This window comes from Rhipicephalus microplus, chromosome 9 (assembly GCF_043290135.1).
Source record: "Rhipicephalus microplus isolate Deutch F79 chromosome 9, USDA_Rmic, whole genome shotgun sequence".
In the NCBI taxonomy this organism is placed as follows: Eukaryota; Metazoa; Arthropoda; class Arachnida; order Ixodida; family Ixodidae; genus Rhipicephalus; species Rhipicephalus microplus.
This window is the reverse complement of record NC_134708.1, coordinates 43,787,524-43,901,333: the sequence shown is the minus strand read 5'-3', so window position 1 is coordinate 43,901,333 and position 113,810 is coordinate 43,787,524. Positions and strand designations below refer to the sequence as shown.

The window sequence follows — 113,810 nt, the reverse complement described above, 5'->3', positions numbered from 1 at the left end:
CCCTGGTTCAATAAATCACTATAGCGACTCAAAAATAAGACAAAAAAGATGCTGTCGAGCTGCTAAACAGAGAAACAACTTGTTGTGGTGGGCTAGGTACTACCCAGCTGAAACCGAGTACTTTGCGGCATTACAGTGCTGAGTACAAGTTTTTTCACGATGACCTTCCCTGTATGCTAACGCAAAATCCAAAATAATTTTGGCATGTGAATAACCCTGAACACAAACGTACGATAACCCTTTCCAATGACAACAATGATGTTGTAAGTAATGAGGAATGTGTAGACGTATTTAACACTGCCGGTGCAAGAGTGTTTACTAATGATCATGCCATGCCTCCAATCGTACTAAGATCAAAGTGCATTACCAGTGATCTGTCAATGCTCGAGATTGTTTTTTCCGTTGATGACATAATATCTCGCATAAATAATCTAAAACTGATATCATCAGATGGTTACGATGAAATTATTTTAAGTTTTTACTCAATACGAAGAACATCTCGGCTGCTTTCTTGCGTCTTCGGTTTTCCCAGTCCCTGTCAACACGACACTTACTTGATGACTGGAAAGGGGAAAGGTCATTTCCATTCGTAAGTCTGGCAGTAAGCAGCAACCATTAAATTATCGTCCAATAGCATTAACAAGTATACCATGTAAAATTATCGAACACGTCATTTATTCACAAATTATGACCTTCCTAGACGTAAATCATTGTTTTATTCCTTCAAAGCATGGTTTTCGCAAAGGTCTATCCTGTGAAATTTAGCGAGCTAACTTCCTTCATGATCTATACTTGAACTGTAACTAACAAACTGATGGCTTCTTTTTAGATTTCGTGAAAGCATGTGATGAAATGTCTCATACGCTTCTTTTTAAACTTTCAAGCTTAAACATTAACCCTTGTGTTCTTAATTGAATTGCGGCTTTTTTGAGGAAGCGGTCACAGTCAGTTCTTTTTAATGAGTGTTTTTCTCTTCCATAACTTCTGTTATTCCCGAGGGTTCGGTTTTACGCCCTATATTGTACCAAATACACATTAACAACTTACCTTTACACGTTTCATGTCACAGCCATTTGTTTGCTGATGACTGAACCATTTATCATACTATCACTAATCCATCTGAACAGCAAGCAGTTTAACATAATCAGTGGCTCATTACACTTGACCCCACTAAATGCAAATTATTATCTTTCTAACCTAAACATGTCACTAGTATTATAGCAAAAGCTAAAAAATCACTCGAATTTCTAAAACGTCACTTGCATCATGCTCTCAAGCATCTAAAACATATAGCCTACAAATCCATAACCAGACCAAAGCTTGAGTATGCTGCTGCCATTTAGAGCCTATCTCAGGCTTATCTAACAAATTCGTTTGAGGCACCGCAGAACCACGCTGTACAATTTATTCATTCATCCTACTCATACCATATCAGTGTGTCATCGTTAAGGGAAAAATCATCTATATCAACTCTTGCACTTTGTGGTTCCATTGCCAACAAAGCTCTGTTCCACAAGTTATAATTCAGCCCACGTGACTGCCCGGACATCACCCCGTCAACCAGCATATCTCATCGCACCGGTCATGCCCTGCAAGTCACCAGTCCATGCAGCCGCACCACGAAATTTTCTGCCTCATTGTTTCAACACTCATCATCTAAATGGAACGACCCTTTTCACAGCATTGCCACCATTACCTGCCCGACCTTATTCTTGCATTACCTGTCTAGCAAATAACCTATATATGTGGTTACCATTTTGTATGTTTTCTCTACATCCACCCCTTATGTAACACTCCCTAGAGAAGTCATTAGGGTAATTAAATGAAATTAAATACTCCTAATTCCCATGGTCACTCAGCAATCAGAGTGCCAGAGTCCCCTTTAATTAATTTTAGGAAACACTATGCCTGTGTGGGTGCGCATGTGGTTAACCAGAAACCCCTTCTGTCCAAATGATGCACTGCATTGGTCACACGAAAAGGGACGCTCTCCTGTGTGGGTGTGCATGTGATTCACGAAGTCCGTTTTCAGTGAAAAAGATGCACTGCAGTGGTCACAGCAAAAGGGACGTTGTCCTGCGTGCTTCTGCATGTGGTCCATGAGATGCCCTTTCCGTGAATAAGATGCATTGCAGAAGTCACATGAGAAAGGACGCTCCCCTGTGTGGGTGATCATATGGGCCTTGAGGAATGTTCTCTGAGAAAACGATGCACTGCATTTGTCACAGGAAAAGGGACGGTCTCCTGTGTGGGTACGCATGTGGCTCACAAGGGAAGCTCTCATTGCAAACGATGCATTGCATTGGTCACAGGAAAAAGGACGCTCTCCTGTGTGCGTACGAATGTGGTCTTTAAGAGTCCTCTTTTCAGTGAACGCTGCTGGGCACAAGAGGCATTGAAAAGGCCGCTCGCCTGTATGTATGCGAAGGTGTCTTTTCATGTTTCCCTTGCTCTTGGTCACATATGTGCACTGTCGGCAGGAGTACAGTCCACCTCCTACGGACACGAGTGAATGGTCCTGCTCATGGGATGCTGCACAAGAGAACATGCAAAGAGAACAAAAATGCAATGAAAATTGCGTGACACACAATTACTACAACTGGACTACAGCATCAGATAATGAAGAAATGTTGCACCCTTTTTAAATGAAGTACATCATTATCTTTGCCTACACAAACCATATGTTAGTGCAGTAGTAACCGTGCAATGACACCATACATTTCGCAACAGTTCCCATTATTCTGCAAGCAAACGTACCACTTAATGTTTATTATTTTTTATTTACGTATTTGTTTGACAATACATGATTGGCGTGGTGCAGCAGAAGAAAGGCAACATTATGAGTCGCCTGACTGATGCTCTAGAACCACATCGTACAGTCTTCAGACAGAGCGACTACGTTGGCAAAAAAAAAAAAGGAAAAAAGAAACATAAGAACACAATTACACTGCGAAGAACTAGGAGATACGTGCTGAAACCTGCAAATGCAGAGTGGCCTGATTTAGTTGCAATTCCCATACTATGCCTAAGCAGACAAAAGTCCTCTGCATATGCCAAAACATTTAGCAGCAATACGTTGAAGTATTTATTGCACTTATTTTTGCATATTCTTGAACAGCAACAAAATCGGTTCATATTTCAACACATGAAGCATGACAAGCACAATATGAGTGAAAGAGGTCAATATAAAACAAACTGTAAAATTTCGAAAAAAAAAAAACAAATGAATTTCTAAGGAACTGGATGGCATCACAGTTTTCGGTGTTCAACATATGGCACATTTATGTACACAGCACAGAAAATTGCTTCTCTATGTGTACTATCTCTGTTTATACCTTTCCCATTAATCTCTCCATGCTGCTTCAATGAAAGCATAATTTAGCACAGAATACAAAGCGAGCTATTCACCAAGTACACTTACATTACCATATACATTTGTCACATGATATCCCACTTTATACACATGTATAGAAAATCAAACTCAATGTAGATAGTCTCTAGGCATTGATCCATTCTTAGAAAGCCACCTGCCAACAAGGCAAAACTAGAATGAATATATGATGAAACAATGTACTGAACTTGACCCACTAAATGTGCTTTAAACATATATTGAGACAAATGGTAATGAGAAAAATGAATGATCAAAGCCAAGACTTTACTCTTTTCAAGAAACCCCTAATGGCCCTTTTGAGAGGGTATTACGGCTGTGGGAAAAAGATATATATACAGTGCAAGAGATACACACCAAGCATAAAAATCTGCAAAGAAGAAAACAGTTGTTTAAGCATAATGAACATTGGCACACACTATCACATGTCGAAAATATTGAACAAAATATTTGAAAATGCAATACAATAAAACAACATAACATGATAATAGAGTACAAAATATAAACAAAATGAGTTATTGGGAAGAAAACAGAACATCAAACTTGGTTATCATTTAAACATCACTAAATTTCGAAATGTTGCTTTCTGTTGCAATACTTCAAAGTGGCCAGTTTCATTCAACGATGGTTTTTGAAATGATCGAATCAGTGAAATATGAGGTACAGCATGTGATGCGTTTCATCATGACATAGAAACATGGCTAGGGGTTACTAGAAGAAATCATTACGATGTTATGGATAATGATAGTATGTATGCAAAAGAAATAAACGAGTGAGCTTACGATAACGGAATAGGTTATCAACACTTGCAACAGTTTGTAGGGCAGTGACGCAGTGAAACAGGAATAGTCAGAGAAAACGAAGTTAGCAGCAGGCTTCCTTAGAGATTCTATGTTATCAATAATATACGCTGGTTACGGGTTCCATATAACTCAAGCCTTACCAATTTTAGGGCACGTTCAACTAACATATGAAAGTTTTTGCATATGTGCAGGAGCATCGTGCAGATTACGTTTGAACACCCCAGGAGAGCGTATAGTAGCTGCAAAAATGTGATCGACGTGACAGTTCCAGGAAAGGTTGGTTTGTAGATGTAGTCCTAGATATTTGTACGATGTGGCTGACTTTTTTTGTGCGAATTAATGTATATGTGATTGGGAGGTGGCTAGAATTTCGAGTGAAAGAGACGAGTTTAATAATGCAATGAATTAGCCTCATAGGCCATGATGAACATCATGAATTGATTGATTCGAGGTCAGATTATACGTACTGCTGGTCATCCTCATCCCTTGTGATAGAACAATACACAACGATGTCATCAGTGAACACTCTAATAAATATGGTAAGACATTTGATGGTGGAAGAGAATGTAGAAACATTTTAGCAAACATAAGTGGTTATTATTACTCAGCACGTGGAACTGTGAAAAAGATGAATCAAGTTTTTCAATATTACTTCAATACTTTGTTAAGACGTATACGGAGACATACACAAAGGTGTTAGAGAGAAAAGGTATAATGGAGCAACACCAAACTGCTACTATATTACTATTATTTACATATTCCAGTGCAATATCAAGGTGCCAACAGGAAGCATTAAGCATTGCAGTAACTTATTCACAAAGCTGTTACTCATAGCACATATATTTGAGTAAAGATGTGCGTTAATGAACGCCTGAACCTGTGCTTAGTAAGGCAGGCATAATTTCAACACACACATCACAATGAAATTACTAGTCTTCTCATTAAAAATTGAATAACAGCGTGAAAACTGAATTGCCAATTTCACTCGTTTAAACGCAACAGGTCCTTTGTAACAGCCCACAGACATGATGATTGCCGTCGCATTCTCATGTTCATAACGCATGAAGCTCCAACTAGAGTGTAAAATGGTCAATAATTTCTAAGAAGCAGCAGTTGCAATGCCTTGCTGTCAAACCTATGTATGAGACTTCTTTTCTCTTCTACAGAAGGGATGAACACATCTGCAACGGCACACAGAACACTGTTAAATCAAACAACACAGCACACTCAAACATACTTTCATTATTGGCATCAACTATGCTTGATTGTTAGAAATATTTTAATTACTGTTATGGCCAAACCTGAACGACGACTCTTTCAGTAATTCGTCAGGTGAAACGATGCATGGTTTTGAAAAAAGAAAAGTTCTACACATGCGATAATTAAACTTTGAGCAGTTGTAGTTGAAAAGAAATAGTTAATTTAAACATTTGTAGCAGTGCAACACAACGGCATAAAGAATATGAATGCCCAGAGAATCAAACTAATGTGCCAAGTATTCATTTCCCCGTTTTAGCACACCATATATGAATAGACTGTGATAAAAGAAATTGAAGTGACCCAATAAAAAAAAAACTGGGCGCATGACCCATAAATGCCATGAAGTTGAATGGGTACACCGGTTATACGATTTGCGAGACATTTCATAGGCGTCTCTTTTTTTTATTGACAGAAATAATAAAGTGCTGCATTATGAAGATAAGACACCTGCGATACTTCAAGCAGCGTGTAGATATAATTCTATGCACGACATTTTCTTACATTGCTGTTTCACATCTATTGTACTAACGAACGGCCGGAGAAGTGAACGGTTACCCTGTATGGTGGGCTGGTGTGTCGACAGCCAGCAATCAAAATTTTTTTAAGTAGTTTTACATAAAGGATAGTTCAATCTAACATATTTGGATGTAATGGAGTAAGGCTGTACTACCAAAATACAACCTAGTTGGAGCTTCAATTAGAAGCTCTTTTGTGCAAAGAAATAACGAGGGAAGGGTTCAAGGGTAGCGCACCCTTTGAACTATTCCCTCGTTGTTTCTTTATGCGAAATAGCCTCAAATGTGCCTTCCAACTGAACATGAACCGACTAGCCCAGCAATGTGCACTTCTTAGTAGGAGCTTGTTGTCGATTTCAATATCCCGCATTTGCGCTTACCTCTGATGCAGAATGTAGCAGAGCGCTTTCAGACCTTGGTATAACAAACTAATCTCGTCAGGATTGCTTCTTCATCTGGCTACAGCTTGTTTATTTTGGTTAATACAAACGCGACCACAAACCCTGCAAAGTATAATATTTGAAATGCTTCAACACACTGCAATTTCGTGCATTACAAGGTCATTAAGGGCCGTCTCTTTATGTGGTTTGTCAGTGTACAATTTACGCACAACCTTTAATGAATCTGTAAATACAACAGATTTTTTAATATTTAACTTGACAATATATTTTATGGGACATGAAATTGCTCTTGCCTCTGCATTAAATATACTAGCATGCATGTAGAGTTTTTGCTAAGACGTAATATTGGGCCCAAAGGCCACTGCAGCTACCCCAAGCACAGTACAATGGCATAAAAAGGGTAGCGGTTAAGATATCCATAGCTTGGAGCTCATCTACTGGTAACCTGAAGCCCCTAAGTTCACTAGGATTGATTAAAAGACAATACATTCAGTGTATGTTGAAAAGCGAAAACTAGATAAGCCCATTTTAAGTACAACTTAAATGTAACACACACTGAAATGAAGTCTGCTTTCTGCTTAGACGGATGGCATAAAAACAAACATTTGTGGCATTTTTCTAAAATATTTGTGCTTAAATTGTGCTTCCTAAAATAAATATTGGCTTTTGAGGATTAAAAAAAGTTTTTTAAAGCCATTCTACAAAAAACTACGGTATTTACGACAAACCAATGCTAGAAATGTACAATATGTAAAAGGTGCAGTACAAGAAATCAACTTGACAAGTATGAAGTAGGTATTATAAATTACAAAGAGACAGTACATTTCAACTAAGGTTAAAAATGTCTGTCTTTTAATGCAAAAAAAATCTAAACCTAGGGGAAATAATTCATGGTTGTATCTTGACTGCACAGTGTAATATATTAAAAACGCAACTGCATGCTTAGCTTACAAGCCCCAGTATCGATAAGTATAGACGCTATCTTTACTGGCACTGAGAAGCAGCTGAGGACTTAATCACATGTGACATAATAAAGCACCCCAAGTTTTCCTACAGTAATAGCAACCTTAAGTATCTGACATTCTAAGCAACTCAAGACATGCCAAAAAACAAAGATGCTCCAGCACTACGGATTGCTTACTGTAAGCAATGATGAAAGTGCCCCAAAGGGTACTGGTAACCTGTTCAAAAAGCTATTTTTTGCTCCAGGTAACAATTACTGTAGTTACAACAACATTGCTTGAAAATTACAAAAGAAGTCGGAACTTTGCTATTTATTATGTATGTGAACTTGCAGCCTTTGTGCTCATATACTCATGCCACACGGTCTCAAGTGGAGATAAACAAGAGATCAGACAAATAAAAGCACACTTTTTTCTTAACAGATTACATGATGATATGCTACTCGTGTTATAGTGGGTGAGATTTTGTAACGCAGAAATGTGGGCAGCTTTGAGCCTTATTTTGATAGAAATATGGCTCATATAAGGCTTATATTTCGATTTGTTGTGGCTGTACTAGTTTCAAACAGATATGGTATGATACCTGAAGGGTTTGTGTGAAAAATGACATGCCTTGGGACAAGAAAGTGTCCACATCAGCAAAATTTTCAGCATAAACTGAGCGTTCACATCGGCCGAACTTTCCTACGATAGTCACAACCTTCCTTTCCGTTGCTGTGAAACTGTCACACTGAAGCAGCAAATAAACGTGTTTCTTTATACTGAAGCTCATTTTTTGAACTACTAAGACAAATGCATTTCATTCATAAATTTCCAGGAATTAAAAAATTTGGCACATACTAGAGAGGCCCGAGCTCAACTGAACATTTGTTTCTATCTTGTTATTCACATATTCAATGCAAAGCAACAAGAAGGTTCAAGTCATCAATTCACTGTTACAAAATCTGTAAATGAAATGAAACGGAATGAAAAAACTTGATTTATCTCTTATACTTTTATTCACAATGATTGAATTTTTCATAAGCATTATAGCATAACAAACTTAATTCATGAAGCATAATGACCGATTCCTCCATAAGCAATACAACATAGTAAATTGACACTTATTTTATGAGGCACTTAAAAAGTGTTTCATATATTTTACACGTCGCGTTATATAATAAATATTTGACTAATATTTAGGCCTGAGCAGCAATGAATGCCCTGACCTGAAGGGTTTCTCCTTGGAATAACAACGCGACATATGCACTTTGAGGCTGTCTTGCCTGGAAAAGAATAAATTGCAGTCAGCACAAGGTAAAGATTGCTCTCCTGTGTCCATGTGCATGTAGTCTTTGCCGTGTGCAAGATGCTGAGCAGCGGGCGCACGGAAATAGGCGCTCTCCTGTGGGGGCTAATGGGCATTGGAACATTTGTGTACAGCAAATGGAACTGGACATAGGTGGCACAGGAAGGGGTGCTCCCCATGTGTTTTAGAAAATGTGTGCTAATTTTTTACTTGTATTTGCGCATATAGCTTCACTATCAGCTCAAGTGAAGTCGTCTTTGTAGAGACACGAGTGAACCGTACTCCTCCAGAAAGGTAACAGACGAGTAACCTGAAAAGTCACAAAAAGACAGCAATTCTAACCCTGTGAGTATATGCGAAATCAAATCAAACCAATAGGTGAAAAAAAAGACAGCTGCTTCACTTTTATGCGGAACACATTACAGTAATATCTAGTTAATTTGACCCCCAATAATTCAGAATTTCGGTCAATTCAGCCACGGCATCTAGTTCTATAACTGAAAACCCTCATTAATTTGGACAAATTTGGCCGCGCTCCGGTTAACTTGAACTTTCAACCGCAGTCGGATGGGGAAGCCGCAGCGGATTCAGCCTGCCAAATAGATGGTGCACCTAAACAACTTCGTAGTAGGAATGTCACCTTTGGAATTTTAAACTTTCTTCATAAGTAGGAATTAAAGTTGCATCTCGGAGGCACACAAAAAAAAAAAATCTACATGGCCCTGGTTTACAACCAAAATAAAAGGCAGTGCATTGCTACTGTCATCAGCAACAGGGCAACAGGCAACTAGCGAAATAGGTGGATAGCAAAATCGTGGCTCTCGCAAAGGATTGTGGGCTACAGCACCCGTTTGCATAGACTTCCGGCTCAAGATGCCGTGCCGCCATACGGGCAGCGCCGTTGCTTTCTGCGTGTTCCAACTAGCACGAGCGGTGCCTCTTTCTCGCAAATTTTCTGCATACGAGTTTGGAGAGCTATGCAGTTTAGTTGAATAACAAATGCAGTAACTACAAGAATGTTATAATGGTGCGAGCGGTCATTCCTTTATTCAAGCTGCATGCACCTCCCGACACATGCATATTATTTTGCAGCAAAGGTGTAATTGTTTGCCTTACAAAAACATTTTATGCACATCATAGCCTGAATAAATATTCATCTAATTGTTTTCATGTTGCTCCCCTGTAAAATTTATCTATTTTTATATTGCAAAGATATATCATCTGGTGTTCAATACTGAATGACCATGATAAACTGTTTCTTGCTCTAAAAATAAAATGCACTCCTAGTTTTCTCGCCTTTTTTACACCTCTCAATCTCCTTTTACGTGAGATGTCGTACCCTCACACACTCGAACATGGTGTTTCAATGCATGCAAAATTTTCCACACTCAACAAACACTTGTGCAACAGAGCCTTTAAGGCTATGAGTTGAAGTAGAACACAGCTTATCCGCACTTCACACTTGCAGGTCTGATATAATAAAGACAAGATACCATGAACCTTCCTGCTTCAAAAGTGAATCGTTTTACGTCCTACGATGACATTAATTGGGCACCTGTTTCTACCCGTGTGTTTTTTACACACTCAGCTGTTTCCATAAATTTGATATACGATAGGCGATGCCAAATATTCAAGGCAAATATGCTGTATCGGTGTACTTAAGTGGGCAGAGTACGCATACTTACCTTGTCAACGTACGTATATTGAAATTTCGCAGCGTATGTGCTCATATGTGTGAGTGATTGGAAGTGGGCATCGTTTGGGTGCGAAAATACAAAACTGAGGTGATTCTGCAAAAGATTGTTTCAAAATATAACCGCATGTTGCGCTCGACACCTGTCTCTCACCAATCCTTACGTTCCCATTTCTAAGCCTTTCTACGTTCTCAGAAATGCGCGAAATATTCGTCTATTCATTTGCAAAACAAAACTTCAAGAACAAAATTCCTAGACAACCAGCAAGAAGCGCATCGCAGTATGGCACCTATTTCTTCTCTGATTACACTGCTTAGAAGGCACTGCATAGCAGCGAAGAGATAGGCCTCGAACTGGAAGTACTGTAGAAGACGATGTGTCCTTTAGCTATCTACCTATTGCCTTTTCTTTTTTCTTCTGTGTCCAACATGTGTGTGTGGCTATCAAGTCACATTGTTCACCTGTACTGTGCCCTTGCTTTTAAATTATTTTTTTGTGCGTTATCAGTACCTGCTGCAGCCTTATTGCTTGCTTGTTTTCAAAAGCTTGCATTTTTTTTGTTTTTGTCCCAATGCTTTCACCATTTTTCATCACCAAGCTCGTTGTCTACTTGGTGTGTGCACGCACGTCACCACCGCACAAGCGAAACTGGGATGGCTTCCTCTGCGCCTCCTGCCGCCCCAGTCACCCCAACCCCCGCAGCGAAGAGGGCAAAGTACAAAGCTAAGGAAGGCGTTGCAAGAGGGAGCATCTCGAAAAGAAGTGATAGAAAAGTTTAATGTGAACAAAAGCATGCTGAGCAGTACTGTGAAGAACGAAGACCAGATTATGCAAGCGTATAATGGCGACATTTGGAGATAAGAGGAAGAGGCTTCATACGGCAGCGCACCCCAAGCTAGAAGCGCTGTTGCACTGGATTGCCATTTCGGGCAGTGCGCGTCTGCCTTTGAGTGGCCTCTTTATCTGCCCACAAGCAGAGAAGTTCCCGCTGACTATAAAAATCGACTTTTTCAATGCGCTGGAAGGGAGGTTCGACCACTTCAAGAAACGACATGGTATGGTGTTACGTAACATGTGTAGTGAAAGAGGTGCCATTGACGAAAGTGTTGTGCAAGACTGGCAGACTGGACTATCCGTGCGCCTTTCTATGTACGAGCCGTGCAACATTTTTAACGTTGATGAGAAAGCACTGTTTTTTAAGGCTTTGCCTGACAAGACAATTGCGTTTAAGGGGGATGCGTGAGTCGGTGGAAAACTGAGTATAGAGCGCGTGAGGAATCTTCTGGCTGCTAACACGACTGGCACAGAGCGGCTGCCGCTGCTGGTGATAGGAAAGGCTGTGAATCCAAGATGTTCCAAGAATATTAAGCGACTGCCCGCCGACAACGGATTTTATGGATGACTGCCTTGACAACACCTTCCAAAGCTTGGAAGGCGTTGTTAGTGCTGGACAACTGTAGTGCGCACACGAGGCTGTCCGGTCTCAAGAACTTTGAACTGCTATTCCTGCCTCTGAACACAACGGCTTCTCTGCAGCCGATGGACCAAGGAATCTCATACAGTTTGTGAAAAGCCGCTATCGACGACAGGTACTCCAACGGATGTTGCTCTGCTTGGAGACAGGCAAGCAGTACAAAGTAAGCCTGCTAAGTGCAATCGACATGCTCACATATGTGTGGAACAACACACCGCCTAAAGTAGTTGCCAACTTCAGCGGGTCAGCGGCTTTGAGCACGACGCTGCTGACACTGGTGTAATGGCTGATGAGGAAAGCGGCAAAGAGCAAGACGGCCACTATGTAAGCATCATGCCAGCTTATGCGTCCTTCGGCGATTACCTCGCAACTGACAGCGATGTTCCCGTGGCCAACACAGTCACCGAAAGCGATATCGTCGCGAAGTGTTAGATGGTGAAGGGAAATCGGCTGACGAAGACCCAAGTGATGCAGACGAGCATACATGCCACACAATAACGGAGGCTGCACATGCGTTGGCCATTTTAGAGGACATACGCAGGACTTCCTCGGACAGTGTGCGTGGACTAAGCCACCTGCAGGAACTTTGCAAGATTGCGACTTCTTCGCACTTTGCATTCGTTAAACAAACCGAACTTACAGACTTCTTCAGGAAATAAAAGTTTGATGGTGTAGGAGACATTTTTCCAAATCTTTGTTCGTGCTCGCGATAATTCGCATCCTCAGTTAATTCGGACATTCTCTCCGGTCCCGTGATGTCCGAATTAACGGGGTTTTACTGTATAATGTTTGCCAACCCAAACTGCAGGATACTAAAATGGTTTATCCAAGGTCTACGGGCAGCGCCGGTATACGGGCAGCGCCGTTGCTTTCTGCGTGTTCCAACTAGCACGAGCGGTGCCTCTTTCTCGCAAATTTTCTGCATACGAGTTTGGAGAGCTATGCAGTTTAGTTGAATAACAAATGCAGTAACTACAAGAATGTTATAATGGTGCGAGCGGTCATTCCTTTATTCAAGCTGCATGCACCTCCCGACACATGCATATTATTTTGCAGCAAAGGTGTAATTGTTTGCCTTACAAAAACATTTTATGCACATCATAGCCTGAATAAATATTCATCTAATTGTTTTCATGTTGCTCCCCTGTAAAATTTATCTATTTTTATATTGCAAAGATATATCATCTGGTGTTCAATACTGAATGACCATGATAAACTGTTTCTTGCTCTAAATATAAAATGCACTCCTAGTTTTCTCGCCTTTTTTACACCTCTCAATCTCCTTTTACGTGAGATGTCGTACCCTCACACACTCGAACATGGTGTTTCAATGCATGCAAAATTTTCCACACTCAACAAACACTTGTGCAACAGAGCCTTTAAGGCTATGAGTTGAAGTAGAACACAGCTTATCCGCACTTCACACTTGCAGGTCTGATATAATAAAGACAAGATACCATGAACCTTCCTGCTTCAAAAGTGAATCGTTTTACGTCCTACGATGACATTAATTGGGCACCTGTTTCTCCCCGTGTGCTTTTTACACACTCAGCTGTTTCCATAAATTTGATATACGATAGGCGATGCCAAATATTCAAGGCAAATATGCTGTATCGGTGTACTTAAGTGGGCAGAGTACGCATACTTACCTTGTCAACGTACGTATATTGAAATTTCGCAGCGTATGTGCTCATATGTGTGAGTGATTGGAAGTGGGCATCGTTTGGGTGCGAAAATACAAAACTGAGGTGATTCTGCAAAAGATTGTTTCAAAATATAACCGCATGTTGCGCTCGACACCTGTCTCTCACCAATCCTTACGTTCCCATTTCTAAGCCTTTCTACGTTCTCAGAAATGCGCGAAATATTCGTCTATTCATTTGCAAAACAAAACTTCAAGAACAAAATTCCTAGACAACCAGCAAGAAGCGCATCGCAGTATGGCACCTATTTCTTCTCTGATTACACTGCTTAGAAGGCACTGCATAGCAGCGAAGAGATAGGCCTCGAACTGGAAGTACTGTAGAAGACGATGTGTCCTTTAGCTATCTACCTATTGCCTTTTCTTTTTTCTTCTGTGTCCAACATGTGTGTGTGGCTATCAAGTCACATTGTTCACCTGTACTGTGCCCTTGCTTTTAAATTATTTTTTTGTGCGTTATCAGTACCTGCTGCAGCCTTATTGCTTGCTTGTTTTCAAAAGCTTGCATTTTTTTTGTTTTTGTCCCAATGCTTTCACCATTTTTCATCACCAAGCTCGTTGTCTACTTGGTGTGTGCACGCACGTCACCACCGCACAAGCGAAACTGGGATGGCTTCCTCTGCGCCTCCTGCCGCCCCAGTCACCCCAACCCCCGCAGCGAAGAGGGCAAAGTACAAAGCTAAGGAAGGCGTTGCAAGAGGGAGCATCTCGAAAAGAAGTGATAGAAAAGTTTAATGTGAACAAAAGCATGCTGAGCAGTACTGTGAAGAACGAAGACCAGATTATGCAAGCGTATAATGGCGACATTTGGAGATAAGAGGAAGAGGCTTCATACGGCAGCGCACCCCAAGCTAGAAGCGCTGTTGCACTGGATTGCCATTTCGGGCAGTGCGCGTCTGCCTTTGAGCGGCCTCTTTATCTGCCCACAAGCAGAGAAGTTCCCGCTGACTATAAAAATCGACTTTTTCAATGCGCTGGAAGGGAGGTTCGACCACTTCAAGAAACGACATGGTATGGTGTTACGTAACATGTGTAGTGAAAGAGGTGCCATTGACGAAAGTGTTGTGCAAGACTGGCAGACTGGACTATCCGTGCGCCTTTCTATGTACGAGCCGTGCAACATTTTTAACGTTGATGAGAAAGCACTGTTTTTTAAGGCTTTGCCTGACAAGACAATTGCGTTTAAGGGGGATGCGTGAGTCGGTGGAAAACTGAGTATAGAGCGCGTGAGGAATCTTCTGGCTGCTAACACGACTGGCACAGAGCGGCTGCCGCTGCTGGTGATAGGAAAGGCTGTGAATCCAAGATGTTCTAAGAATATTAAGCGACTGCCCGCCGACAACGGATTTTATGGATGACTGCCTTGACAACACCTTCCAAAGCTTGGAAGGCGTTGTTAGTGCTGGACAACTGTAGTGCGCACACGAGGCTGTCCGGTCTCAAGAACTTTGAACTGCTATTCCTGCCTCTGAACACAACGGCTTCTCTGCAGCCGATGGACCAAGGAATCTCATACAGTTTGTGAAAAGCCGCTATCGACGACAGGTACTCCAACGGATGTTGCTCTGCTTGGAGACAGGCAAGCAGTACAAAGTAAGTCTGCTAAGTGCAATCGACATGCTCACATATGTGTGGAACAACACACCGCCTAAAGTAGTTGCCAACTTCAGCGGGTCAGCGGCTTTGAGCACGACGCTGCTGACACTGGTGTAATGGCTGATGAGGAAAGCGGCAAAGAGCAAGACGGCCACTATGTAAGCATCATGCCAGCTTATGCGTCCTTCGGCGATTACCTCGCAACTGACAGCGATGTTCCCGTGGCCAACACAGTCACCGAAAGCGATATCGTCGCGAAGTGTTAGATGGTGAAGGGAAATCGGCTGACGAAGACCCAAGTGATGCAGACGAGCATACATGCCACACAATAACGGAGGCTGCACATGCGTTGGCCATTTTAGAGGACATACGCAGGACTTCCTCGGACAGTGTGCGTGGACTAAGCCACCTGCAGGAACTTTGCAAGATTGCGACTTCTTCGCACTTTGCATTCGTTAAACAAACCGAACTTACAGACTTCTTCAGGAAATAAAAGTTTGATGGTGTAGGAGACATTTTTCCAAATCTTTGTTCGTGCTCGCGATAATTCGCATCCTCAGTTAATTCGGACATTCTCTCCGGTCCCGTGATGTCCGAATTAACGGGGTTTTACTGTATAACGTTTGCCAACCCAAACTGCAGGATACTAAAATGGTTTATCCAAGGTTTAGAAGTTTTATCCACCCACTGTATGACGTGCACGCTAAAAACAGATAGGACAGCACTGACAACCAGACAATTAGTTACATCCCTTCTCATTCAGACGAGAGGTTAGACCTAAGTTGGTAACCGGACAAGCCCTGGCCCATGTGCTGCTTTACTACGCAGTGCCACAACAGAAGAGACACAGAGGACTATTATTAAGTTAATGTGCACTGTTCCAAAAATTCCAGAAACCTTTTTGCTTAAGAAATATAACTGTATTTCGTTGTTTTGCTGACTTCCAATTTTTTAAACTATTGTATCATGTTAATAGTGCTTGGATGCCCTGTTGTTTCTAATTGAATGTCCACTTTTTTTTATTCCTATCATCTCTGTTTTACTATAAATTTACAACCATGTAATGCATTCGGTTTCTTTTGTCGTCTGCCAGGCTCTGCCACACAAGTCACCAAATGGCTTTGGCAGGCCTAGCCACATGTACTACTTTAGAAAATAAAGGCATTATTACTATTATTTACTTTTGTTGTACGAAGGAGTTACAACCATAGATGTGCTGTTGTTTATCAGTTCTTCACTACCTTGTAATAAACATCAAGTGACAAACCGTAATGAACTTAGTCCCCTCCTCCTTGGTGCTTGTGAACTGAAGCTGTTGCAGCCGTCCAGCTACTCCAAAGAGAGAGCTCAGGCAGGCTTGCATTGCAAATTTAATTCAGCACAAAAGCCGGGAGACCAGCACAAGAATGACGACGACAGTGCAGTAAACAGTGTTCCTCCCACTCATCTCCTATCCTTAGAAGTGTTTAAATGGTCAAGCATACATAGGCTTTTCTGATTTTTAAACCTTTAAATCTACTTATCTATATACTGTTTCACATTCGATATGCAAGATGTGAAACTGCAATGCATATTTGAAAATTATATACTATATTTTTTCAGAGTTCAGCTTGGGAATTCATTTGACATCTGTCATTATAGGTACCCTGCAATACTTTGCGAACATGATGAGAGAACACTATTAATCTGTAGTCGGAGCTTATGTGAACATGTAATCCAATTGTTACAGCAATGCACATGGCAAAGAATTTTCAGTTATATTTCAGACACCTTAGCTGCAGATCACACACTCGACTCTAGGTAAATTCCATGATACATTGGCCGGACCTTGTTATGAATGAAGAGGCACTGCCATTGGCAGACTTGAGCATTAGTGTGGTGCACAATTACATACTCACGCCACGCTCTATGGTTTTAGAATTACACTAGAATTCAGCCTGTGACCACGCTGAAAGTAAGCTAACACACTCAAAGAGAAAAAGAAAGGAGAGTGCTCAGAGTGACGATGCATGCTGATAAAGCTTCTCACCCATTTGTTGTCATTACCTGTGTAGCCTTTAGGGTGCTTTAAGTATGAAAGGAGAGAGAAAGCAGTAAATGAATGCAAGAAATCGCTGTAAAACTCACTTTTTACATGTTCGAAACATTTCCGGCAATCAATTTGAAGCAATAAATCATGTTTACTTGTGAAGCAGCACAGGTAGACAAGGCACAAAAGGAACGAATAAGACACCTTTCGTGCCTTGTCTACAAGTGCTGCTTCACATGTAATCAAGAACTATCACCAACTCGACCAACTTTCAACGTTACTAAAGCGATAAACTTTGGTGGCAAAGTAGTTGGCAAGCTATTGCAGGGTCTCCTTAAGTTAGATAAATGCTCGTCAATCATGTCAAGTGAAAAGAGTTGGTAACGATCACTTGAATTGTGTTGTAATACCATGTTCGGGCCCAGGACCACTGGCCAAGAAACTCAATCGAACCTTAGTGCACACACACATACGTACACACACAAATATATTTACAGGCAAAAGTTTAAATGTTAATAAACTGTTAATAAATTAGTCTGTCACGTGCAGTGCTATGCTAAATCCACGCATAAATTGAAAGTATCTTGTCGTGTTTAGTTTGTGGCTTGTTCGACGCCGACCACTTAAAACGGCGTGCCTCTGACTTGCTGATGTCCTCAGCGTTGGCCTACACCATGACACGGCTGTCTTACATACCTACAGCAGTATGGTAGTGGTAACTCAGCAACCACCATGTTAATCCCAACAGCACACCAGAGTAGAGTCAGCCGCCTGAAATTGCAGCAAATAGCCCACAACAAACTGGGATTCACAGCCACTCTGGAAGGCGGCGAGAACCGTGGCATCTAGCCTGATACCTGGGCCAGTCACCCAGACGGACCGCAGGCCTCATCCTTCGGTTGCCAAGCCGTCAGGAACGGCAGCTGGAAAAACTTCGCACCATCTGGTCCCTGGGCCAGACACCTAGCTGGATTGCAGGAACAGAACAGCTCCCCGAGGACATCAACGAGATCTGCGGACCAGACGTCCAGTAGTGATGGAAGTTACTTTTTACTTTTTGGAGCACACTTTGGAGCAGCCATAAGAGTTTTTGGAGCATGAAAAATGCTAGTTTAGAGCAGCTACTAGTGTTTTAGGAGCAGATATTAAATTCGCCATGCATTAACTAGAGTTCAAAGCATTGTTGAAGCATCTCGTAAGTATTTTTTATAATAAAATGTATTTACCAGACAACAATCAAAGCAAATTTCATGAAGCAAACAATGGCAGGTTGTCGTAAATGTGCTGTGAAATAAGCTACAATTTGAAATACTAATACTTGGGGCAGAAATCAAATTAAACTGGAAAAGCTAAGTGCCACAGTTTGAAAGTAACCACAGTCCATTATAAGTGTTGCCAAATGAGCAGAAGATAACAGGTATGAGATAAAAGCAATCAGGTTCATTTTCACAGTTCACTACACTAGCCTGCATGTCCAGCCGAGGAAAAAAAAATGGCCATATGGCCTATATGGTCAACATGACAGTTCTGTTGCACAAATGGGATCAGAGCCGACAACTCTGCACACTAATAGCACAGTGGGATGAAAGTACACCGATTCTTTCATGTTTTTAAGGACTTCTGAGTTGATGAAAGAGTAAACGTTTGTCACTCTCATTTTCTCAGTGTAACTTCAGAGCAGCTTTGGAGCAATAACTACCAAAAACTACTGTGTGGAGCAGCATAAAGCAACATTTCTCTTTTTGGAGCAGTTTGAAGCAATTGGAGCAGCACTTCCATCACTGGTCCAGCCGAGAGCTCTCTCGAATTCAGTCTTGCCTCGAACGTCGGCACGCACTTTTTTGCAGTCAGTGCATGCACTCTTCTTTTTTTGTCATCACCATTCATCGAGCAGTTTCGGTTCCATTCTTTGTCTTGATATCACAGCATGAAAGGCAGATGGACAGGGCACATTTCCCTTTTTTTATGTAAGGAAACATGAGAGCGCATGCGTGCCCCTCTGCTGCAGCTGCCTACAGCACCACAAACCCACAGCGAGAGAAAACGCAAACGCTTTTGGCGACACCACTCATTGCGAGACCAAAGAGCAACCATAATCTGCCAGCGGCTGTCCAAGAACCATTATTTTGTTTTCCAGTAGATGAAACGAAAATCAGATGCGATTTCTTCGGCTGTCGGTTTATGGTGCTATACACAGCTGCCACAAAGCGCAGGGGCGCACGCTCGGTTGTTCCCTTTAATGAACATGGAGAGTGCACATCCTGAGAAAAATCGCTTTTCCCAGGGTGGCAAAGACAAATGTGGTCCCCCATTTTCTTGATGTTCAGTGCATTATACACAAAAGGGTGTCAACAGCTGAAATGCTAACCCGCTATCTAGCAATATACGAGTTTTTATCAAGCTTTAAGAAAAATTGAGGGATGACGTACGCATGCACGGCAACTGACTTTCATATGCAAAGCATTTCGTAGCGAACTTCGATGACTTTGAGCGTATCTATTTATTTATCTATCTATCCATCTAGCCACTTACATTTGGGGGCTCTCGTGGTCACCCTCTTAACTTGGCGTGAACCAAAATTAGCATGGGAGGGTAAGATGGTTTGACGAATATGACGCGCTGGTCAAGACATGAATAATGTCAAAATCCTGTTGCGTACATCGTCGAACACTTCCCTCCAGACAGTGGCACATACCCATGGTTGGGTGCATGCCACTGGTACATGCAACAAGTGATTAGCGAGTTTTAGTACTGCGTACGCTGCGTACGTGGCGGCGTTGCGTACGTAAGGACGCCACGTTCTGCGTAGTGCGCATGCGCAGACCGCAACGCACACGTATCGCGTTACGTACGCAGCCAGCTACGTACGCACGCATGAGATGCGTGCGTTCGTACGTATGAGCTGATCGCGCCGCTCTCGAACAAGTTCGTGACAGCGCGAGACTTCGTTTTGCAAAATGGCGGCATCGAAGGCAAGCACCGACCGGCTCTGTGGCTTAAAATATGGCCATAATCTGGCTATAACACTTGGATTGGCTCACATTGGCTGTCAACAACAGGTGCTTCTATTTTGATCTACCAGATGACGCAACACGCTTCACGCTCGTTACGTACGCGGGTACTACGGCATACTAAAAGCCGATTAGTGGCAAACGACGCCACGTAACGCAAGGCGCTTGCGTGATGCGTACGTAGCACCATTCCGCAGTACTAAAACTCTCTATTGACACTTAACATCTACCCAGGAACCATGAGAACACACATGGGCAATTTTACGTGTGAGCATTAAGAGATACCCGCCATCGGTAGCGTCAACCCGACGAATGCGAAGAATAAATGCCAGGTTCCAGGCTAGAATCAAACCCAAGCATTCTGCGTGACAATGAAGCATTTTACCACAAAGCTACGCCAGGTCTCGGAACAACTTTTCAAGTAGGCCCTACTCTTCATGAAGTTTCAATAGTGGTTGCAGTGCTGTCTACTCCAATTTTATAAACATTACACAAGTACTCCTTTGATACAGCCGTCACTTCGGGTTAACATCAATTGTGGTTAGTTGCCATGCGTTGAAGTTGATTTATGTAGCAGTGTCCAGGGCCGGCATCTTCGCGTGCATCAGCACTTCCCATCAGCTTATGGTGTTGCTAATACGCATGTTTCAGTTGGCATTGTTGTGCAAGTCCAAACAACTGGTTATATAAACATCTGCAATATTCAACATATGTCTGTGTGTGCAACATTTGTACATATATTTAGCGTAATTTCATGACGTGCCACTTAATAAAAAAATTGCAACGCGGTCACCTTCCCTCGGCATGCTTCGCATAACGCCGATTCCCAGGTACGTTGGATCTGCCAAATATTTTTTTTGAAGGCATTAAAGACCTCACAATCAATTTTATTTCTTTGTTTAAATATAGTAAAGGGAGAAAGGCACCTGGGGAGCCTAGCATCATTGAAAGGCTGCAGTATTGAACCGAAACGAAATTGAAAAATTTTTTTTTTTAATGGCCCCGTATCTGCATTTAATCTGCAAATGTCGTCGAAAGACAATAGTCTTGTGTGTGGGGAGAGTGAATAAAAAAGATTTATTTGATGTTCTGCTCAAGAAAATCGGTGAATGGTATTCTGGAGGCGCTGCGTTAGAGTGCCTCGAGCGTGCAGCGGAGGCGAACGAGCGCATCAAGTCACGTCACACGTGAGACATGACCGCCATCTGGCAGTTTTTTTCAAAGCGCGTGGCTCTGAGACGGGTATGCGCGCCCACCTCAGAGGTGATAAGGTGTAGAATGCAAGGCGACGGGTAGGTGCCACCATTGTCTCGTTTTAGCAAAGTGTTGGAAACACTCACCTTTCTGTACAAGCGTTAGATGTTCAGCGCAGCGTGATAAGTGCTACGGTCCTTAAAATTACTTATGTATTACTTTTCTAGTAAAAGGCTTTCATTCAGAATATATACGTGTTGTTATGGTGCCCCAAACATGTGCAATAATTGCTTTTTAATTGACAATTGCACAAGTACGAATGCTGAATCTTGAGCAACAAAAGTGGGCGCTGCAGATGGGGTCGGCCGTTTCAAATACCCGATGCTGTTACAAGTGGACAAACAGACAAACATACAGACAGACGGGCAGACAGACAGACAGACAGACCAAAATTTTTGCTTCGAAGTTCCCCAAGAAAGACTATCGTCTTTAAAAACCATATGGTATGTCAGGAGTTCACAAAAGTGAGGGCAGTAGGAGAGTGGAAATACACGATTTCTCTAAGTGTGAAAAATGTTGCCACATTCTCAGCGCCAAGCAAGCCGTCTCGATTTCGCCCAAGCATTAAAATACAGAACTTCAAGAAGCGTTTGTACTACTCGACACGCCGCAACAGATACACCGAATTAATCACCAACGTCATGTATCGCGCATTGCTTTCTTTTGGTAGAGTGTGCACAGGACAAAAGGGGCGCACTGGAAGTACATGAAATGTCTGTCAAATCAGGGGGAGGAGACTTGCCAGCTCATTGTAGAGTCTCCGGTTGCTTACGTGCACGCCTGCTTTTAACCCAGCCACGAGATGCGAGGGTGGACTAAGTGGTATATTTCGAAAATGTAATTAAAAGTACAAGGTGCATGGGTGATTTGGTGGTTATTATTGGATTTTCCCATGCGTACTGCTTTCATCTGTACTGCATCATGCATGGGGAATGAGTGTCTTGGTTTCCCATTCGAGACATGTTGCATCGTTTATGTCGTCGAGAACTAAACAACCCGTCTGTGGCCCCACACAGATCCCCTCATGACATGGATGCCATACTTACTTTGGAATGAAAGAAAAAAAATGAAAGAAATGGGAAAAAAAAGGATAACATTTTTCCACAAAATAAACAATATCTATACTTTAGCAATGACTGTCTGTAACTATCCGAGCCTCATAATAAAACAGTATTCATTTCAGCAAGGCATCACGACAAAATTGAGTTACCTTAATTACTATTTTTCGACACAGTAGCAGGCATGAGCTTGGCTCTGTAACTTCCACAGTACTGCCGAGAAAAGTTGTCGCTTGGTGTAAAGGTTAAAATGCTCAACTCCATACCTACGAGTTGCGAAATTGAACCTCAGCCGCGGGCCACATTTCAATGCAGGTGACATGCTAGAGGACCAGGTATTTGGAATCAGGTGCACATTAAAGAAATTCGGGTGGTCAAAATCCTCCACTATGATGCCTCTTCTAATCCTATTATTGTTTTGGGTTGTTTTACAACCCAAAACAATAATAGATTTTTTTCTGGGTGAAGGGGCCAGTCAAGCTGTGAAATGCAGCTTTTTTCCCTTCACACCAAACCACATATGCAGTGTATTTTCATGTACTTTGTCATGTGGTTAAATAAACTCAAACTCAAAACCGCAATTACTAAAATTACTGGGTTAAAATAACCTGCATCGATGGCAATGGCCTGGCAGGTATGAAACAACACATCTGTGGAGGTGAAAGGATGTTTTCATAGAAATATGATTATTTACCCTCAATCAGCAGAGGGGGCACATCCAAACTGCAGTCATTCTTGGTAGTAACGATATTATATGAGAAATCAAAGAGCTGGTGCACAGAGGGCCTTGCTAAATGTCTATCGTTCATGAAAAATCCTTTCTCATGAGAGCTGTTGTAAGGGTGACACATAAAATGCTAATGCCAGTGCTTTGAAAGCCATCACGTTTTTAACACGCATATAGCTTTGGCACACTGCCAAATTATGCTTCAATCTTCAACAAGGCCGCAAAAGAGGCTTACTACCATTTCATGGCTTGGATATTGGTAAAAACACTAGGATAAGACGGAGGTCAAAAGAAGAGTTCGGGATCACAAACGCACAGAAACGTAGTCTTTACTCCAGAAATCAATCAAACGTGAGAAGCAATGTGAATGCAAGACGAGGAGCACAACACGTCAGGGACTTGAGAAGAGACGGACAACAAAGGCGCACACTAACAACTGGAAGTTTATCGAAGAGGCAACACATATATAGCTTACCAAAATTTTCACATGGTACAACTTCTCTCACCTAAAAGAACAGAAAAACTGTCACCGTTCCACACAAACATCATCAACATGCGCCTAAACAAAAATATCTTGGACATAGAAAGATGAAAATCGCGGGGGCGGAAGGGAGCGCCCAGATGAAGAGAACCAAAAGATTAGTATAAGTGCTTCTCTGACATGACAATAGACGTGTGACTGACACATATTTCTCCTCATCTCTTGATGTGGAAAGCTTCGATTTTTATCTCCATACCTATAAAAGGACAGTCGCGACAACAACAACAAAAAAAGGGGGGGGGGGGGGGTGAGCAGCCGCACATGGTGCAATGCTGGGCCGAGTGGGCACCTTCCCATGAGGCCACCGCTCCGTTATGCACTTGTAAACAAATATTTCAACAATTGCCGGTCTGGCCTGCGAATACACGGCCGCATGACAGTGGTTTCAGATACACGACGCCTGTTACGCAGTGGACGAAAGTTAAGCTGTGTATGACCTGACACCTGTTAGTTTCTAGAAACTTCGCTTTGGCTTCTAATTTTCCACGTGTATTATTCAAGTCCCTATTCCCACTTCTTGCATTCACAATGAACCGCTGTAAACTAGCCCAAATGGCTGTTTTGCAACGTGAGAAGCAATGCAGGTTGTAACGCTGAGGGTACGGTCACGAGTGTTGTGCGGGTGCCTCCCCGACTATGATGACCGAGCGCATTCTTAGCGCTGTGGCCAGCATCAAAATAATATTTCACTATTTTCAACTGAGCTTCATACGCCAGTCTTACAAGAATGCATTCACTACATACTGCCCTGCATATCAGTGACATACCGCCCTTTCAAGATTGTTTGTCCTTGTGAAATATCGGCGCTCGCAATAGGAAATTATCGAGCACCGGAATCTAGCGCTGCGCACACCCTTTCTGCCAACAATAAATAAGTAGAATGCATCAGTTTGTGCTGAATCGTGAACAAGAAAACAAGTGGCCAATATTTCACCTACGAATCTTGGTCACTTGGCGATCAATGCAGTACACAAGTCGCTCACGGGCTGTTTGGCGTTCGGTGCAGCTACTACGACAGCACTTCTCCCCGACTCCTTCAATCACACCTTCGCACATCAAAACACACTGCCACTTGAACGGCACCAAACACAATTTCTCAAACAGGTACAAAAGTGACACGTCCAGGCGCCCGCCCACCACATGGACCAAAAACACGTGACCAAAAACAACGCCTCCTCTAGAAAGATGCCTGAGGAATGGCTCGCGCTCCCAGCGGAGTTGGCCTGCCTTACGTTTTAAACAAGCTTCACGCGGTGGCGCTCGCGACCGACACCGTCTAAGGTCCCTAGATGAACCATCATCACGGCGGCGGGCGGTACCAGCTGAGCGTTTTTTTTCTGTGGCCCATAGGGGCGCGTCAGTCGAGAGTTGTTCAAGACCTGCAACTGAGCACTACTGTTTTAGAGGCTATGTAAAGTATTACAGTAGGTGTTCTGTGGTATTACGTTGTTGCACCGTGTGCCACAGGTGACGCTACCGACCGAAAACATTTTAAAGTGAAGAAGAGAAAGGGTGTAGCAGCTGTTTTTCATCTTATGCGACAGGCATCTTTTTAGAGGAGGCGGAGGCGTTGCCAAAAATAAACACCAGATGATGATGATGACCACCGCGCGCTTTCTGCGCCACATTGTAGGAGGTTTCGGTTCAGAAACAAGCAAAATTTGACACGTGCACAAATTTTTACGCATTTTTTAATCAGCAATTAGCATGCAAAACCATCTGTTTTATGGGTTTTATAGACTGAGCGACTGGCTGCACATGTTCTCATTCGCCATTATTTCTTATAAAGCTTTCAAGAATTGTTTTAGACATTTAACTTCTCTGCAGTGTTCCAGTGCCTGAACTAACCCAACAACTAAACGCGCCTTTAGTTCATAAAACTTCAGCTCGAGCTGGAATTAAGCCGGAGACTTCTGCGCACCAAGCATATCTGTCCCACGACGAAGCCACGCGCCCCGGTTCTTGTATTATTATTAGTTAATTTCTTTATTGTTTTTTTTAATTGAGCCAGCCGCGCCAGTTCGGGAGACAGAAAAAAACACACGCATGAATGGGAAAGAAGTGAAAATTTTAGGAAAGGAAAGAAAGTAACGTTGCGGCTCGTTTTTTAGGGGCGAAGCTCCTAAAGGCGTGAGTTTGTCCATTCCTTGTATGTATGTATGTATGTATGTATGTATGTATGTATGTATGTATGTATGTATGTATGTATGTATGTATGTATGTATGTATGTATGTATGTATGTTGATTGATTTGTGGGGTTTAACGTCCCAAAACCACCATATGATTATGAGAGACGCCGTAGTGGAGGACTCCGGAAATTTTGACTACCTGGGGTTCTTTAACGTGCACCCAAATCTGAGCACACGGGCCTACGACATTTCCGCCTCCATCGGAAATGCAGCCGCCACAGCCGGGATTTGAACCCGCGACCAGCGGGTCAGCAGCCGAGTACCTTAGCCACTAGACCACCGCGGCGGGGATGTATGTATGTATGTATGTATGTATGTATGTATGTATGTATGTATGTATGTATGTATGTATGTATGTATGTATGTATGTATGTATGTATGTATGTATGTATGTATGTATGTATGTATGTATGTATGTACATACGCGACTGCCTATAGTTCCACCTTTGCCAGCAGCCCACTACTTCGTCCTTGCAACATCCCACTACGCCCCATCACCGCGCCGCAGCTTCATCTGAGTGTGTGCGCCATAAAGTTTCTCAGTATGATGTGCGGATTACAGTTGTTGGACGTACTGCATTTTCAAGATTGCAATGCCAAGCGTGCTGTTGTCAACGGTGAAAGTGTTCTTGCTGCCGAGATTTGCTTGTCGCGAAGGTCAAGGTCGACGATGAAATATATGCACAGTTCACGTGTGCCTGACCGGACGCACATGCATGAAACCCCAGTGCGTCGGCGAAGTGTTCATACGGTGGATGGAAACAACTTTATTGTAATGTTCTTACGAAGCCTGTGATCTACGAAGGCCAGAGCTACTGCATTGCCGTCTGTTTTGTCAAGTGCGAACACGTACGGCCGTTCTCATCCGTTGCTACGTAAATGCTCCCGTGCTGTCATAAGCCGCGCATATTATTCAGCAAGGCAGACAAGCTGTTTTGTAGTTAGATGGGCTAACGCCGTCGGCACTTGCCCTTGGGCATTGTTTATCATGTGCTGATTGCCTAGAACATTGCGGTGAAACATCAGTATTTTTCAAGAAAGCGGCCTGCTGCTTACCTCTTCAGGTGATGGTACACTGAGCGACATAAAAAAAGTTGCGCGAGACTACATTGCAGTGCACCTTTCTGTCATCAAAACTTTGATAAACCGTGGAAATCAACATTCCTGACACCTGTGCCGAAGAAACCAATGCAGCCAGCTGCATTAAAGTTTTTTGTGTCTTTTTGCGTCTCGCCGATTAAGAGCACTAATTCGCAAAACACTTTGTCATAATAAATATAGTTAATCCTGCAAGAGTCATCGAAGATCCAATATTAAGGGGCCTGTGGACGGGACCACCACCGGCAGCAAGTCGGGCTGATGAGGAGGTGCAAATGTTAAAACAATACATGCGTGAACAAAAAAAAAAAGAGAAAGTACCGATAACTGCAATGGGACTTGAACCACTGATCTCACCAGTTGATGTGTTGCTTTAACCAACTACGCCACAGCTAACTTTTTTTTTTTGCTTTGTTGCCTGTTTACAGGCGCATACATCAAACCACAAGCAGAACAAAAACAAGCAGTAACAGTCCGACAGAAACTTAAAATTCCCTAAGTGATGCCAAGGGCTCCACCCTCGACAACCACTCAGGTAAAATCTCCTGAGTTTTCTGCAGTTCAACATACTTGGCCATACATTCACGGAAATACATTCGTGCAGGCCGTGCATCCTGATCGCGATAGAAACCCGCCATACGGGCCCGCCATAAACAGTGAAGTCCACATAGCATAATCAAATCAAAAGGCATTCCCTCTTCGTCCACTATTGGCAGAAATCTTATACCATATGAATTTAAAGATAATTCTTTCTGTAACGTCCTTTGAAGTACATCCCAAAAATATACTCCTTCCCAACAATGTAAGAAAACATGGTCATTATTTTCCGGTTTTTTACAGATAAGGCAATTTGTCTCCCAAGGTAAGTAAAAACCACGGTCTGCTTGAAATGTCCTGACTGATAGTGTACCTGTGTGCAGCTTGAAAAAGAAAGACTTCGCGCCAGGAGCCACTTGCATTCTCTTCACTCGTTTAAGCACATCTTTCCCTTCACCTCCAGCGTACATGGCACGGTACAGCGGTTCAGGTAAAACAACATCGCATACATCTTTGTACAACTTCTTTCGAGTCACTGAAAACAAATATTCATTGGAAAATCTAACAGATAAAAACCGTACACTTAGAATAACCTCTTTAAGGTACCCGCACACAGCACCGGTCATGTCATGCGTGCTAACCACATATCCAGGTAAAGCCCGCGTCAGTCTCATTTGGCACACTGTACGTAAGAAAGGGTCTCTTGTGTAGCGAAAAAAAAAAAGAACCTATTTACGACTTGGCGTATGAAAAGATGTGTTAAGGCGGCGGTCTCACTCCGGCGGCACGAACACATCGTTTTTGTCACTTTTCCAACTGACGTGGCGGCTGTTCTTCTGGTCTTATATAGTTGGTTTATGTGTCATTGAAAAGCTTAATTTTTGTACATTTTAAACATATCTATTAAAAATAAGTAAGCTTTTAGCATTTGGGTAGGGAGAGCCAAGAATAAGCGCTAGTTACATGGTTTGGTCTGACTGTGTGTCAGCAGTGACCATTTTCTGAAAAATCTGCTCCAGTTACAGCACTGTTCTTTGCGCAGAACATTTAAGACATATTTATCTATTTCCTCAACGTAGCAAATTATTCTAGCACTTTTACTGTATTGCTGATTAGCTTTTGAAAAGAGCCAAATTTAGTAAATGTCGATGCGGACTATCCGGCACCTATTCGCTAGAGAAAATTCATTTTCCGGGTGTATATAGAGGATGGCATTTTCCATTTGAGTGCTCAATTTTATTTATGTACGCCCGCTCGCTTTTTAATTATATTGATCTAAATTGGTCAATATTCTCATTAGATAGACCTACCATGGCCCATTTTTGCGGAGAACTACGGAAGTTCGTTAGCTAAATTTGCACGTGGATAAACTAGAACCCCTGATCTATTTCCTCAACGTAGCGTTTTTGAATAAAGCAAGCAGAAATGCGAAACAAAGCTCGCAAATTGTCTTAATTTATCGTGCCGTAAACATCAACAAAATCGTTGTTATCTTGAAATAGCGCTGAAATCTAAGCATGCATAGCCTAAAATATAACAGTTACGGTCTCCTGGTATACTTATGCACACGAATTGCACACAAGAACTGCAGGAATATTGAGAAATCTACATTATTCCTATCACTACAACGAAAATCTTTCCCTAGCGCCACCTAAACAGAAATAAGGAAAGCGCTGAATTTGAAGGTTCCCTGTCTCCCCGAATGCGGCGCGCAAAAACATTTTGCCTTAGGAGGAAACGTTTTTTCTAACTTCAAACCATGCACCGTCATATGTAAGCCTTCCTCCCCTCAGAGTCTCATAAGGCTGCGCGGTACCGCGGGAGAGCGTGAAAACAGGTGGGCAGTATCCTCCGAGAGGATGGGGTGAGCGTCTTCACGGGAAAAGAAAGGCCGAATTCTCGGAAAGTCCCTCTTTCATGTGTGCACGTCTTTGTCGCCCTCCTCACCCCCCACGGACTATAGCGAAAAGCGAGGGCTGTGCGACGACAGTCAGAAGAAAGCAGAAAAACGAACGACAAACGAGCGATACGAGCGAACTGAGCACACGTGCTTGGGTAAGGTATTTGTGAATATCTTTTTTTTTTACCGTGAAATATACGGAGCTTCAGACGTGCTGCGCTTGTTGGTATGAACCCATCACATCAAACAGCACAAACACTAAACGAGGCACACCTACAGGAATGAGATGAAGTCTGTTTTGTACTTTCTGCCTGCTTATTTCATTTATTTACTCTGGGGAAAACTATGGTGCGGCAGGAGTTGAGGACGCGTGTTCGCTTTCCGCCTTTATATACGACAAGCGCACATTTCCATAGCGCCGAAATGCGCGAACACCAATGTTCTGGAGTACCCCATGACGGCGTTCCTCATAATCACTGCAAACTTGCTCTAAGGGGACGCGGGCGCTTGCAAACTCTTCTCTCGGAGTCGCCTGTGAATATCCGTCATCGGTTTCAATAAACCACAAAATCGAGCAATATTTATTCCGTTGCTCACTGCATAAACTGGCTAAAATCATGCTACTGCCTGAAAATCTTGCAGATTTTTCAGCCAATAACAACGAAGCGAAGTGGCATGAAATTTGCTGAATGCACGGCGTGGTGTAAGAAAGTACTTCGGTGCGGGGACAGCAATGAAGCACCAGGGCTCTTTTTTTTTCTGCTTTGAAGCACCCGCGACAAGTGAGGTCCTTCAGGGAGGCAGAAAGGCGGATAACTTTTGACTATGCTCCCACTGAGCAGGTCTGGCGGGGGAGCGGCAGTGGTGAAGCCCATCTATATTTCCTATGCACTGAGGGTTTATGCCACTCAATCTAAGGATTGCAACGTCGAGTAGGGAACTTGTTGGTTTTCTTCGGTGCCAGTGTACAACACCATGCGACAAGGCACCCTGCCGACGCTTTCGCCTGAAGGAGAGAGAGAGAGAAAGGCAAAGGAAAGGCTTATATGCTACACTACACGGGGAGGGGGAAGGGGAGAAAAAGAATAGAGAAAAATGTCAAGGGCATGCGGCACCTGCTGACAATTCTTCATTGGGAAGTCTCCCGTGCGGAGAACTGTCAATGCGTCAAGATAGCAGCTCCTTGACTCGTTAGCATGAGTCATACACCTGACGAGTAGAAATAGCCGATCTTGGACTTACAGTACGTCGGGGCGTATGCGAGTCGTACTTTGACTAAGGCGGAAAGGAATTATACGGTCAACGAACTGGAATGTCTTGCAGTTGTTTTCGCCGTCCAAAAGTTCAGACCTTATTTGTACCGCCGGCAGTTCAAGATCGTCACAGATAATCATTCGCTTTGTTGGCTTGTCGGACTACGTGACCCAACTGGTCGGTTGGCTCGCTGGGCCTTACGGCTTCAAGAATATAATTATTCTGTGACCTACAAGAGCGGTCAATGTCACGCATATGCCGACTGCTTATCTCGTCTTCCATCTCCGACTATGGATGCTGATGATGATGATTTCGACAACCACCTGGCCGCAATCTCATCCAACTTCCCAAATTAGGACGTCTTCCGTCACGAGCAACAGCGTGACCCTTCGCTGAAACCAATGATTGATGTGGCTCGTAGCTCTAAACGCGCACGCCATTCGTGATTCATGACGCCCTACTATATCGCAAGAATTACTCCAGCCATGGTTCCACACTACTCCTTGTCGTGCCAGAATGCCTGCGTCTAGCGGTATTCCAAGCCACGCACGATGACATCACGTCTGGGCACCTTGGATTTGCCCGAACGCTTCACCGTATCCGACAACGTTTTTACTGACCTCGACTCTGGGAGACCACCAAGCACTACGTCGCAAGTTGTGATGTCTGCCAACGCCACAAACAACCTACCACACCATCGGCCGGCCCACTGCAGCCGGTTAAGCCACCGACATCACCATTCGAAAAAGTCGGCATAAATTTACTGGGCCCTTTCCCCAAGTCTACCACCGGCCGCCGCTGGATTATTGTGCGTAGATTACCTGACGCGGTATACTGAAATGATGGCGGTTCCTTCAGCCACATCATCTGATGTGTCATGGTTTCTTCTACACTGGATCATACTCCGTCACGGGGCCCCTCGTGGGGTAATAAGTGATCGCGGCCGACAGTTTACCGCTGACTTTGTCGAAGAGTTGATACGGCTTTGTGGGTGTCAGTATCGCCATTCCACGCCATACCACCCTCAGACCAACGGCCTCACTGAGCGCACCAATCGTACCATCATCAACATGCTTTCAATGTACGTCGCAGCGGATCACAAGAACTGGGGTGCCGTATTACCTTTTGTTACATACGCCTTTAATACCGCGAAACACGAAGTCACGGGTTATACGCCTTTCTTTCTTCTCTATGCTAGTCATCCCCAAAGTTTCCTTGACACCATACTTCCTTTTTCGACGAACGAAAACGCCAGTGTCGCGCAGACTTTGTGTCGCGCCGAAGAAGCTCGTCGACTTGCTCGGCTCCGAACTCTTTCCGCCCACGCTCGCGCGAAAGACCGTTACGACGCAAAACACCCGCCCGTGACTTTCGCTACAGGTGATTTGGTCTGGCTGTGGACGCCCGTTCGAAAGAAGGGACTTTGTCAGAAGTTTCTAAGTACTCAGGACCCTTCGTCTTTACTCAGTGCCTAAGTGACATCACTTACGCAGTTGCGAAAGTGACAGCTCAGAACCGGCGTTCGCGCAAGACGCAAATTGTGCACATTGCCCGATTGAAGCCCTACAACAACCGATCGCTTCTACTCGCTCGGCGAGCTTCGTCTGGCCCGGAGGGAAATGTAACACGGACTGAAAGAGCCAGGAAGAAGAAGAGATCGGACGCGCTCGAGCGATGGTGATTCGGCAGTGACGGTAGAGCGCTGACATTTTTCATTGTAAATAAACCCATCACATCCGTAACAATATAATGAATACGTAATATAGAAAAGTGCCTTAAATATATCCACAAAATGCTAAATTAAACATACAAACAGCAGCACTCTTGCTGTGCAAATTAGCTTACTGTAACAAAATACGTCGAGCAACTACAGATGTAAAGATGTTCCATCAATTTAGGAAATTGTGGAAATACGTATTTCCCACATGCCCTAGCCTGAAAAAAATGTTCCGTGCAACAACGTACTTCAAGCAGGTATAGCAACTGAATGTAGGTATATCAACGTATGCGTCGGGATTGTCCTTATCTAGAGGAATCGCATCAGCATAAAATTTTCGAATGAAGTAAAACATGAAAATGATATATTCTTGTTATTAGTCATCCATTTTCATAAATCCAACTATTTAATTGTTGATAGAAATGTATATTCACGAAGCCCGAAACATTGAGTATATGAAATAAATATCTAAAGTTGCACGTTAAAACTCGCAGAGTGTTACATCTTTCTAACACATGGCAAAAGCCGCATCAGTAACTAATTCCCCACATATGCTTGTTTTCTGACGTTTGCTCGTAACATGAAGAGGAGCACCGAGTTGTTGTCATTTGAGATATTTCATAATTTGTTAAAATATGATAACGCTATATACTGTAGTTTAATGTTTCTTTAAAATTTTTGTTTAGAAGTGTGTTACAGGCAACTGCTCCAAAAGACTGATTTGCTGCTCCAAAAGGTGGTTGTAGCTTCTACAGAAAAGAAGCAGGATGGTCTCGGTGAACCGCCTCATTAATATATATATATATATATATATATATATATATATATATATATATATATATATATATATATATATATATATATATATATATATATATATATATATATATATATATATATATATATATATATATATATATATATATATATATATATATATATATATATATATATATATGTATGAGATATAACAGACAGTAATGCCAAGGAATGTACAGGGGAAGTTATTAGAACCAATGGAATGTAAATAAGAAGAATAAGAAGAAGAGCATCGAACGCGTAATTCTAAGGTCGTAGGTTCGATTCCTGCTCACAGTTGGTAATTTTTTCACCCACTTTTCTTTCTTCTTTCTTCTTATTTACATTCCATTGGTTCTAATAACTTCCCCTGTACATTCCTTGGCATTACTGTCTGTTATATCTCATTAATATTGTGTTAAAACACGGAAAAACGAGCCCTTAGGTATACACTTCTTTCCCTTATATATATATATATATATATATATATATATATATATATATATATATATATATATATATATATATATATATATATATATATATATATATAAGGAAGGTACGATGAAACTTTCACGAAAGCTTCTTCAGGCTGCATTGTCCACTAGCTGAAAACCTTCAGTAAAGGCTCTCTCATAAAAGTTATAATTATACCTTCCTTGCAATTAATAAATTGGATCAAGCTTGAATGAAGTTCAACCAATCATTTACATACACATAGGGCACGTTTTTTTGTTGTTGTTGTTGTAGGCGATACATATTATTTCATAAAAATTCTCACAGTCTGGTCCCTGTCATCTTTATGGATGAACTCTACGCCGAGGCGAAAAACTTTGCCGCGCCTAAAGTTACAACGAAAAAGTTTCATACAACAAACTATATATATAAAACACTTTAATCACTTTTGATTTTGGGTAGTTATCTGTATTGAAAAGCTGTAAGGCTCCATATAGTTTGATACACACAGATTTTCAAAATCTTGGAAAACGCACCTTATTAGAGAAATTAATCACTGAAGTTAATGGTCCCAATAGAGGTGAAACCGAAGCTGTGCACATTGAGCACGCAGAAAATTTGTCATCCCTGTGGCGTCAGCTTATTTACATGAGGCCGTAATTTCATTAGATTTCTTTCGAGTTGAACAAAAAAAAAATTAAAAAAAACGGGTGACAATTAACCACAATAAGCACAAAAAATAATCAGCGGTAACTCTCGCAAGCATACAGAGCCGCGAGAGCCTTACAAAAACAAAACTGTCTGAAGCAGTATTATTATTATTATTATTTTTTTTGACATATGCCACTCATAACGCGCGTTGCACTTGTCAAACATCACGTTTAGGGAAAAATACGAGAACACTCTTCGCGGGACGTTCAGTGCTTAAAACGAAATAGAAAAAAAAAAAAAAACGTTCAAAGAAATGACAACTAATTTGTTGCACACAATATTCTGCCTCAAAACGTATGCAACCACTCGCTTGCCGTATACATGCAATCAGTAAACACCTCTCTTGATTTATGACAAGAGAAATACAAAATTGTCCATGCGTAGAATTCGAAACCGAACCTAATTTTGCTGCGAACAGCCTGCCACAAGACGGCGCCGAATGCGCGTTTTCTTTTATTACTTTTTGACCGTGACTTCATGTGGTCGTGGAGAAAAGACATGCATGTGGTGTGAACGGACCCGCCACTTTCATTTTGTTGACTCGTCTGAGAACTTTCGTGCGCCGTTATTGAAGCGCCAATGTGGCTTTGACATTGCGGAGATTCGCTGAGTTCGCTCAACCACGGCAGTAGCCGTGGCTGAAGACACTCGCGAAGGTGTGATCTGAGGCGTCAGTGACGAGAGGATTCGTGGTATCAATGGTACGCGGAACGTCAAATGCACAGAGTGGACGGCACGAAGGAATGTGTGTAATTACCGTCAAGCAGCTAACATTCGCAGGTGACGTACTGCCGTTTACTTTTTTTTTTCGTTATTCCAAACAAAGTGATGCATGTTACTTGTTCCTTTCCTCTACAAAGTCGGCGGTTCTTTGGAGTGTGGTTTAATAGTTTCTTGTTTCGAGCCCCAAGAAACGTGCGTGGGTAATTATCAAAAACGTTGGTATGTCATTGCGATTGGAAAGTATGTAATGCATTATTGCAGCACTAACTTATGACGCTCAACTTGGCCACAGCGGAAAGTGTTTTGAACACCCACTGTAGGGCCTAGAATGCACTAGGTCAAAATAATTAGCCCCGTATCTGCATGTTTCACTGCAAATGTCGCCGAAAGACGATATTGTTGCGTGTAGAAAGAGTGAACGAAACGTTTATTTGATGTTCTGCGCGAGAAAGTCGGTGGATTGTATTCTGGAAGTGCTGCGTTAGAGAGTCTCGATGCGTCCAGCGAAGGCGAACGAGCGCATCGAGGATGGATGTGTGGACGTGGCTGTACCCTTTACATCGGGCGGCGGCTAGCGCCACCTAGCCGTAATACTTAGTAAACTAATAATTATATTTCTCTTTTTTTCCTTTAAATAGTGAGGTTGAGGATTCGTACTTTGCAGTGAAGGGTTTAATTTTCACTCGTGCCTTGACTTTAGCCACCAATCAGATAACGTCCTTCTAGTTAAGTCTACCCGTTTAATGTCTATTTTTCCCTCCCTGTCCCTAAACCACAGTGCTTTGAAAAACTCTGCGCCATCATCCTGAACTATAGGGTGAAGCCCTTTACAGAACACTATCAAGTGTTCGGCAGTTTCTTCTTCCTCTCCACAAGCACTGCATACTGTGTCTACCCCTTCGTATTTGGCCCGATATGTCTTGGTTCGCAATACTCCCATCCTGACCTCAAACAGTAGAGAACTACCCCGAGCATTCTCATAGATCCTTTCCTTGGCAATTTCTTCCGTAAAAGTTCGATAGATCTCTAGTGCAGACTTCTTAATCATGCCAATTCTCCACATGTCAGTCTCCGTTTTCTTCACTTTCTTCTTAACCGATAGTTCTTTTTGGTTTGGCCACCTGTTTTCTAAGTATTTACCAGTCAATTTCCTGGTTCGCTTCCTCCATTTTGTATCGTCATTCTTCATGTACAAGTAGCTGGATACCTTCCTAGCCCAACGCTCCTCCCCGTTTCTCTCAATTGCTTCTCAAATTTTATCTTGCTGCTAGCTTCCCTGCCCTCAAATGATGTCCATCCCATATCGCCTTGCACTCCCTGATTTGGTGTATTCCCGTGAGCTCCTAAAGCAAGCCTACCTATTCCACGTTGCTTAATTTCTAATCTTGCTTGAACTTCTGATCTCATGCACAAGATCGCATTGCCGAACGTCAGCCCAGGAACCACGACCCTTTTCCATATTTCTCCCACAACATCATACCTATTGTAATTCCACAGTGCCCTCTTTTTCATCACAGCTGCATTCCTGTTACCTTTAGTCGTCACGTATATTTTGTGTTCCCTTAGGTACTCGGTCCCATTGCTTATCCATACGCCCAGATATTTGTATTTATCTGTTATCTCTAGCATCACCTCCTGTATTCTAAGCTCACTACCTTCGTTATCATTAAAAATCATGACTGTGGGCTTGGATACCTGTTTTTCCCGCTTTATAACTACCTTGTTACTTTTTAGATTTCCTTTAAAAGATTAGTGACTCCATCTTCCACACCCAGTGTGTCTAGTATTACCCACAGGTCCTCTTGAACCATGCTATCATACGCTCCCTTGATATCCAAAAATGCTAGCCACAGGGGCCCGACTTTTCTGCTATTTCGATGCACTGCGTCAGTGAGAACAGATTGTTTTCCAACCTCCTGTGTTTCCGAAACCCATTCTGCAGTTCCCCCAGCACTCCCTCATCCTCTATCCATGCCTGCGGTCTTTCCTTTATAATCTGCATCGCCAGCCTGTAGACCACTGATGTCACTGTTATAGGATGGTAGTTGTTTATGTCATCTTTGTCCCCCTTTCCTTTACAAATCATGCTTATCCTGCTAAGTTTCCATCCATCAGGGACTTCACCATCGATTATTGTTCTGCTCACTGTCTCTCTCAAAGTCTGTTTAGACTTCTGACCCAATGTCTTTATCAGCATAATTGGAATGCCATCAGGGCCTGTTGATGTACTACTTAGAGCCCTCTTCTCAGCTTTTTCCCACTCTCGTGAAATTGGAGTCATTGTGCCACTTGATCCATCCCTGTCTATTGTGGTGCATAAGGCGCTTCTTTGTTGAAATTTTTCTGTCACCCTTGTTCTTATATATTCAATAGCTTCGTACCCTTCTAGCCTAGCACCTTGAGGTGTAGTTATAAACCTCTGCTCTAGGTTTGTTTTATTTCTTATGGAGTTTAGATGGTTCCAGACTTTCGCAGCTGCCTTTCTGTCCTTTTTATGTACTTCTGCCAGTCACTGAGCACCCTTTCTTCTAATCTTTTCATTTATCAGGAGGGATGCTTCCTTTCTAGAGCTTAGATTTCCCATTTTCGTTCAATACCATCTGTCTGTTCACCCCAATGCTTAGCATGTGTTCCCTAGAGGCTTCCTGACGTTTTGCTATGGCTCTCTTGACTTTTTCATCCCACCAACTCTTGGGCTTGTGTTTTCTTTTCCGGGGTGACTTGTCACGTGCCTTAGCAAGCTCTAGCCCAAACAGTCTAATTAGATTTGTGTATGTCCACACACTTTTATTATCCTCAGTGATTACTTTGTCAATTCAATCAGTAGCAATTTCTATTTGCCTTTCTGAATGAAAATTTTCCTGTAGTTGCTCATCTTGTCTCCTTCCCACTTTCGCTGCTCTTCCAAAACTTAGCTTGATACATTTCTGATCACTACCCAGTCTTCTGGAGCCACCTTCATGTATGTGCATTCCCCTGAGCTTATCGTACATGCTATGTGACATCAGTGTGTAATCTATTGTTGACTGCAGCCTTCCGACCTCCCATGTTATTTGCCCTTCACACTTCTTGGTACTGTAGCAAATGATCAAATCATGCCTTTCACACATATCCATTATCATTTTGCCTGTTGAGTCAATATACCCATCTATATCTTCTATGTGAGCATTCATATCTCCTAGTATAATTATCTCGCACTCTCCTCCTAATTCCTCAATGTCCTTTGATATACACTCCACCGTTGCCCGGTTTTCCTCTCTGGCCTTTGCTCCTGTCCACAAGCACACTAAACCAATAAGTGTCATCTGTCCAGCTACTTTCCCTCTTAACCATAAATATTCCATGCATTTCTGCTTGACTCTTTGCCAACCCATGGTCTTATGTATAAATGCACCAATTCCACCACCCTTTTCGCTGCCTTCTGTTCTATTGCGATATTCCCATACGTAGTCCGGATTGCAGGGTGGTTGCTCCATGTTCCGAAGATGTGTCTCCACAATCAGATATACCATCAGCTCTTCCTGCCTCAACTGCTCTTCTATCTCTTCACACTTTAACCTATTCCTGCCACCCTGCATGTTAATATAGCCTACATCTGACTTAGCTCGGCCCTTGTGCTTACGTCGATTTCTTCTCCCACAGACTTCGTGTGGCTTGAATAATTGTGCCCCTTTAGGTCCGTCTTTGGCTACACTGTTGGCCTCAGGGCTCTGGGTCCCCCTAAAAAAGCTATGGCTTGGCGACCCATTCTGTTACCGACCCTCCTGTCCGTTGCACCACTGTAGTGAATGCCATCCTGTGCAAAGGGGCGAGCGCCGGGATAGTACACGTCTTGGTTAACTGCCATTGCGCTGTATCCGAGTTGCCGGCTCAAACCCTTGATCACACAATTGGCCTCCACTACCGTCCTTTCAATCCTACGAGGCTGCCCCCAGACCTCTGGGACTATTCATATGGTCACATGCACACTCCCAGAGGCTTCTCTGAGCTTACGCATCCCATCCTCTAACTTTCTCTGAAGGTTCTGGTCCTTGCCCTTCAACACATCATTGAGCCCAGCATGAATAATGACTAGATTTTTGCCCTCCATGCTGTTTTCTACAATCTCCTGAGCTTTGGCCAGTGCATCCACCATGCTCTTCCCTGACTGTGCCTCCACCCTGACTCTCCCATCTTCCTTCACTGTCTTGAAGACGCCATCCCTAACACTGGCCACGTTAGAGTCCCCCACCACTAGGATCCTTCTACGCTCCAATCGCTGGCTTCCTGTTTGTGATGGCGCCCCTGTATGCTTCACCTGTTTCTCTCTCTGCCGTCTGTCCTGTGTTTCTGCCCTGCTTGAAGACCGTTGCGCCACCGAGCTTTCTCTCTCTCTGCCGTCTGTCCTGTGTTTCTGCCCTGCTTGAAGACTGCTGCGCCACCGAGCTGTATGTTCTCGGAGCCTCCGTGCTGTGGCCAGACACTGCAGCCCCCTGACCTCCCTTCTCGCCTGTTCCTTCCCGCCTGTCGCCTTCTCCGCTACCCACGCCTTCTGTCTCACACCGCTCAGGGCCGGGGCAAAGCGCCATTAGCTCCTTTACCCGCTGCTCTAGCTCGGTCCGCCCTTCCCGTTCTTTTCGAAGTTGGCCCTTCATTTGCTCTAATAGGCTGGCGGTAGCCTCCTCCCGCTCACGCGACGCTTCGAGCTGTTTTTGGAGTTCTATCCTCTGCTCTCGTTTCGCCCTAAGCTCCCCCTGAAGCCCCTTGATGCTAGCCTCCATGCGCTGCACGGCCGTTTTCAGTGCCTCTCACAGCCTGCACAAGAAACCCGCCTTCGGCGCGTCAGCCAAACTCGTGAATGCTGTCTCATCTAAGTAGCACCAGCTCACTCTCGCTCGTGGTTTTCCTAGTCTCCTTAGCCATCGCCCGCCCGACCATCAGAGCGAGTGCCCGACAGGCCTATGTTCACCCCTAATCCCGCTATCCAGCCGCCTCTGTTGACTCTCCTACCTCAACAACTGTTTGAAGCTGCCGCCTACACCGCACGCATACGTGTTCAAGTTCGCTAGTAGCCTCTCACTAGGTCCCTTTCGTGTTCGTCTCTAGCTCTTTAACAACTAACTGAACGCCCCGACCTTCTTCAAAACAGCTGCCTAGCCTGTTCACGTGGTTAACGTCACTACAACGTTGCCCGTGTCCCACACCTACAGTACACGCAACGCTAATTATTGATTAGGAAAGAAAAAATTAATAATGGTATTCACAAACACAAGGAAATGAAGAGAAACTTCTCTCTCGTTGCACGCTGTTTCTGCACCAACTGACCTTGCACAACCTTGTACGACCTTGAATCCGCCGAACAGGCGGAGCGCGAAAACATGACCGCACAGCTCGGAAGCAGCTTGGAAACATAAATTGATATGGCTGTACCAGCGCCTCCTCTATTTTTATATGCCTGCTGCGTCGCCCACTCTCCCATTGTCCTTGCTTCGCCGCGACCGCTTCCCGGGTCCACCACAAGGCGGCGCGAGATTCTGACAATACCTGTTCAGTCAGGGTACACCTTCGTGGCAGAGTAAAAAAACGCGGAAAGCCCGTACTTGCCAGCTTTCTTTTTTAAATTGTATCTGCGAGGTCACCTGCATAACTAAAGTTCATTGTCGGCTTGAAAATGCATAAAGTGGAGGATCCGAGAATGCAACAAACAAAAACATCAGGATGTAGGCAGAAAAGAGCCAGTACGATGAATTTATTCAATTCATTTCTTTATAAATACTGGAATCTTCTACAAGATCTTGGAAGCATGGTACTATACATACATATAAGTGCATAAAACAGAAAAACAAGGGAAAACAATCAATGTGTTTGCATATGAGTTTAAAAGAACAAAACAAACAGGCAAGTGACGTTATTTTAACATGCTTCATATCAGACAGACAATGACTTAGCATCAATAAAAAAGGGATAAAATAAGAAATGCACGAAAAACATATCAGCTAGGCAAGAAAATGCTTCCTACTGAAAGACATGGTCTTGTAGGAAGACATGGTCTTGAGTGGGCACGGTGGAGGCACGAAGGACGCACATTTTTGTTCATTGTACAGACCGTGCTTGCCATCGCCTTGATCTCCTCGTCAGGCGACACGCGTGTCAACCGCACTGGGCTGGATGCGGCGGAACGTATCTTCGACTGGCACATCGATACACAGAGGGATAACGCAGCTGACCTGGACATGCGCATCTGTACTGCACCATTCGGAAGACTACTGGCGCCACTCTCGTTGACGTCATCCAGTGCATCTGGTATAAGAACAGTCGCCGTAGCTGACTGGGCCAGTGGGCACGGTGTAGGCACGATGGACGCACATTCATGAAACCCCTTTTTGTTTTTTGCACGGACCGTGCTTGCCATCGCCTTGATCCCCTCGTCAGGCGACACGCGTGTCAACCGCACTGGGCTGGATGCGGCGGAACGTATCTTCGACTGGCACATCGATACACTGAGGGATAACGCAGCTGACCTGGACATGCACATCTGTACTGCACCATTCGGAAGACTACTGGCTCCACTCTCGTCGATGTCATCGTGTGCATCTGGTATAAGAACAGTCGCCGTAGCTGACTAGGCCAGTGGGCACGGTGGAAGCACGATGGACGCACATTCATCAAACCGTTTTTTGTTCTTTGTACAGGGGAGAGACAACCGTTTAGTTTCCTGCTACAAAAGCAATAACGTGTGACTTTTGCTTCTACCGTGCCCACGGTCACTGCTTTCAAATATGCTTGCCGTATATCATTGTTTCGTTGACTTGTTGACCTGTGTTGGTGACGTAGAGGAAAACCCGGGTCCTAACACGGTAGAAATGCTCAGGTCGTTAATGAAGGATATGAAGGAAATTAAAGCGACCATCAGTACTAGTAGCCTGAAGTTGAACGAAACAACGCAAAAGCTGGCATCAATTGAAACGAAACTGGACGGCCTTTCGTCCTGTGTGTGTGATTACACATCTAGAGTTGACGACCTGCAGAAGACGGTTGATAAACTAATTTTGAAGGTAGACGATTTATAGAATAGAAGTAGAAGGAACAACCTTATTATATATGGTATTACGGAGCCTCGGGGAGAACAACTCAAGTCGTGTGAAGAAGTTACTCAAAAAATACTTCGTGATACCTTGAGTGTTCATGACGTTAAAATTGAACGTATCCACAGACTGGGGAAGCCGAATCCGAGCAAGGACCGTCCGGTAATTTTCAAGTTAGTGGACGGGAGAGACAAGCCGAGAATACTGAAAAATTGCAGGGAACTTAAAGGTACCAACTATAGTATTTCCGAGGATTTTTCTCTTCGTATTCAGGCAATCCGGAAAAAAAAAAAACTATGGGAAGTTACGAAGGAAAATAGAGAGAGAGGTAAAAAGGTTGCTCTTTTGTTTGATAAAGTAAAAATCAACGCAAAACTGTTCAGATGGGATGAAGGAAGCAACATGATGGTTCCATTACACTCGGAATGACACGATTCTTCCCTGCGTAATGATCGGGCATCTCAAAAAAACGACACAACGCCACTGCCACCATGCGCCACCCAGAATACGTTTTCCATTATGAATATTAATGCAAGAAGCATTTTATCTAAGACTGCTGATTTGGAGGGCCTTCTTCTAGCGTATAACCCAGACATCACGGTAATAACTGAGACGTGGCTTCACGATAACGTTTCTGATGAGGACATCGTGCCAAGGTCGCATAAGATTATTCGCCACGACCGGGGGGCAAGGTGCGGTAGCGCCGCAGTTGTGCTGAAAAAAAAAACATTGAGTACACAGTGATATCTCACAATACCAACGTAGAAATGTTATGGATTTATGTTCGCCTGTGCCAACACAGTGTTTCGTTGTTGCAATTTACAGACCACCGGATGCAGATCTTTCAATTCTAGAAAAACTGCATGATTTCATGTATGAGCACTGTAAAAGCAATGCTAATGTCATCTTGTGCGGTGATCTCAACCTTCCAAAAATTAACTGGGACCTACTGTGTGTTCCGTCATCATGTCAGCATTCCGAGTTGATGCTTGATATTGCTTTCTCGTTTCGTCTGAAGCAGCTTGTGGATCAGCTTACGCGTGTATCAGCTACTTCTAGCACAGTTCTTGGTCTTTTTTTTCGTTTCGGAAAATATTAGTGCTGTAGGCTATGACATGTCGTATTTGCCTGGGCTGTCCGATTGCAACATTGTCCTTTTTGCTGGTCGTATGCGAGTCTCAAGGATAAAGGGTGAAAACGTCACTAAAAAATTCCCTGATTTTAACTGTGCTCAAGATGAGTGTACTAGACCTTCTGAAAGAAGACTTTGATATTTTTCAGCATATTTATGCTACTGGAAATTCTACTGTCCAAGATTTGTGGATTCATTTCAAGGCTGTTGTTAATAAATGCATTAGCAATTATGTCCCTACGAGACAAAAAAAGCTTAGTCGGCGGAATGCCTGGGTCACTCGCGAAATATTACAGTTGAAACGCCGTGTCAAGCGATTACATCGCTCGGCTGGGAACAGAGGGGCAGTGTCCCTACAGTTACTCTAATATGAATTGCGCACAAAGATAAAGCTATCCAAGTTCCATTTCTTCAACGTCAAAGTGCATCATTTTTTGGCAAATGACCCAAGAAAGCTCTGGTTACACCTAACGAATAAGAATGAGGCTATTAGCAAAATGAAACTTGATGACACTATCACCGATGACAATAACTGTATAGCCAATACATTTAATGACTACTTTTCGTCTGTGTTTTCTCGTGCCACCGTTCAGCCCTCGTCATACCCGAAAACTAGTTATGCTATCCCAGATATAGAAATCAACGAAAGTGGCATTTTTTCGGCACTACTCGAATTAGACACTAAAAAATCTATCAGCCCGGATGGTATACCAAATATGTTCCTGCGCAGATACGCCGAATGGTGCGCGAAGTATCCGAACATAATCTTTAAAGAAAGTATACGGACAGCGGAAATACCTTTAGAATGGAAAACTGGGAAGGTGGTGCCTATATATAGGACTGGTGACAAACTTAAAGTAATCAACTACAGACCAGTTTCGCTACTGTGCACCTGTAGAAAGGTTTTGGAACATTTCATATTTAAGCATATCTGTTCTTTCTTAGAGGACAATTATTTTTTAAGTAGTCAGCATGGTTTTCGGCGCGGTTTGTCCACTACAACGCAACTTATTCACACTGTAAATGATCTAATTATAATGCTTGACAAGGGCGGACAGATTGACATGGTTTTTCTTGATTTTGAAAAAGCCTTCGACCGTGTGTCACACCGACATTTAATGTTAAAGATCCGATGCCTTTTTGACAATCCTCGGATAGTACAGTGGCTTGACTCGTATCCTACACAACGTAGGCAGTTTGTTCACATAGGCAATTCAGACTCAGGCTTCGCATCTGTTCTTTCAGGCGTTCTTCAGGGTTCGGTGCTCGGCCCGTTACTCTTTTTAATCTATATTAATGATTTACAGATTACGTCACCAGTATGTTGCCGTTTATTTGCAGACGACTGCGTTGCATACATGCACAATCAGTCAGTGAAAGATCAACAAATACTAAACAACTTCTTAGCAGCTGTTAGCAACTGGTGCTCAACATGGTAGATGCGCCTAAACGTTTCCAAGTGTGTTCAGATGAGTGTTACACGCAAGAAGGAGCCGCTGGTTTGCACCTATAGCATCAATAATGTTCCATTAGCTTCAGTAGACCAATTTAAATACTTGGGTTTGCATATCAGTTCTACGCTAAGCTGGAGTGGTCATGTGCAATTCATTGTTTCCAAGGCTTTGAGAAAACTTTACATGCTAAGAAATCGCATGATGCATTGCACTCCTAAAACTAAGCTTGTGGCCTACACGACATTAGTTAGACTGCTATTAGAATATGCAGACGTAGTTTGGGACCCGCACACCAAATGTGACATCGATTGCATTGAACGCGTTAAAAAAAAAGTGCTAAGATTCATCTTCAACTCTTACGGTAGGCACGTGTCCATTACTAACCATAGACATTTAAGCAAACTTCCAACGCTAGAGTCAAGCAGGAAACTGCATCGACTGCAAATGCTTTACAATATTCTAAACGGTAACATTAGAATGGGCTTCACTGCTTACATGCAGTATAACAGCGCAAGGCCAACAAGATGGAAGCACAGTAAGATGATTGTAAGGCCACGAGTTAAAACGAAGGTGTATCGATTTTCGTTTTTTCCTAGAACGATAGCAGAATGGAACGAGCTTCCATGTGACATAGTCGGCCTATCATCAGTTCATGCGTTCACAAATGCCGTGCAAGATTATCTGTGATGTTATGCGCAGTTCTTGTCATTCTTTCTCTTTTACAGCTTGAAGTGTATGCAGGTAACCATTTATTTCGCGGTATTCTTCTGTTGTCATAAGCTGTCCTTCGGTTCACATGCTTATTTTTTTGTTGGCCGTTTCACTCATGTTCTGAAATGTTGTAAGCGTCTTTTGGGTGTTCAATCACTCGATCCTGTACGTGTTATTGCTCCTGTGTTCTACCTCAGTGTATTATTGCAAATGCTGTTGGGCTTGTTTTTTATGTTCGCGTCTTGAGTTCACATTCGGCCGCATGTGTTGTTATCATTAGACATATGTGCATTTGTTCTGTTTTTCTTTCTTTTTTTTATTTCGGTTGTCGACTGAAAACTATGCAATGTGTAACATTGTAATGTGATGTACCCGCTCCTGCCATGGCTCCCAAAAGGCAGCCGGCAGTATCTGATAAATAAATAAAATGATAAATAAATAAAAAATTAAACTCCACTCATAAAAGCAGTTAAAAATGCAGAAGCACCACTTTCATACAATGAGCACTGAGCATAAAACAAACATATCAGCTTGTAGGAAAGGCAGTGTTGATGAAGCACATATGCACGCATAAAAAAAAGCAAAGAGAAACCAGATGCATCACTCCATACAAACGATTCAAAATTAAGCACTTGGCACAACAGTGGCTTTTTCTGATATAATGTGGCCACTGCATTTCGATCAGTGATGTCCAATGCGTAGTTAGAAAGCAATGGTTTCATAAATTTTTTGCATATCAATTCCACAAAACTTCTCCTGTGACTTTCATCACATTGATCACATCGCAACACAGGTAAATTTGTCACAATTTTGATGCTGTGCTTCATGCACTCCTCAAGAGGCTTTCGCAAAAATTTGTGGTCAGGCAGCATAATGTCTACATACCGCTTAAGAGCATGCAATACTCTGATAACCTGCTGTGTAGGATAGAACAGGCCACCTCTGTCTTGGTGTGCGATCAGCCCATCCATACCTAAGTCCCCTTTCGGCTTGGACTAGAGATATGCAACTGTCACACACAGTTTTTTCGCTCGCTACACGAGATATGTACCGTATGTACTCGCATAATGATCACACTTTTTTTTTTTTCCAAAATATTGACTCCAACTTCGGGATGCGATCCTTACGCGGGGTAAATTTTCCGTGAAAAAATATTCTAAGCACCGGAAACGCAAAAAATGTCGCTAATCAGAATTCTTACGATAGCTATCATGAACATAACCAAAAATTAAAGTAAATTAAGGCTTACCTTTGTGATAAAATGCAAGCATTACGCAGGAGCTACATGCATGGCACACTGCCATTTTATTTTTTACCTCTCTGACCCCTAACGTTCATTCAGACTCCGAAGCGTCACTGGCGTCAGTGTTGTCGCCGCACGATTCCCTGTCGGAACAGGCAGTGTCTTCACTGTCCCACAGAGGGTCATCTTTCATTCCGTCGAGTACGTTGGAAATGCCAATGACAGTCCATTCCGCCGCATGAAGCGTGTCATCCAGCCAGAACTGGCGCGGAAGTCCTTTGTGGCAATTCCCAGCCTCCGGGAAACTGTGCACGTTTGCGTCCGTATCAAGTCTACTGACCGTCCTTGCGCATGTCCTTCACATATTTGAGGACTGCCTTTTCAGTGTCAGGGAACTTGCCAGATTTGGTTCCGCGGAAAGCCGATCGCGTGCGGAAAGCCCATCGCATCTTCTATCCATGCCTGCAGTTTTTCCTTTATAATCTGCATCGCCAGCCTGTAGACCACTGATGTCACTGTTATAGGATGGTAGTTGTTTATGTTAGCTTTGTCTCCCTTTCCTTTATAGATTATGCTCATCCTGCTAAGTTTCCATCCATCGGGGACTTCACCATCGATTATTGTTTTGTTCACTGCCTCTCTCAAAGTCTGCTTAGACTTCGGACTTAATGTCTTTATCAGCGTAATTGGAATGCCATCTGGGCCTGTTGATGTACTACTAGGAACCCTCTTCTCAGCCCTTTTTGACTCTCGTTGGGAAAATAGAGCCATTGCGCCACTTGATCTATCCTTGTATTGTGGTGCATAAGGCACTTCTTTATTATTTTTCTGTCATCCTTGTTATATAAATATTCAATAGCTTCGTCCCCTTCTAGCCTAGCACCTTGAGCTGTAGTTATAAACCTCTGCTCTAGGCTTGTCTCATTTCTTAGGGAGTTTAGATGATTCAAAAATTTCGCAGCTGCCTTTCTATCCTTTAATGTACTTCTGCCAGCCACTGAGCCCCCTTTCTTCTAATCTTTTCATTGGTCAGAAGGGTTTCTTCTCTTCTACACCTTAGAAAGATGTCTCATTTTCTTTCAACATCATCTGTCGGTTCACCCCGCTGCTTAGCATGTCTGTGTTCCCTAGAGGCTTCCTGACCTTTTGGTATGGCTCTCTTAACATCCTCATCTCACCAACTCTTGGCATGTTAGACACTAGCACCATGTGGCAGTTATCTTCGAAAACGAAGAAAGGCGTGCTCCCGTGGAGAAAGATGCGCACCTGTCTCGGAGGCGATAGTTGTAGGCATAGAGTTTCTCACAAATACCTAGAGGAAAGTGTGGCCCCACCGTCTATGCGAATTTCTTAAAGGGCGATGCTGGAGCGCCGGAAATGATGGTATACGTGTCTCCGAGGCTTGTGTTGGCTGGTGTTGAGCGAGGCTTCGTCTTGGAAGCGAGTACGATTGCGTTAATAACGCTTCTCTAAAACAAAACATCTATAACTGGCTCTCATTCCCGCGTATTATATTCTAAAATAAAAGTCCACTCACTTTGACGGCACAACTGAACGGCTTAGGAAAGATACAGACAACTTAAAAGTTCCGGAAACAACGCTCGCTTTGTTGTCTGCCTGCCAAGTTTAGCGGCCGTTGGTTACTTCTTACGCTTCGTAAAATAGTACGTCGACGCAGAAGGTTCCTGTGTTAAACACAACACATTTTCGTGCAATGACAAAAATAAATAGCTTATTACGTGCTCTTTTAGTAAGAAATCAGTCATTTTAACGTGAAGCCAGACGCGTCTTTGAGCTATACAAATCCGAGTCAAGTTCGAAGCTCACATATCCTATCATTCCCTTGCATCCAGCAGCTCACCAGCGCCAGATTTCCCTCTAGGTATGATTGCGAGAAACTCTATGGCTGTAGAACGCAAAGCGACGGGCAAGTGCCACCACCGTGTCGTCTTAGCTAAAGCCCCTAGCACTTCAAAAAGTAGCGACATTATTCTCCTCCACTCTCGTTTCTCCTCGGTCTCCCCTCCTTCGCACTCTCGTTTCAAAAGTGGCGTCACCTGCATTGCTCCTGCGTAGCAGAGGCCCTTTCGCGACAAGAGCGCTTGCTCATCAGGCAGCGCACTGAGGGCCCGCGACAGCTCTGTTTAGTGCCATGCACTACGGGTACATGTGATCACGCTTTGATCGAGTCACTTGGTGTTGCCGTGACCAGATGTTAACTTTGTGCACATCACCCATTAGTATGTATGTTTTAATTGTAAAATTGTGATTGTTAGTGAGAACCATCGTTTTTCTTGGCCCATCGTTTAGGTCGTCTCCAAATAAGTTTTACACTATAAATAACATTGCTCAAACGTTCATGCGCGGCTGCTGTCACCTTTCTGTTAGCTGGTGCGATAGCACCCGATGAGACAGTGCGACTTTCTTTCCTCACTCAGTGCATGGCTGGTGCAAGCTTCGCCGTATATAGGGTACACAATATGTGTACAGAAAATTCACAGGGACTGTCATGCAGTGGAAGCAACAACTCGCATTGATGCTGTCAATGCGGGACAGCGATGTCGCCGACAGCCAATTTTAGTGTTTGGTGAGGCATCTAAGGCCTTAATAATGTGTCAGAAGGCTCACAGTTTATATAAACTCCAACAGCTGTGGTTGTTTTGTGAAGTGGAAGACGCACCATTCATATTTCATAAGTGCGCCTTGTGGACGTATCTCACATGCGAACTATATCGCTGAAAGAGTGAGCTAGCATATGAATGAACTAGCATGCCACCATACGCGATTACTGTGCGAGGGCTGCACTTGCGGATATAAACCTTCACACGAAATAGCAAATGAACTATCACGCCAAACGACACGTTTGTATGAGATTCCTAAACGATGCACCCGATGACTCGAAGGCATGCACGCTTTGCATAGCTGCATGCCCTTGCATCACAATTCTCCTAGCTGATCGGGCAACGTAAAAGAGCCTTAAAGAGCAATTGCCCCTGAAACATAAGAGTGCACAACACAATCCAATGGAGAGTACCAGTCTTAATGTGCATTGTTGCACTCCAGTTTTGTTTATTTCAAACAGCAACGCAAAATCTCTGAAGTTGTGCAACCACAATTTCGAGAGTGTTTTCGCGTACATTCAAAGCGCACAATTCAGTATCGCGAACTCAAACCAGTCGGCGTATAGCGACAAGCAGAACACGTAACCATGTATTGTTGACACACACAAAAAAAAAAAACAGCCCTCGTGAAGAAAACCTGAGTGAAAGATTGCGACGTCCTGCACAATTGACTGTGACTTGTCTACGGCATTAGAGCAGGCATTGAAGCCGGCCTTCGCTACACTGACACAACCAGTTACAACCGCTGGATACATGACAAGATATTCCACAAGACACTACACTTTATACAGAACACTGACCTAACGGCGCACATTCAACAAACATACTCGCAAATATATTATGTCCTAAAGGCAACTTTTTGTCACAATAATAAAAAAAAAAGCTGGCATGGAACCACATTCGTAAAAAGAAACGCGCAACTTACTTCGCAAAGTGGGTTTAAAAATGTCGGCTTGATTTTCTCATTTCCATTTTGTACGTAACAATGTCTTTCATTGCAGCTTGTTGCGCTTAACAAGCGGTATCATAAAAAGCTTTCGCCCATCACTAGACTCGTTCTAGTAGCAGAAGGCGCAACAACCACTCACAGCAAAGAACAGCGACGTCATTCTTGGATGAAGAGTATTTCACAGCCCAGCGGGCATGGAGGACAAGTTCGTATCCGTCAAAACAGATATGCTGCGCCCCAAGAAGTCCGCGCCTCCAGAGCAAAGATGGCAGTCGCGAGCGATTGTAAACAAACGAACACGGTGAGCGATCCCACGGGACGGCATCTGGCCAATACCGACGTGGCGCCGGCCTCGGAGAGGTCGGAGGAGGCATGTGAATAACCACGTAAGTCGCTACTTCACGAAGTTTTAAGGGCTTTAGTCTTCACAAAGCATTGAAGACACTTGCCTTTTTGAGCATCGTGTTGCACTATTAGCACGGTGTGATAAACGCTAAGGTCCTTAGAATTACTTGTGTGTGCTTTATCTAGACACACATACAAAACATTGACGTATTGTTATCCTGCCTCATATATGCGAAATAATTGCTTTTTGATTGACAATCGCGCAAGTATGAATGCTGAAACTTGAACAATATTGGTGGGCGCTGCAGATGGGGTTGGCCGTTTGAGGTATCGTTTAAGGCTGTTTGGTGTATCGTTGCCGCAGACAAAGAGATAAATGTACAGACAGAACAAAATTTTGGCGTCGAAGGTCCCCAAGAAAGTCTATCGTCTTTATAACCAGGGACACACCTCCATAGCAAGTGTCGCCATGTTCCTTAGTGCTACATCCAGCATTTTCTGCTCTTATAGGCTATAAAAGGGAGTTACGATTACTTTTGGGTGTGTTTGTGATCCCAGTTGAATCGCTGCATGTGTGTCTCCTTGTTTAATTTTACGGCAGGTCATCATAGCGTTGTGACCAATATCCAAGGCATGCAATGCCAGTAAGCGCCATTGCCAATCTTGCGTTGAATAATTACAATACGAGAGTCATAACGCCACAATGTGCCGTAGAGTGCAATAAAAACTGTGGTAACATGTGAAAATAATGTACTCCGCATTGCCATTCCTCAAACAGTTCAGTGAGTACTTGATTTAAGAACTGATTTCTCGTCAAAGCTAATGTTTCAGCATAGCTGCTTTACTTTTAAAAATTTCTCAGCTCTGGTGCTTCCAACAATGACTGTGTTATTTGAACACGTCCTTTGGCCGACTCAGTGACAATAATCATATTACATATTGAGTGATTGCTTAAGAGGATACATTTTTTGCAACTTTGTAGATTTTTTTGTTGCTTGCCTGCTAAGCTAAAACCACTTATGCAATCTATGTGAATACCTGGAACTTCTTTGACAATTTTTTATGGAGGCATTGGAGCATTTGTGCAACGTCACTTGTGCAGTCTATGGGAATACCTGGAACTTCTTTGACAATTTTTACGGAGGCATTGCAGCATTTGTGCGAGTCGTCCAGATCACTAGCAGATTTAGTGCTGTGCGCAGTGTTTAGATTGTTATGAGGCTATAATCATGCACATAACTACCGGACACAGTGTATCGTTACAGCGTTTTCTGCAGTGCAAGCTTTATCACATATTTTTTTTTTTATCTCCACAGACTTAGCATTCAACACGTCGCATGTGCAACTGATCAGGTTAGATGTGGGGTATGCAAAGGCATGCAGGGATCGACAAAATGGGGGAGCATGCCAGCCACAGTTTATGGTTTATTGGCTGATAATCGCAGAATATGCGGGTTAGCCTTGACCGCTTATATGTGATGGTACTCATTAATTTTTAATACCAGAATGCTGCCTTCATACAGAGGTGCTATCTTCAACTTTTTGTTCGAATTAGCTTCACTGATTTCAGCCGAGCCACTCAGTGACGTCTTTAAAAATGTTTTAGGATCATTTTAGGCATTTTTATTTGATTTTTGTATAGGGACAATTTAAATTTCGTACCATTAACAGAGGTGGCTTATGTACAGAGATATTCCTTCACTGTCTTTGACGTCTGCGTTTTGACTTTCCTGCAAAAAGAGTATGCAAGGGCCAGAGGTGGCGGAAGTTAAGCACTAAGCTACATTTAAGGCAAATGAGTGCTGTGGAGACCCGCAAGGTGGTGGAAAAGTTAAAAAAGGTGAAATAGACTACCACCTGCTTGTGGCATGAAGCCACAAGAAAATTCATACGGATTTCACAGAAAGAAAAGCTTCTTAGTGACTAAAAAATTCGTCCTCATTTGGGGATCGAACTCTATCACTCTATCAATTGAACTAATGAAGAAGCTGGCATCGTGAGGGCGAATTCATCGACAACTCAAAGCACATGTACCAAAGTAATTAATACAAATTAGTTCTGCCAAACCCCACAAGGTGGCGGAATGGTGAAGAAAGGGAGCACAAAATGTTGTGCAGCTTCAGGCACCATGACAGACATTAGTGAATGGAGCCTTCCATTACGACGCCCCTTATAATCATATTGTGGTTTTCGGAAGTAAAACTCCGCATATTATTTTAATATTAATTCTAGCCCCATAGAGCATGGCATGTGGGGGGGATTTACCTGCACGGCTCTGACACTACATGGGAGGCAACTCGATAGCGTAGCAGTAAGTTAGTGACAGCGAAAGGGTTCCTGCCACATGTTTTTGAGCTGTGATGAAATAGTGCATGTCGCTACAATTAGCGCATGCTTCTTTACGAATTGTATGTAGCAAAAGTTTTTTAATCCGGAAAATGTGAGAGAGGTCGTGGGGATTTTTCACATGTTTCAAGCGCATTCTCTCTCCTCTTGTAGTAGCGAGTGCAATGAAGAAGCGTCTCTTCATCAGCACTTATTTTTTCCTTTGAAAATGCTGCTTACTTTCAGTTTGATTGTGTGCTTGGGCACGTTGCTGTATCTTGTGGCTGCTTGGTAATTGGCCGTAGAGAAGGGTATGTGGATTTATTTGTAGAAAAAAGAGGGAGGGATTATTAAGAAAATTCTTAAATGAATTGTAGATTCCAGGCTGCACAAAGCGCTACAGTATTTCGTTAAAGTCTTCTCTGGAGCCTCTACCATTGATTGGCAGCATTTTCTGACCGTGTTCAAAAAGAGTCCTTGCGAGTACCTCGTTGGTACCTGCAATGCCTATGTGTTGTTGAATAGAGAGGAGTGTTCGCTTGAAGTCTGTTGTCTTCATTTCTAATCCAACTCTGGGGGAAAAGCAGTGTACCTGGGATAGTCTCCCAGTTCATCATTTGGCACAATGAGAGTTTCTTGTTAAGTATAACTTCGGAGTTGCCTTAGTGAACACATATTTTTATTTAGGCATCTTCCCAAACTTTTCGTGGCCACATTCATAGGTCTGCAAACCCACTTATTGGCCGACTTATTTAGACTGGCTCAGGCTCTGATTGAGCTCGCAGTTTGAGTGAGCCTAGGTGAATGATACCTTGGTGAGATTGAGTGCGAGCGAGTCCTTTACTCAAAATATAATTCATGAGTTAGTTTGTGCGAGCTCCACATTTTAGTGCCGACCTCTGGTGATATGTGCCCAGGTTTATCTTTAGTATTAGTTTCATGTCGGCTGGCGTTAATAATGATGTCTACTCATGCATACTTCAATGCACGGGCATTCATACTCTAGGTCAATATTCATTGATCACAAACATGAGTTACGAATGGCCGAGGTACGTTGGTCTCCTTCCCACAATTTTCTTCGTAGGACGTTCTTAGTGCGGCTGTTTCGCTACTGCTAGCTTGCCAATAGTTCAAAAGAACACACCAGACGACTCATTCATGTTGGCGAAAATGGAACAAATTGGGCGTGCAAGTACGGCTAGTGTGGCCTCGCGCGCCTCTTGCGTGTCGCGTAAGTCGACAAACATCAGCTGATTAAAAGCCGGGAGCAAAAATGTGGATGGCGTCCTTCGCCTATGATCGGCCAACGGTTGGCGTCGTTTTAACGGCACTATGAAACATGCCCCGGTGATAGCTGGCAGACTGAAAGTGGCGTCGTTTCACTCAAGTGTAAACAGAGGCATACACACATATGCACACTCTCTCTCTCTTGCTCACTCACGTCCATGAAATAATGATTGAACATAACATCAGTCAAACGCTTTGAAGCCTTTGAGTACACTGGCATGGCCGCCAACCTTCATCTTGACGTAGAGGCTGTAACGCTGGCTTGATATAGCGTCATGCGAGGAATTTTTTTTTTTCGGAGCATGAGGGTAATGCAGCGTGTGACACATGATTTGCATTACCCTCATGCTATCCTTGTTGCTTTGCAGGTATTTGGCATTCTATGTGCCGTGCTATGCACTCGTGTCCGTACCAGATGGACTGCATTCTTGCTGGCAGTGTACTTACAGGATCGAGGATAGGAGAACCATGAAAACGCACCTTTGCATTCACCTCGCCGAGCATCCATCCCAGTTTTGCGTGTGTCCAGTGGCATTTACTTGGAGCAACAGTCTTGAAGTGCATTCATATTCATACTGGAGTTTGCTACTTTTCCTGTCTTCAGTGCACGTTTGACACTAAGCATAGCAAAAACATGATTTGGCCTAGTACAAAGTGTGCCCTATTTCATACAGCCCCTGCAAATTGCGATTTATTTCGCTAATCGACATGTGATGTTCTGATATCCAGGCTTTTTGTAGTCTCTAAGAGAGCCATGTGGTCATGGTATAAGGTGAAAACACCCGGCCTGCGCAGTAGGTGCAGCACAGTCACAGCGAAAGCTAGAAGAGCGGCCTTTTAGAGCCTTTTTAAAACACTCATTGGGCAACTACTGGAAGCAAACTTGTTTGGTACCCACTAGGGCAATAATAACAAACTTATGGGTAGTAGGCTGGCATTTGCTATGCTATTTTTCTTCTTTCTTCTGAGAAGCGTGGTATCCACTAAACACTTGCAAGGAATTTTGTGCCGATTGTCCATTCAGTGGCTGACAACGATGAGGAATTAAGGCTGAAGTGCGTATGCGCCACAGTTAACAGGGGAACAAGAACGAGCTTTTGTAATGGGTTGGAGCATTGAACGACTCACTCGTTACGCTATTACCATTGTGTGACCACTGGTTGTTCTTTCGCTGTTGTAAAATGCTTTATAAGTCGTATTAAGGCGATTGCTTTCCCGACATCAAGCCTGCTTGAGGCAAGTTTGACAAGTCACAAGCACCGGTGTAGCTCAGTGGTAGAGTATTGGGCTGGCACCCAGCAGACCCGGATTGAAGCCCCACTGTGTTATTGGTGCAAGTTTTTTTTTTCTAATTTCGCACGATGTGGTTACGGACGCCAGCGGCAGCGGATAACATGCAACTGCGCGTGACCCGCAAAGTGATCTCATAACAGCTTTCGCTGCAAAAGCTCATGAGACCCATAGTTCAGAGGTTCGATCCCGTCCGTGGCGGTCACATTTCAGTGGAGGTGAAATGCTAAAGGCTCTGTACTGCGATATGTTGGTGCACGCTAATGAACACCAGATGGTTGAAATTTCCGTAGCCTCCTACTACGGCGTCTTTCAATCATATCATGCTTTCGCGACATAAAACCCCCAGATATTGTCATTGTCTTTGAAAAAGAGAGGGGGAGAAACCCAAGAAAAAAGTTTTCTCGTAATGAGGGATTTGAACCAACATATATGTAGTGCTGAGTTCTATTGGAAAGCTGATGGCTTCTTTTGTAAATATGTATATTTCGTGTAATGATTTCTCAAAATTCTTTCTGTATGCAATGTTTTTTTATATTGTGAATGTCTATTTAGCACTACCGCCGTTACACCCAGCGCGAACAAGATCGTGTCGGGAGGCAAATCACTTTCTTTTGTCCTGACTGGGGGCAATGCAATTGTATTCTAAAAAAAATGAAATAAAAATACCACTATGGGCGAGTGGCTAATTGAGCACAAATAGCAAGCTAGTTGGGGGAGTTAGAAAGCGGAGTAGAGAGGCTATGATAGAAGAGGAGGTAAAGGACGAGAGTGTAGAACATACTGTGGAAATAAATAGGAAGAGTGGTAACAAATTAAAGGCAAAAAGAAAGAAAAGAAATATGTAGAGACAGAATAAAAAAAAGAGTTAAAGGTACAGAGCAGGAGAAAGAAATAAAAAGTGATAGCGAGATGCAGAGATCGAAAGAGAGATAAGAAAGATGTGGAGAGAGAGAGAAAGAAATAGAGATGAAATTATGGAGGCATAGAAATCGACCAGCCCCTCCATTGCTGCTAGAGTGGAGATAGCAGTGGATAAGTGCGTCACTGATGCAGAGCTGCGCTCTGCTGGTCCCCCCCCCCAACCCCCCTTTTTTCTGATGTTCAAAAGTCAACCCTTGTGGCGGGTGTACAGGAATAGTTGTTGTACCATTACGGCTACTTTTAAGCAAAAGAATAAGTCTTTTTTGGATGACGTACTTCTGCCTTTTCAGACACTTTAATTCTAGTGCAGCAGCGTTTAGCATGCGTAAGAAACTCCTGAATGGACTCTTTTATGCAGGTGCAGCCAAAGCATTTGCGCAGCTTCAATTGCCCTCTGAACAGTTTGGCCGCTTCAAACACTGCATGGACGATCCCACAAGCCTTCTGCTTTCTCCCCGATCAGTTTCAATGAAAGCTCCAGTCAAGGCTACAGCTATAGCTGTGTCCAGAAATCCTACAGCTTGCATGGCATATCCTGCCTTGCAAGCACGCTGCAAGACACAAGTTGCTACCAAGACAGACATTTCTATCAAAGTGTATTCTACAAGCAGCAGCCCCAGCAACAGCCATGTGCACTCGTGGTCTCCAACTTCAGTCTTGGCAGCATCTTCAGTCTTGGCAGTCGGGATTGTGGTTTGTAATATAGAGCTTAACAATGGGAAATTGAAGGGGAGCATGCAATATTTTCTCTTTGAACTGCATCGAAAAATCTGTTATGCATCACCAGCACTGCATATGAACAGCTTTAAATCATAGAATCTCTGCCACAATTCAGGTAAGGCTAGTCAGCTTGACAACATGGGCATGTTTGTTGTGGATGAAGTCATGTGGAACTTAGCTGACCCATCAGACTTTCTGTATTCTATAATTATTTATTTGTCTTCTTCCAGTGCTTATCAGTTATGCTTGTCAGTTATCAGTCTTACATTTGCTTCATTTTGCTATGTGCTATACACAATATTAATGAGAACTAAGACAGAGTGATGCCGAGCTAAGTACAGGGGTGGTTTGTGTAGTAATTGTAATGTAAAGGAAGAGAGGTGGATGAAAAGATTACTTTCTGCCGGCAGAGACCTTTGAATAACACTTCAAATGCTCTACAGCTGGGGTCGTCCGCCCATCATCTTAATATGGTATATATGTGCATTTAAACGTAAGAGTGTCAGCTTTTACTGTACCTTCTTTGTGATTGCAGTGCATATATTGGTTCTTTCTAGGACTGGAATGTTAACTCCTAATTGTTCCTTCATTTTTGATGGAACCACAGGTGACAGACCCACTGTCCCGAACACTTTTCTACCTCAAGATTAGGTGGAATCAACATCAAACACTGCGTTTATGCAGAGTGCATTGTCGGGTCAGTTTTCTTTGATTTGTGAATAACACTTCAAAACGAAGCGTGCGCTGTGCACGCCCGTCTCTGAGGCGATAAGTTGTAGAACGCAAGGTGACGCGTAGGTGCCACCACTGCGTCATCTTAGCAAAGCGTTGGAAACACTTGCCGTTTTGTGCAAGCGTTGCATGGCCAGTGCAGCGTTATAAAGGCTACGATCCTCAGAATTACTTATGTGTGCCTTTTCTAGTAAAAAATACACTTACATAATATTGACGTGTTGTTATGGTATCTCAGTTATGGGCAATAATTGCTTTTTATTTGACAGTCGCTCAAGTATGAATGCTGAACCTTGAGCAATATCATTTTTTTTAAACCTGAACACACAAGCATGGACACCCTAGTTGATGAACGCCGCATAACGAAGCACAACGTCACAATGAGCTAGAATACGTGCATGCGCGTCGCAATGAACAGTCCTGTGCAGCTTTCTTATCGTGCCATTCCAAAAGCCGGACACCGGGATGGCAGTAGGCTGTGCTTACTGACTCAGCAGTTGACACTCGTGCGTTTTGGTTTGAAAAATAGGTAGCCACACATACCGTCTTTCATCATGGTTGCTCTCAATCTACAATTTCAAAAGTGCCTTAGTGAAAGACAAGTTTTTTTTGTTGGGACTCACCAATAATGCATAAGGTAGATATGTCACTTATTTAAGTATGTGCACCTTTTCCACCACATGAAATACTATTCATAGAGTAGAGTATGTTTTTTTTTGTTTTTAAGTGCAGAGTACTTGAGGGGCGCGGGCTGTCGTCTACTGCTGTCGCAGCTTGGTGTAAAGCAGGCAAAAACCACATGTAGCATAGCCAGCTGTTGCACATTGAGTGTGTGCACACACCAAAGATAAGTCTTTTGCCTCTTGTTCTGTTGAGTGCTTCTTCTGTTGAGTGCTTCTTCTACACTGTACTGTACCTTTTGCACTCACTCATTTTGCACTCGTTCGCTATTTTTCTGTAGCTTTAGGCTCAATGGCTAAAAGCCTTTTTTTTTTATATTTAGAAAGACAGTATCTATTTTAGTAAGTACAATTTCTGTAGGAATCATCTAGAGCAATGTTATGAATGTCTTGATTTTTACACCATGCTTGGGGGAAGCATCGCTTTATTTCTAAGTCTCTTACTACATTTAAGTAGTATCTCAAGTGGCTTTTCTAGTTTTGGTTTCACAGCATGCACCTAATGTACTGTCCTTTAATTCATCTTCGTGAGCTTAAGGGTTACAGGTTACCAGTGGATGATATCATAATTACGGAAATTCTGAGCACTCGCCTTTTTACGCGATTGTACGTACACTAGGTAGCTGCACCTGCACCATTTTGTGCATCTTCACAAAGACTTGGCACCCACACCATTACTTTAACTGGAAAGGCATATGCAATTCTAAGGAGAGATGCTATTCAAAAAGCACTATTAACGCAACAGTGCTAAAGAGCTCGTTTCGCAGAAATTTCTGTGTTTGTATTGGTGTCGTTGGTTGTGAGCAAAAAATGATCTGAGTGACCAAAAGAAAACGAGAATGATGCAATTAAAGTAAATAAAAAAATACTGGTCCAGAGTGGGGATCTCACCCAGTTTGTTTGGGTCCAAGTGGGGATTGAAACCGGGCGATCTGCGTGACATGCGGATGTTCTAACACACAACCCAGGGGTGCAACAGCTGCGCCGATTGCGCCAACTTGATACAATTCCCCTATTTGCGCTCAGCGGTGCCAAAATGCCTGACTAGCCTCAAAACTTTTTAATTTATGCTAATTTCAGTGAGAAACGGAGGCCACATTGTCTATCTGCAATTTGAGTCATAAACCAATCCAAGCGTGCAGACCCTTAGCGTTAAACCAGGGTAGCCTAACCCCGCTAACCTTAATCCCATTAGGTCAAGGCACTCGCGGGACGTGATCGACCAGATAAAGCAACCAAGTTGTGCGCCCATCGGTCCACTCATCTCAACAGATACCTACCGGCGGGATGACGCAACTTCAAAACAAAAAATGCGTTGCCGTTGCCACAAATGCTTTGTGGGAAGCATGAACTTTCTAGTCGGCAAAAGCAGCTATGGAATGTTAGTAACTAGAGTTGGAAGCGCATACTTCGCTTTCCGTACACGAACAGAGTCGACATGTTGCGAACGCTGGCGTTGCCAGCCACCACATTGATCGCCTCAGCAATGGCACATAAAACATCTTTTCTGTCTTGAAGTTGCATTAGTTAAGTCGTCCCGGCGAAATATATCCGATGCGGTCGCCGGACCAACGGGCGTGCGCCGCTGTTACTTCACCTGGTAGAACACGCCTTGCAAGCGAGCCAAAATGTGTCCTAAACCTAACCCCTCATTGTAAAAAAAAAAAAAAAAAGAACACAAGGAGGGGGAGGAGGCGTAGCGGTGTTTGAAAATTTCTTGGCCTTGTTCTAACCCATGCAGAGCGCTGCTTAAAGGGAACTATCAATCAAAGGCAACTATTAGGCCGATGTTGATTGTTGAAGTAGTTGTCCAGAAACCTCTTAGTGTTACTTTTGTGTCAAAGAAGGGCCTAGTTCGAAGTAAAAAAAAAATTACATTTTAGTGGTTAGCATCGTGTTAGCGCAATTCAAATTACCCGTCTCAAAAGCAGACCGACCGGACCGACTGCTGTCGGTGTTGCCCAGCTTTACTGCGTTAGTTGCAGCAGACCGAAAGCAGCAGGAGCCACAGCAGCAAAAACGGCCATTAATCAATTTCCCACTGTTGGGTTAGAGATTGCAGACGTTTTTTTATTCAACTGCACTCCGCTAGATAGCACCACCTGTCCAATGTAACTACGCGAAAATTGAATTTTCGAATCAGTCGCGCCATTTCCCAAAGTAACGTGCGGCGGTTCTTTTTTTCATAAATAAAACAGAAACGAACTGGCCGCATTTCATTGCATCTCTTGATGTACGGAATGTTCTTTATTTAGCAAAGCTAGATCGATTACTAGTGATTTAATTGTAGGCGGTTCGTCTCATATCATCGGGATCATTTTGAGAATGCCCTACTGCAATGCATGTGTTCTTGTGTATTTACCTTATTTTCTCGGTAAGTAGGGCACTGTTGTTGATAATATTGTCGTTTTAGAAGTTGTCATACATTAAGCTTTCACTCTGACATAAATTGTTATTTGACTTTAGTGTTTCTTTAAACCACCTTTGCTGCAATACACTGGTGCCATGCAGAAAAGTGCATTATGATTTGAAAGGGGCTGTTATCACTACTCACGGGACAGCAAATTTTGTTCAATTACTCAAGCGTGTTTACTACCACATAATTGTGAGTACTAGCATGATCGCCGACGTCTGAAAAAGTTACTGGAAATAAGTTGAAGTGTATGATCAACGCCTCCTAGAAAAACTATGCCAGGAACGTCGCTCTCTTTTCAATTGGCGGCTTCCTGCTCGCACAAAATCTTCGAGGCCATTCCTCCTGCCAAAAAAAAAAATCCAGAAAAAAGACTCCGGCGCGCGTAATCGAACATAGGACCTCCGCGTTGTGAATGCGAGGCATTAACTATTGAGCTACTGAGGGGTACCTCCTTCAACGTTCAAACGGCAAGCTATCTATATCTCCCACTTACCGTTGGCTGGTGGGCATCTCGGAGGGGAGCTATCATGTTTTCAGCACTATTTATCAGCAAGCGCGGCGGCTCTCATCTCTTACGCGTACATTGGCTCGCGGAGAGGAGGTGATTGGATGATCTTTCACGCATCCTAATCTCCGGTGGGGAGGATTATACATCTTGGCTGGCGTTCGGCTTGCACTGTAACGATTCTGTTGTAGTTACAGGACGCACAGAGGTCACTGTAATCATCGCACAGCCTCTGTTTGCAAAAAGGGCGCGCTTTTCAGACAGAGCAAAGTAACAACTGAGACGCTTATTCGCGTGCATCTGTACCTGTAAGTGTGTTTCGTTTGTCATTTGCGCGTGAAATCTACTTGCCATTCTGTGCGTGACCTTCTAATTTGTTGCTATTGTGTTCATTGCTTCGTCTTTGTGGCAAAGCTGTGACTTTTTACTTCTTGTGTACTGTATCATCACTCATGATGGCATCTGTGTTACTGCCAAATGAAGACTTGATTGATTTTCACACTAATATAGCAAATAATTTTTGTGAGAGAGTTAAAGGGACACTAAAGCCAACTATTAAGTCGACGTTTATTGTTGAAATGGCGGTTTAGAAACCTCGTATGTTACTTTGTTTTGTACCATGACATTCTGTAAAATAACAATTTTTGGTTGGACTTTTTTTACAACCAAGCTTTTTAGTTATAAGTAATGGCTCGTATTGCTATTCATAAACTGTGGAATGCAAATAATTAATCAAGAATGTTATAGGTTTTACACTTTCTTGCTGCTTTGCAGGCAATGTAGCTTTTACGCCAGTAAACCTTGCTACATGCTGAGAATAAAAACCTGTGGAATGCAGTGGATTGCCTTTGCAGCTTTTGTTGCCAAATCTTTGCATTTAAGCATTGAAAACTGGCTGGTGTGTCTCTCTCTGAATCCTTTGCAACTCTGCTGGTCCTGTTGTGTGATCTTGTGCGTGACCGAAAAATGGATATACATCCAAATAAAAAATCGGCAGATCCAAAATTTCTTGTAAGTCAACGTTATGCGAAGAATGCAGAGGAAAGGTGACCATGTTATAATTTTTTAATGAGCAACATGTCGTGAAATTACGCTTACTATTTCTGTGAATGTTTCGCACACAGGCATATGTTGAAGAGTTCCAGATGTTTTTATAACCAGTTGTTTGCTCTTGCGCTATAAGCCCAGTCGTGGTGGTCTAGTGGCTAAGGCACGCAACTGCTGACCCACAGGTCGAGAGATCGAGTCTCCGGCTACGGTGGCTGCTTTTTCGATTAAGGCAAAAATGCTGTAGGCCTGTGTGCTCAGATTTAGGTGCACGTTAAGGAATCCCAGGTGGTCTTAATTTCCGGAGCCCTCTACTATGGCGTCTTCATGATCATATCACAGTTTTGGGATATTAAACACCTCATGTTATTGTTATCACTTGTCCAATGATCCTAATGGGAATATGATTATTAGCAAACGCAGGAGTGATGAGCTGATATGGAGCGCTGGTGCCCGCGAGGATAGCTCTGGACATTGCTACATGAATCAACTTCAGTGCATGGAACCTAACTACAATTGACGTTAATCCGACGTGATGGTTGTAGCATAGGAGCACAAATGTAATATTTATAAAATTGAATAGCCAGCCCTGCAACCACTATATATGTTTCACGATCGCTAAGGTCTATAGTTTCGAGACTTGACATGGCTTTGAGGCAGAATACTTGATTACCCCACAGAATGCTAGGGTTTGTTTCCTGCTGGGACCTTGACCTCTTATTCTTTGCATTCGTATGGTCAATGCTGCTGATGTCAGCTTTTTCTTGATGCTCACGCATTAAAATTGCTCAAGTGGGTTCTCGCCATTACTTGGTAGATACTGTATCAATAACCTGTGCCACATACCCGTGGGTGTGTGCCACTGTTTGGCGGGAAATGTTTAACGAGGTATGCAATGGGATGGTGACATAATTCATGTCTTGATCAGTGTGTCATATTCGTCAAACTATCCTACCCTCCCATCTAATATGTATCTTGCTGCTTTTTCTGCACTGCCTCCAAACTTTCAATCTTACACTGCTTATGCGGGTTTCAGGCAACGAACGTGTAGTCACTATAGGACAAATTAGCGATTGATATAAGAGGAGGTTTGTGTCTTTTGGGGATTTGGACAGAGTGCGGCATAGGTAGCAGAGTTTTTTTAATGCTTTGTTTCAGTAATAGTCAATGTGCTTGGCCCATGAAAAGGACACAGAGATACTTATATTCGGAAACCCTACTGACGGGACTGTTATCAAAAGGGTAGTAAAAAATGGAGGGTGATTTATTACAAAAAGACACAAGCATGATTTTCTTAAAGTTAATCGTGGCCTCCGCGATTTGCTGCCGGCGGCGCGCCGTTGCTCCGGCCGTCCCAATCGCCCGGAGTGAGAGTAAGTTGAAAAGAGGGCGTGGCCGGCGCGCGTTGCCTAAGGTCGCTTTCTCTGGCTTTCCCTGGCGCGGGTGGGCGCAGAGGACGAAAACTCAGCCTTTTCAGCCTGTGTGAGACGTTTAATAAAAAAATTACAACCGCTCATCAATGCAGTAGATAGAAGTAGTTACGGGTGCCATTTAGCCTTTTAATTTTTGACGTAGACTAGGGCCGCTGTGAAGCGTAAGTGAATTCATTGCACATCAGTAGTTTTCATTTTTGTGGTAGTTTTCATTTTTTTTAAGATAAAGCTAGGAATACGTTCATTTGTTATTTCAATATCACTGATTTGTTCAGAATGAGGAATACCTCATAAAGAATGGTGTTGTTGTTAGAAACAAATGCAGACTGGAAATAGGTATAGAAAGCATTAAATATAGCTGGTGGGTCAGTTATGATGTCATTGTCTAATTCAAAAGAAGGAGGTGACGCGGCATGAGGCAAAATAGAACAACAGAATTTGCGTGGATTAGTCTTTAACAGGACATGCAGCAGAATGCGATAAAATGAATCTTTCGCTGTTTTCATCATTTAGTTGAGTTGATAACTTGGCACTCTGAAACCTGTTTAAGGCAATGGGATAATTACATCTTTGGAAGTGCCTAAGATGACAGGCATGACGAGATAAATGCTAGAGATCACGAGTAATTCAAGTAATCCAAGAAAGATCACCATATCTTTTCTTTGTCTTAATTGGCATGAATCATTGCATGCACGACTTCACAAGATCTTCAAAGTAATTAACAAGACAAGATATATGTCTTGACTGTCGGAAAGTGCAGAACATGTATTAAACTGGGGAGCTGAAATATCAGTTGTGCAAGTGTCATCGGCACGAATAAAATCGGGGAAGCTGCTGAATGTATAAGGCGATTTGGACATGGGATAGCAAAGTGTTAACAAGACAACTTTATCATCCGAGAATCCTTCAACTATTTTGCAAGAGAAGTTGCTGTCAGTTAGATCTGTACTTAAGAAAACTAGATCTAGGACAGAACTGAGACTAATTGGACATGAGACGACTTGAGTGAGCTTGAAGGTTAGAGAAATATGTATTAATTCATGGCATATTGCAGCATCATGACCCGTTACAGTCAGAGAAGGCTAATCGATGTTGGGAGCGTTAAAATCGTCCGTACAGATAAATCTTGTTAAAGCAATATTTACATTGCATGTAAAATTGGCAAGGACATGAAGAACTTCAAGGGATGATCGGGGTGAGCGATACACAAGGCTAACTACAGTACACTGATTATTTAGGTAGACCTTACATCAGAGGGATTCTGTTCAGTAGGCAAGTGCAGCATTGAGAACAGGATATCTGAACGGATAAGTAGTGCAACGCCGCCTCCAATGCCTTGTGTCCTGTCCTTGAGTACGGCAACGAAACGGGGTGGAGTGAACTCAAAATCGTAAATGTTACAATAAAGCCATGACTCTGTGATGCCAATGACATGACGGGAGTAAGTTGCGACAAAAGACAATAAATCTGGAAGCTTTATAGCAATACTACAAGCATGGACTTTCAGGACCGCGACGTTTTCATGAAGGCTATATTGAGGTCATGCAGTGGATGAGGCAGGATTCGAAGATGCGGATACTCAAAATCGAGAGCAAGGTGCCGAATCTGAGACTTTCACTAAAGTGTTCGAGGTGTCGTCTCAATTATAACTTATGTTGTCAGTGAACGCATGATCGTATCTTAACGTCACCTCAGAGCCGTTGTTTCAAAAATAAAGTCAAGCTTCTCAAATTTTCATCTGTATGTGTCTAATATGTGCAAAAATATTTTCTGTAATAAACACGTTTGAGCCTTTCAGTTTAAATGCATTTTTAAGAACAAGGGCTTCCTCCCCCGTGGTAGAAACGTTTAGGATGACAGCTCGTGTATAGTCACTACATACTTTTTCAAGCCTGTGGACGCATTCGATTTGTGGGCAGGTAATTTTCAATGTATTGTTAAACACAGAAGTTAATGCTGCACTACAGCTTACTAGCGTTTTCAACGTGATCATCTAAAATGCTGTGTATGATCGTTCAGCAAACTGGGGGCGCGGGAGAACACACACAAGAAGCAACGAGGCACACAGCACGACCGCTCATGCTGTGTGCCTTTTTGCTTGTTGTGTGTGTTTCCTTGCGCTCACAGTTCACAGAACGACAAAGTAACGGGTTGCCGTGAATATTGATTTGTGGTAGCTCGAAGGGTGATGCGCAGGTGTCGTTCCACATCGAAGTGATATGGAATGCCCATGGCAGACAGTCCATGACGTCCACGTGCCGAGCCAGGAATGACTGGGCAGAACCATGTGCATCAGAGACAGAGCATGTGACATCCCAGAAGTTCAGATTCTCCAAGTCGGCGAGGAACTGCAGAAATTGCAAGCAGCGAGTAAACATCGGGCTGGTGCTGCTGCGACGTAGCCCACTTGAGACCATTTAGCGGGTGCACAGCAAGTTTGAAAAGATTTCATACACTAAGTGTTTGAAGTATGCACCAGAAATGGGATATTGTTGTCGTGTTCAACTCTCGAAGGCGAAGCTTCAGATACCCCAATTTTTTCACGGCCCTTTGTTTTTATAGATTCATTCTGATCATTCCTTCATTGAGCTGGGAAACCTCAATAATGACACTGAAAATTTATTCCATTTGTTATAGTAGAGAGAGACACTGCTATTCAAGCGCATAGAACATGAAGTTGTACTTACTCGCTGGCTCAAGTCTCACGTGTGTGTTGTCTTTCATTATTGCTACTACTCAAGAAAGTCATATTCTAACGTCCCGCAATGTCTAAAAGAGAATGTCTACACATTTGATTGCCTGGCATCAACAGTTGATGCATCCATCTTTATTTAGCTACAGGGCCTCTGTTTAATATAATCTACCGCCATATCTTGTGCTAAAATGGGGGAACACACACATAGCTCATTGGTTCGGTTTTCAAAGCATTTGTTTCTTTCATATCTATTATGCTGCTACAATTCACTGCCTTAACGTTCTATTTCATATTATATTTTCTTCCAAATTCAAGTGCTCAAATTCAAGTGCCCTCTGTATAGAGGTTGTCTTTTCAAAAAATAAGTAGGCACCAACTTGGTAATGAAAAGGGGTCACTCAATCACAATACTAAGAAGAAAAAAAGTTTGATGAAGCTTAGCTAATATTGAGTGTACTGCATTGTTTGTGCTTGTTTTAACAGTTGTCTGTGTACTTTTGCAGATGTGACCATGCCTTTAGGAAGAAATGAACAAGTCTCGTGTTTTGGATATTGCCAGAGAGGCATGGCTCCAGTGTCCTCTTGGAAATAATTATTTCATGATAACATTGCTCCTTAATATTTTGTGAACGTGGGATTGGGATGGGGATGTGGTCCATGTCCGTGGACTGCTCCACTAAATAGGCTTCATTGAAATAAGTGAAATCGACTATTCAGTTTTGGCTCTGTTGGTCAATTGAAATTTGGAGGAAGTGTATGATGAATTTCTTTGTGATGGATTTTTTATCAGTGTGAAGAAGTATTGCCTGTTTTGTAAATCACTGGTTGATGTGAAGCATTTATTCATGCACTTCTTTAAACATCCGCATGTTCCAAAAATAATAAATTTGTATCTAAGCAACGGCAATACTCGGTAGTGGCTCTGATTTTACACTGTTCAATGTGAGCATTTAGTAGTGGCAACCTGATGTTACCTTATTTGCATTTTGCCCTCTCATACATTGTTGCATGTGTTTGTGCATGTTGAGCTTTCTTGTCAACAAAATTTTTGATATGGCAAATAAACTTATTGTTTTGCAGGTCCACTTACTTAGCAACAACCATTGAAATTTGCCTAAATCTTTCTAATTTTATTCTATCATAAAAAATTCTATCATTCTTGATTCGATCATTCATATTTGCTTTTGCCTTTTTTCTCAGTGATGCTTAAAGTGCAAGTAGTGTATTGAGCTGATTGCACTGTTTTGTAATATATGAAAGTTTGTTTTCCCATCCTGGTATATGAGGACAGTCTTAGAAATGCAATAGTCATTGTCTGTACTCACTGTACAATAATAGCTTGATAATTTGAAAAAGTTTATCGGTCGAGGCCAGAATTTGCATTGTTTAATGGCGTGATGCTCTTGTAATTTGGTCATATTTGGCCTGAACCCAAACAACTCGTACAGTCATTGGAGAGTGCTGAGCACGAAATGCCAGCTATATAACATTCGGAAAAATTGTGCGCTCGTCGTACTGGTAATGACAGTGGCTGTAGGTAAGGGTGTGGTGCAGAACACCTTTCAGACTTATTAAAGATGGGGTTCTTGTAGCTTCGTCGCTTTGTGGACGAAGTTTCACGATGATCAGTAATGTAGCTTTCTGGGCGAGTTGATTCATAGTAATAGGGAAAAGGAACCATCGCAAAACCACACGATGCGAGCAAAGAACAACCACAACGGGACAAGCGCTGGACTTGCAACTGAATGTTCATTGAAGAATTGCACACACCCCCACTCATGAAACAATCGAGCATGTGTAAAAAAAGACCATCTGAGCCATGTCAACCTTGGGCACCTAACTGCCGTGTCATAAAACGTGTGAAGCGATGATAAAAGTTAACCCATGGCTTACCCACTATCTATAAATGCCAACTCTTTCTCTTTGAGGAAAACTGAGGGTTTGCTCACACGTGAGAATTTGCCCCGCTATCTGATTGCGAAGGCCTCACAGATCTCGCGTTCAATTTTTTTTCTACCTTACCAATTACGGTCGCCGATTTTGACAATTACGATCTGCACCGTGTAAACTCTCCAAACTGCAATTTGCATAGCAATGCAGAAAAATAGTTTGAGCAGCATTTGCGGAAAGCAAGCTAACGTCTTAATGAAATGGGCTGTTTCGGTAGTATACCTAATTCTCTTGTCATGCAACTCTGTCTATATCAGCCAGACGGGCGGATGTCTGAATGACGGGCTGCGTGAACCACCACTATCTTCTCCCCCCAGGCACAAGTGGAAACTTGCCTTTGCATTTCAAAAGCTGCGGCTGCGTCCCAGATTTCAAATCAGCGATTGTAATTGGCGAGCTAGAAACAAGATTGATCGAGAGATCTGTGAGGCCTTTGAAATGAGGAACCAGGGCGAATCACCATGTGTGAGTGAGCTCTCAGTTTTACTCGCAGAGAAAGAGATTGGGTTTTAGATAGCTGGTAAGCCAAGCCTTAAAGGGACTATAATGTCGAATAACAATTTACCTCAGAGTGAAAGTTCAATATATGACATCTAAAACGACATTGTTATGAACAGCAGTGCCCTACTTACAGAAAAATTAAGGTAAATGCACAAGAAGACATACGCCTCAGTAGGACATTCTCAAAATTATCCCGATGACATCAGATGAACCGCCTACATTTAATCAATAGTAATCGATCTAGCCTACTAAATAAAAAACCTACCGTACATCAAGAAATGCAATAAAATGCCACTTGATCGTTTCAGTTCGAATAATTGATTGATATGTGGGGTTTAACGTCCCAAAACCACAATGTGATTATAAGAGACACCATAGTGTAGGGCTCCGGAAATTTTGACTACCTGGGGTTGAACCCGAATCTGAGCACCCAAATCTGAGCCCTAAAAAACGTGCACCCAAATCTGAGCACATAGGGCTACATTTCCGCCTCCATCGGAAATGCAGCCGCCACAGCCGAGATTCGATCCCGCGACCTGTGGGTCAGCAGCCGAGTATCTTAGCCACTAGACCACCGCGGCGGGGTTTCTGTTTGAGTAATAAAAAAAAAAAAGAACCGCTGGACGTTACTAATGAGGAATAGCACAAGTGGTTCAAAAATTAAATTTCTGCTTGATCAAGCTGGACAGGTCGTGCCATCTAGCGAGGCCCAGTTGTACCAAAATAAGTCTGTAATCTCTAAGCCAATGGTGGGAAATTGATCAATGGCTGTTGTTGCTGCTGTGGCTCCCGTTGCTTTCGGTCTGCGGCTACTAGCGCACTAAAGCCGGGCAACATTGTGCATGGCAATAGTGATGCGAGTCGTTCCGGTCGGTCCTCTCTTTGAGGCGGGTAACTTAAAGTGAGCTAACCCGATGCGGAACACCAATACGTGATTTTATTTCAAAATAGGCCCTTCCTTGGCACAAAAGTACACTACGAGGTTTCTGGACCGCTATTTCAACAATCAGCATAGACTTATTAGTTGCCTTTAGTGTCCCTTTAAATTTTATCATTGCTTCACACGTTTCATGATATGGACAGTTAGGTGCCCAAGGTTGGTATGACTCAGATGGTCCTTGTTTACGCATGCGCTGTTGTTTCATGTCTGGGTGTGTGCCCAATTCTCCAATAATCAATCAGTTGCAAGTCTAGTGTTTGTCCTGTGTAGTTGTTCTTTTTCGCTGTCTTTGTGAGGTTTTTCGCTGGCTCTTTTTTTCTATTGCAGGATGATAAAAGTAACAACCTTTTTAACTCCTCTTATGCAAAATAAGTGGAGTATTTACTAATTGATAAAGAAATAATAATGCTTTAATATGAGAAATATTAGCTTTTTAATATTTTCGGTAGTTTGGTATTTGGTCGATTCAGATAATTTGTCCAGTCTCTTGAAATCCGAGCTAACAAGCTTTTAACATAGTTATGGGAAAAAGTAGAATTTAAGCTTGTATGTTTGTTCGAGTATGTGCCTGGAACATTATATGTTGCATGGCTTACTTATGTTCTATTCAATCATTATGCTGTCACTGAAGTTGTTTTGAAACAATAGTGGGCAATGTGTAAAAAGCGCGAGTATGCATAATTTATTCCTTTGGCATTTCTCATAAATGTGTCAGCATTTCTAACCATCAAACTGTGATAATTTTATCCTTTCTCAATGATTTGTTTCCTTTTTTTCATATTTTTTTAGTTTTTTTCATATTAACCTTGTAAACTCATATTTTATTTCTTATGCTGCATGCGTTGAATGACAAATTTTTTTTGGTTGTAGTGTAGTATTTTATTGGTGTTTCTATGGGGGAAAAAGTGCAATAAATGTTCTACTGGGCTGGTGCCTTATCAATTAGCGTATTATGAATAAACATTGTCATTTAGATATAGTACCAGAATTACATCGATATTGTATTCGTGCACATTTACTGGAGACCTTTTCATGTGTTAGACATAGTATGTACAAAGATAGAGGGAAACTGTTTATAACCATGTCGTCGTGGCACGGTTATTGCTCCAGTAACATATGGCTTGCTTATGCGAAGGTGATTATGTATTTCATCTACAAGTGCAGTAATCTTTCTTCATTGCCTAGTGCTCTTGTGTAGTTGCACGCAATGCATGTAAGGTTTTCATTTCCTCTATTTTGTCTCTGTGGTTTTGCAGGTTCTTTGTCTTCGGCCTCCCGTGAGGCGTACCATTCACTTGTGTCCGTACGGGGCGGACTGCATTCGTGTCGTCAGTGCAGCTATGCGATCAAAAACAAGGCCCTCATGCAAACACACCTCTTCAAACACACGGGCGAGCGCCCCTTCCGGTGCCACCTGTGCCCAGCTGCATTTTCTGTGAAAACGAACCTCAAAAGACACCTTCGTACGCACACAGGGGAGCGTCCCTTTTCCTGTGACTGCTGCGGTGCATCGTTCTCACTGAGCAACACCCTCAGGGATCACATGCGCACACACACAGGAGATCGTCCGTTTTCTTGTGACCAGTGCAGTCTGTCATTTTCACAGAAGGGGACTCTCATTAGGCACATGCGCACCCACACAGGAGAATATCCCTTCTCCTGTGGACACTGTAACAGATCTTTTTCACAAAGACACCTCCTTGAAAAACACGTGTACCGTTATCATACAAAAAAGTTAACATAAAAAGCGAGTTGTGTGCGGGTACTTTCTTCATCGAAGATGAAACTCGAGGTTTTTTCAATCCACAGTACAGTTCTATGAAATTCTAACTATTTGCATAACTTCTTATGCTGATTTGAATTATGTAATTAGTTTTCTAGTGATTTCCGCAGCTTTGTTTTGTACCATGACATTGTGTAAAATAACCATTTTTGCTCGAACTTTTTCTATAACGAAGCATTTTTATAATAAGTCATTAATGGCTCGTATTGCTCCGCATAAACTGTGGAATGCAAATAACTAATCAAGAAAGTTTGTGTAGATTTTGTATTATGTAACAAGAAAGTTTTGAAATGTGAGAAATATTAAAATTGTCAGTCCCTACTAATTGCTTCTTTTAAGTTAGTAATTAAGTAATTGATACATTTAAAAGAATATATTTGTACTCAGCACATGTTAAGGAAGATGTGGGAAGGATTTCATCATTATCTGGCCATCAGTAGTACCAAAAGCATCATGTCCACAATCTCAAAAAGTTGCCTAAAATTGCATCACGAGAAAAATGCATTTTAGATATAGAAATGAAAGCTGATATGTGTGATCTGTGTGATTTTTAGAATGATTTCTTTCATTATTAGAGCTTGGGAATTAATAATGATATCTGACAGGCAGTCATGCCAAGAGATATTCTGTCAGATCTCACTAATAATGTGCCTAACAATGAAAATGAGCCTTTGGTGTTGAAATGGTATTAATATTATCGTTGTTTTTTTTGCAAACATTCTTGGTATATTCATGCTCATAGAAACCTATTAGGATAGGACATGGATCGCTAATGTGCAAGAAAGACAGATAGCAAACCTCTTATGTCAACATTGTAACTTTATTATTTTTATTTGTGTATGTTTTAGATGTAACATCGTGTGCCCCTTTAGAACGACATTATATTTAGCTGCAGTGATTGATCGTGATAATGCATATAGATTTTACACTTTCTTGCTGCTTTGCAGGCAATGTAGCCTTAACGTCATTAAATTGCACTAAATGCTAAAAACAAAAACCAGTGGCATGTAGTGGATTGCCTTTGCCTTTGCAATTTTTGTTGCCCAACCTTTGTATTTGAGCACCGAAAACTGTCTGGCATCTCTCTCTCTCTGAATCCTTTGCAACCCTGTTGGTCCTGTTAGTTTTTTATGCGAAAGAGTTTTACAGTGATGTGAAAGCTGTGACAAACTGTGCCGAAAGGCCGATCCTGCTGCACCCTGATACGTCTCCACTATTCTGTGCTGAAGATGCACCAAACATTGGGTTTTCATATTCCGAAAACGAAACCACAATCTTTCTAGGTTGAAACCCCTATCATGCGTCTATCCTCACATGAACACTCGTGCACAATCCTCTTCAGCCCTGCTAGTCCCTTTTATTTTAACGCGATAGGGTTAAAGAGTTGTGTCACAGAAATTGTGGTGTCGGCATCGTTGATTGTGAGCGAAAAATTGTCATCTTGTGCGTGACCGAAAAAATCCAGCAAGATGCAAACGAAAAATTCGGCATATCCCACATTCCTTGTGAATCGACGTGCAAAGCATGTGGAGAAAAGGTGACCATGTTGTAAGTTTTTTATTGAGCGACGTGTTGCTAAATAACACTAAGTATATATATAAATGTTGCTCGCACACAGACATATGTTAAAAAGTTGCAGATGATTACATAATCGGTTCTTTGTTCTTGCACCACGAGCCCTGTTGTGGTGGTCTAGTGGCTAAGGCACACGGCTGCTGACCCACAGGTCGCGGGATCGAATCCCCGGCATCGGCGACTGCATTTTCGATGGAGGCAAAAATGCTTGGATTTGGGTGCGAGTTAAGGAACCCTAGGTGGTCGTGATTTTTGGAGCCCTCTACTACGGCATCTTTCATAATCATATTGTGGATATAGAGTGACAAACACCACATGTTATTATTATTACTTGCGCAAGGATGACAACGGGAACATAAGCATTAGCAACACCAGAAGCGATAAGCTGATATAGAGTGCTGGTGCTCGTGAGGATGGCCCTGGACACATCCACTTCAATCAACTTGAGTGCATGAAACCTAACTACAACTGACGTTAACCTTACAGTATTGCAAGTGTGCGGGCAGGTACCAAAAGTGCTTGCAGTACACAAAAATTCACATTATATGACCGAAAATTCTGGGTCAGCAAAGGAATCGAACCTGAGTCATTTGCGTGGCAAGCAGTTGTTCTACCACGTAGCTATGTGTCTACGTGTTATAATAAAGAACGAAGACAGTCAAAACTGATATCCGAGACCAGGTAGGAGCGTAGGCCTAGCTAGCGAAATCGGCGACAGTCCGGGCCGAGCGTCTCGTGCTCAGCACTGACAATGTGTTTGCCGAGATTCGCATGACCCACTACATTCATCATTACATATTTCCCCCTCGCTGAAGATGGCGCCAAGTAAGTGTTCTAAGGTGTCGAGAGGACAAGTGGTTCGTGATATGGTTCGAGGCGATCCACATGAACGATTTCGCGGCCTCGGCGACGCAGGTCCACAGTGGCCGTGAGGGGTTCGATGAGGTAGTTAACAGCGGAAGTTTGTTCTATGACACGATAAGGTCCATGGTACCTGCTGACAAACTTTGTAGAGGTACCAGGAGCAGCACTGGGGGGCACCCACAGCCAAACAAGAGAGTTGGGCAAAAATTGGTAGTTGGACCGTCCATCGTCGTGAGGAAATTTCTGTAGCCCTTGTTCTTGATTTGTAAGGGTGCGAGCTAATTGCCGACATTCTTCCGCATACCGCGCGGCTTCGGAAACTGGTGTGTCTTCGGATGAGTCGGGTCGGTAGGGGAGAATGGTGTCAATTGGAGATGATGGTTCTCGACCGTAAAGTAAAAAGAATAGAGAAAAGCCTGTCGTTGCTTGAGGTGCCGTGTTGTAAGCATACGTTACGTAAGGAAGGATAATATCCCAGTTGGTGTGGTCGGAGGCGACGTACATAGAAGGCATGTCGCCAAGCGTACGGTTGAAACGCTCGGTCAAGCCATTTGTTTGTGGGTGATATGCGGTAGTACAGCGGTGAATCACATGTCATTCTGCAAGAAGTTCTCGAATAACATCCACGAGAAAGACGCGGCCTCGGTCGCACAAAAGATCACGTGGAGCGCCGTGACGCAGAACAAAACGTTGCAGCAGGAAAGACGCAACGTCACGTGCCGTTGCGGCTGGTAGAGCGGCCGTTTCTGCATATCTCGTGAGAAGGTCGATCGCTACAATAATGCAGCGATTCCTAGCTGATGTATATGGTAGAGTACCATAAAGGTCTATTCCAACCCGGTCGAATGGTCGCGCTGGGCACGGCAACGGCTGCATTGGTGCAGTTGGACGGCTAGGATTGTGCTTGCGGCGTTGGCACTCTGTGCAAGATCGAATGTACTTTTGAACGAATGTGTACGTGCTGCGCCAATAAAACCGAAAACGTGGCCTGGCGTAGGTTTTAAACAAACCAGCGTGCGCACACTGCGGATCGGCATGGAAAGCAGCACATATGCTGGCGCGGAGATGCCTGGGTATGACGAGTAGCCATTTGCGACCGTCAGGGTGGTAGTTGCGGCGATAAAGTATTCCATCACGGATGGCGAAGTGAGAGGCTTGTTGGTGTAGCGCTCGAGATGGCGGGTGGGCGAGTGTTTCAGATAGGTAATCCATCAGAGACGCAATCCATGAATCTTTGCGCTGCTCCGCAGCCATGTTGATGGGTCCTGATAGTGGAAGGAAGTTGTCTTGGATGGAGACACTCGCAATATCAATGAAACAGGCAAACGCGAAAGTGCGTCGGCATCGGTGTGCTTCTAGCCTGAGCGATAAATGACGCGGATGTCGTACTCTTAGAGCCGTAAAGCCCATCGTGCCAAGCGTCCTGAGGAATCTTTGAGGGAGGATAACCAGCAAAGCGCGTAGTGGTCGGTAACAACATCGAAAGGGCGGCCGTACAGATGAGGCGGAAATTTTGTAATGGTCCAGATAATTGCTAGGCATTCTTTCTCAGTTACCGAATAATTTGCTTCTGTTCTTGTAAGAGTGCGGCTCGCGTACGCAACAACATATTCTTGGTAACCAGGCTTTCGTTGGGCGAGTACAGCGCCAAGACCGACACCACTAGAATCTGTGTGGATTTCTGTGAGAGCGCTTGAATCGAAATGACGCAGTATGGGTGTGTTTGTAAGCAGTTGTCGGAGCTTCGCAAAAGCACTGTCGCAAGCTGGAGACCACGCAGATAGATTGCGGTCTCTCTGAAGTAGGTCTGTCAGAGGCGCCATGATCGAGGCGAAATCACGGACGAAGCGGCGGAAGTATGAGCAAAGCCCAATGAAACTACGCAGCTGCTTGAGAGACGCGGGCCTCGGAAACTCGCGAACAGCACGTAGCTTAGCGGGGTCAGGAAGAACGCCATCCTTCGACACGACGTGTCCGAGAATGGTCAGCTTGCGCGCTCCAGAGTGACACTTCTTCAAGTTGAGTTGGAGGCCTGCTGCAAAGAGGCAGCATAGAACCTGTTCCAAGCGACGAAGGTGCGTGGGAAAATCGGGCGAGAATACCACTACATCATCTAAGTAGCACAAACACGTGTTCCATTTGAGGCCTCGTAGAATAGTGTCCATCATGCGCTCAATGTTGCCGGCGCATTGCATAGCCCGAATGGCATCATGTTAAATTCGTACAACCCGTCTGGTGTAACAAAGGCAGTTTTTGGCCTATCATCCGGATTCGTGGGCACTTGCCAGTACCCAGAGCGTAGATGAAGGGAGGAAAAGAACTCTGCGCCTTGTAAAGAGTCGAGGGCGTCATCGATTCGAGGCAAAGGATAAACATCCTTTTGTGTTATTTTGTTTAGGCGAGGATAATCTACGCAAAAGCGTATCTTGCCATCCTTCTTTTTAACTAAAGCAACCGGCGACGCCCAAGGACTGTTTGACAGTTGAACGATGCCTCGCTTTAGCATGTCACCTACTTGTTCATCGATGATACGGCGTTCAGTCGGCGAAATACGGTATGGTCGCTGCCGTAGTGGTGGGTGATTACCTGCGTTGATCTGGTGGCATACGGTAGATGTACGACCTAAAGTAGCGCTGTGACTGTCAAAAGATGGTCGAAACTTGTCAAGGAGGCTCAAAAGCTCATACCTTCGTTGTGGGTTTAGGCCTTCGTCGATGACACGGTTGAAAGTGTCGGTAGTGGAAGGGTCATTCACGGAACTACAGGAGAGGGCGCTGACTTCCGATGATTCATCAGGAACGTCAAGTGTAGCGATGGTTTCGAATGATTCTATCGAACCAATACATTCGCCTCGAAGTAGCGTAATCGTGAATGGGAACGGATTCTCTACAGGCACGTTGGTCGCACCACCTTGAAGAGTAACGAGAGCGGTTGGGAGCGGTGATAGGTGGCGATGAACGAAAGCAGCGGAAGGCGTGAAGAATGCGGTAGCGTCGACGACGGTGGAACACGACACAGGTGCGAAGGCAGTAGTGCGTGGAGGGATTTGGGTGTCGTCACTAATGACCAACTTCGCGTCGGAAGGACGACCGTGCACTGGTAGCGCATCACCAAGGGGACAAAAGGCGACTTCGGCACGGGCGCAATTAATGACGGCTTGGTGATGGGAGAGAAAATCCCAACCTAAAATGATGTCATGAGAACAGTGCGGGAGTACTACAAACTGCACTGTGTAGGGCACTCCTTGAATTACAAGTCTGGCAGTACACAGGCTGCACAGGCTGTGCAGTGGCAGTATGAAGACATGAACCCAAGTAAGGCGTTGTCACTTTTCGAATTGAACGGCAAACTTTTTCGGCGATGACAGAAATTGCGGCACCAGTATCAATAAGGGCAAGTACGGGTACACCTTCAAGAACGGCATTAATTGCATTCGGCGGCAAACGAAGAGGGCTTGTGCTTTGCGACGAGGACGCTGTTCTTGCCTCGGGAACTGCGTCATTTAGTTTTCCGCGTCGATTGTAGAGGGGCGTCGGCGCATCGGGGAGGGCGAGCGTCGACGTGGAGAAGGAGATCGGCGATCAGGAGCTGGTCGGTGGCTTGGACGGGGAGCGTACAATTCGGGGTCTGGGGTGTATTGAGTGTATGTGTAATCGTTTTCATATGGACATAGGTTTTCACGTGAGTGGAGTAGGCAGCGGCGTCACAGACGTGCGACGTGCCCAGGTAGACCACACGAAAAGCAGATCGGTCGGTTGTCGGCAGTGCGCCATGGATTAGGGACTCGGCGAACTGGAGGTCGTGGCGGCTGGGCGGCATAAACAGGAGCAGGCAGTGGAGGCGGCACTTGGAACGTCTGTGGTCGTGCTGCTGCTTCGGCGTACGTCAATGGTGCATTGACTGGTGGCACCAGCTGCGGAGGAAGGACCTCAGACACTTGATCTCGTATAATAATCCGTAGAGTAGGGCTAAGCGGTGCACTGCGCTTTGGTAGGCCAGAGATGAGCGAGAGTTGGCGGGCGACTTCTTCGCGCACGAAATCTTTGATCTGCGAGAGGAGGACGGGGTCTTGCGAGGGAGTTAAGCCGGACATCGATTCCTGATGTGGGACAGCACGGCGGGTGACGAGACGTTGACGGCGGAGCTCATCATAGCTTTGGCAGAGCTTGGTAACTTGGGCGACAGTAGCAGGGCTTTTTGAAATGAGCATCTGGAAAGCGTCCTCGTCAATACCCTTAAAAATATGCTTGATGCTGTCCACCTCTGTCATGTTCACATCGACGCGTTTGCACAAGTCAATGACGTCTTCTATGTAACTTGTAAAGTTCTCACCAGGCAGTTGAGATCTCGACTGAAGGCACTGCTCCGCACGAAGTTTGCGGACAGAAGGACGACCAAAGACTTCGCTGAACTTTGCTTTGAATGCTGTCAAGGTGGGAACGTCGGTCTCATGGTTCCGAAGCCATAAGTGGGCAATGCCACTGAGGTAAATGCCGACAGTGGCCAGTCTCGTGGCTTCGTCCCATTTGTTCAAGACACTCACGAGTTCGTAAGTAGCCAGCCAGTCGTCGACGTCGTGATCGTCAGTGCCGCTGAATATGGGAGGATCCCGCTGACAGACCGCGCCGGAGCACACGATGGCCTGGGAAGCCATAGGAGGAGGGCTTGTGGCAGATGCAGGACACGACAGCAGGTAGAGTCCGGCTTGGCAACTCCAGGATTGCAAGGAGACCCCGCAAACTCCACCAATTATAATCAAGAACGAAGACAGTCAAAACTGTTATCCGAGACCAGATAGGAGGGTAGGCCTAGCTAGCGAAATCAGCGACAGTCTGGGCATGCTCAGCACTGACAATAAGTTTGGCGAGTTTGCATGACCCACTACATTCATCATTACAGTGTGAATATAGTGAAAGTAACTTTCTCTGCTGGAAAATGCCGTTAAAGTACCTTTCGTGCTTTAAAAATGCAAGCGTCCTGTATACATGCTTCACAATACAAGATGAAACATGAAACATACATGGCCATTGGGTATCAGAACATGTGTTTGTCATTACAACTTGATGGATTAAAGCGAGCCACTCACTACAAGAGGCATGCAGATTACTGTGCCTATTTGCTTTATTTTATCTATTTATTTACACATACTGCAGCACTAGGTCCACCATGGCAGGAGTGGTTATGCAAGGATACGGAAAAATATAAGTAAAGACAATGAGAAAAACACTAACAGGTAACATAACATTGTCGTGTCAACATAGAAGGTTAAAGTAATACAAAATATTGGGAACATGAAAAAAAAATAGAACAAGCAAGTACCACTTGTATATATATACATCGGTGTATTTTACATACACGCATTGTGGATTTCAGCTGCAAAACATTGCGGTGGGCATGAAAGAACAGAACCAGGTAACGAATTCCAGTCTTCACAGAAACGGTGGAAAAGACTGAACTTGAACATGTTAGTTCAAGCATAATAAGGCCTCAATTTTAGGTTGTGAGAGCGTCTTGTCGTTGACTGTAGAGCGAAGTTTATGCGGTTCTTGTTGTGTGACAGTTTAACTGTCGAGAGAACGATACTTTGCAAGAACTGCTATTCTATTCAGCGAATGGAATGGAGGTAATTGCATTGAAGGTAGAGTAAAAAATGGCGAGAAATCGCGGTCGTAATGATGACATATTAATCTTGCTGCTTTTTCTGCACTGCTTCCAAACTTTCAATATTACACTGCTTATGCGGGTTCCAGACAGCGGACGTATAGTCACTACAGGACGAATTAACGATTGATATAAGAGGAGGTTTGTGTCATTTGGGAATTTGGGCAGAGTGCGGCACAGATAGCAGAGTTTTTTAATGCTTTGTTTCAATAATAGTCATTCTGCTTGGCCCATGCCATGTCATGTGTGAAATGGACATGAAGATACTTATATTTGGAAACCCTGCTTACAGGACTGTTATCATACGGTAGTAAAAAACGGAGGGTGATTTATTATAAAAAGACCCAAGCATGATTTTCTTAAAGTTAATATTCGTTTGCTAAGTTTTGTACCAGTTGCAATGTCCAGCAGATGACTCCTGCAAGTGGTAGTGGTCGCGGTGTGTTTTAATAATTTCATATAAAGTACAATTGTTGACATAAAAATGAACGTTAAAGGAAGTGTGAGCAAGCAAATCGTTCACGTACATGAAAAAAAAATAAAGGCACAAGAACGGACCCTTGTGGCACACCTGATGTTACATTATTAACAGCACAGATGGTTCATCTGTAAGAAACAATCTGAGAGCGAGATGCCAAAAAGCTAGATGTGCTCTTAAAATTGAGCATTGTTTAGTATCACGTTGTGTTTAGCTAGGAGTTTAGAATGTAAAACTGTATAAAAGGATGAGTATACCTTAACATGGTCGCCAGGATCAAGGCTAAGCAAAATATTGTGCGTGAATTCAACTAATTGTGTTGTTGTACTGAAACCACGTCTAAAACCATTTTCTTTGTGAGATAGCAATCTGTTCGATTCCAAGGAGAGTGTAATGTGTTAATGAGTGATATGTTGTAACATTTTACGTGATTGAGAAGTAAATAATATTGGTCTATAATTCAATAGAGACTGCTTATTGCCAGATTTAAAGAGAGGGAGCCATTTCCCATAAAGAAGGAACAGTGCCAGAAAATAAAGATTTATTCAATATGATTGTTAAATATTTAGATGACCATAGGAAGTAGTGAACTAAGAATACATTGTGCATCCCGTCTGGGCCGATGCATTTCTTTACTTACAGTTTTAAGATAAGGCTGAGAATGCCTTCATTCGTTATTTCTGATTTTTTCAGAATGAGGAATACCAGACAAAGAAGGAATGAAGTTGTTGTTAGAAACAAATGCAGACTAGAAATAGGTATTGATAGCATTTGATATTGGGCATGAGGCCCACCACTAGAGGTGCGAGCGCTGGAATCGTTGTGATGTGCAGAGTTGGAGCACGTGATGTATCCTCGTTGTGGCAAAGGAAAGCTAGGGCACTGTCAGGGCCGCTGGCTGTGCCACTGTCACTTCTCTCTTTCTGTGTTGTTGTGGTTCTTATTTCGATCCCATGGGGTTCTTGTTTCGGCACGGGAGCCTCGTTCACAACGAAAAATGAACGTGGAAACCGTCCGATTATGTATATTTTAAAATAGGACGTAGGTATATACATGTCGGGGAAGTGGCCGTCATTACATTCAAGAATGTGTGCCGTTGTCTGAATTGTCAGAGAGTCAAGATATAGCCCCGAAGTTCAGTTTTTCCCTTTAATTAATTTTACCCTTTTCTGGTCTATTTGCCAGTTGCTTTTGCGTGTTCGGCCAGCGCATTCGATGAAGCCTCCTTTCTTACTTCTTACAGGTGCCACTCTATTCTGCTAAAGCTACTTTTCTTGCCAAGATAGCCTAACTGCGACCTGTGCCATTCCCACCCTCCTGCCGGGCTGTCCGTCCATATGTGTGTATTCAACCACAAGCGTTCTCTTCCGCCAGTAGCGTAGCTTTTTTTTTTCTCATGGTCTGTAGCGCAAAAAATAATGGTCTAACGCATCTACTGGCCCGGGCCCTATTTTAAACAAGGTGGTGCCCCCTCTGAAAAACAAATTTGGCTCACAGGGTTCCTCGCTTATACATTACGTCAGTAGAATGAGCCCATAGCCACTGCCACTTCCTCTTAATGTTGTCTTTATCTACAGGCAAAAATGTGTTTAGCATTGAAACCTGATTCATCTTCTAAGAGCTGTCATGAATTGTCACGCAGCTCAAGGATGAATCTGAGAAAAAAAAAACAATGAAAGTTGGGCTCTGGCAATCTCAATGAAACATGAAATTGCTATTTAGATCACGATATGGAAGGCCTCGCAGCATGCTCATTCAAGGGTGCGAAATGATATGGCTGGCTTATTGCATTTTTAATCACGATTTGCCCCTTGGTAGAAGCTCTGAAAGTGCATCAATTGTTTATAATTCATTTTCAACCATGTGTGTATTGACGGCAATCGAATGTGCAACATGTGACCACCGGAGAAAGTTCGGGCAATAAAAGTTAGGAGCGTGCCACGGAGAAAAGTTACAACTCTGAATAAAGCACGCGCCTGCGGTATTCTCACGTTTGCCCACAATCATAACAGAAAGGTTGCGGCTGTAAGAATGCTGCGCTGCCTTTCACAAACCGGGGAACTCGCTTGCGCTGTGCTTTGTAGGGCTGTGTGCGCTAAACAAAAATGTAAATTTGCGCATGCTTGTCATGTCAACCGCGGCCCGTCTTTAGATGCAAACATACAATGGATGAAGTTGAGTAGTCGCATGCATTTCTTGCAGCAAATACAAGTTTCTCTATCAATGATACCTATTTGATGCTTCATTCCGACCCAGAATGACTCGTCACCTTTTACAGAAGTAGCACGCTCAGCCCCCGTGGTTTTCATTTCAGTGGTCATAGCAGATGACGCCAGCAGTCGGGCATTATGCGAAGCCCAACACTTTCCCAGGGCAGTTATTTAGCACTTAAGAAAATCGGGGAAAATAGCTCCAGCAGTATTTTACTGATTTCGTTGAGTGAAGTACCATAAGAATATTAATAAAAAAAGAAGATGCAAAAGCGGCTGTGGGCTGCACGCGGCATCAATCCAACTACACACGTCACAGGGATGCCTCCACATGGTGGCGCCACGGTATGTCTTTGCGCCCAATAGCTGGTGGGTCAGTAATGATGTCAGTATCTATTTTGAAAAAAATGTGAGGCAGCATGAGGCAAAATAGAACACCAAAATTTGTGTGGATTCGTTCTCAACAGATTTTGCAACATAACACGATAAAATAAATCACTTGCTGTTTTCATCATTGAGTCGAGTTCACACTTGGCACTCTGAAACCTGTCTAGGGCAACGGGATAATTAGATTTTCGAGAACACCTAAGTCGACAGACAGATAATTGCAAGAGATCACGAGTAATCCTAAGAAGATCAGCATTGCTTTTCTTTGTCTTAATTGGCACGAATCATTGGATACACGACTTTCCAAGATCTTCGACGTAATTAACAAGATATATATCTTGACTGTCAGAAAGCGCACAACATGTATCAAACTGGGAAGCTAAATTATCAGTTGTGGAAGTGTTGTTAGCACGAGTGAAATCAGGGAAGCTGGTGATTGTATACGGTGATTTCGACACACGATAGCAAAGTGTTAACAAACTGCCTTTATCATCACAGTACCCTTCAACTTTTTTGCAAGAGAAGTTGCTTTCAGCTAGATCTGTTCTTAAGAAAAATAGATATAGGATAGAATTGAGCCTCATTGGACATGAGATGACTTGAGTAAGCTTAAAGGATAGAAAAATATTTATTAATTCATGGCATATTGCAGTATCCTGATCTGTTACGGTCAAAGAAGGCCAATGGATATCAGTAGCGTTAAAATCATCCGTACAGATAAGTCTTGTTGAAGCAATATTTACATTGCACTTAATATTGGCAAGGACATGTAGAACTTCAACGGATGGTCAATTGGCAAGGACATGAAGAACTTCAAGAGATGATCTGGGTGGGCGGTACATAATGCTAACTTCTGTACACTGATTGTTTAGATCGACTGTACATTAAAGGAATTTAGTTTCAGTAGGCAAGGGCAGCACTGAGAACAGGATATCTGACCGGATAAGTGATGCAACCCCGCCGCCAATGCCTCGTGTCCTGTCCTTAAGTATGGCAATGAAACAGGGTGGAGTGAACTCAAAATCGTAAATGTTACCATGAAGCCATGACTCTGTGATGCCAATGATATGAGGGCAGAAAGTTGGGACAAGAGGCAATAGTTCTGGAAGCTTTTTAGCAATACTACAAGCAGTGACTTTCAGGACCACTATGTTTTCATGAAGGCTATATTGAGATCATGGAGTGGACGAGGTGGGGTTCGAAGCTGTGGAGATGGAAAATTGAGAGCCAGGTGCTCAATCTGAGACTTCACTAAGGATTTCAAGTTGTCTCAATTATAGCGTACAGTGTGAATGAATGCATGATCGTATCTAAACTTCACCACAAAGCCGCTGTTGTGAAAATTAAGTTAGGCCTCTCAAATTTTTTTCTGTATGTGTCTTATATGTGCGAAAATGTGTTCTGTAATAAACACGGTTGAGTCTTTTAGTTCAAATGCATTTTTGAGAACAGGGGCTTCCTCCCTTGAGGTGGTCGTAAATAGCCATAAGTACAAAATTTTCCAAACCTGTGGGCACGTTTGATTTGAGGGCAGGTAATTTTCAATGCATTGTTAAACGGAGAAGTTAACGCTGCATAACGGCGTGCTAGCGTTTTCTACGGGATCTTCTAAAGTATTGTGTATGATCAGATTGTTTCTCCTGGAACGATTTTCGAGGTCATAATTTTTCAAGCCCAGTTCATTAATTTTAGAAGTTACACAATTAATTTTTTAGGTAAACTAGTGGCATCACTGTGTTCATTAGAGCCAAGAAAACGTTCCAATGCACAAATTTGTGATTCTAAAACATCAAAACGACAGGCAACTGTTTGTTAAAATGACTTGATGTCAGCAATATTATTAGCTAACTTAGTTTGCCCATCTAAAAGTTAAAGAGAACATTTCAAAGACAGACGAAGGATTATTGTCGGCAAGCGCGTAATCGGACTGTGCATAAGTACCCTCGTTTAGAGCATTAGAACCAACTGTGTTGCGGGTTGTCGGCCTATTATTGGAAGAAGTGGTTTTACTGGTATTGGCCGACTTAATCGGAAGCTCCGGATTTAGTTCCACATCACCGCTGAGAACGATGTGACTTTTGTAGTATAACACGTGTAAGCAGAAAAACGCAAACCTACGTGGTCAAGGAAGCAGCAGCAGAAAGCGATCATCAGAATGAATGCATTCAGCACTGTAAAGGTAACATACCTGCATAAATAGCAAGTAACGAGTCAACATCGTGCTGATGCTGCTGCGACCTAGCCCACTTAAGACCATGTAGTGGTCCATAGCAAGTTTGAAAAGATTTCATACACTAAGTGTTTGAAGGACGCACTAGAAACAGGATATTGTGTTCGTGTTCATATCTCAAAGGCGAAGCTTCAGATATCCCAATTTTTTCACTGCCTTTTGTTTTCATAGATTCATTCTGATCATTTATTCATTGAGCTGGGAAACCGCAATAATGACATAGAAAATTCACTCCATGTGTCATGGTAGAGGGAGACACTGCTGTTCAAGGGCATAGAACATGCAGTTGAACTTTCTCGCTGGCTCAAGTCTCGCGTGTGTGTTGTTTTTCATTATTGCTACGACTCAAGAAAGTCATATTCTAAACATCCCGCAATGTCTGAAAGAGAATGTGTACACATTTGATTGCCTGGCATTAACAGTTCATGCACCCATCTTTATTTAGCTACAGGGCCTGTGTTTAATTTAATCTGCTGGCATATTTTGTGCTAAAATGAGGGAACACACACTTAGCTCATTGTTTCAGTTCACAAAGCATTTGTTTCTTTCATATCTAATATGCTGCTACAATTCACTACCTCAATGTTCAATTTAATATTATATTTTCTTCCAAATTCAAGTGCCCTCTGTATAAAGGTTGTCTTTTCAAAAAATAAGTAGGCACCGACTAGGTAATGAAAAGGGTTCACTCAATTGCAATAAAAAGAAAAAAAGGTTTGATGAAGCCCAGCTAATCTTGAGTGTACTGCGTTGTTTGTGCTTGTTTTAGCAGTTGTTGCATAGCCCGACGGCCGAGGTATTTTTGAAAAATGCGGTTCACAAATGATGATGATGGGAAACTTATTTTCGAAAATGAATTGTCTGAACTCAGGCATTCTTGACTGTAGACCTCTTGCGTTCCACTGAATTATGGAAGCACGCTTGACTTTTTCTCGGAAAGGCTGATGTGGTCTATGGTGCGCCATCTTGTTACTGAAGTCCGGCAAGAACTGGTTCTAGTGTGTCCAAGATTTGCAGCGCGCATTTAGCGGCAGGGATCTGTAGACTATCCAATAGAGTGCAAATAACACTCATGAACGACCTCAATACAGAAAAAACTTGTACCTCTTGGGCGGACAGACTGCCTGCTGGGGGCATATTCGTTGTTGACTGTCGATATTGTGGTTCCGTAGACACGTGTACCCGCGGTAAAGTGGGCCAGTCAGAGCCGGATGTTCTCTGTAGTGCCACAGTGTCTTCCGGCACCTCTGGACGCGTCCCACGTGGTGGCGGGGGCGGGGGAGGTCTCTGTGGTCTTGGCGGCGGTGGTGGTGGCAGTGGCGGCGTAAGTGAAGGCACCCTCGGTACAGGACTGCTTTTTCTTTTCTTCGAGCACCGCCGTCGACGGGAACGCCGTCGTTGAACAACCGTTACCGCTTCCTTTCGTGAGGATCCGTCTTTAACCATTTGTCTCAGAATGCTCCTCTCTTTCTTCAGTACTGGGCAGTCTTTGGACGAGGTCTCATGGTTCCCGTTGCAGTTGCTGCATTTTAAGAGAGTTGCTTGGCAAGCCTCTGCTTTGTGGGGTCCAGCACAACGTGGGCATGCTTGCTTGTTGTTGCACACAGCACTAACATGACCCAGTTTTAGACAGTTGTGGCACTGTAGTGGTCTTGGGATGTATGGTCGGACAACGTGACGAAAATGAACAACCTTTACATGTGATGGGATGCAATCACCTCTGAAGGTCACCTTGATGCAACGGGATTTGCCAAGCCAGCATACTTGCAATATGTCCGTTGCCCCAGTGCCACAAGGCGAACATCTAGACAATGATATCGTCTTACATCGTGACGATCTCGTCAAAGGCTCTCTCAGGAGCACACTGCCGTTGGTTATCAAGTCTTTTTCCCGCACACACATCACTTTCGACGGTGAAGCCCACACCTGCCTGGGGCAACGTCTTTGACCGGGGCCATAGTAACCACACTTCCGCTCTGGTGCCAGGTCGTCTCTTTCTTGGAATGATGATGCCGCTTCATGATGGGCCACCTACCCTCGCACTGCCGGAAACATCAAAGGACCCCCGGTCGTCACGCTCAATCTGCGGAGCTGAAGGTAATCCACGCTGTCGCTGCCATCTCTTCCATGAGGCTGTCTCTCTCGTCGTTGTACACTTTGCAGCGCAGCGTCGCAACTTTATGCCCCTCACTCCCCGGTTGGGAGAATAATACTCATGTTTGGACAGCTGTCAGCAGGCCTGCTTCCTTTTGGCAACTTGTTCGCAGAACCACGGACACCCCTTTTTGCTTTGCTGAAGTGCCGATCCTATTAACAGTCACTAGCGTGGGTCGGGTCTTAGGGAGCCGCAAGGAACGCGTTAACCGTCGCCGTGGCAAGAACACGGTATGGCTCAAGTTCGCAACACTTTACTATCTGCGGCAACACCGAAACACAGTACAGAGCCCGTTACAAGGCAAATGGGCTTATCCATCCCACGGGCGAGATATACTACATAGGGGTGCCGCTAGCATATCTGCGCGGTAAAAGTGATTTACAGACACACCGGAACAAAGGCCCAGTTACTCGAGCGAGGGCAAAGGTGCTCACGTTGGCTTCGGAGAGATACGGCTCGGCGCAGCCTGGCCATGCACCAGGACACCGCATCGCTCTTCAACCTAGCGTTTGGAAGGGGGGCGACATGAGGTAAGCGTTCGCCGTGAGCGCAAGGCACTGTTGGCAATGTCAGAATGAGCCCCAAACAAAGGGAGCCGACGGATGGAAAAGAAAAGCGTGCTTACCCCATGTCGTCCCTGGAAAGATCTCTCCCACTCCCGACGCGCGCGTGAAACGTGCCGAGAAACTTTGGGCATGGCGCCACAGTCGACATCCGCTACCGGCTGAGAGGGGTTAAACGTCACTCCTCGCTCTCCCAGTGTGGCAGACCACGGAGGAGGGGAGGGTCATGTCAGGACATGAGAACGGAGAAAGAGGCGGCAAAGCCTGCGCAAAGGCAGCGGGCTAGCCTCAATTCCCACACAATCTCTGAACAAACTTTTTCTGCCACTAAGCTTTTTAATTATGAGCCATTAATGGCTTATATTACTGTACAAAACCTGTAGAATGCAAATAAATATCAAGAAAGTTTGCATAGAACAATCAGAAGAGCAAGCAAAGTTGTAGTAATGTGAGAAGACTTTAATTGTTCAGTTCATACTAATTGTTTATGTTAAGTTGGAAACAATTATGTAAATCATATGCTTTAAAGAAGAGAATTTCTTTCTACACATGTTAGGGAAGTGGGGAAATTGTTTTCATAATTTTGCCCTCAGAAGTAATAAAAAAATTCGAATCTCAAGAAATTGCTGAAAATATCATCTTGAGGAAAATGCATTTTAAATGTAGAAATAAAAGTAAATCTTTGTGGTAAAGAGATGCTTTTTAAAATGATTTAATTCATTATGAGATCTTGGGAATTATGTCTATTTCGAGCATGTGGTTTCGGGAATTGCTCATGCAAAATGCAATGCCTAATAGACAGGTAAAAATTTCCAGGTTACTCAAGACAGTGAGCTGTTTTTCATTTTTTATAGCCACATTGTACTCTTTGAAGGTGATCTTTACTTCATTTATGTCTCTTGTGTCAAAGGCTGCTCACGAAAAACTAGGCATTGTGAAATGCCTTGATCAAGTCATCAGTCAAAACATTGAAGCTATCAACCCAGAGGTTGAGTTTCCCGTACTCTTTACCCGGCTTAGTAAAATCAAGCTCGCGTACAAGATCAAGCTTAGAGAAAATGCGACACCGCTAGCCCTGACCACTCCTTGAAAATTTCCCATACCATTAGTGTTGAAAGCCAAGGTAAAACTACAAGAGATGGTTGAACTTGAAGTCATTAAGGCAGTTGAGGAGCCAACACAGCAGTCTTCTAGAATGGTCACTGTGCAGAAGCCTAATCGTGTGATGAGTAGTGGACATTATGGACACAACAGTTGGACTAGAGTGATGTGTTCCTTATGTCAGTGAAACACATGAAACTTAAACCACATGTGAGAACTTCGTCATCCCACAAGGACGACACCTGTTGTGCCACATTGCTGTGGCAGTGGTTTCCACTCTGCACTTGGTAAGTAAAACCGTGACCCTGTCTCCTACAAGCGCCTGCCCTCCTCAAGGTCTTTGCCAATCTATCGACCCCGACATCACTGATGCTTCATCGCAGCATGCCATCATGACCTCTGTCAAACTGTGAGGGAAACTTTTCTTTGTAGTTTTTCGTACGCCAACTCACTTAGCTTAATTAATCTGGACTCTTGGACAATCTGTTTGTGCAGTGATCGTTTTTCTTTTCTTTCTTGTCTGCAACTTTCTTATTTCATTTACTTTTCATAATTCATAATAACAAAGGATTATTTTTGCACCGCACGGTTTCATTTATTCTACCACTGAAACGATTTCTCAGTGGCAGTATTTAAGATCAAGAGCCTAACACATGACAAATGAAGGTGTGCTTATACGCGTGGATCTGACAGAGCTAGACAAGTATGTAGAGCGAGAGTTAAAGCCTCTGCCTGTGAGTGAGCATGGGCTAGCGCAACTTGTCGGAGCTCATTAGTTTTCCAATTTCGACACCAATTGAGGATTCTGCCAGCTTGATTTGCCAAAGGAGTATCAAATTTTTACCCCGTTCTTAATGACAATTGGCAGGTACCTGTTAAAAGGACTATCTTATGGAATCACTTCTATGCCTGAGTTCTTCCAAAGGAAGATGCCACAGTTTCTGGGTACTTGGAAAGGCGTTGTGTGTAATATGGATGACATCCTGATCTGTGGCGGGACGCAAGCAGAGTTCAGGGCCCGTCTCGGAAACACTACAGTAACATGGTGTCACATTGAACTGCGATAAGTGTGAATTCAACGTACAAAAGGTGAAGTTCTTGGGACACAGCGTTGATAATAAACGAATTCAGGTTGGCCCTTCAAAAGTGCAGGCTATTATTGACATGAGACCCCCTTCAAACAATCAGGAGCTGAGAAGGTTTATGGGAATGGCAAATGACAAGATGAAGTTTGTCCCGAACATGCAGGAAATAGCCCATGCCATGAACACTCTTCTAAATGGGGAACGTGGGTGAGTATGGACCTCAATCAAACAGAAAGGTTTTGAACAATTATGAAAGCTCAGTTCTGTCAGAGTGCGATCCGGAGAATCCAGTGATAGTTTCTGCGGATGGTCTCATCGTTTGGCTTCGGCGCTGTTCTGGGACAGTGGCAGAAAGATGGAGTCCACAGATCTGTTGCGTACGCCTGCCATAGTCTGTCAGAAACGTAAAGGAAGTACAGACAAACTGAGAAAGGTCTTGCAGAGACCTGGGCATGTGATAAGTTTCAGCAGTATGCCACAAGCTTACAGTTACCAGAATCCATAGTAAGCAAAGTTCAACCAATAGAACAAATAAGGAAGTCGGCATTATGCCACCAATGGGTATGTGGTAACTGAATGTCTGTTGTAACCGTTCTGCATTGCCTGGTGCTAAAATTGCTAAAATCTGATTCTGTGTTTTGACTGTTTTCATTGGTTCCTGTTCTAACTGTTTTTTTGCAGGTTCCTTGTCTTAAGCCACCTTGGAAAAGTACGTGACTTGTGTCTGTACATGGCCAACAGCAGACTTGCCAGTAGTTTTGTGTGAACAAGGTCAAGATGTAAATGCAGACACCTTTACACAGTGGCATACCAACTCTTTCTCTCTCTCTCTCTCTCTCTCTCTCTCTCTCTCTCTCTCACACACACACACACACACACACACACACACACGCACGCACACACACACACACACACACACACACACACACACACACACACACACACACACACACATCAGGAAAGAGAACTTTATCGACGTGCTCACACTTCGATATAAATTTGCATACAAAGATATGACACAATGCATTCTTAGATACCGTGAAGTTCAATCACACTTTAACAGGCTGAGGAATGGCTCCCTTTGCCCAATTTTCACGACAAATATGCGACGCTCATATTACTATTATGCCTTGTTAGCAGATAATGTTTTGGCAGTTAACATCTACAGCTACCACAAAAGTTTAATAAATTTATCATGAATATTAGTCTTCGGCATGGAGATGTACCAAGCGTCAATGAGGATACACCTGCATTGAATGGGGCTATAGCTGCCGAACACCGAAACATACATTAGGCAAACCCTCCTTTATCAATGTACAGTACATTTGATTACCCCTGTAAAGGAGCGTTTTACTTTAGTGTTATATGTCGATTCTTGTGATGGAGGGATCAACCATGTTTTTTTCAAGGAATGATTACTGTTATATTTTTTTATAAGTATTACACTTTCTTGCATATATTCAGGCATGCGTATATTATAGTTTGACTCATTTTCTATTAGTCTGATTAGTGTACCTGGAATGTGCAATTATTCATAATATTGCTATTGTAATATTACTGTTATTAACCTATTATCAACTTCTGAACCATTTTCTTTAAAAATGTATCATTTGTGGTGTTAGGGACGTAGTACATTGTTTACATTTATTGTATTTGTATCAAAAATTTTTTATCGGGCTTCCAGGCACCTTCGTAAATACACCAACACAAACGATGTAAAAATTTTTTTGAAAGAACAGAATGTGGGCAAATATAACGTTAAGCTATTCTTCGTTGCTTCCTTTCAAAATGGTTGTTAGCTGTATATTGAGTTCAATTGAGTTTATTGCGCAACAAGATATGGTGGAGACCAGGCAAAAAGCTGCACTGAGCTAGAGGGGAACCTTGAGGGAATATTGGTGTATATGGTCTTTGTCATGCACACTGCACCATCTTGTTATGCGAGCCAATAAACGACGTGAAAATGACCCATCGCTTAATGACCAGCCCTGCACGACCATGTAAAAAATAAGAGAATAAATTATTTTCGATACGGCATACTGTTTTACGTTGGTTCTTCTGCATTTAAAATTTTCTGTGTGCCACAAAATTGCCTGCTTGTTATATGGCGTCACGAAGCTGGAAAGCATCTCCTTGAAAATGTAATTGAGTAGGCTAGCTGCCAATCGCATAAACAGCGGCCACATATAGCAGCTGGCGAGATTAATTATAAGTTCAATAAAATATTTTCACATGTGGCGTAACGGTGTTCAGTAGTTTTTGCACGTATACATCTCTGTGAGCTCATTCTTGCTGAGAGAAAGAGAAATAGGGATAAATGAGCAGCGCTGCACGTGTGTGCTTCTTTGCCGTCTGAGATGTATTTTGATTTATAAAGGACAATTCAGGTTGATTGAAAACCAACTAGCCCGATTCCTAACTAAGCCTCCATAGGCTTAGTTAGAAAAACGCCAAGCCTGCGCGGAAGGTGCAGCACAGTCACAGCTGATGCTAGGCGAGCAATCTCTCAGAGCTTTTTCTAAGCACTCATTGGGTAGCTGCTGCAAGCACACTTACTTGATATCCACTGCGGATATTACTACGGCATTAATAATAAAAATTTTTGGATTGTAAACAAGAACAAGCTTTTGTAATGGGTTAGAGCATCGGACAACCCCCTCATAATGCTGTTCGCATTGTGCGACGACTGGTTGCTCTTTCACTGTTTTAAAACGCTTTATAAGTTGTATTAATGCAATTGCTTTCCCGACATCAAGACTGCCTAAGGCAAGATTGCCAACAAGTCCCAAGAACTGGCGTGGCTCAGTGGTAGCATATTGGGTGTGACTCAAGTTTTGATCTCGTAACAGCTTTTGCTGTAAAACCGCGGCACTTAACCTTCTCCCTGGTCCAGTGGGTCAAGTTGTGGGGCAAGCTTAAAGGCTGAACTTCCTACTGAGCTCGAGTTCAGTACTACTTTATAAGCTGTCGCCAATGCTCCAAGTTACCATAAGCACGGCTGATCAGGCTTATCATAGACTAAAGCGGAAAAAAATTTTAGCCTTTCAGTACAGAAAAATTTAAACATCAAAAACAATTCATCACACTCATTGGCTCCCAAAAGCTTCGACACAGCAGCAGTGGTGGTATATTCTTTTCGAAAAAAATTATTTTTGGGAAGCAGCAAATGCTTTGACCGGTTCATAAACATTTTGCTCGCTCCCATTGGCAACTGCATCAACAAGTCACAGCAGAATAAAAGCATGAACAAGTGATGTAATAATATAGGGCCCCTGTTCATTGCCTGCTCTGCAATACTACACAAAAAGACACGAAAGCGTCGCATAGGTGACCCGCAACGCATAGAGCCTACAAGGACAATGATCTTAGTGGAAATGTTGGCCGAATTTCCCTCTGTTGTAACATTGCCTCGTAACATTTTCATTCTCCCGTAAGAACAAAATTGAGTGGTTACTGTTGTGATGGAAAACTTCGCCTTACTTGTTAATTTCCTTTGCGTGCAGCCAAGAGTGACCATTCATGGTGCACTGTCGAAAGTTAGGGGGCTCGGCCCCCCAACCTTACTCAGTTGGGGGGGCTGGCGCCCCCTTTGCCACCCCACCTGGCACTCCTATGCCTTTACATCATACTGGAGAGCACCCCTTCAACTGCCACTTTTGTACAGCAGCATTCACTCATAAATTGAAGCCACACTGGAGAGCGTCTTTTTGCCTGTGTGCACTGTGACACATCCTCCGCACACGAAAGAATACCTCATGTGTCACGGGCTCATTAACACTGCAGTGTGTGCTTGTTCCTGTGTTCACTGCTACGCATTCTTTTCTGGAAAAGACAACATGAGTATCGATGTGTCTCGTAGTCATTCAGACTCTAAAATGACCCCTAAAAACATAAACCCCTGACCATAAAGGCCCTTAAAGAACTAAAAAAAAAACCCTATAAGTGCCAGAGCATTCGTAGTTGCAGAAGCACAGGGAGGGTTTTTTTTTTTCACATTTTTGTGATTGAAGTTTCATCCGAGGTGCATAAAACAGTTTTTATGTGATTTAGCAGTTGAATTTTTTATGGCGTATGGCTTAAAACCAACTCTGATTGTTAATAAAAAGTTTTTAGATGCTTTTACGTGATCTTACAGCTGTACCATGGGGACAGAGGTTTGACTTGTGATAAATGTAGATTATTTGAAAATGCACTCTCCCCATGCATCCGCGTGTGGTAGCACCTTACGTACGGGATTAACAATAAAATCAGAAAGGTGTGAAATTGAGGTTAGGCCTCTGAGGGGTGTGCCACATTGTCTTTCCTGCAAGTTTATCACTTGACGCAGTGGTTTATTGTACATTCGATATGTTCTATTAGGTCTGTTTAAAGCAAGCTTTGTTGTAATCATACTCTCAATATATGGAATTGTTGTTTTATGGCAATGTCTAGCGAGCATATTTTGACCTTCGCAAAAGGAAGCATGTTTTTTATTCGATATTTCAATAAAACAGTCCCTCTGCTTCCACAAAGGGCAATTGAAGCAGTAATATCAAGCTTGCTAATGCCAGTTTTCAAATGGTTACCTGCCTTTCTTTCAGCTGACACATCTTTGATAATATTGTGTGCATCATGACAGCGAGGAGCCATGGACAAAACGTCTTTCTTTGCCTCTGTAAAGAATGACATTTTTTTCTGTGCTTCACAAGTTTATTCTAAAATCAGCTTAATCTTCGATGCAAAGTTCCCTTCAAATTCATTGATGCATTTTTGAAATTTTGTCAAAGTGTAGCTACTTGAAATTCTTGACAGCAATGTTATCAATGTGACAAAAATATAGTGTCAAGGTATTTCACATGATTAGTATAAGTAATAATTTTGATCTCAGGACATGCAACACTCTCTGTTGAATTTTTATTGTTGGCAAACTTAACATTGAAACACTCCTACGTTTAAGTTGATGTGCAGATTATCGCACGTGAACGAAGGTTTCTCGTGGTCGGCCTGTATAATACAGCAGCGAAATAAACACATTTCAAAAGGTGATGTTATACACAGCTATCAGCATAGAGTGTTGTAGTAGATGTAGGGGCATGTGAACAATCACTTAAAAAAGTAAATATGGCCACAAACTTACAATGGAGCCCTCAAGAACAGCAGATTGCACATGTCCAGATGACGAGGCCGTGTCATTTATGATGACACATGGTGGTCCGTCAGATTGTTCTTCAGCCATTCTAGGAGTCTAAAACTCCGAGGAAGAATAACTTGAAAACAATAAGATTATGCAGCACTACACCAAATGCCTTCCTAAAAAAATGTCATTAACTGTTATATTGTCAAAACATGTAGCTCTGTCATGTACGCACTTGGTTGGGTCGTACATGAAAACCCTGCAAAAAAACCATGTAGAGATGTATGAAAAAAAAATTATGGAGAAATGTTTTAAAATGCATGAATAAATCATATGCTCAATTACTTTACCGGAGACTGATGTTAAAAACATTCTTACGTCTACCCTATCGCCGTCTTTGTGTACTGGTGCAACATTTTCTATTTTTCAATCATGTGGACCCTTTTTTTTTATAGTTATGCATAATAGAGGAAAAAGTACACTAAAGTTGTCCTGTATTTTTGCCATCTCAACTTGTGATGCTAATCAAAGTCTTGTAAATGTTATTTTTTCATCCGGTCCTCTCTTCCAATCAACTTTCTTCACTTTTCACTCACATTTTCTTTCATAAGCTTCATGTATTCAAGTGTCACGTGATGCTCGCTATATGCATCACCATATAGGTACCTGATATGCGTAATAAATGTGCAATAATTAGCCTAATAGTCAGGTGCCAAGTTTGTTGTCACATATGAAGATAAATTTTGGTGATTATGTATCGCCTGTCTGAATTGTTCCCAGGAGGATGTGCTTCTAGGCCTGACCAGGCTCGGAGAGCGCTTTTAACTTTCTTAACGAAACAGACTTGGCGTCATGATTCCAGACATTTTTCATGTGACTATTTATTTTTCGTGTGTGTGTGTGTGTTTGTGTTTTCCTCTTTCTTTTTAACTTTCCTTTTCTCTCTCCTTCTTTCTTCCCGTATTTCCTCTATGCCTCCCCTTCCCGAAGGAGCAGACAGGCTTGGTGCCCCTATAGGTGGCAGTTCTCTGCCTGTTCCCTCCCTATTTCTTCTGTCTTTGTGTTTTTATGTACACAAACTAAATAATAATAATAAATAATAATTGTATCTTAGTCAAGCCTTTGTGTATTGGCAGCAGGCTTCTAGTGTAGTATTGATGGGGAGAGCAATGAGAACTCGCGTAAGACGTAGTGGATCAGCACACTGCACTGCCACTGCTACAACGTGAGGATAGACCGAGGTTAGCTTGTACCTAAGTGACTGGTGCAGCAGCTCTAGATTGGTTTGTGCTGGTGAATTCTCATTTATGCATAGATCACAACACGTGGTGTGCATGCCTGTCTGTATTTCTTTGTCTCTGCTGGTTCCTCATTCTCTGCATCATTTGGGAAACATCGGTCTCTCATGTCCGTACAAAGAGGGCTGCATTCCTTCCAGCAGTGAACATATGTTAGCAAGTAGAAGACTTCTGAAATTTCAGCTTTATTTCCCTCCGGGCGTGTGTCCCTTTGAGTGCCACTTGTGTCCTGCTGCATTCACTCAGACCCTTTCAAAGGAGAGTGTCCCTTTCCCTGTGTCCACTGCAATGCATCTTTTTTTGTGCAAAGGGAGCCTGAAAACACATTTGTGCCTGCACAAGAAAATTCCCTTTTTCCTTGATATCCATATTTTGTGGGCCAAGTAAGTCTTATAGGCCGCATTTGCTTGGGAAGATAAGCACATAAGTAAAAATGGGGGAAAGAAGGGAACTTTTGAGGGCTCGTTTCTTTTGTTTGACACAACCTTATTCAAAACCATTAGATAATGCCCGAAATGGCGACAAAAAATGCAGTACAGTGTTGAACGATGCAAGTTTCTGTTGTTTTGTAGGTTTTGTTACCACTTCAATGAATTTAAATAGATAATGTTTTAGAAATGATTTTTCAAGATGCCTGCAACCATGATGAACGTGTTTCTGTGCTTTTTTATTTGCTAGAAATGCCTGTAAAATGTACGTAAAGCAGCCTTCATCACGATATGATAAAATGTGAGAAGAAGCCAACCTGAACTCTACAGTTGTGTATATGCGTGCTGGGATTATTTATAAGTTGCCAGTTCATAAAAAGGGCTCATAAGTCGTGATGCTAACACGCACAAAAAAAGTTGTTCTACATGTCATAACTACTAGTGGCGCTGACCAACACTCCTAGTTTTAAAAAGATAAGGATTTTGTAGGTAGCCGGCGGATCTAGCCTTGAATAATTTGCAGACAATTGCCCCACCCGGTTTCCTCTTTGCTAATTGTAGCTAATGTCCTTTGTTTGTTTTTTAATGAAGCACGAGCAGGCTCTTAAAATAAAAATTGTGCATAGCGCGACCTAAGCCTGCATAAGACGGCTGCCTCTGTGCTATTCCACATGCAGTATTGTGCAGGCACTCTAGCTCACTGCACTATACCTCAAACATAATTGTCACTTATCACCAGTCACGTGCGAGATCTGTTGCATTCAAGAATTTCAAGAGAAGCCGCGACACCTGTTTCCTGAAGATCGAGAAACACACTCCTAGTTTTAAATGTAGATATTTACCTCATAATGTACTCGGATGGTGAGAAGCTGAAGTAGCTCATGTGGTAGAGTACCGGGCGGGTTATTAGTCGGTTGCAGGTTCCATCTCTGCCTGCCATAAGTTCTTTTCGTCCACATTACTTTCTTCACATTTACATCATAATTAGTATTTTCTGGTCTGTACTAAATAATGTCGAGTGAAACAATGAAAGACAAGCCCTTGGAAATCTCCTTTCTTCGTTCATTGTGAATCTCAAAAGCCATCAAGACGAACATCCGGGAAGCCTTTCTTTTCATAAAAAACTTTTGAAGCTTTGTAAAGCAATTAAGTTACAAATTTCCTATCTTTTAAGTGCTATTTGTGACCCCAGCAGTTTGTTGATGTTACATGTTGACGTATAATCTCTCGATTGGTTGACATACCAGAAATATCAGCCATGAACTACTTTGTCATGCAAACATGCATCTGTCCTGCCATGTCTCGCATGACTATTGGGTGCAGTCATCCAGTTTTGCTTGATTTGTATGCTTTTCACTGTGCGAGCGAACATGAGAGCATGTATAGCCGATAAGTTCGAAATGCAGATGGTTTTAACCCTTCATGCTGACATTGTTCACGTGCTTTGAAAAACAATTAGGTAGCAAGGGTGAGGTAGCACTTGTACGAATGGTGGTGAAGGTGAGAAACTAACTACCCTGTTGTCTTGGAATTCGGAGTAATTTAGGGACTTTTTAGGTAGAACTATGTGCAGACATTGCAAAACCCTCCTCCCACCCTGCTGCTCCTTAATTATTTAGCACACACCTTTGGTATGAAAAAAAAAACGTTCAGGGCATTTCACAGAAAAGTAAGGAGTACTGAGTTAATTTCACCATTTGAGATATTGCATATAAGTTTTAATAAATATGATAGCACAGCTGTGATTTAGTGTCTTAAAAAGTTTTGTTTGTAAATGTGTTGCAGGTAACCGAGATAGAAGGGCCAGAGCAGGGTTGTACATAGTTGATACATGTGACGCACTGTATGAATACTAAGAAAATGAAAATGACAGAAATAATTCACACACATTCGTGACACGCTGTTTTGAACATAAAATATGTGTGAATTATTTCTGTCATTCTTGACTTCTTAGTATTCAAACAGTGCATCACAAGTGTCAACTATGCTACAAACTATGCTACAAAAGCCTTATTTGCTGTGCGAAAAGGTTTTAGCTTCTCCAGTAGCTGTACCAGAGTGGTCTTGGTAAAACACGACAAACACTCATATATCATCATCAGCAGCAGCATGACTACGTCCACTGCAGGACAAAGGCCTCTCCCATGTTCTGCCAGTTAACTCGGTCCTGTGCTTGCTGCTGCCAATTTATGCGTGCAAACTTCTTAATCTCATCTGCCCACCTAATATTCTGTGTCCCCCTAACCCACTTGCCTTCTCTGGGAATCCAACTAGTTACCCTTGATGACCAGCGATTGTCCTGTCTACGCGCTACATGCCCTGCCATGTCCATTATTTCTTCTTGATTTCATCTATTATATCCTTAACCCCGTTTGTTCCAAAATCCACTCTGTTCTCTTCTTGTCTCTTGAAGGTTACACCTAGCATTTTTCTTTCCAGTGCTTGCTGGATCGTCCTCAATTTAAGCTGAACCCTCTTTGTAAGTCTCCATGTTTCTGCTCCGTAGCTAAGTACTGACAGGATACAGCTGTTATATACCTTCTTCTTGAGGGATAGTGGCAATTTACCTGTCATAATACGAGAGTGCTTGCCAAATGTGCTCCACCCCATTCTTATTCTTCTAGTTACTTCAATCTCGTGTTTCGGCTCTGCGGTTATTACTGCCCTAAGTAGACATAGTCTTTTACAATTCAAGTGGACTATTGCCTATCTCAAAGCGCTGCTCTCTTCCGAGGTTGTTGTACATTACTTTCATTTTCTGCAGATTAATTTTAAGACCCACCTTTCTGATCTTGTCTAACTCTGTAATCATGAGTTGCGATTCGTCCCCTGAGTTACTCAGCAATGCAATGTCATCGGCGAAGCGCAGGTCACTAAGGTACTCTCCATTGACTCATATCCCTAACTAAATCCAGTCTAAGCATCTGAAAACCTCCTGTAAGCACGCAGTAAATAGCATTGGGGAGATTGTGTCCCCCTGCCTTACACCCTTCTTGATTGGTGTTCTGTTGCTTTCTTTATGAAGCACTATGGTAGCAGTTGATCCTCTGTAGATTTCTTCCAGGATGTTTATATGTGCTTCATCGACGCCCTGATTCCGTAGTGTCTGCATGACGTCTGGTATTTCTACTGAATCAAACACCTTCTTGTAATCTATGAAGGCTATGTATAGTGGTTGGCTATATTCTGAGCATTTCTCTATTACCTGATTGATAGTATTAATCTGGTCAGTTGTTGAGTAGCCTGTTCGAAATCCTGCTTGTTCTTTTGGTTGATTGAATTCTAATGTTTTCTTAACTCTGTTAGCAATTACCTTTGTAAATAGCTTGTATTCTACAGAGAGCAAGGTGATCGGTCTGTAATTCTTCAAGTCCTTGTCATCTCCTTTCTTATGTATTAAGATGATGTTAGCTGTCTTCTAAGACTCTTGTACTCTTCCCGTCACGAGACACCTCGTAAACAGGATGGCTAGTTTTTCTAACACAATCTGTCCTCCGTCTTTCAGCAGATCTGATGTTACCTGATCCTCACCAGCAGCTTTGCCTTCTTTGTCCCTTAGTGCATATATATATATATATATATATATATATATATATATATATATATATATATATATATATATATATATATATATATATATATATATATATATATATTGCCACTTGGCCGCTAGTTACGGCGAGCGCAAGCGATGGCTGCCTGTGAGAATGGAAGACGATGTTCTGGGGCAGTGCGTGCTCTGGCCAGTTGTTTATTATTGAAGCAGCCATCTTGCCAGTTTTCGGTGCGTCTCCCTGCCAGCTCAGTTCGTCCTAGTTGAAGACCTTTTGTAGCACGTGACAACTGGTGAAGGTGCTGGGTAACCCCCAGCCGATGTTCCAAACGCCTCCAGGTATCCCTGTACCTGCAGTGACAACACCTGTCCACCGCTCAAGCCGAAGACTCTGAGGACTACCTCCTGAGCGTGGACCTCTTCCTGAGATGACGTCTGTCACACCCCCGAACGCTATGGAAGGCGCTGCAGCCTCCAACGCACAGGAAGGCGGTGCGACCACGCATCATACGCTGTGGAAGCCACGCGTGCCGAAGGTGTTCCACGGTTCCGTCTTGGAGGATGTCGAAGACTGGCTGGCCCAGTTCGAACGTGTTTCGGATTACAATGGTTGGACCGACTTCGACAAAATGAGGAACGTGTATTTCAGCTTGGAGGACGGCGCTCGTACTTGGTACGAAAACCGTGAGCCTTTTCCCTCGTGGAGCGTCTTTCGTCGATACCTGCTGGCAAGTTGGGCCAATCCCGATCGCCGCGAACGAGCCGAGCGAGAGATTCAGTGGCGCCTCCAAATGCCGAATGAAAGCGTCATGATGTACGTCGAGGACATGACGAGCCTCTTTCCTCGAGCTGACCCCGACATGGCCGAAGAAAAGAAGGTCCGTCATTTAATGCGAGGAGTGAAGGAGCAGCTTTTCGCTGGCCTCGTTCGCTGTCCCTTAAAGACCGTGGCGGAATTTTTGACCGAAGCCACAACCATGGAGCAAGTGCTGCAGCAGCGCTGTACTGTGTACGACCGGCAAGTGTGTGCCGCTTCGTCAATAGGTCAGATCGGAGGTGCGGCAGGCAACATCAACATCGAGTCTCTTTGCGATCTCATTCGATCGGTGGTGCGCGACGAACTACAAAAGATTCAGTGCCAGTCCCAACCTACTGCAGGGTCTATTTGCAGCCTTGTCAGAAACGAAGTACGACAGGCTCTCCAAGTTCCGCCTTCCAGCTATGTCCCACCTGTCCCGGCGGAGCCACATCGTGCATCATACGCAGAAGCTGTAAGCCGATATATTCCTGCTTCACCGCGCTTCGTTAATTCTATGCATCAGGATGCACTTCCTTCGCTGCAGCCAATTCAGCACTTAGAAAATCGGCAGCCACTTCCCAGAAAATCCGACGTATGGCGCACACCAGACAGACGGCCACTGTGTTACCACTGCGGTGAAGCTGGACATGTGTACCGGGAATGTCCCTACCGTCGCCTCGGACTACAGGGTTTTGCCGTCGACGCACCACGGCCGAGATTTGGCGAAAGACCGAGAGCTATTCAAGATTACCTCTCACAGCAGCGCATGCCACTGCGGCGGCAGTCACGGTCCCCATCCCCAAGGCGATCTTCTCCGAATTTTCGGAGCCTCCCAGGAGCGGCGCCGGTGCGCTCGCCAAGCCCTAGGCGGGAAAACTAACGACAGCGACCTTCGGGAGCGAGGCCGCTGACACTCGATTCAAGCAAGGCCTCCCACCGACGCAAGCACGGACACGGAGCGATTCCCCGGCGACAGCGATGAAAGCCAGAAGCAGATTTTCTCTGGATATACATGTGGTAGTCGACGGTCACCACGACGTTAGTGCGTTATTGGACACAGGTGCGGACTACTCGATCATAAGCGGGAAACTAGCAGCGCACATAAAGAAAGTTGTAACGCCTTGGTACGAAGCACAAATTCGTACTGCCGGCGGGCACGTAGTCACCCCAATCGGCATGTGCACTATCAGAGTGAGCATTCGGGGACGTACGTTTCTCGCCAGCTGCCTCGTACTTCGTGACTGTTCCCGAGACCTAATCCTCGGAGTTGACTTTTTGCGGGAGCACGGCGCTATTATCAATCTTCGAGAGCGCACCGTGACGTTTTCGACAGCTGGATCCTCCGACATACCTGACGACATCCGTGACAGCACGCTTCGCATTTCTGCCGACAGCATCACGTTGCCTCCGCGTTCAAGCGTCCTAGTTGATGTGGTGTCTGACAAGTTACGAGATGGTGAGGTTGTCGCCGAAGGCAACTTGACGCTTTTGTTCGCGCTAGGTATCTGCGCTGCACGCAGCCTCGTCACGCTTTATGACGGACATTCTGCCCTACTTGTGACTAATTTTAGTAACGAGTACCGGCACCTGTTTCGTAACACCGCCATCGCTTTCGCCTACCCTATCGCAGACGTTTCTGAATGCTTCGCATCTACATTAGCCAACGACGGGCTTCGACCGACACCAAGCGACGTGACTTCACTACTTGGAAAAGTCGATGTCAACTCGACCCTCTCGGAACAACAACAGACCGAGCTACGTGAACTGCTATATCAATTTAAAGAGTGCTTCGCCTCCACCACGAAGGTTCGTCAGACACCGATCGCCAAACACCGAATAATTACGTATACCGACGCCTCGCCCTTAAAACAACACCCTTACCGCGTTTCGGCAAAGGAACGTGACGTTATAAATACTCAAGTCAAAGAGATGTTGCAAGATGACATTATCGAACTTTCGAAAAGTGCCTGGTCATCTCCGGTCGTGCTCGTGAAGAAAAAAGATGGATCACTGCGCTTCTGCGTGGACTACAGGAAACTTAACAGCGTGACAAAAAAAGACGTCTATCCGCTGCCTCGCATCGACGATTCCCTCGACAGACTGCGGCGAGCCAAGTATTTTTCATCGATAGACTTGAAAAGTGGCTACTGGCAGATCGAAGTTGATGAACGAAATCGTGAAAAAACCGCCTTCGTTACACCGGATGGCCTATATGAATTCAAAGTGCTTCCCTTCGGCCTCTGTTCTGCACCTGCGACATTCCAGAGAATGATGGACACTGTTCTTACCGGTCTAAAGTGGCACACGTGCTTAGTTTACCTCGATGATGTTGTCGTGTTTTCTTCCACCTTTGAGGAGCACCTGAACCGTCTGCAGACTGTGCTGGAAGTGCTCCGCTCTGCTAACCTGACACTGAAGCCAGAAAAATGCCATTTCGGTTACAAGGAACTTAAGTTTCTCGGCCATGTTGTCAGTGCGGATGGTATTCGACCAGACCCTGACAAAAGTACTGCCGTGGCCTCGTTTCCTGTTCCACGTGATAAGAAGGCAGTGCGTCGCTTTCTGGGGCTCTGCGCGTACTACCGCCGCTTTATAGCCAATTTTTCTAGGATTGCTGAACCACTCACTCGACTCACTCGTGAAGATGTTCCATTCGTCTGGGAGGAAGAACAGGACGCAGCTTTCTCTGAACTACAGGAGCGTTTGCAGACACCACCAGTCCTCGCTCACTTTGACCAAGACGCTGATACTGAAATTCATACTGACGCCAGCAATGTGGGTCTTGGTGCTGTCCTCGTACAACAACAAGAGGGCACAGAGCGAGTGATAGCGTACGCTAGCCGCACTCTTTCCCGCGCCGAGGTCAACTACTCCACGTCAGAGAAAGAGTGCCTCGCTGTTGTATGGGCCACTATGAAATTTAGGCCTTACCTTTACGGACGCCACTTCAAGGTAGTGACCGACCATCATTCGTTGTGCTGGTTAGCCAACCTACGGGACCCGTGTGGGCGACTGGCACGATGGAGTCTTCGTCTGCAGGAATACGATTTCACGATCGCTTACAAATCGGGCCGCAAGCACGAAGATGCTGATTCATTATCCCGTGCACCTGTCGAAGCTTGTGGCCACGACACCGAGGATGACGATGGTTTCCTTGGGGCCCTTACTACAACAGATCTGATTACGCGACAGCGTGCGGACGATGAAATTCGCGCAGTTATCGAAAACCTTGAAGGACGCAACTCGTCCATACCTCGATGTATTTCTCGAAGTCTATCATCGTTCTGTCTGCGAGATGGGGTCCTGTATAAGAAAAACTCCAACGGCAATGAGAGAACCTGTCTTCTAGTCGTGCCAACAGACATGCGTGACGACATTCTTCTTGCCTGCCACGATGAGCCCACATCTGGTCACTTAGGTTCCTCTCGAACTCTCGCTCGAGTTCGACAAGCATACTACTGGCCTAAGCTTTCTGCATCAGTTAAGCGATACGTGAAAAGCTGCCGGGAGTGTCAACGCCGGAAATCCCCGCCACTAAAGCCCGCGGGGCTTCTTCAACCATAGAACCACCCAGAGCGCCATTTGATCAAATAGGAATGGATTTACTGGGGCCTTTTCCACTATCATCTGCCGGCAACAAGTGGATCGTAGTAGCCACCGACTATTTGACGAAGTACGCCGAAACAAAGGCACTACAACGCGCTACTGCTTCCGACGTCGCCCAATTCTTTATGGACCAGATCGTTCTTCGCCACGGCGCCCCGTCGTGCGTAATCACAGACAGAGGAACAGCATTTACGGCCCAGCTCATTCATGACGTATTCAAGCGCAGCTACACGAGCCATCGCAAGACCACGGCATATCATCCACAGAGCAACGGCTTGACAGAGCGACTCAACAAGACCATCGCTGACATGTTATCTATGTACCGTATAATGCGGAATATAGGTCGAGGCGGAATATAGGTCGACCCCCTTACCTTGACCAGCAAAAAAAAAAAAGAAAAACGCGGAATCGTTCACTGCTTCACTTTAGTCAGTCCTCACAGTCCTCCGAGCTGTCGGAGCTCTCCGACGACGACGACTGCTTGTCACTAGCCGCCTCCCACAGCATGTCGTCCTCGGTGCCGTCGAGAGCGTTGCTGATGCAGCACTTCTTGAATGCGCGCACCACCATCTCTTCAGGCAGAGACCTCCATGCCTCGGAGACCCAACCACAAACTGTCGCGAGAGGTGGCCTGCGCAGCCGGCCTGTCGGGGTCCGCGGGTTGTCGCCAGCCATCCATTCGGTGTACAGCGCACGCACACGGTCTTTAAAAGGTTTATTGAGGACGACGTCCAACGGTTGAAGTGTTGATGTCATTCCTCCCGGAATGACGACAAGATCCGTCCTTCCGTCGCGAAGGCTCTCCTTCACCGATGCTGTCAAATGCCCGCGAAATGCATCCAACACGAGCATGTTCCGGCGCTGCAGGAGGGCTCCGGGCCGCCGGTTCCACACTGTGCGGATCCATTCGCGCATTAGGGCCTCGTCCATATACCCCTTCTCGTTGACGCGGACGACGACATCCCGCGGGAAGGCCTCCTTCGGCATCGTCTTCCGCTTGAAGATTATGAAGGGGGGCAACTTTCTGCCGTCGGCCGTGCAGCAAAGCATAACGGTGAAGCGCGAATGCTCGCTACCGGTCGACAAAAGCCTCACCTCTTTTGCCCCGCGTTCACAAACAGTCGTGGACGACGGCATGTCAAACCACACCGGCGTTTCGTCGGCGTTGCCGATCTGGCCTAGCATGTAGCCATGCTGCCGCCGGAGGTTGTTCACATAGAGTTGAAACTCTATCAATTTGTCCTCGTACATCTCCGGCAGCTTCTGGCATATCGACGTGCGCCGTCGAAGCGCAAATCCTTTGCGTCGCATAAAGCGACGGACCCAATAAATGGATCCCTTGAAGTCTTTCTTTGACAGGCCGGCTTCACGGGCGAGCTCGACGGCTTTTGAGCGAATGAGCTCCGCATTCACGGGAAGGGATTTGGCACGGTACTCGCGGACGAAATCCGCCACTTTGTCCTCGAGTTCCGGGTGCACAGCTCGGCGACCGCGAAACGACGTCTTCCTCGCGTTACACACTGACAGTTTGGATTTTTGGTTGCGCCAGTATCTGACGCTTTTCTCGGACACTCCAAACTGCCGCTGTGCCGCCATGTTGCCATTCACTTCCGCGAATTCTATAACTTTTCTTTTAAACGCGGCGGTGAACTGGCGCCGCGTCCCGGTATTCATAGCTGGTCGCAGAGTAAAAGTCGCCACTCTCTACGAACACGAAATGAACAAGAAAAGAAAAATGGCGTCGGCAGAGGCGTCGGCCCATGGAGGCGATGTCGATGCTGATGCCCAAAAAACATGCGACACTCCCTGTTGCCAGACGATCACTTTGTTTATGCCAAGGGCCGGTATATAGGTCGAGGGGTGACTTTTTAGCGAAATTTTTTGGAAAAAATCTCGACCTATATTCCGCACTATACGGTACGTAGATTTCCAGCATAAGACCTGGGACCAGGTGCTACCGTACGTCACATTCGCGTACAATACGGCCGTCCAGGAAACTACTCGATTCACGCCTTTCCGCCTTGTCTATGGACGTGAGGTCCAGACCATGCTGGATGCGATGCTTCCACACAATTGCGATGCTTTGATCACTCCTGATGCTGTGCAGCTTACCCAGTACGCCGAAGAAGCACGCCAGTTAGCACGCCTACACATTACGCACCAGCAGAGTACAGACGCATGCCGCTACAACGCTCGCCATCGACAAGTTGAATACCATACAGGCGATCAAGTTTGGGTGTCGACTCCAGTTCGATGCAAGGGATTGTCTGAAAAACTGCTAAGTCGCTACTTCGGACCATACAAAGTCTTGCGACGCGTGAGCGATGTGAACTACGAGGTAGTCCCTGACGGCGCCTTCTCACCACGACGGCGAAGGCACTCCTCAGAGATCGTCCACGTGGTGCGCCTGAAGCCGTACTTCACGCGGTAGTGCGACTGCGCATGAACCATATCGCTGTTTTTGTGTATGTGCGTATTTTTTGTTGGTTCGCCCCGACTTTGCCTTTGTACTTTCCGAGCATCAGAGAGATGCCTTTTTTTTTTCTCAGAGGGGGAATAATGCCACTTGGCCGCTAGTTACGGCGAGCGCAAGCGATGGCTGCCCGCGAGAATGGAAGACGATGTTCTGGGGCAGCGCGTGCTCTGGCCAGTTGTTTATTATTGAAGCAGCCATCTTGCCAGTTTTCGGTGCGTCTCCCTGCCGGCTCACTTCTTCCTAGTTGAAGACCTTTTGTAGCACGTGACAATATATATATATATATATATATATATATATATATATATATATATATATATATATATATATATATATATATATATATATATATTTGCACGGAAGGGACAATGAAACATTCATGAAAGCTCCTTTGCTAAATGTTTTCAGGATGTGCTGTCCACCAGCTGACAACGTTCAATAAGAACAACTTTATGAAGGTTTTGTTGTCCAATCGGGTCCAGCTTGAATGAAGTTCGACCATTTCCACACACGCACGCACACAAACAGTAGCTGTTTGTTTACTTTGTTGTAGACAATACAGATGATTTCTTAAAACTTCTATGGCAGTGAGGTCCCTGTTGTCCTCGCAAATGAATTACACCGAGGCGGAAAAACTTTGGCACGCCTATAAGTCTGCGTTCTATTGAGCTATAAACAAAAACTCCTTCATAACTTTGATTACTTGTCGTTATCTGTATTGAAAAGCTTGAAGGACGCCATATTTTGATACACCCACATTTTAACAATCTCGGAAAACTCACTTTATTCGAGAAGATAATCGCCGAAGTTCATGGCCCCAATCGAGGTGAAACCGAAACCAGCAACGTCGAGCACGCTGGAAGACTCGTTGCGCCGTAAAGTTTGCTGTATATTTAGGAAACTCTATGTATTTCACTTTCGAGCTGAGCGAGAAAATAACGGGTCAGAAATTCGCACTTAACGCAAAGAGTAATTAGCGGCAACTCTCGCAAACGTACGGAAGCCACCGACGCTTACGAAAACGAAGCAAAACCTGGCAAATCAGTTCGAAGCAGTCTTTTTTTTATTAACATGCTCCCCTATAGACGCATTGCGCTCATCAGAATGCGTGCTTAGTTCAGGCAGAATTACGTGAGCACTCTTCGCGGAACGTTTAGTGCTCAAAACAAAAAAGATAAATTTTCAAAGAAATGACATTTAATTCATAGCAAGCAATTTTGTCACATAACGTATACTACCAGTAGCTTGCGTATACGTCCAATAAATAAAGAGGTCTATTGGTTTTTGAAAAAAAAAATGCATCAGAAAATTGCGTGTGTCTAACTTGAATTTGAAGCCGAACCTAATTGTGCTGCGAACAGTCTGCCACGAGACGGCGCCACAGAACACCTACCAGCACGGAGGAAGTGCCTACCAGTGACGGCGCGCAATATGCGTTTTTTTTTATTTAGTGTTTGCCATTCCATGTGGTGCCTGTGGTAGACGGACGCGGCTCATTCATTCTGTGGACTCGTCTGAAAAGTTTTGTTCGCCGTTATTGTAGCGCCAACGCGGCTTTGACGTTGCGGAGATTCGTCCAGTTCGCCAAACATACTAGAAAACGGGGCCACCTGAGGTGTCAGTGACGAGTGGATTCGTGGTATCGACGGTACCAATGCGGAACGCCAAACGCACACAATGGACATCACACGCACGGCGAAATGTGTGTAATGCATTACCGCCAAGCAGCTGACATTCGCAGGTGATGTACTGGCATCTATTTCATTATTTTTTGTCATGATTCCAAGCAAACTGATGTATGTTGCCTATTTCGGCAAACAGAATCTTGCCCTTATTGCTTTCTTTAACAAACTCAGCGGTTCTTTGGAGTGTAGTTGAATAGTTTCGAGCCCGAAAAATGTGAGCGGAAAATGTATATCATTGCGATATAGGAAAATTTGTGTTTGAAGCTCTAACTTGTCTCTCTTGGAAACAGTGGAACGTGTTTTGAATACCGACTGTAGAGCTAAGAAGGCACTAGGTCACAATAACCAGGGACACACCTCAGTAAGAGTCGCCGTGTGCCTTAGATCTACATCCAGTATTTGCTACTTTCGTTGACTTTATTCTGGGAATGTGATTATTTTTGTGTGTATTCGTGATCCCGGTTGAACGGCAGTGTTTGTCTCCTTGTTTATTTTTATGCGGGTCGTCTTAACTTTGTGACAAGTATCCAAGTCATGCATTGCCAGTGAACCTCATTGTCAGTCTTGCCTAGAATAACTATAACTCGAGAGTCATAACGCTACGATATGCCGTATAATGCATTAAAAACTGTGCTAACGTGTGCAAGTAAAGCACGGGCCATTTGCATTCCTCGAACAGTTCAGTCAGTACGCGATTTATTAAATCAACGATTTTTTATCAAGGCTGATGTAGGAGCAAAGTTTGTTTAAGTTTTTTTTTTCATATATCAGTACTGGTACTTTCAACAGTGATGGTGCAATTTTAATGTGTGTATTTGCTGACTCAGAGTAAACAATCATTGAGTGATCGCTTAATGTGAAAAAAAAATTTTTTTTTGCTGTTTTGTAGACTTGTTGCTTGCCTGCTAAGGTAATGCCACCTGTGCAGGTCATATGAACACCTGGAACTGTATTGACAATTCTTTACCTCCGCCTTACCTCCACGATTCTTTACAAAGGCATTGTGGCATTTGTTCGAGTCGTTGTGATCACTAACAGATTAAGTCCTCTGCAGAGCGGGTAGATTGTTATAATGTATTAAACATGTGTATTACTACCGAACACGGCATACCATTTTACACTCCTTTTGCTGTGCAAGCGTTGGCGCATTTTTTTACTCCTCAGACTTAGCACTCAGCACGTCACATGTGCAACTAGTTAGGTTTGACTTCTTTATTGGTGCGGTGTGTCGTGGCATGCACAGATTGACAATGTGGTGGAGCATGGCTTCCTTAGTTTATGGTTACATGGCTGAGGACCACGGAATACGTGGGTTGGCCCAGAGCGCTCATTCACGAAACGACTCTCTAGTTTCTAATCACAAGTGACTACTTTTACATATAGATGCTTTTCTTACCTTTTTGTTCAAATAAGCTTCCCTGATTTCAGCCAAACCACTCAGGGTTAAGCACAAAGCTACATTTGATGCAAATAAGTTCTGTGGAGACCCGCTTGTGGCATCAAGCCACAAGGAAATTGATACGGATTTCACAGGAAGAAAAGCTTCTTTGTGGCCGAAAAATTCATCCTGGTTCCAGGATCGAACCCGGTACCAACGCCTTACCGGGTCTGTTGCTCTACCAATTGAGCTATCCGGGAAGCTAGCAGTTGGCAGCGCAAGGGCGAATTCGACAACTCAAAGCGCATGCACACAAGTAATGAAGATGAGTTTTGCGAAGACGGGCAAGGTGGCAAAAGGGTTAAGAAAGGGAGCACGAAATGCTATGCAGCTTCATGCACCATGACACTCCTCATATTCACATTGTGGTTTTGCATTGTAAAACTGCATATTATTCTAATACTAATTATAGTTCGTAGAGTGCAGCATGTGGGTACGGCTCTGACACTACGTAGGAGGAAATACGATAGCGTAGCAGTACGTCAATGACTGCGAAAGGTTTAGAGGAGTCCTGCAACACGTTTCTGAGTTATGATGAAATACTCCTATTATTAGCACATGCTCTTTGGGAATCACATGTAGCAAGAATTTTTTAATCCGGCAAGCGTGAGAGGGGTTACGGGGATTTTTTGTTTGCTTCAAGCGTTTTCTCTCTCCTCTTGTACTACAACTGCATTGAAAGGTACACCAAGAAAGAGGATGGCACGGGGGCATCAAGATGCATTCCTCCGTCAGCAGGCATCTTGACCTTGAGCACTTTTTTTTCCTTTGAACATGTTGCTTACTTTCAGTGCGATTGTGTGCTCGGGCACGTTGCAGGATCCCGCGGTGGCCCAGTAATTGGCCGCAGTGTTGGATATGTGGAATCGTTTCTGGAAAGAAGAGTGAGGGATTATTAGCAAAGTTTTAGAATGAATTGTGAATGCCAGGCCACACAAAGTGCTGCAGTATTTGGCTGACGGCAGCATTTTCTGACTGTGCTCAAAAAGTGTAGCAGTGCCCCTTCGAAATATATATATCTGCACCTTGTTGGTACCTGCAATGCCTATTTGTTGTTGAAGTGACTTGAATGCTTACTTGAACTTTGTCTTCACTGCTAATGCGACTCCGGGTGAAAAACAGTGTACCTGAGACAGCCTCCTAGCTTATCATTTGGCATAATGACAGTTCCTTGTTAATTATAACTTTGGAATTACCTTAGTGAAGATAGATATTTTCGTTTTGTGGTTCACAAGCAGCAAATGGCACTTCACAGACAAGTTCAGTCACCTAAATGCTGGCATGCTTTGATTCTAACAAATGCTTACCAGAACTAGGCATCTTTCCAAAATTTTGGTGGCCTCATTCATAGGTCGGCAAACCCCCTTATGGGCCAACTTATTCAGACTGAGCCAGACTCTGAGCTGCGCGTCTGAGTTTGAGTGAGTCCAGGTGAATGATACCTCGGCGAGCTTGAGTCCGAGCCAGTTTTAAGCACGAAATAAAATTCATGAGCGAGTTTGTGTGAGCTCCACATTTTAGTGCCAATGTCTGGTGATATGTGCCCATGTTTATCAGTAATATCAGTCTTATGTTGACTAGCATTTATAATTGTCTACTCGTACATACTTCAACGCACAAGCATTTATACTCCAGCTCAATATTTTATTGATAAGAAAAGTGAGTTACGGATGACCAAAGTGTCCTGGCTTCCCTCCCGAAATCTTCACATGATATTCTTAATAAGAATATCTCCGAGTTATCCTATTGCTGGGACAGGTTGGCCACGTTCAAGTAGCCCGTCGTAATCATCGTGGCAAGAGCACCAGCAAGACCCGGCTGGCATGCGCTACGCGTTCGTGCGCTCGGGCTACGAGAAAGAGGAAGATAGTTGAATCTGTGCAGCTCGGGTACTTGAACTTGCGGACCATAGTCATTAGACTCGTGGGCACATCATCATCATCAGCCTGACTACGTCCACTGCAGGACAAAGGCCTCTCCCATCTTCCGCCAGTTAACCCGGTCCTGTGCTTGCTGCTGCCAATTTATACCCGCAAACTTCTTAATCTCATCTGCCCACCTAACCTTCTGTCTCCGCCTAACCCGCTTGCCTTCTCTGGGAATCCAGTTAGTTACCCTTAACGACCAGCGGTTATCCTGTCTACGCGCTACATGCCCGGCCCATGTTTATTTCTTCTTCTTGATTTCAGCTATGATATCCTTAACCCTCGTTTGTTCCCTAATTCACTCTGCTCTCTTCTTGTCTCTTAAGGTTACACCTACCATTTTCTTTCCATTGCTCGCTGCGTCGTCCTCAATTTAAGCTGAACCCTCTTTGTAAGTCTCCAGGTTTCTGCTCCGTAGCTAAGTACCGGCAAGATACAGCAGTTATATACCTTCGTGGGCACAAGTTTGCCCTAATAAAGACACTTGTTTTTTAGCCTGTCTGCCTCAGCATCACTACATTTCTGGTGGAGGCGCTGGGTAATCTATCGAAGCCCCGCGAGCTAAAGACAGCGTAGCCCCGAAGACCAACGTGTCAACCCCGTGGAAGTGACTTTTGTACACCAGAGGGCAAGTTGCCGTCTTCGAGGTGACTCACCTGAGTTCAGTCCTCTTCACTTCACACCAAGGGGAATTCAAACAATGGACCCCACCGCTATGACTAGCCAGGTAACACCGCGGCACAAGTGTTCATCAGCCAACCGCACCAGCCACCGGTATCCCACGGCGACTCGTACGAGGACGAGGAAGATTGGTGTGACCTGTTCGAGAGATTGGCGAGCTTGAATGGATGGGACGAAAGAGAGAAGCTCCGTCGCGTATACTTCGCCCTGGAAGACTTAGCAAAGACATGGTTTGAGAACCATGAAACCTCGTCGTCTACCCTGGGAGGTATTTTGACGACAAGCGGAGGCTACGTTCGCGAACATAGACGAGAAAGAAAAGGCCGAAGCTGCTCTCCAATCGAGGAACCATCTCACAAACGAGAGTGCTGCCATGTACATTGAGGACATGGTCCGTCTGTTCAAGCATGCGGATTACAACATGGCTGAGGATAAGAAGGTGCGCCATCTAATACGCGGAGTGAAGCAAGAGCTGTTTGCCGCTCTCGCCCGCAACCCTCCAAGCACAGTTGCTCAGTTTTATTCAGAAGCGACGGCCATCGAAAAAACACTGGAACAGCGGGTTTAGCAGTACAACCGGAATCTTAACTGCACATCTGCACAGGTATTTTTGGAGGCGTGCGAAACGACGTTGAACCCCTGCGAGAGCTCATTAGAGAAGAACT

At 43.7% G+C, this 113,810-nt stretch overlaps 1 protein-coding gene and 1 long non-coding RNA gene across 7 annotated transcripts; one reads left to right on the top strand and one right to left on the bottom strand.

Annotated features, from left to right (window-relative positions):
- Positions 1-2,309: 2,309 nt before the first annotated feature.
- On the bottom strand, positions 2,310-40,960 carry LOC119185875 (uncharacterized). Of its 6 annotated transcripts, none has more exons than XR_012886330.1 (4): positions 24,642-24,775; positions 23,638-23,668; positions 17,970-18,124; positions 2,310-2,532 (listed from the first exon to the last, which is right to left on the bottom strand). XR_012886330.1 is itself a non-coding variant. In XM_075874408.1 (3 exons), the coding sequence occupies exons 1-2, from the start codon at positions 40,543-40,545 to the stop codon at positions 17,979-17,981; spliced, it is 300 nt and encodes a 99-aa protein (XP_075730523.1). In that variant the 5' UTR covers positions 40,546-40,960; the 3' UTR covers positions 2,310-2,532; positions 17,970-17,978. The 6 variants fall into 6 exon arrangements, 2 of the variants coding, with proteins under 2 accessions (XP_075730523.1, XP_075730524.1); XR_012886329.1 differs by lacking the exons at positions 2,310-2,532; positions 23,638-23,668 and adding exons at positions 2,761-5,372; positions 6,347-17,883 and having other exon boundaries at positions 24,642-24,865; XR_012886328.1 differs by lacking the exons at positions 2,310-2,532; positions 23,638-23,668 and adding exons at positions 2,761-6,469; positions 8,538-17,883 and having other exon boundaries at positions 24,642-24,865.
- Positions 40,961-56,982: 16,022 nt separating this feature from the next.
- Positions 56,983-69,440, top strand: LOC142772215 (uncharacterized). The gene is made up of 2 exons (XR_012886331.1): positions 56,983-66,389; positions 67,164-69,440. It is a non-coding gene; the product is annotated as an uncharacterized LOC142772215 (long non-coding RNA).
- Positions 69,441-113,810: the final 44,370 nt, after the last annotated feature.

Coding starts and splice junctions, on each gene's coding strand:
- LOC119185875 (XM_075874408.1), bottom strand. CDS start 40,545: ATGGGAGAGTGGGCGACGCAGCAGGCATATAAAAATAGAGGAGGCGCT. Junction 18,125..40,391: donor GTCGTACAAGGTTGTGCAAG/GTCAGTTGGTGC, acceptor TCTGGTCCGCAG/ATCTCGTTGATGTCCTCGGG.